This window comes from Oreochromis niloticus, linkage group LG6 (assembly GCF_001858045.2).
Source record: "Oreochromis niloticus isolate F11D_XX linkage group LG6, O_niloticus_UMD_NMBU, whole genome shotgun sequence".
NCBI classification, from domain to species: Eukaryota; Metazoa; Chordata; class Actinopteri; order Cichliformes; family Cichlidae; genus Oreochromis; species Oreochromis niloticus.
In genome coordinates, this window is record NC_031971.2 from 15,097,079 (window position 1) to 15,239,394 (window position 142,316).

The 142,316-nt window shown below is 41.1% G+C and overlaps 7 protein-coding genes and 5 long non-coding RNA genes across 23 annotated transcripts; 5 read left to right on the plus strand and 7 right to left on the minus strand.

Moving 5' to 3' along the window:
- Positions 1-225: 225 nt before the first annotated feature.
- On the minus strand, positions 226-1,073 carry LOC109202647 (uncharacterized). Its single transcript, XR_002062600.2, has 3 exons — positions 815-1,073; positions 485-733; positions 226-368 (listed from the first exon to the last, which is right to left on the minus strand). It is a non-coding gene; the product is annotated as an uncharacterized LOC109202647 (long non-coding RNA).
- Positions 1,074-3,851: 2,778 nt separating this feature from the next.
- On the minus strand, positions 3,852-13,237 carry anxa5b (annexin A5b). Of its 2 annotated transcripts, NM_001279598.1 has the most exon segments (13): positions 3,866-4,253; positions 4,340-4,462; positions 4,677-4,735; positions 5,061-5,156; positions 5,464-5,557; positions 6,158-6,208; positions 6,288-6,367; positions 6,569-6,659; positions 6,795-6,908; positions 8,236-8,330; positions 8,659-8,743; positions 12,344-12,397; positions 13,125-13,237. In NM_001279598.1, coding segments are annotated over 12 exon segments (954 nt in total). In that variant the 5' UTR covers positions 12,347-12,397; positions 13,125-13,237; the 3' UTR covers positions 3,866-4,190.
- A 5,572-nt stretch (positions 13,238-18,809) lies between these two features.
- On the plus strand, positions 18,810-24,424 carry uchl1 (ubiquitin carboxyl-terminal esterase L1 (ubiquitin thiolesterase)). The gene is given in 9 exon segments (NM_001279698.1): positions 18,810-18,871; positions 18,969-18,980; positions 19,413-19,541; positions 19,945-20,086; positions 20,348-20,433; positions 21,925-21,972; positions 22,270-22,339; positions 22,430-22,488; positions 23,464-24,424. Coding segments are annotated over 9 exon segments (663 nt in total). The 5' UTR covers positions 18,810-18,838; the 3' UTR covers positions 23,548-24,424.
- Positions 24,267-26,461, minus strand: LOC109202485 (uncharacterized). Its single transcript, XR_002062442.2, has 2 exons — positions 26,323-26,461; positions 24,267-24,476 (listed from the first exon to the last, which is right to left on the minus strand). It is a non-coding gene; the product is annotated as an uncharacterized LOC109202485 (long non-coding RNA).
- LOC100701197 (LIM and calponin homology domains-containing protein 1) lies at positions 25,738-58,448 on the plus strand. Of its 8 annotated transcripts, XM_013274118.3 has the most exons (32): positions 25,738-26,193; positions 35,817-35,887; positions 35,999-36,068; positions 36,162-36,268; positions 36,356-36,386; positions 36,482-36,592; positions 37,087-37,214; positions 37,797-37,867; positions 39,335-39,536; positions 39,693-39,893; positions 40,352-40,660; positions 40,828-41,097; positions 43,337-43,594; positions 44,781-45,143; positions 45,279-45,584; positions 47,580-47,939; positions 48,194-48,232; positions 49,499-49,628; positions 49,707-49,864; positions 49,978-50,335; positions 50,384-50,818; positions 52,267-52,590; positions 53,063-53,162; positions 53,254-53,279; positions 53,487-53,600; positions 53,753-53,845; positions 53,967-54,168; positions 54,344-54,443; positions 55,035-55,109; positions 55,247-55,355; positions 56,680-56,782; positions 57,128-58,448. In XM_013274118.3, the coding sequence occupies exons 1-32, from the start codon at positions 26,083-26,085 to the stop codon at positions 57,151-57,153; spliced, it is 5,361 nt and encodes a 1,786-aa protein (XP_013129572.1). In that variant the 5' UTR covers positions 25,738-26,082; the 3' UTR covers positions 57,154-58,448. The 8 variants fall into 8 exon arrangements, with proteins under 8 accessions (XP_013129572.1, XP_005469886.1, XP_005469887.1 ...); XM_005469829.4 differs by having other exon boundaries at positions 49,978-50,818; XM_005469830.4 differs by having other exon boundaries at positions 49,978-50,818; positions 52,339-52,590.
- A 768-nt stretch (positions 58,449-59,216) lies between these two features.
- On the plus strand, positions 59,217-69,841 carry tmem192 (transmembrane protein 192). 2 transcript variants are annotated; one of them, XM_003449682.5, is made up of 6 exons: positions 59,217-59,368; positions 60,499-60,651; positions 60,742-61,003; positions 61,114-61,236; positions 67,610-67,715; positions 69,141-69,841. In XM_003449682.5, exons 1-6 carry the CDS (start codon positions 59,339-59,341, stop codon positions 69,253-69,255), a joined length of 789 nt encoding a protein of 262 aa, XP_003449730.1. In that variant the 5' UTR covers positions 59,217-59,338; the 3' UTR covers positions 69,256-69,841. The 2 variants fall into 2 exon arrangements, with proteins under 2 accessions (XP_003449730.1, XP_019215616.1); XM_019360071.2 differs by lacking the exon at positions 61,114-61,236.
- A 240-nt stretch (positions 69,842-70,081) lies between these two features.
- Positions 70,082-73,015, minus strand: LOC102080393 (uncharacterized). Its single transcript, XR_269282.3, has 3 exons — positions 72,675-73,015; positions 71,005-71,094; positions 70,082-70,776 (listed from the first exon to the last, which is right to left on the minus strand). It is a non-coding gene; the product is annotated as an uncharacterized LOC102080393 (long non-coding RNA).
- Positions 73,016-76,523: 3,508 nt separating this feature from the next.
- On the minus strand, positions 76,524-78,728 carry LOC112847024 (uncharacterized). Its single transcript, XR_003220301.1, has 2 exons — positions 78,609-78,728; positions 76,524-78,530 (listed from the first exon to the last, which is right to left on the minus strand). It is a non-coding gene; the product is annotated as an uncharacterized LOC112847024 (long non-coding RNA).
- A 1,596-nt stretch (positions 78,729-80,324) lies between these two features.
- On the minus strand, positions 80,325-82,507 carry LOC102080459 (uncharacterized). The gene is made up of 3 exons (XR_003220302.1): positions 82,445-82,507; positions 82,232-82,365; positions 80,325-81,403 (listed from the first exon to the last, which is right to left on the minus strand). It is a non-coding gene; the product is annotated as an uncharacterized LOC102080459 (long non-coding RNA).
- Positions 82,508-84,736: 2,229 nt separating this feature from the next.
- On the plus strand, positions 84,737-101,733 carry marchf1 (membrane-associated ring finger (C3HC4) 1). Its single transcript, XM_005469834.3, has 8 exons — positions 84,737-84,812; positions 87,326-87,726; positions 94,396-94,446; positions 95,684-95,757; positions 97,330-98,148; positions 98,302-98,482; positions 98,592-98,736; positions 101,411-101,733. The coding sequence occupies exons 2-8, from the start codon at positions 87,640-87,642 to the stop codon at positions 101,731-101,733; spliced, it is 1,680 nt and encodes a 559-aa protein (XP_005469891.1). The 5' UTR covers positions 84,737-84,812; positions 87,326-87,639.
- Positions 101,734-102,349: 616 nt separating this feature from the next.
- Positions 102,350-106,061, minus strand: tma16 (translation machinery associated 16 homolog). Its single transcript, XM_003449681.5, has 7 exons — positions 105,935-106,061; positions 105,746-105,849; positions 105,422-105,459; positions 105,238-105,322; positions 103,968-104,116; positions 103,838-103,880; positions 102,350-103,634 (listed from the first exon to the last, which is right to left on the minus strand). The coding sequence occupies exons 1-7, from the start codon at positions 105,935-105,937 to the stop codon at positions 103,442-103,444; spliced, it is 615 nt and encodes a 204-aa protein (XP_003449729.1). The 5' UTR covers positions 105,938-106,061; the 3' UTR covers positions 102,350-103,441.
- A 12,228-nt stretch (positions 106,062-118,289) lies between these two features.
- Positions 118,290-126,229, plus strand: tmem154 (transmembrane protein 154). Of its 3 annotated transcripts, none has more exons than XM_005469836.4 (9): positions 118,290-118,454; positions 119,180-119,266; positions 121,287-121,340; positions 121,517-121,534; positions 121,766-121,927; positions 122,360-122,414; positions 122,803-122,879; positions 123,543-123,585; positions 125,375-126,229. In XM_005469836.4, exons 1-8 carry the CDS (start codon positions 118,361-118,363, stop codon positions 123,572-123,574), a joined length of 579 nt encoding a protein of 192 aa, XP_005469893.1. In that variant the 5' UTR covers positions 118,290-118,360; the 3' UTR covers positions 123,575-123,585; positions 125,375-126,229. The 3 variants fall into 3 exon arrangements, with proteins under 3 accessions (XP_005469893.1, XP_005469894.1, XP_003449728.1); XM_003449680.5 differs by having other exon boundaries at positions 118,293-118,454; positions 121,514-121,534; XM_005469837.4 differs by lacking the exon at positions 123,543-123,585 and having other exon boundaries at positions 118,291-118,454; positions 121,514-121,534.
- Positions 126,230-142,316: the final 16,087 nt, after the last annotated feature.

Consider the following 142,316-nt stretch of genomic DNA (forward strand, 5'->3'; position numbering starts at 1 on the left):
ATGCTCCATATAGATTTAGAAAACGTTGTTTGAGGGCAAGTCAAGGCAGTTTTCACTTCACCTCTACTCAGTTATGGTACATTACAAGTCATATATCTTTTATAACTCATATATTAATTATAAATGGTCAACATTTGAATATTTCCCCATCTCTTCTGAACAAAACGGTCTAAGAATGACTGTTCTAGCCGGTTAGGAAATTATAGCCATTTGTTCAAGGGGAATCATCAATATGAGAAATACACTGCAAAAAGCCGGTCTCTCTCTCTGTCTGTAGCTGTGTCCCAAAAAGTAGGCTGCATCCTTAGAACCGTAGCATCACCAGCACCAAGGCAGATGTTGTGCAGGACAGCACATGCTGTTATGACCTGAAACAGATGTTTTGTTTTTTAAACAAAGTGTTTATACATGTACATACACTAAAGTTCCCATTATGTCATTATAATTATTCAAAAAAGAACAGCATTATATTGCAATTACTTACATGTGGTACAAAGGTGTGGTGCACCTCCAGCGCTTGAAGGAAGATGGCCCCGAACCTCGTCTTCGGCCCTTTCTCAATTCTCAAGTACGCGAGTCCGTACTCACGTTCTTGGTGAGTCTGGATTTGCCGAGAATGCACGGGAGTACGGACTTCCCAAGAACACGAGCACGGACTCACGATTTGTACAACTGGAACACCAGCGATTATGTCACAGGTCCGTAGTTTTACTGCCATCCCGTCTTAAATCAACTGTGATTAATAAGTTATGAAGCTTAACTTTAATCTCAGCCAAATTGATTTACTTAGGAACAAATAAAACACTGTTCTCACCGGCTCTAGTGATCCTCAACCTCTCGGTCTGCCACGGAGCTGGTGGGTAACAGACGTCTCCGAAAACGTTGGAAATACATGATATCTCGATAAATCAAGCAGATATTTAAAGCTTACACAGCTACATTCTCGCTTGAAAATAACTTAAAAGTTTATTTTGTGACCCAGAAAGAGTAATATTTAAAAGCTTTTCGCCGCGCTTCTCCGCCATTACCGTGTTTCGGTTTTGGACAAAATGCATCCTGGGATATTTAGCTGTACCAAGTCCACACAAGTCATCACCGATGCATGCTCGATAAAACAGGCGGAGCGAGAACACATCTGGGAATTTTTCGCGTTCTCGGCTTGATGCGTACTTTGAATTGGAACAGTACTTGGGCTCAGACTGATGACGTATCACGAGAACGCAAGTACGCATATTAAGACAGGCCCTTCATCATTCCAAAAGCACGCTCTATGAGCATGCCTTGGAATGATAAGAGTTGAAGCGCTGGGCTCCCACACCTCTCCATCTGCAAGGATGAAATGCCTTGGAGGAGGGTAAATGGCCTGCCGGTACAATGGGCTGTTGCGTGGCACCCTGGATTCATGCACTTACCAAGGCCAGCCCACATATGTGTTGATGAAGCGGCCCTGATGGTCACAATCTGCCTGCAGGAGTATGGATGGGAACAATTTCCTGTTCCTGTAGCACTGACCATCAGGGCCGCTGGCAGGCTTGATGCGGACTTGGCAGCCATCAATTGCACCAGCAGCCTTTAAAAAGGCTCTGTGTCTTGCCAGCCCTGCAAACCCATGAGACATGACATCTAAATGGTAAATGGCCTGTATTTGTATAGCGCTTTTACTAGTCCCTAAGGACCCCAAAGCGCTTTACACAACCAGTCATCCACCCATTCACACACAGGTGATGGCAAGCTACATTGTAGCCACAGCCAGCCTGGGGCGAGGCTGCCGGACACTGGCGCCACCAGGCCCTCTGACCACCACCAGTAGGCAACGGGTGAAGTGTCTTGCCCAAGGACACAACGACCGAGACTGTCCAAGCCAGGGCTCGAACCGGCAACCTTCCGATTACAAGGCAAACACCCAACTCTTGAGCCACGATCTAGGTCTTCAGGAGTCCGAGGGAGATGGATGACCTGATGGCGAATAGCGACCACCTCCTCTGTGACCCTGTGGACGATGCGGTGAACAGTGGAACAAGGAATAGCAAACCCTGGAAACAACTCTGTAGGATGCTCCACTTGCCAGCCAGAAAAGAAACACAAGGACCTCAGTTGTGGCACCCCAATAATGTGGCCGATCCTGGTTAAGGAGATTCAGCAGCACTTTCAGATACTCTCTGCTCAGACAAAAATCAGGCCTAGTGTCCTCATTATTACAAAACCTGTCCAGGACTGGGACACTCAGGTTAATCCTGCAGTACTGTGGTCTCGCCTAGTGAAGGAAAATATGGAAAATAACAGAAATTGTTTTATTCTTGTCATTATTATGAATGTTACTGTTGTTCTTTTCTTTTCTTTTTTTTAATTACGTGTCAAAACTTTATTTAGATTATTGTACTTAAGAAAAATGCACATGGTCCATTCGGACTCAATGTCCCCAGTCTCCCTCGGAATGCTGTTGAAGCTCTGCCGGAGGTGTGCGTTGAAGATCTCGCGGACTGGGGCCTCTGCTAGACGTTCCCAGCACACCCTCACTACACGTTTAGGTGCACCGGGTCTGTCCAGCGTCCTCCCCCGCCACCTGATCCAACTCACCACCAGGTGGTGATCAGTTGACAGCTCAGCCCCTCTCTTTACCCGAGTGTCCAGAACATATGGTCGCAGGTCTGGTGATACGATTACAAAATCGATCATCGACCTGCGGCCTAGAGCATCCTGGTGCCACGTGCACTTATGGACACTCTTATGTTCGAACAAGGTGTTCGTTATGGCCAAACTGTGATTTGCACAGAAGTCCAATAACAAAACACCACTCGGGTTCAGATCAGGGAGGCCGTGATCGGGAGGTCATGAACAATATCTTAAAAAATTTTCATTGTAAGTGGGCTAAAGCACTTAATTAAAAGTAGTCTAACATAAATGTAAATGCTGTAATTTGATTATTTTAATAAACCATGTGACTTGGATGGATTTGATGCTGCCATGACCACAGTGCACACGTCTGCTGTTGCTCACAGTGGTCCAAGGGACCGCTCAGGGAGTTTATGTGTTCACTCAGACACATTATAAATTAGAGGGAACATTGCCACTCAGTCTCCCACACCCAAAGACACACAAGGCAACCAGGTAGGAGGAGTCAAAGGTATTGTTCTTCCAGTGACTCAGGTGGTCTGACCCCACACCCAGCTGTTTGGACCTCATTACTGGCTGCCGGTTTCTGTGGCAACAATAAATGCCAACCTCTTCCATGAAAACAATGAGAGTATCATAACAAGACCTGAGATAATCCCTCCTTTATCACACACATACACTGAGGCGTGAAAAGCACATTCCTCTCACTTTTATCGTTAGTATGCAGGTATTGACTTAGCTGAAGGTCAATGATAGTTGTAAATGATATGTAGATAGATATCTACATATCTATATCTATAGTCGTACAATGGAAAAGGAGTTTGACACCCTTGGCTTAAAGGGAAGACAGCCTTAAAGGAAGAGGAGTCAAACCAGCTTGTCCCAGACAGAGGATGAACAGAAGGGCTGCACCAAGGCCCAATTTAAAATAAATAAGTATTTTAAATTTTGAATTACTTAGAATTGTAAATCATGCAAAGCTGTTTCAGTACAGCCCGGGAATAAAAACATGCAGCTCTTCTGTGACGTTGAAGATGAACACTGAGTAGTGAGTGACTTCCCCATCTATCAGCTGAAGAAGACGCCTACAGAGGGTCAGAGCTCAGCAGCTAACCTCATCTCTAACAAAACTCCTCTGACTCCCTCTTGTGGTCATGAGAGGTCAATACATATGTAAAAAATAAAAACAAAAAAAACAGCATACTGGCTGCAATATTATTAATGAGACACCACTGAACTTCATCAAATTAAGCATTTATTATTGGATATACATGTTCTCCCATACAAAGTGCAAACTAGACAATTGAAGTCTGACACTTCAGCATAATATTTCATTGTATAGTGAAGATATTAGCAGATAAAAGCTGCATTAATGTTGACAAAATGTTAGCTACCTTTCAAAGACACGAATTAGAATCATAGTATAAAAAGACCTCATTTGTTTTCTCTCCAACACAACACAGCTTTGCTGAGAGGAACCAAGACTTTGAGTTTCTTGTGGTTAGCTTGTTGTTTCACTGAGCCGACGGCCAAGAAGGCACTTCAGGTGTGGTTGCCGTTAGTGATTGTTGCCATGATTACGCATCATCACCGCCACAGAGCGCAAGTAATGCCTTACGGTAGTCACCGCTGGTGTCTCCCTGCAACAAACAAAGACAGGCACAATTTAGGAGAAAAGGCAAACAGTATCAAGGTGTCTATGGCAGTAAAAATATTGTGTGTGTACCTTGATCATCGAATGCAGAGAGCAAGCGAACAGCCTCCTGAACTGAGCTCTGATGTCCAACAGGTCCGCCTCACTGCGAGTCACCATCACTCTGATCAGGGTGTTATCGTCAGTGCCTGAACCCTGAGTAGAAAACACAAAATGCAGTGACCAAACACCTCACAAACATCAACGCACAACTGTAAAAGATACATGAATAACTCCATAGTGATAAGCATTAAGCCCTTTTGCCTCCAATATGTCATTAACCCATTTTGACAGGTTAAACCATTACTGGCAAACATGCACCGACTCGGATAGCCTCACTTCAAGCTGCCAAACCTGTCTGTGCTCTTACCTTCATGGCGTAGTACAGGGTTTCAGCAAAGTAGGCAGGAACACTTCTGGCACACTTCACTGTACAAAAAACACACAACAGAAAGGAAATTCATCACTGTGTACTTATGAGTAGTAAGACTGAGTGATGAACTGAACCGATGTCCAAGTATGACGCCATGACCCAGTTTAAAATGTGATACAAAAATGTGGTTTTTGCAAGATCCAAATAGGAAAAAAGCTTTGATGATCTCTCTCTCTCTATCTATATATTATTTTTTCATTTGCTGATGCTTTCTTTTTTAGCTTATTGTTGTGTTGTTTTACCAGGATTGAAATAAAGCCTTCCTTTTTGGGGGGGCAAGCGACAAAAGAATAACTTCAGGGAGTCATCTAGAGCACATACCAACGGCAAGGAGGAGGTCCTTCAGGTTTCCAGATGTTTCTCTCTTGATACTCTCCTCAATCTCATATCCAGACAGCTTCATGTAAGCGTCGAATACTGGAATGCAAATAAAGTTTAGAGTGAGTCTGACGTTAGTGCAGCTATACGGCTTATCTCCTGTTTCAGTAAAGCTCAAACCCACAGTGTGTAGGACCAAATAAGAACCTGTGGCAGTAAGTAGAGGAAACTTCAAATCAAAGCTGGCTTCAGTTGAATCTTGTCATATATTCATTTAGCCAACACATAACTGACATCACTGGCTGCAGATGTAATTTGTTTCAGAGTGCAAACACTGTCCACACCCTGGACCACTCTGTCTTCACCCACTCATACAAACTCTTGTTTTTACCCCACATTCACAAACCTTTCCTGAGGTGTTCTGCACTCCGGTTACCCAGGATGGTAACAAAAGATTGTTCATCAGTGCCAAACTTCTGCTCTCCAGCCTTGAACAGGGCCTAAAAACAGAAAATGACACACAAGCATGTTATTATTTAAGGCGTGTTTTTTTAAATCACAGGGAGAACTGGTAGAGTACAGGAGAAAACTGTAAACTCTACAGGAGATGATCCTGCTTTTGTAGTCTTACAGGTCCAGAATGCACATTTTTGTGGACTACCAAACCTGAATACCTTAGATCCTGCTGCACTGATACTGAGTCTTTGTACTAGACCCAGCATGTTGTTGTCCGATCCAAATCATTCTGTGCTTCACTTTGAAGAGATTTCCACGTGACAAAATTGATTTGCAACAGAAATCACACCTACATTTCACTAAGCTATCTATGATCAGATTTGGCAGTAAAAACTCCAGAGAGGAAAAGAGCTGAGCCTAGTAAAACTTCACAGGGCCTTTCTCTAAGCAAAAACATGACAACATGAAGCCCTGTTCTGAACAACATTTTAAGGGAAGTTTTGCTCATGTTGTCCAGCAGAGGTCGTCAAACCATCTTTACAGACTAACTGAACACCTGACCAAATGCATGTGATGGTCATGCCCTGAGACTAAAAACAAAGAAGCCGCTGATGATGAGGAATCAAATATTTTAAAAAGCCTACCTGAGCGTCACTCTCGATGCTTTCCGCCTGGATCCCCGTCTGCCTGTTTGCCTGAGAAGGGACAGAACATTTTAATTAAAGAGAGGAGAGGAGGAGAGGAGAGGAGAGGAGAGGAGAGGATTACATTTACCTGAAGAAGAATAACCAGAAGTCTCTGGAAGTGACCTGAAGTGTCACCCGTTATATCTTTCTCCAGGTCGTGATCATACTCTGAAGGAAACAAACTGCAATACTCAATGCCCTCACATGACCCCAAAAGGATTTGTGTCTCCTCCAAGAATCAAAACAGGTGTCTTTTACTTCTTAGCACGTTGAATGTGCTTCATTTTAAGTACACTAAAATTATATTGAAACCATTATCAGTGTGAAAAAACACTGTCTAACTTGTGTGTGTGTCTGTGCAAGTGTTACCCTGTTTGTAGGCAGCGACGATTTGCTTCACCTGCTGAGATGTTCTGGAGGCAAGGATCTCCACCAGCACTTTCTCATCTGTCCCTGCCCCCTACAGGCCAAAGTGGGAAATGTCACAGATGCCGCCTGAGTTTCCAGCAGCTATCGGCGCTAAAATTTCTGTCTGTACATGAAGATCAGGGCGTGAGACTTCTGATCGGTTTATATCTGTCACTGGCCCACGTACCTTGATTGCATTGTGAAGTGATGTCACATCATAAGTAATGGGTGAAGTCATCAGAGCCACAATCAGCGTCTCAAATTTCCCGCCCAGCTCTCCTTTCAGGTCACCTATCAGGTCCTGACGTGGAGACACAATATGCACTTTAACAAGGCGTGGATCACCATAAACCCAGAGTGTGAATGTGAAGCAGTTGTGTGCCCTAAAAACTTTACTAGGATAACTTTCTAGTATTGTCAAATACCTTGAAGCCTCATTGTACTTAACCTCAAAAAAATAAAAAAAATTGCACAATGTACTTAGATTCAGATTAGGGCTCGAACAGCTAGCCTGGCTCTGCTCAAAGGTTCAGTAAACCTTTGTGTTAACGTCAAGCTAATGTTAAACCAAATGACGCTTGTTGTTTCAGCTTTTACGTCAAGCTGTGCCAACATGACAGCAGCTAGCAGCAGCTTCGTTTATTGCACATTACAGTATTGTTTTGCAATTTTAATGCACTGTCAGCTAACTGTATAACCTTAATGGTGATAGAGGTGTAGATGTGAACCTTTTCTGCAAAACCCCCTCAGTATTAAAATTCGCTGTAACTCTAATCTTCACTAATTCATTGACTGTTTGTTCGATGTTTTTGGCAGCGTGGGTCCAGGTGTAAACACGTCAGATATATCATCATCACCTTTACGGTTAATATGGCAGATTTGTTAAACTAGTTCACGCCCCTAGTTTAGTATTTCTGGTCTATTGCTAGGCAAAACGATGACATCACACATGCATTTTGAAAATTTTGTCTTGGTCGTGAAGCTAAAATTACATTTTTATAACACGTTGCAGGTGTAAACAATACAAATGGGTCATTTTTAGCCTGTTGGTAGATGGTTGCTAAGCAACGCAATGACATCATAACATCTGCTATAGATAAGAGCCTTAGGCGCAGATGCACCAGGTTTTGTTGCTTCTGATCGTGTAGGAGGAAATCACAGGCAGGCAGAGATGTTGTGTATTGTAGTAAGACCGCTGACTAAAGACCCAGAGCAACATTAGAGGGATAAATAAATATTTACATACACAAAGCTGATCTATTAACATGAAGGTATTAGGGATTTAAGACAATCATATTTAAACAATAAAAATATAGGAAAATTGGGTTTTTTTGTAGTTTGTAACTTTTTTTACTACTGGTGCACTGTGGATGACCAATTTCAGTTCTGTTTAGTATCATCCGCATTTTAGAGCATTCCAAACCTCTGTAATAAAGAATTACAGAGATTTGGAATTATAGATAAGTGCCAAGACTGCAGAATGAGTCTGAGTGAGATTGGAGTGGCTTAATGCGGGGCAGTGTGCCTTTGGCCCACAGCTTTGCTCGGCTGTAACAGTGGGACAGTTAAACTGAAGGTGTGAAAGATGTGCTTGAGCGAGGTAACAGCTGTCCAAGAGGTGTTCGGACCTTGCCATACAGAGTTTTGTAGCTGGCCTTGATCTCCTGCCTCTGGGCGTTGCTGCGAGCCGTGACCAGCTGCAAGATGGCATCCTCGTTGGTCCCTACAGTGACAACAAACACGGTTCATGAGCAAAGCTCTTCATGTCACAGGATATGCTGCATGCAGCACAAATTACATAACAATGGTCCTTCGCTGTCTAGGTGGTTTCATGTTTACATCTGTTCAACCCACATAATTACAGCCTGCAGTCTAGGTCAGCAGATGTGTTTGCTCACAGTGACTCATCTCAAGTTACTCTGCTCACGTGGTTGTGAGTCACTGCTATCTGTGCGATGCTCCACCCAGACAGCAGGGATTTCTACACTGGAAAGAAATTCCCCGAAACAAGCTCTCCCAACTGCATGTATGAATAAACATGATCAACTTACCCAGGCCTTTCATGGCCTTATGCAGGACCTCTGCGTCCGCACTGGCGTTGAAATTTGTGCTGGGTTTTACGGTTCCTCTGTTGGCCTGCAACATGGAAGATGTGCACAGAGAAAGTTGGTCTTTGCACTTTTGTCCAAAGCCAAAGCATTTTTGACTAAAATTCTTCTTTCTGTTGCACCAGATTACCTCTCCACAGAGACACTCAACTTCTGCACCTTTATATGTGTAAATGCACACAACTTTGGTACACATTGCTAGTACTGCCTTCATTGAGTTTAGTTTAGTTTCAACAAGGTGGTGGAAACACTCTTTAGAGATTTGGATCTATATTCACAGACAGCATCACACGGCTGCTGCACATTTGTCGGTTTCCCATCTATCTTGCTCTACTGGTTTGACATCTCGTGACTGCAGAGCCCATTTAAATACAGTGAACTCATGTAAAGGGAACTGGTTTCAGAAGATTTGAGCTCTGTGACATGGTGTGCTATCCTGCTGAATACGTTCCCCATATCCTCACACCACCATCTCCAATCTGAACTATTGAGACAAGCCAGGATGGACCATGCTTTCATGTTGTTTAAGCCAAATTCTGACCCTAGCAGTTTCTGAAATACTCAGACCAGCCCATCTAAAACAAACAGCCATGTCACATTCAAATTCAATTTAAATCACCTTTTTTCCACATTCTGATGCTCAATTTGAACTTCAGCAGGTCATCTTGACCTAAGGGATCCTACATGCACTGATATGATTGGCTGATATTTGCTTTAACAAGCAGCTGTAGCTAATGAACTGGTTAGTGAGTGTATAGATGATAAAGCACGAAATCTTCCATGAAAACTACAATAACACATGCAGAGTATTTCTCTGTAGAGTGGTAGCTATGGTAATTACATTACACATATTGTTATCGTCAGTTGTATATATTCTGTTTATATTCAAGGTTATCATTCTCAATGTAGTGCGGTGTATTTAACACCAAGTACTGCTGATATTATATGGGCACATTCTTAACATGTACAGTATCATCAAGGACTTTGGGTCTTTGCAAAAATTCAAATCACTGGATTTAAGCCCACAAATATTCATTTCTCCGTGAGATACAACAGAATAATGTCAGATGTGTATACTTTGTTAGGCACATAGTTTTGTACACCTACTCCTGATTTGTACTCACATTAATACAAAACTATGTAGATCTGATTCTTCTCAGCCAACAGACTGTATCAATCGTTAGTCTCATGTTTGCAGATATGTAAAACACTGTCCCTCAGAGCTTTTTATTTAATTTTTCTCATAAAAGACATCCCCTCCCCCTGTAATGATGTACTAAATTAACCTAATGACTTACAGCTTGACTTTAACATTGATTTTTAGTAAAACAGACCCTTTCTGTAACAACAATGCACTGATTCCAGACACTCCCTCGCACATAAAAATCAGAGGAAAGTTTAGAGAGGAAAACTACTGGAATGCTTCTGGAATTCTGACCCTCAAAATCAGGAATTTTAAAAAGTCAGAGGTCTAGAACACAAAAGTCGCTGTTAACAACCAGGATTTTGTCTGTTTCTGCAGGAAGGAATGTCAAAATGACACGCATCCAATCATCCAATCAAGCAAATACTGATCCAACGTGGCTCCTCGGACAAACAGCTGCACAAGGAGGTATTTAGACCACAACAACATAACACAATGCACGTCCCTCAGACTGGAATGTTAGGGGTTGGAGTCTGTAGCAAGTGATGCACTGATTCCCCTGAGCGGGTCCAGGCATGACCTGAGGGCGTTGGGATGTATGTAAACACCACAGGGCATCACAGCTGGCGTCTCTCCTTAAAAGCATATCTTATTACTTACCATCCTTCTTCATTGGCTGCTGTTGCCATGGAGACTGTACACAATCCACCTAGCAATGCTTTTGCAAAAGGATGTCCTCCATTACGTACCATTTTATTGTTCTTTTATTGTTACCTGTGCAAATGCTGTCAACAGAGTTAAGCTCCGGTGATCACGACTACAGCTCTAACCTCATACCCAATCCAAGTTGCAACGTATCATTATTATTCCATCTTTAATTCAAAAGCTCACTAAATGAAACATCATTTCATTTTTTCATCTTGATGCATGCTCAATCATGCAGGTAAGTAAATCTCCAAAAGTTGATTCTGTTCATCTGGACGTAGCGACACAAACAGAGTAACATAGTGTACGCTGTTAAGTGCCAGGAGGATTGCCAGGATTTATACATCGGGGAAACCAAACAACCTCTGGCGAAGCGGATGGCACAACACAGAAGAGCTACTTCGTCAGGCCAGGACTCTGCAGTCTATTTACACCTACAGGCCAGTGGACACTCTTTCAAGGATGAGGATGTACACATCTTGGACAGGGAGGAACGCTGGTTTGAGCGGAGAGTCAAGGAGGCCATTTACGTGAAAAGGGAAAAACCATCTCTGAATCGAGGAGGGGGCCTAAGGGTACATCTTTCGCCATCTTACAATGTTGTGATTGCAGCCATTCCCCAACTCTCTGTAAATGGTACTCATGGCCATTGATCAGTGGTCTTTGATCAATGGGTTTTGGTCAGTGGTTGTTGATCAATGGTCATGAGAATTTGCATAATTAAGCTTAAGGAACTGACCTCCCAGCCCATTGTTCCTTCAGTGGGCTGGTTTCAGTCATTATGCAAATGTACTGTTTATAAGATTGGGGAAACCTGCAGTCAGCTGAGACTGAAGAAGTCACTTGGATGAGTGACGAAACGTTTCTCCCACAAAACGCTACGTCCAGATGAACAGAATCAACTTTTGGAGATCATTTTCTTTTCTTTGTGCAAACAGGATTATACAGTGGATCTGTTGTGGGATCCACATTATGTGCTGTAGTTAAGTATTTACAGAAGCAGCACTGTGTGCAAGTGTGTGAGTCAATATAAAGTCCACGCTCGTCAGGAAAGCAAACAGGTGTGTTGGGAGAATAGTAGAGGTCTGTTGTTGACAGGGATAATATTACATATATCAGATCTGAATGCACACATAGTAGAAATGCTTCTCTAAGAAAGACCTATTCAAACGTTTTGTTAGCACTTCATAGTAAACACGCTCTCAGACTAAACTGTCAGGAAAGGAACATCAGCACAGCTGATGACATTTAAAAAAAAAAAAACTTTTTTAGTAACTCAACCCTGCTGAAAAGTAAGAAATTCCCCTTTAAGAGGGGGAGGCTGGCTTTAAACTCCGGACCAGATGTGGAAAAACGCAGAGGAGACCCACCCGAATGGAGCAGAGCCCACATGAGTCATACACCAAACTTCCTCAAATGAGATTTCTCTCCAGCCTCACGATCATGCGCGCACACCCAAAACACGCATATAAAAACCGATCTAACTTTTACTGTTTCACGATGTTTAAGGTTCAATACAAACTGTAAAAGTGTCAAAGGTTAACCTGCTGTCTCCCGACAACAACAACGCTCACCGAGAACCTTATATAAAGTTTCATACAGTGGGCGTTGTCCAGGCGTTTGCCGGCTAAAAGCCAGTGAGTCAAACATTTGCATAAATAACGGTTTTATTCCTCGAGACTTCTGCAAAATCTGATTAATCAGCAAGCATTTTATATTCAGTTCTGCGCGTTTATTTGCGCTGACACCTGAGAAATGAGTGGAGTGGAAAGGACTCACCATTTTGACAGTCTTTTAAGTTTGTTTTTCCAACGAAAGGAAAAAAGTGCAGATCTGTTGGAGAGAAACAAATGTTATCAGGCAAGGAGACGAAACAAACTCTTTATTTCCGGTAAACTTTCTACTGTAATTAACTCATCCCTAATCATCTCCGCTAGGGTTTCCTGCTCTACTGTACGGTATATACAGCAGCAGCTATCTAGACTACAAGTCTTTTATCATCAGTTGGAGACGGGGTCCGGCTGTGCCCCTGATGTGCCAAGTTATATAGTATCCCCGACAGAATTTGTTTCCCCGGCGTCGGGAGCACAAGCTGGGGTCTCCAAATCACGGACAAACAGTTTCCCATAGTCTCTTTAGTTCACAAACAGTTCTTATAATGAATAACTACTCCTGTAATTTTGGAGATGTTAGCTCTTTATTCAGTAAAGTTACAGGAGGATACAAATAGTTATCAGGCAAAAAGTCCTCAGTTTGTTGAAATAATCCCGTCCACGCGAGAACAATAAATATATCATTTTCTGTTGTAACCCTCAAACTGAACGGTAATGTAACGACACTCATTTTTCACTTTTTCACAAAACTAAAACACTACTTCCATGTCTAGTTGGCTGTAATGGAGGCGGAGTAAATTGGATCTGCTCTCCGTTCGCAGCGAATGCTCCGGACGCAGGGGAAACAGATTTTATCCGGGATACCTACCTTGGCACAACCTGGTGGATGCAACGGAACTTTCTATAGGTTTCCTATAAGTGAGAGTGAACACCCGAGAGGAACTTACCGATGAGCCGCAGCTGTGAAATGGAGCTCGGAGGACGGACAGACAGACGAGCAGAGAGCGAAGTGAGGAGGAGAAGAAGACAGTTGAAGCTCACTTGGAAAAACTATGCGCGTGAGTGAGTGAGCCACACCCCAGTGCTCACGGGCACCGGGGCTGCCTTGCCCCTGAGCACTCTGGGAAATGTCGTTTTCTTACGTGGTTGAGCTGCTAACAGGGAAAGGAGGACAAGGGTCTTTCTCTTTATTTCATGCTGCGTGTTATGATTTATAAGAGGAGGTGCGATATTTTGCATCTAACATGCTCCTTCTGGAGTACTTGGAGAAGCAGAGAAAGTTGAAAATACAATACTGACATTACATATTATAAAGTTTCTGTGTAAGCAAACAGATGCTTAGTTGTTGGTTTAGCCAGAAGGCGTGGTTCCCTCCACCTTCTTCTGATTTCATGTCCATTACATCCTGGTGGAAATTATAAGTGTGAACGTGGCAAGGGGATGTTTCACAAAAATGATCTGCAGCACTACACAGTGTTTACAAGTTACAGCTTCTAGTCCATTTCCGTTATAATGCTTCCGTCACGTGTTTATTTTCATGACTTGATGTCAGAAGATACGTTGGGCGAAATGATTATTTCATCTTCTGCTGAATTTGTAAGTTTGCACATTTGCAAAAAAAAACTTTCATTTTTATGGTAGTTTAATTTTAACAGAGAGACAGAACAAAAGGTGCCAGAGGTAATTGATCGCTACTGTTTGATGCTTCAACCTATATAAACACGGGTGAACTTTAACAGAAGGGCAGGTATTCATGCCCCATCTCCCCCTATCAGGGGAGACTGACAGAAACATAGCTGTCACCGTGAAAAAAATGTGACCAATAAAGAACGTCACCACTGAAACACATATATGGATTTGATTTGTATCATTAGGATCATGAATGCTGTTCATTTAGTAGCCTTCTGCTTTGGAATGTTGGGAATCTTCATGCCATGTCAATAATTTACCAAGTAAACTGAGAGCGAGTGATCGATTCAAACAAAGAAGCTATACACACAGACAGAGGTGTGTGTTTGCCTGTTAAAAAAACACGAGTTATGTGGGTTAGATTTATGCAGATTTTGACACCACCGCACACGACTGAAAGCTTTTATTATAAACACAATTTACGAGAAATAAAGAGTTGATTTTTCACATTTAAATGGGTAAATAGAAATACAGAATTTCCAACATCACACTTGTATATGAACTGCATGTGGGACCATGGCTTTTTCTGAGATGTCATGATAGATGCTGCCGGTATGTCCAGGTATTACAGGAATAAAAACTTTCCCCTTCAGCATGACTCTAACAGATTGCCAGTAGTAAATCTCACACACACCGTTCTGCATCGTGAAGGTCAAACATCCCAATTTTCTTAGCATTAACATAGTCGGTACAAAGAATTTTTTAACTGGAGGACGACTTTAAGCATCAGTTTATCAGAAAAGTTCTGAGAGCTTCACCCATTCACATTTGCTTGTGACTCTGGCTATTGGGAGCTCTGAAATGCTCCATCCATCCATCAGTTTATCCAATTTAGGGTCATGGGGGCAGCTGGAGCCTATACCAGCTGTGACAGGGAGAAAGGTGGGCTAACACAGACAGACATTCACAGCTAAATTGGCCAATTTAGAATCACAAACTGTGGGAAAACCCACAGAGCACCCAGAGAATGTCCACACGGATACTGGGAAAACATGCAAAGTCCACACAGAAAGGCCCCAGTTAGCTGGAGGAGTCTTCTTTCAGTGAGGCGACAGTTCTAACCAGTGCACCAGCGTGGTTGTCTTCACAACGCAACTCTCAACTTCATCTAAAAATCTTGGGGTTTTTTTGTATTTTTCTGGATTCTTTGCACTTCTGCACTCATCCAGCTGAGGTCTAGAAGTAATCATACATTTATGAACACTATGAGCAGAATCGCTCCTGGAATGCCAGACATGACATTTAATAAAACTGTAATCAGACTGACAGCATCCACGTGTGGATGCAAACATACTACGAATACAACATGCATCAGTAAACATACTATTTTGAATTACTATTTAAAGACACCTAATATATTTTAAATATTATACCACAATTCATAAATTGATCACATTAATTAAAAAACAATGAAAACAATCCACTTTTGGAAGCAGGTGTACATCACACCGTGTTTGTCACTTTCTGCCTCTGAGGCGTTGTAACTCTCTGAGTAAGAACCAGAGTAACAGAGCCAACAGCATGCTGAGCGAGGCAAAGATACAACAGTACACCACCGTGCTCCATCCCCAACCTGCTCGTAAAGGAGGTACACCATTCATCTCAGCAAGTATGCACCAGGATGGACAGACCGCTGTCTGAAACTGTTGCCTCTTAGAGTTATGGTGATGTACAGTAACAGTGTTAGGGTCTTATTCTGTTGTCTACAGGTAATTATTTGGTTTTTCCTTGTATTCTGGAAGATGTGACCATCCTGTGAGGCCCAGACACTAGTTACTAAAAAAATAATAGCTTCAGTCAAATTTCTTCAAGATCAAATGGAAGAAGATGGAAGTTCCAAGAATGAAGGTCTTAACTCAAGCCTCCAGAGTGTGATCAGAGGAATATTCCACAAATATGAGGAGCATCCAAATGTATCCGATTTCTCTTTTCACTTCTTCTTCCTTCTGTCCTCTTCTACTGGATTTTCTATATACTCTTGCTTTCCCCTTTTAAACCCACAGGTAAATATGCCATCGACACAGGCAGGCGGACAAATGGATGCAAACATATAGAATATATCACCAGCTACCCATTTCAGTCTGACCTGTGAGCCCACCCACATGAAATCTCCACCCTTCCCTCAGGTGACTTCCATCGTCACATCTGATTAAAACATACTTTTAAAATCCATTCTGCCTGAATAAAACATATATTTTGTAGGTTCAGTACAATGTACACTCATTTACTGCAACACTTTATTAGGTACACATTCCAAAGATCAGACCCCCTTTTGACTCCACAACTGCCTTGTTTTTTTACTGCATAGATTCAAACATGGTACTGAAAACATTCCTCAGAGATTTTGCTCCATGTTGACATGATAGCACTACACAGTTACTGCAGATTTTCAGCTGTGTATTCATGATTTGAATCACCACATCCAGCAACAATCAGTCCAATTGAGATCTGATGATTGCGGCCATTTAATACATAAACTCACTGTTCATGTTATAGAAACTAATTTTAGATGAATTGAGCTTTTTGAATGGCACATTATCCTGTTATAGGCAGTCATCAGAGGATGGGTACACTGTGGACACAAAGGGATGGACATAGTCAGCAACAATACTCAGGCTGTGGTATTTAAACAATGCTCAGCTGGCACTAAGGGCACAAATCGTGCCAATAACATTTTCCCCTCCACACACTCTTGCACCACCACCACCTGTATGAATCATTGATACAAGACAGGATGGAGCCATTCCTTCATGTTGTTTAGGCCAAATTCTGACCCTACCATACAATGTGGTACCCGGTATGGTCTTCTGCTGCTGTAGTGGTTTACGTTTTTAAATATGCTCTTCTATATACTTTGGTTGAGATGAGTGGTTATTTAAGTTACCTTTTTCTTACTCTCAGCCCAAAGGAGTCTGAACATTCTATGTATATTATTTTAATGGCTGATTAGATATTTGCATTAGCAAACAGCTGAACAGGTGCACCTCATGGCGTGGCCAGTGGGTGTATTTTAAAGTCCATTCTCCATTAATAAAACATGCATGCTGTAACCACAGTGCATTCGTACATGCAAGTACCTTAAAGAACCCAGTTTCAGGACACACTAGGCAGCACACTGATGAACACAAGCTGAGCTTTCATGCTCAGGAAAACGTAACTAAAATCAGCAAAACCGAAACAGACGGAACCAGAAGGACAACACAGGCAGTAAAACTGGTTAGCCAACAACTTGCAGAGGAGAAAATAGGACTACAAATAAGGACCATAACTACAGGTTAATCCAGTGAATGTGGAGTTGATAGCGAAGGAAAACAAACACAGAGGAAGTAAAATATGGGAAGACCCACAAGGAACAGCAGTTACCAAAATACAACAGGAAGTTACTACAAATGAAACACAAAAGGCACACAGACGGAGGCAGTCTTTCTATCTTTCTACCAGTGTGAAGAAGTTTAGCTGATGATTCATGAACTATGCAGTATGAAGGAAACAACATATTTTCATCAAGTAAAATTTTCATATGCACAAGTGTACTTGTAATGTATGTAATGTAATGTTGACATTACATTCATCTCTTATGTTATTGTGCCATCAGGTGGAAGGCAGGAGAAAACGACACTATACACCTATGCACATACAATTTACTCAGCAGGTTAGTCTCACCTAAACAGACAAGTACCTGCATAAACAATCAGGTGCTAACACAGGCATATAGGCCAGAATCACACCAAAGGAAGCAAACAGATGCAGAAAAGCAGACTCAAGGAAACAATCCCACTGGAACCCTGGGCTAAGGTCATATTTAGCAACTAAAGTCTGTAGAGCTTTTCTTCTTTATTATTATAGTAACAATTATAATAATTTAATATTATTTAAAGAACAAAAACACAAGCAGATGAATAGTTAAATACATTATCCTGAAGCAGAAAACCCCATGTTTGGGGAAAAAAAAGGAAATAAAAAATCAGATTTTCAAGGACATTGCACACAAAGATTTCATACAAGTAAAAACACTGAGATTGTTGTTGTAAGAAAAACACTTTTCAGACTAACCATCCAGTTCTAGGTGTGGCACAACATGTGATTACAAGTTTTATCAATTCAGGTTTTACTTACTACAAGCCATAAAGTCCTAGCCTCATTTCATATGTAAATATGCTGTTTAGTTACTAATAAGTGGCTGTTTTTAAAGGAGAAAGGCTAAATAATAATAACTCTCTCTGGTAAAGAGACCAGAATAATAGTATTTAGGTATGGGAATACATTTGAACATTTTAGCTTTGGTTATTTATTTATTTTAAAGACGGTTATTTGAAAAAGTATTATTTCTTCATACTGACTTTTTCCACGTTGATTATTATTGTCATGTAACATTGCGAATTATAGGAAAAAAATCTGTTTCCAGTTTTCTCTTAAGTGGTCTGTGGAAACAAGGACTACAAAAGGGGAATAAACGTAGTCTGTGCACTACAAATAAATATAATTAATATTGCTGTGACTGTTAGCTTGTCGCATGTGCAGTACACAGGAGTGCAAATGGCAAAAACGTTGAACAGGTATAAGAAGGCTGCAGTTTAAATCTTATTTAAGTGTTAGAGGCTGCACAAGTATTGTTGATAGGGTGATCAATACGTCACACGTACTTTCTAGAAAGAACGCGATTTACTCGGAATGATCTCGTATTTAGAGGTGTCATTTCATGAATATCTACTTTTATAAACGTAAAGTTCTTTCTGAGATTTACTTTGGTATTCGGGCGTGTAAAACGTTAAATCTGGCGTTTAAGTCTGTCTGATATTTGTCAGGTAGTTTGCTAAATCTGTGCACCGAGGGTTATTTGCTCTGGGCCCACCCCCGCGTCTGTCGGTAAGTGGTATGACCAGCAGCGATAAATAGGGGTACACGCGCGGCTGTTTGCTGTAGTCGAGATAGCAGATTGAAATAGGAAAGTGTTAGCTGAACTTTAGCAACGATGGAGTGGACCCCGATGGAAATCAATCCGGAGGTAGGTAAATGTGTGCTTAATTACAACGGTAATGCTTTCAAAGATAGCAGACTTTTGTCTTACCGCTGTCTTTTTTCGTTTGTTTTTGTCGTTTCAGATGCTGAACAAGGTGCGTATGAAATTAAACATTAGCCGCCGAGTAATGGCGACGTGTTAGTAACCATTGACCCAACCGCCAGGTAAGTTTCACAGGGGCTAATTAGTTTAGAAGGCTGTTAGCGTGTTTCCAGCATCGAAACGCCACCAGGCCACTACGAAGCACCAGTATACCAGTAGAGGTGTAGTTGCATCGCCAACTATCTAGGTAAAAGTGTTAATTGATACTAAAAAAGAAATATCGGGGTTAACAAGAGTTTGACCGTGATCCCATATTAACGGACAGCAGCATCCTTCCCGCGGCTGTCCCAGTGTCTGGGCTAAAGGGTGTGGCCTGAGTGAACCAGCATAACGCAGCATCTCTGAGCAGCTTCTGAGAGCATCGTCTGCTAGTGTGCAACTGTTGGGGACTTGTTCTTTATTCCGTCATCGTTGTGCCTTTCAGATGATGGGAAAGCTGGGCGTTGGTGAAAGCTGGCGCTTCGTCGACGTGCTGGGGCTGGAGGGTGAGCAGCTCTCCTCCGTGCCGAAGCCGTGCTGTGCCTTGATGTTGCTCTTCCCCTTAACGCAACAGGTAACGCTAGGCTAGGGTGGTGGCGCTGACTACTTCCTGGAAGGGTGGGTCGAGCTGTATCGAGTGGGGTGACGCGGAGATGCAGGGAGGGCATGGATAGAAAAAACTCCTGTTGTATAGATGGGTAGAGGAGTGAGAGAGAGATGGCACCGAGGAAATGAATCAGCAGATGCTGTCACTACTATAATTTTGAATGCAAATGTTTAATATTTAATATTTTTACACATTCTAAACAGTTTAAACATACTGCAGTTAATAAAACAATAATGGGATTTTTTTTTTTTTTTTTGATGGTTGAGATTTCCTGACTCGGCTCATTTTAAGTGGTAGACCCACTGCACCGTATTATCAGACTGATGATGACATGCTTTTTTTTCTTTCTTTCCCCCCCCCTGTATGGCAGCATGAGTCTTTCAGAGCTCAGCAAGCTGATAAGGTTTCAGGAGGTTCTGAGGCTTATTTCTTGAAGCAGACAGCAGTCAATTCCTGTGGCACCATCGCCCTGCTGCATGCTGTGGCCAACAACAAAGACAAAATGACTTTTGGTGAGTACAAAAGTGATCTGGCACACCAACTGAACATGTTGTGTGAATAAATATTTAAATTGGTGACTAAAATAATTCTGCCTGTGGAAATTTTTCCTACTGGACTTTGCAAATCTGTTTCTTTAAAATGCATAGAGGAAGTATACTAAATGAAAGGTTAAAAAAAAAAAGAGGGAGAGAAAAAAGTGCTGTTACCCCATGATTCAGCTTGATGTGCATAATCAATCTTCCTGGTATCTAAGCTAATGTTGACATTTTCAGATGGTGCCTCTGCCTTGAAGAAATTTCTGGATGAGACAGCAAATATGTCTCCTGATGACCGTGCCAAACATCTGGAGAAAAACCAGGTAAAGTGCAGTTAAATTAGTCTATAATAAATCTGATTTGGTAGATGAGAATCAGTACTTTAACCCCTAAGGAAATTAGGATTATGGTTGCTCAAAGACAGTAACATACTGAACTAATTAAATAATAATGATACATACATTACAAAGTTTACAAAGAAGAAATGGCTCTAATATATACAAATCGCTCAATAATAAATATCAAGAATATTACAGAGGTGAAATATATGATTGACATTAAACTCTAAACTGTGGAACTTTGTCATTTGTTATTTTACTGTAAAGCATGTGCCATGGGTGTAACTATTGCAGTGTGCACATTGTATTATATGGAGGAGTTGTAGAGGGAGATGGGCAGGAATGATTTCCTGTGTCATTCAGTGGTGCTTTTTGGTAATCTCAGTGTCTCACTGAATGTGCTCCTGTGACTAGCCAGCACATCATGGAGTGGGTGAGAGGCATTATCCAGCATTGTCCTTATCTTGGACAACATCCGCCTCTCAGACACCACCCTAAGGGAGTCCAGCTCCGTTCCCACAACATTACTGGTTTTGCGGATCAGTTTGAGTCTGTTGGCATCTGCGACCCTTGACCTGCTGCCCCTGCATGCAACAAAATCCTGAGCATTGTCGAAAAGATATTGAAAGAAAATGGAGACGACTTTAGCCCTTCCTGTAGAGTGCAGTGGTGTTTTTAACCCATTCCAGTTTATTGTCTGTGTACTCCAAGGTATTTATGGTCCTCCACAATGTCCACATTGACCATGGATTGAAACAGGGGTCAAGGGTTTCCTGGTCCTCCCAAAGTCCACAATCAATCTAGATAACTGGAGTCCATCAAATAATGGAGATTATTGGGACTGCTGAGAGACATTGACATCAAAGTCTAATTGCTGGACAAACTAAAATAAAAAAAAACTTGAATCTTTTTATCCTAAAGTCTTCACATCTAGGAATATTAGATAACTTGTACAATAGTCTGTCTGTAGTATACTTGTGTCGGCCAACCAAATAAATGTAATGGCAAAGTATTATTGTATAAGGGGCTCATCTGACCTGAAATCAGATCAATTGTACAGGGAAACTTGCAACTGTCCATTTTAAAGTTTTAAAGTTTGAAATGACTTGTCCTCTGTGTATATAAAAAATGCTATATTAACATTTTTAATGTCACATAAGTGTATGTGTCTTTATATTTCAGTGTCATATCTGAGACTAGCCTCTGCTAGCAAAGTTGTAGTAAAGTGAAAATGAGTGAATATAATGGCCTAGAATTTCTAGAATGTTGCATAATGGAATTGGTTTTTTAAGGCCACTTGGGGGCGCCACATACTACCAAATTTTCTTTAGATCTAGTAGGTTCACTTGTATACAAAACACTATAAAAACCTTTCAAACTTGTTTGACTGCCCTGCTACTTTTTTTTTTTTTTTTTTTTTAAATGGAAGTATTATGTTTCATTAGTTACATCTTGCACGTTCTTTCCCCCTTTTAGGCAATCTTTGATGCTCACAATGAGATTGCTGCACAAGGCCAGTGTCGGGTAAGGCATTTTACCACAACATCAACACACTGTACCACATTCAGACCAAACACATGTGATGCATGTCAATGTTAGACCTGTGTTGGACAACTTGGACAACTGAAATTGCTGTTATGAGCTGATCAGTTTGAGTCTCAAGTTTTATTTCATTAGCTTCAAGGCAAGTACATTGTTATAGACCACATGTGAGATCGGGTGCGGGTTATTAAAGAGATCAGACTATATATTTAAACAGAAGTAGTTGTTATGGTATCTTTGCTTTTTTCGAAGTTATTCATTCTGTCTCAACCTTCACAGCCAGAAGCCGATAAAGTCAACTTCCACTTTATTGCCTTTGTCAATGTAAATGGACAGCTGTATGAATTTGGTAAGAATTTGGCCCCATGCACAATCCTGTAGTTACTGTCCCTGTATTTGTTTTACATTGTGGATTCTAATATCTTATTTCTATTTCAAGATGGGAAAATAAATGGACCAGTGAACCACGGTCCTACCAAAGAGGAGTCCTTTGTAATGGTATGTATATCCAGTTATTGAACTTTTCAGTTTGTTATTTTCAGTTTTTGAACGTTTACAAACTGAAAATAACAGTCATTGTTCTTTGCATATCAACTGAGTCATGTATTAAAATGGAGAGGGAGTGTGAATGAGCGAGTCTGTCAAACTGGGCTGAGTCAATTTGTATATCTGATATACAAATTGCAGTCATTTAAAATGAGGTTAAATATCACATAACCTGGCAAGGAAATGCAAAAATGTGAGTTTTGCAATTATTCATTTGCTTCTTAAATTTTAATTGGACTATTTATGATTGCAGCAAATGATCACAAGGCAAACCCACGTGTATGTGAGATAAAAACCGCATCATTAAATGTGGTAATTTATTGAGAACTAGTTGTGGTAAAAGATTTGCCTCTAAAGTAAGAATTTGCACTTCAATTTAATTGAAGTGCAACAAGCTGGTTTGTTTTTATGAACATCTGCTTGTAATGCATTACTACTACCAGAGGATGGCAGTATTGCACCTGGCAATGGTGTCGAATGCTCAACAAGTTCCCAGTTAATACCACAGTATTGTTTTAAAATCACCCAGCTACTAGGAAGTTGAATACCTTCATTCCACTATGAAGTAGAACTTGCTAGACTGCTGCTTTCAGAGCTACCTACGTGCACAGCATGTAATGCTGTTGAAACATTCAGAGGATGAATTTCCCTAAACTGGTTCAATTTAACTTAACATGGATCTGTGTTAACTAGCAGCACTAGACCTCATTATCAGGCCATTTACATCAGTGATATTGCCCAGACCTACTAAAATATGAAAATATCAGCAGTAAAATAAACATTAACACAAATGCACAACTTTAGGACAGTCTCTCCTCATATTCTGAATGGTGCACTCCCATTTTAAAATTACTTGATGTATTGATTAAATATAGTGGATAAAGTTTTGAATAATTAGTTGACATGTCATCTTTTGATCATATCTAGGATGCAGCCAAAGTGTGCCGTGGATTTATGGAGAGGGAGAAAGGTGAAGTGCGCTTCTCTGCGGTGGCTCTCTGTCAGAATTAAGATGTTCAGTAGGACACCAAATTGAGCAAATTGTAAACCAAAATGTCCTGGAGCGTTCACATGGCAAACAATCAACAAGCAACCTGTGTGCACATACATCTGCAGACACTATGCACTAAAGCACATTGTTTCCACATTTCTCTTATTTCATGAACAAAGCCTTGTTTAGCATTAACACATGTACACAAACACAATCAGAGCCCTTTGTTCTGCAGACACTAACAGTACAAGCCTGTCCATACAGTTTAATGTGGTTTAGCTGTGAATCTGTACAGCATGTGGTCATTACCACTGCTTGTGTGCACATGTCTGCAAGTTTTTTTCCACTGCATCTGTGTCAAACTCAGAAGACTGATGTTAAAATACCTTTTGTGCCAACAAGTGTGACAGATGAGACAAAAGATGTTGAGGGAAGTTTTGTTTCTGAAGCCCTTTAGTTTTTGTGTGGTTGAGTTCTTAATCTGATGTTCCGCTGAATAGCCCAAATGTATCTGTAGGAATAATCAACCATTGTTTAGAGCAAAGAAGAAACCTTCTCACTGTTTTGAAACATCTTTGGAAAACTGTTCTTTCTGATAAGCTTGAGTTTAGTGTGATCGCAAATCAGTTCAGTTAATTGCTGTTCAAAAAATTAACAGGCACCTTATTTAAAAACCTAAGGATCCACAAATGATCAAACGCATATACCCTTACTGTGCCAGTTTAACAGATAATGCAACTTCCAAAGTAAAGTAGGGACCATCTGAAGTGCTACTGTATGTTGGTTGTTGTGCAGTGCTGGGTGTCTGGCTGTGTTTGAATTGTTTACCTTTCTGCACTTTCAAATCCTATGTTGCTGTCGTTATACTGTTAATACTGCTGTGGGAATATAATAAAGCAACTGTTGTCTCCTTGTCCTGTTGTCCTGTCTCCTAATATCCATTGGGTATCTTTAAGAAAACCGTACAGGGAAATCAACTACTGCTGAGAACTTTTCTGTCCCTGCCATTACTCTAACATTACATGCTTTTAGCTGACACACAAAGTGAAACTTTTGTCTTGTGATGTGGTTAAACAACCTCAGGCTCATCCTGAACTGCACTTGGCTGCTGTCCAACTTCAAAAGGTTGAAACTGGAGGAGGAAAGAGCTGTCTATAGCACCTCATCATTGTGCTTACATAAGACAGTCTGTGCTGCAGGTGAGCAGGCAGCATACTGGCACGAGCAACATTTCATGCTTTGATAATAAACAAAGGAGTATGACAGTACACTCAGGCAGTTAGAGCGGAAATACTGCATTTATTTCTTACTTAGAATGTCTTTCTGAACAGGTCACTGCATCAAACATAACTGGTTTGACCTGCCAGCCGAAAAAGACATTTAAGCTCAGTGATCTGAAACCGCTGTTATCACCAGTGCTGATAGTTACACATGACCAATCCATTCTTTTTAGTCTGTGTGTGTTAAACTCCAACACAGGCAACTTAATTTAAGTTATAGCTCAACTTAACTCTGACCAGACACCTGGTGGAGTTGGGACTGGAGCTCACAGGTTCTTGACTTTTTAAAAAAAAAAGGAGTCTGAAGCAGGACAACCTGGTGTGGGGGGGGCGCAAGAACCTGTTATCCTGCAATCCCCCCCCCCGCGGAGATCTTTTTAGTGCTTTTTTTTTTTTTTTTTTTTAACATATACATGATGTCATGTCATTAATTATGGGACAGACTTCAATATTGTTACAATATTCAACTAAAGAGTGTTATCAACTGTGTTAAAGGTATTGTATCTTGATTATATCATGTTTTGGAGAGTCATACCAAACAAATCTGATTTTGTGAATAATTGGAGATGATAAAAGGGCATTCAGACTGAATAAAAATAAAATCCCGCACTCATTTTTAAAATCTCAAAGCTTAGCTTGAATTTTAGACGACAATTTGGTATGAAATTTCGCACAGAAATTTGCGAACATGTGAACCATAAGTACCCGTGTGTGGCTCCAGGCCTATTGGATACAAGAAAACGCGCTGACTTTAGCTGCCTGTGATTTAAATACTGCAGTTTTACATTGCTATGGTGCTCTTTGCTTCACATTTTAAAGCCTACAGTCTACCTGTGCTCAGGTATGACCAGTCCCCTTCAAACACATTATGGGTCACCTTCGTACAGCCCCCCGCCCTCTCATCACTCTCTCTCTCTGCCTCTCTCCTATCTATCTCGACCTCCCCCGCAGAGATTCCTGCCTGCGCGTTCACGTTTCTCGAAACGCGCGGCGGGGGCCGAGGACAGAAGCCTCGCGCAGTTCGGCGGAAAAGAGTCGTTATTATTTTTAGCGCCTGGTTCGTGTTTCGCGAGGGGTCGCTTCTCTGTCTCTGCGCCACAGTCTGCGCAGAGCTCGCGCGGAGCACGAGAGGACCCGCCGTGACTGAGCGCGGAGTTGTGGGGGAAGCGCGCGAGGACGAACATAACGGGCTCCGGACACAGACCATCTGAAGGGAGGCTTATCACATATCACGTATCACCGTATCGTTCGGCTTTGGTCTCGGCCTGTCCGGAGATGGCTAGCCCCGCTGCCTCTGGAGATTCACCGAATGCCCCGCGGGAGCAGGAGCCGCTGGAGCAGCACCATCCCGAACCAGCCTGTCGGGAGGCTCAGAAATGGATAGAGGTAAGTGAGGAGAGGGGGGCTCAGAGACGCTCCGGGGCCTGCTGCCATTGCACACCGGGGACATAAACGGGTCATATAGTCACACGCTGTGAGCGGGGATATAAATAATCACCCTCGGCGCATCGTCACCTGTTTGGGAGGAGGGGGACGATGCGGTGTCCGTGTGGGACAACAGCCACTGTACGTGTGAAAAGTTTTCACCTGTGCCGTCGTCCTAATGACACTGAACGCCAAAACCTGCTCTGTAGGGACTTTAAACGCCGCTCGGGCTCGAAAATAAACCGTCATCATGAAGTAAAAGCTCGCAGAGTGTCGGTTTGTGTAGGGACGATGGAGAGCCTGTTTTCTACTTGCTAGGAGGAGAAACGCCCCCCTTTTTGAGGCGCGAGGGGATTCCGGTTGCCATGGTTATGAAACCGGGCCAGTGTTCACGCACGAGATGCTTCACTGTACCCACTGTTGATCGCATCGGATGAGATTATCATTTGCTGCATCGCTTCCACCATCATCTGCTCGGATACAGTGCCTCCTTCCATCAGCCTGAGCGGTGATTCACGGTTTGCCCGCGGAGCTGCTGCCTTATGACCTATTTTATACCTCCAGAGCGGCTCAGCTACCTGCTAGCCAGTATTTCAGATAGAGAAGATAAAGGACTGGAGGTGCTTCAAAATGACTATTTTTGTTTTTTAATGTTAAGTTTTGGCTTTAGCCTCACACCATGCTGTGTTTTCACAGCACTCCCACAGACTGTGCTGGCTGTCCTGTACATTAGCCAGTTTGCCACAGGCTCTGGTAGAGAGAGAACAGGATGCTGTTATGGATAAAGCCCCTTGAAATGTTTAACTTTGTTTCCTTCGTGGTCCTACTTAGAAGAGATGTAAATACAAAATTCATCTTTAAATTTATGATTTAATTTTTTAGGGGAAAAGGAAAATCTATGAGATACCTCTATATGAAATCATAACTGTCCCTCTTGTTAAATCAAGAATGAACTGTAATTAATCAAATTTTTTTGAAAGCTGAGTACAATTTCACTAGTCACTGCCAGGCCTGATTACTGTCACACCTGTTGAATCACTTAGATAGAACCTGTCTAATAAAGAGAGGTAGCAAACTAAAGGAACTGAAGGATCTCAACAAACTCACAATTTAAAGAAACTCAAGAACAGCTGTGAAACAAAGTTATTGACATATATCAGTCTGGAAAGGGTTACAAAGCTATTTCTAAGGATTTGGGACACCAGTGAAGCACAGTGAGATCCATTATTCACAAATGGAGAAAACTTGGAACAGTGGTGAACCCCTCCCAGGAGTGACCAGCCTCACAACATTACTCCAAAAGCGTATTGATGATTCATTCAGGAGGTCACAAAGAACCCTGAACAACATCTAAAGAATTGTTGGCCTCACTTGCCTCAGTTAAGATCAGAGTTCATGATTCAACAATAAGAAAGAGTCTGGACAAAAATGGAGAAAAAAAAGAAAACCACTACTGACCATAAAGAACATAAAGGCTCACATTTATTAAAAAAAAACAACAACAAAAAAACATGTTGATGAACCCAGAGACAAAAAATATTCTGTAGTCTAACACAAAAGTTTTGGGAAGCTTTAAGTCCTGTTACATCTGCATTAAACTAACAGTATTTCATGAAAAGAACATGATAGGTAATAGCCAAATGCACCAGCAAGTCCTTCTCTGAGTGGCTCCAAAAATAAATAAATAAATAAAATGAAGGATTTGGAGGAAGCTTCATTAAAGTCAGGACTTAGATATGCTTGAAAACCATCCAATGTAGGTGAATTAAAACAATTCTGCAAAGAACAGTGGGCCAAAATTGCGCCACAGTGGCGTGAAAGACTCGCAGCCAGTCATCACAAGTGCTTGATTGCAGTTCTTGCATCCAAGGGTGACAGAACCAGTTATTAGGCTGAGGGGGCAATTAGGATAGCTGTTTTCCCTCAGTCATCATTTAAAAACTGCATTTTGTATTTACTCTAGTCACCCTTTGCAGTTGGACAGCAGCAATTACTTTTTCACAGCACTGGAGCTCACACTTGGTTGAATTTTAATATAGAGTAAGTCTCCGTGCCCTGTCATCAATGAGATGTGAAAAACTGCAGCAAAAATGGAAATCAGAGAGTAAATAAGAGCCTAAAAATGAGTCAGTAACAGTGACGTTACTGAACCTGTTTTAAAACGCTGAAGCTCGACCATATTTGAAGAGCAAGCTCTACATCCATTTTGTCCTCAGTAGTACTTGTCCTCTTTTAATGACAGTCCTGACGTCAAGGCTACAAAGGGTTAGATCTATACAAGAAAGCACACCTAATACTGAATAATACTCATGTTTTTGTCGAGGAGAAGCTGGATTCAGGAAAGCTTCATAGCCAAACAGTTCGTTTAAGTGAACAGGCCTTTAATGAGTGCGTACAGATAAGACTGAAATCCAATCAGAGATTAAACAACCAGCCAGTGCACTCAGTGTAACAGTGGCTCCTAATCTGGAGGTCAGGACCCATGGGGTTGCATAATGATTAACAGGATAGAAGAGTAAAAGGACTGATGGTCCTTTAGCTGCGTCAGTGATAATAGGGTACTTCTGGTTGTTGTCAACATGAGAATAATGGATTTGTTTTAAAGATAATTCATAGATGAGCTCAGATTTGTTTAGTTGCAGATTTTTTTACTTGTTCAGCTTTATGAAGTTTGAAAGCTTTATCCATAACTTGGAGTATTGTATTTCAGGCTGTGTGTGCTTTATTTACATGCACTCCATTTATTGTGACTTGTACCATCATTTAACAAGCATTAGATAAATAACTTTACATACACATTGTTGTGCTGCCTCCAAACTTGTAAAGATGGGACAGTATATTCAAGGTACTGAGATGAGACTTTAAAACACAGTACTGTCTTCATTGAGAAGAAAATAGGTCTTCAACTTTCAGGTTTATCTTAACACTCCAATCTTGGAGATAACAGTCATTTTTAAGCCCTTCTGCAGTTGGCTGAGTCCTCTTTGGTTTTTTGGGACCATCTGTCACTTTCATAAGTACAAATACAGCTTCAGCACCTGATAGTTTTTGACCCAGCGCTATGGACGGTGTTAGCTTTTCCCTCAGCAGCAGACACAGTCTAGTCTAGGTTAATGCCCGCCTCTTAATCTTAATCTCTCCTGCGTCTTTGCTCCGTGTTCCTCTCGCTTTGTCGTCTTCCTGCCTCCTAATACTCCAGTTATTTTCAGGCTGCTCAGGCTCAGCCTATTTCTGGTGGGGTATTTTTACACTCTCACAGGTGGGGATGGTGATTCAGGGATGACCATGCCACCAAACACTCCCTGCAACTTGTTCAGTGCCTGTCTGCCATGTCTGTAAACTATGCAAAGTGTATGCACACTCACGCATGCCAATCAGCTATGCATGATACTCCTGACAGCCTTGCACACTCCTCGGACACGCCCCGGTCGGGTGACACCGGTCACTATGGGAACATAACACGGGCAGGCTCTCAGGTGTCACTCTTTCCAGTGGGGGCAGTAGGCTATATATCATCAAATGACCCGAGCAGGAAATTCAACTGGCACCGACAGGGCCTTTCTATCTGTTTATAGACAAGACAAGGCAGGAGTGTCACAGGGCTCATACACACAGTCTCAGCTGCTGAGCAGGTTAAACTCAACTTGAACCTCAGACAAACGTGAGCCTCTGCTTTCATCAGCATACACCACATAGCAAGAGATAGAGTCAGATGCATGGGGAATAAACTGAAGAATGTGTATGCCTGAATAAGTGTGTGTGCGTGCGTGTGTGTGCCAGATGTCACAGCTGTCCGAGTCAGATTAACGCTGATAGTCTCAGACAGCCAGCCGGGCCTGCACGGGAGAGTGTGAGAGCATGGATTCATGGATTTTCCATGCATCAGATGGTGAATGAAAGAATTTCAAAACACTCGCACAGGCTTGTTGTTAGCAGAGGTTTCTGTGGTTTGTGGAAAGTCACTCTCATGTTTTACACAACACGCACAAAAAAAACAAATTGTGACAATAGATCGACTGGATGTGGTAATGTGGTATTAGTCTCTAGTGCATGAAACAGTACTACAGTTTAAGGTTCAAAGCACATGGAAATCTACACACAACCATATTTATAGTGAAGTATTTAAACAAGTATTATTCTTGTTGACCGTGTGATTAAATTTTAAGATCTGGGTCTATGTAGTGAACATGGCTACCGTTTATCCAAAAAGTACAGTAAAATGTAAATGAAGTTATTAGAAATGTCTAAATATGTTTTTTGGAAGCTTCAATACTGGATGGTACCAGCCTGGTTGATAGATTTCAGCCGGCAAATAAGATGACATTTGCTAATGTCAATGGCCGATTTATCTCTTGGTTTGCATACTTTAAAAAAGTTATCCATCCGTTTTTGTATTGTTGTTACCCTGTTGGGTGGGTGGGTAACCAGTATGGACACCTAAGTTTATGAATATGGTAACTTCAGAATGAGTTGTGTTGGAGTTTCAAATTGATAACATATGGATATCTACTAGAAATGATGTATTCCAATCCTGCTGACCTCAAGGTCAGAGGTCAAATTTTCCGAAAATCTTGTGAACTCATGAATGAGGTGACGTAGGATTTTGAAATTGATGCCACGGGTATATCTGCCAGGAGGCTGAGGGGCAAAGGAATCTGCATAGATTTCTTTTTTTCATTGGTACAGTACTTAGTATAATTAACAACAAAATAAACAAAAAGAACAAAGAGGGGCAGCATGGTTGTGCTATAGTTAACTCTGTTGCCTCACAGCAACAAGGTCCTGGGTTTAAATCCACCATCTGGCCTTTCTGAGTGGAGTTTAGTAGGTTAATTGGTGATTCTAAATTGGCTGTCTCTCTGTTCCTGTGACAGACTGGGGATCTGTCCAGGGGTCCTATGGCAGCTAGGATAGACTCCAGCTCCTCTATGACCTTGATTTCTCATTACTGGCTAGACATGGTTTGGATCTTGTGGGAAAATTAAAAAATTATTTCATTATAAGTTGATGTGTTCAATTTGTATTGAGTCTATTTTCACAAAGAAAAGCATCACCTCATTAAAATATGGGTGGTTGGATGGATGGATGTTAAACCCAGAATATTACACCCAGGTTGGGTGTAATATTGGTCTGACAATTCCTAATCATTTATTAAGTAATACTATGTACTGAAAAAGTTTATCTTTTTCCAAATATTTTGCATAACAAGTGAGCTGGAATTACATAATGAAGTGAATTACATAATGAAGTGCCTCTGAATTTGTATTTAACATAAATTGGGGGGGTTTCACAAGATTACAGAACATTTATATTTGGAAAAAAAATAATATGTAGATTTAACTCAGGAGGTTTCCTGACAATTGCATCTTTAGCAAAGTGGCCCCAAATTATCATCATGTTTAGTCTGGACCTGTGAAACCCTGTCTTTTACCACCTAAATGGATTACAGCACATGATATTTTTCTCCTCCTCTGCTTCCTATGTGTCTGCTCTCTCATTCTTTCCATCTTTTCACAGTTGTTAAAATAAAGGGTACTTTGGCCTACTTCTGCATCTCCCTTACCCATCTACACACACACACACACACACACACACACACACACACACCTCAGGGTTTAAGTGGTAGCTGCTGCTGCCATTCACGCAGGGTGAGCAGAGCGATCCACTATGAGCGAGGGTCGAGTTACTGTTACTGGCACTGAAATACCTTTGAGGCCTTTGGCTTGGGTTTTTGTAGCTGACATGAATACACACAATGCATAAAGCCCCAGTTCTTCTTTTGGCATCTTCTCTTTTCTCTTCTGCTTCAATATTTTTGAGCTCTCTATCAAAAACATGCACACTTACATTAGTCACTGTGTTTAATCGCTGCATTTATTTCAGTTTCAGCTCACATAACCAATCGTTAACCACCTCCACCTCCCACCCACTGTCTGTTTGCTGTCTCCTCCACACACATACACAGACACACACACACACACACACACACACACACACACACACACACGAACTATACAAAACACAAACAGTAGTCCTGCTCTCCCCTAAATACAGTACTCTACTCTGAGAGTAAATTATACATGGCCGTGCTCTAAATGTTTTACAGTCTTTAAAACACCTAACGAATACCAGCCTGCATTTTAAACGCTGTACTGAGGAGAGACTGCTCCTCTCTTCCTGATGTATCTTCAAAGAGCTGCTTTCATGTTAACACTTTTTTCTTCAAGGATCAGTTTAGAATTAGAGTTTAGGACTTAGCTAGGAGATGTGTGTGAATGAGGGGCCTCACAAAGATAGACATATAAGCTTTATGTGTGTGTTTCTCTGTGGGCGGGTAAGAGGGTGACACACAGAGTGATGAAAGACAAGAAAAAGAAGTGGATGCCAGTGGGAAACATCTGTTCATCACTTATATAACAATAAAGAAAAGTGATATTGTTTTCATAGCTACAGATGCACTGTGCTTCCGTGTGCTCTTCTTCAAGTACAATATGTGCAGTGGAACTGAAAAAGAGAAATTGAAATAAAATATGTTGTATTTTATTTCAGTTTCTCTCTTTTTTAATATAATACATTGTAAATGGAGTTTGCATGTTCTCTCCATGTCTGCGTGGGTACTCTAGCATCCTCCCACAACCCAGTGTACTTGTACATGTACTTTGTGGGGTTAGGTTAATTAGTGATGGCGGCCAATAAATTCAAATGTATTCTCAGTGATAAACTTTAATCTGGTATGAGTGATCTCTTCTGGGGTGATGTCCACAAGGGTTCATTGAATGGTCTGATGAGTATGAAAGACATGTGAAGCATGTGCTATGGCCTGTACAGACGCCCAAAAGAGACCCAGAGATTTGGATTGTTAATGCCAAGGAGGATTAAAGCTGTTCTCATGAGCCACACACCTTGTGGTTTTTTCCTGTAATTTGTCACCAGTCTGTATATGTGAAAAGCAGAATCAGAGAGTGTGGGCCTGCATTTAACGGTTTGGGTGCTAACTGTAATCTCTGTTAATCTGGATTAAATGTCTAAACAGCATTGGTCTCTTCTCATTCATTCATCTTTGGCCTCTGGTTACACAACTGCTCCTGAAAGCATGGCGTGCGGGTGCGTTGGTGTGAGGATGGTAAATCACCTCTGGTTTTCCTGATTCTCTCCTCTCCTACAGGATAGAGTCCAAATCAGAGCCTAGGTTAGAGGATTGAGGTTATCGCTGCGGCATATGGGAACATTTTGGATAAAATAGAAAGAGGACGCTGAGCAGTGTGTCAGTGACATGGCGTCATTCTAATTTGGTTTCAGCTGATGAAAAAATGCTGGGGGAAGGGTGAGCAGGGAAGGAACAGGTTCCTCTGTCAGGAAAACAGAGAGGCACAAATCCAGGGCCTGTGTATGCATGTGTCCTGTGAGTAAATGCTTCATTATGGGCTGGAAATAATGATGGAAGAACAGAGAACTATGTTATTTACGCCAAGGGGAAATTCAAATACCTAGGAGCTCATTTTAAAGAAACGATCATCCTTCCAGTCATAACAATAAAAGGATTAGATGTGTAAAATAATTTAAGAAATTGTGATAAAAACAGGAGGTGCGGTCCATCCAGCTTGTAGCAGAAGGCAGAATGTGTACGAGTGTGAGATGATGTTTTAGGTGGCTCCACTTCCCAGAGAGTGTCCACTGTTGCCCGTTATAGGTTTCAGTTTCTTCACAGTTTCATTGAGGCCTAATGTACATATTTTGTCAATTTTGCTGCAAATTTACAAAAAAATTCTCATCTTTCGGGAGCCATTTAAATTTTCTCTCTAACCCAAAACAGTTGAAGAACATGGTATTGTGACTCGTGCATGATAAAATCTACGTGGAGCTGATTTTTTCCGTCTGTGTGTTCAGATAGCATTATCTTGTGAATGCCTTGTGCTATCATGATAAACCAAATATTCATGTAAAGCTTGTGTTCTCTTCTTTATGAAATGAAGAGTTATGATCATTTAAAGAGCACTTGTAAAAAAGTGAGTCCAGCCTTCTGCCAAGCAGAGAGTTGGCTTTTTCCACCAGCTTGTCCAGCCGTCTCAGTGGGAAGAAGAGGCGGCTCTGTCTCTTCCTGTAGAGAGCATTGGTGTTCAGCGACCAGTCCAACTTGCCATCCAATAGGACCTGTCCTTGCCTTGTATGGAGACTGGCAGATGGGATGCTCTAGCTCTACTGAAATCAACCACCATCTCCTTGGTTTTAGTTGAGTTGGGAGGCAGCTCCTACTGCACCAGTCCCTGAAGGCCTCACCAAGGTTTCTGTATTAGTGCTCTTGTCCACTACTGATTCATGTCACAATAACTGTGTCATCACAGTATTTTTGCATGTATTTAAAGTCCGCTGTGTATAGTGTTAACATGAATGGTGCTAAAACAGGCCACTGTGCGCCCGCTGTATCACACCTCACCGTCCCAGAGACACAGTTCACCAGCCTGACGAACTGAGGTCATACTTACAGTGTTGTCTGTTACCCAGGACATCAGGAAGGGATCCACACCCAACCCCTCCAACTTCTTTCTCAATATGAGAGGCTGGAGTTTGTCCAAAACACTTGAGAAATCAATACACTAGATTCTCACATGCATCCTGGCTCTCTAGGTGCGTGTAGGTCCTGTGCAGCAGGTAAAGGACAATGTGGTCCTGGTGACAAAAACTGGAGGGGTCCTGGACATGAAGCCTAGCTTCATGAGGGGGAGGGCCAGACACTCCAGGGTCTTCATAATTTGGTAGGTTAAGGTCATATATTTTTCTCAACCGGTCAATATACTCTGAGCACCGGTTTGAGACAGGATGTTTTCCACTATTCCAGAACCACTTTCCTTTGGCTGCTTCAGGCTCCTCTTCAGTTCCCACTCCAGACACCTGAGCTTCTCCTTGTCCTCCTCTTCGAATGCCTGCTTTTTTTTCTAGTTAAGGAGCTTTTTCATGATCCAGGATTTATTTATTTATTGGGAAAGAAACCACATGTTTCTAACTGGAGCCACAGCATTCCTGCAAAAGCTAATGTAGTCCCTGATGGTGTCCATCCTGCTGTCATTGTCCACATCTATGTTGTTATCCTGTGACTCCAGCAGCACACTCCAGTCTGTGCACTTGAAACACTCCCTAAGACACCCGCTAGCCTCCAGAGACAATTTCTTGAATGAGCGGGTGGTAACAGGTTGCCCCATTACACAGGGTTTATATGTGGGCTGAAGGAAGACCAGATTGTGATCTGATCTGACAAGTGGTGGTAAAGCAGTGATATCATTCACATTAGCATCTTAATGCTAATCAGTGCTTGTTTATTCTAACTAAAGAGCTGAAAAGTATTTGCTGATTAATTCTACCAACAGTAATAGAATACCAGTCTTTTTTTCTGTGTTATATAATGTTGTAAATAGAACATTTTGATGAGTTTTGGCCTGTTTTAACCGATCATACAGAACAATCCACAGGTGTTTTATTTATTCTGTGATATTTTAAAGAAATAATCACCCATTTTATGCAAAGAGCTGCTCTCTCTGTGTCCCCATCCACCAGCTTTACATCTGTGTTTTCCTGTCCTTCTTCCACAGGCTGTAACCGGGAAGAGCTTTGGAGACAAGGACTTCCGCAGTGCGTTGGAGAACGGCATCCTGTTATGCGAGTAAGCCTGTGACCTCACTTCATATCACTTTTTGATGTCTCAAGCATCACCAACATGCACGAACTCCCATAAGACTCAATAAATCTCGGCCTCTCCCCCTCCTCTACGCAGGCTCCTAAGTGCGATCAAACCAGGACTCGTCAAGAAGATCAACAGGCTGCCCACCCCCATTGCCGGGCTGGTAAGGAGACACTCTCCAGTGTGACACTGATCTCTGTAAATCACCCCTGTTCATCAAAGTGATGAAATGACCGGCTGTTGCTGTCTCCTCCAGGATAACCTGTCAGTCTTTCTGCGTGGCTGCGAGGAGTTGGGCCTGAAGGGCGCCCAGCTGTTTGACCCAGGGGACCTGCAGGATACTTCCATACGAGCTAACCTCAAGTAAATGAGTGAATGTGCAAATGTGTGGTTTGTGTTTTTTACAGTAGCAGAGTAACATGCAATAGTAACATACTTCTCTCTTGTTAGGGACTCAGACTGCAACCGCAAACTAAAGAATGTGAGTTGTTATCATTTTTTTCTTTCAATAGCTTCAGTATTAGTCTGTTTGGCATTTATAAATGTACCCTAAACCCCCGTGGCTGTGTCTCTCAGGTGCTGAACACAGTGTACTGGTTGGGGAAAGCCGCCAGTGGCTGTGCTTCCTATAGTGGGCCTACTCTAAACCTCAAGGAGTTCGAGGGGCTTCTTGCTCAGATGAAGTTGGTGAGTGAAATCACTGCGAGGTACAGAAAGGGCAGATGGTGTGGGGGATGGACCTGTTAGTTTCCTGTCTTTGTTGGGGTGTCCGAGATGGGAAACAGGAGATGGGTTTGTTTTTGTTACACAACAACACCTGCAGACAGGATATGAAAAATTGTTCAGACTGGATCTGTGGACTCCATTGAATCAAGTCTGTTTAAATAAAATACCCTTTTCTACTTTTTGCTTCTTAGACTTGACCACACATAACTGAGCTTCTTCATGCATTGCTCCTGCTTCACACAGTCGACTGCATATTAACCTGAGATACCATTAACTTGAGATCTGTGGACTCAGTGGTCTCTTTTAAAAAACAGCTAAAAACTCATCTTTTTAAACTTGCTTTTGGTTGGGTTTTTTTATGTTTTAGCTTTTCTGTGAAGCACTTTGTGATTTTTATCTTGAAAGGTGCCATACAAATAAAATTTTACTTACTTGTGTGCCTGATGTGCATGTAGGAGAGCGAAGAAGGAGGGGACAGTTCACAGAAGCGCAGTGTTAGAGACAGCGGTTATGACTGCTGGGACTCTGAGAGGAGTGAGTCCCTTTCTCCACCACGGCACACTCGAGACAACTCCCTAGACAGGTGAGACACATCTGTCAACGCTCCTGAACATGCCATATAATTTGCTGTTGCAGGCACAAGGGTATTTAAAATTGACCTATTATGCGATTCCTAAATGCCTAATATAAGCATCTGCCATCAGCAGATGCTTATATTAGGCATGGCCAAAGTTTATAATAAAAAGGTCAGTGTATGTATAAGTAATCCCTGTGAGGCTGTTGCTCAGGTTTCAGACTGCTGTCGACATTCATACAGAGTTTTTCGCTTTGTTCTGTATGATGTCACAGAGAAAGAACGGGTTCCCTACCCACCAGGTGTTCACACCTTATTTTTAAATGGGGGTCGGGGGGGGGGAAACCCACGCTATGAAGCATCCGGCGCACAGTTTTTGTTCTGATGTTAGAGTGTATCAGAAGAGAGCATTGCACTGCTTTTATCTTTGCCAGGCCAACTCTGGGCCCCAAGCCTTATGTTTAACACCCCTGGTCTACCCTGAATTGCACAGCTTTTGACCTCCATTTGTGTTCAAACAAGTGTCCCATCAGTGACTTCAGTTGCATCATGTCTAATGTATTCTGGTATGTGTCCTTTTGTTCTTGACAGTCTGGATTCCTTTGGCTCACGCTCGCAGCACAGCCCTTCTCCCGATGTCGTGAATCGAGGAAACAGCGACGGTCAGTTCTGATGAAATGCCTCTGAAGTGGATCCTGTTTTTATATTTTCAGAGAGCTGTGTTTGCTTCTCACCACTTCTACTGTGTCAAGCCTTTGTTGCGAAGCTGATGGCCTGCATAGCTCCCAAATGAATCTCAAAGGAAAACTGCAAAAGTGTGGATACCCAAATACTGAACTACAGCATTCCTTTAAATACAAATCCACTCGTCCAGAATTAGACTCACTGCTGTTCGACAGCATGCTGGTTGTTTAACCTTCATATAGTGCGACCGGTCAGACTGGCTGAGGGCAACAGCTGAATATCACAGCCTGTGTGTTTGTGCGTGCATGTATGTGTGTGTTTTGGGTCCCAGATGCAGCAGCTGTTGGTCTCAGTAGCAGTCTCTAGAGGTTTGGACCTGTGAAAAGACACAGGCTGAGGTTAACATCCTGCCTGTCACACGCCGTGTGTGTGTGTGTGTGTGTAATGGAGGGAGGGGGTATCGCAGACATCCTGTTTGTGTCTTTTATGTCGACACTATAATGTATCGTATGCTCAGCAGGGTTACAAGAAAAACACTACCCCAAAACCATAAATAGCCTTATTCCCTACATTTCCTGTAGGTCACGGAGGTAGGAGTAGAAAGGACTTTGTGATGTTGCTATAAATCGATAAAATGCTTAAAAGTATCTATAATCATCATGTTACAAGTAATAAAAAAATACAGTGTTACCGTTTCTTTGGCAACATTTAGAAAGAACATTTACACAAAGGATTACCATGTGATCTGTGTCTGAGTGCATCAGCTGGGTAATGACATCTCATCCGTGGGTGTTTGCACCTGGTATAAATAATTGGTACTAATCTCATTATCTTGATCCTGCACTTATTGTGGTTGTTAATGTGCAAATTAGTTATCTAGAGCCTGTCGAACTTGTTGACAAACAGGATTCATGCCAAAGGGGATTGTCACAGCCTTCAGTCACTTTTTGTGAATGAAGGCTGTTGGGCTAGTGGGAGATATTTGCTGTCAGGGCTTTGAGGCAGAAGGCGTTCCTTTCTTTGATATTATTTTCAGTTTTCAGTTGCAGTTTGATTTGAGAAATAGCTCTGCTCGGTAAGTTTAGGAAAAGATGGTTTGCGTTGAAATACACCCTTTTAACAACATTAACCACATCTTAGACTGCAGTCTGGGAGGCAAACTCCTGCTATGTATCTTTATCTGTACATCTGTACCTATGTATGTATCTGATGAGTCTTTTTTTTAAGCTACTAGGAGGAACTGAAGTGGCCTTTAAAATGTATTGGTTGCATTTAAATGGAGTTTCTCTTCTCCTGATTAGAGTCAACTACAGAGTGCATCTCAGTGTCAGTGAAAACTGTGTCCTGTATGTCTCTATGTGTTATATCGAAGGTCTAATTTGAAGTAACTGCACGACCTTCAGGATTATTTTCTCTGTAATGCTCTGTTGCTCTTTGTTGCCCAGGGCGAGGCAGCGACTCAGAGGCCGATGCCCCCAACAGGAAGCCAGATGTGCGGAAGGACGACATGTTGGCCAGAAGGACTTCCAGCAAAGAAGCAAGAAGTTCTGTCCCCTTTAACCAATTTCTTCCTAACCGAACCAACGCCACCTCCTACATCCCAACTCCACGGCGAAAACCACATACGGAAGAGAGAGAGCAGCGGAGGTAGTGAGCAACATATTAAAAATAAATTATGTGGCTTTAAATGATTTCTAAAGCAATACAAGTGTCACAGTGGAAAAACAAAAACCGAGGTGAAAAAAGAGGTAAAAACACAAAAAACACAAATGTGCTTTTTTTAATCTTCCTCCCATTCCTCAGTCAGCCACAAGCTACTGCAGATCAATGCAAAAAAATTACACTCCTCCACAAAACCTCCAAGACTGTCACTTGGGCACCTGAGAACAATGGGGGAAAACAGGAAGAGGAAGTGGTCACCCAGGAAGTGTTGGAGCAGAGGAGGATGCAGAAGCTGGAGAAGGCGGGAATTAAAGTTCTTCCTGCTGTCGTTCGCTACAGCAGGTCAGGGAGGATGGGCATGAGAACTCCTGCCTCTGCTGTGGTGGAGAAACAGTTTTGTTTACATGCACTAACATGAACTTATGATGGTATAAACAGGTGCTCTGGATAAAACTTTGGCTTAGTGATGCTGTCTGCCTGCAACTGTCTTGCTACTTTAAGGAGGATGTTTGTGTGATAGCCCACTGATGTCTGGTGTGACTGTGAACTAACTGATTTGTCATTGCTGGTTTTATGGAGAAGAGACATATAGGAGCAGTTAAGCCATGTCACTTTTTGTTGTGATAGAGGTTTCAGTTGACGGGAATTCTGTGTGGTTGTGTCATTGTGTTTCTAAAACACATAAAGACACATCTGACTACTGACCTGGACTAACAACCGTTTGGGTGCATGTCAATCAAAACCTGCACATTACTATCCTCTGAAACTGCCTCGCTGCACTACCCCGTCTCTAACCCCAGCCCTCCCGAAACGGAGGAAAAGGAACCGAGGTCACCGTCCCCGAACATCATCCTCCGCCGTGATAACGACTTTTTGAGCTCCCAGAAGTCAGCGTGGGATTCCCCCTCTGACGGGGAAGAGGAAGCAGCGGTGCGGAAAGTTCCAGATGTCCGGAGGGATGACTTGGCGTCCAGGCGAGCTCATCGTGGCACAATCGCACCCAAAGTGCACCAGTTCATCCCTCCTCCTTTATGTACCGATAAAGACAGAGAGCGCTGGGAGGGCATCAGACGAGCCTCGCAGCAAATGCTTCAGGAGAAGGAGATCAGGTTAGCAAAGCGTGGTGTTGTTTTGACTCCATTTCCTCTCGCTCACCTCTAAACGTTCTTCTCACTCTTGTTTCTTTGCCTGTTGCGGTCACTTGTGGTTTGATGTGTTGCGCTCCACTTTGATGTGTGCTGTGTGATGCTGCTGTACTGGCTCTGTGGTTGGACAGTGAGAAGGAGGCGGTTGCTGACATCATTACACGCAGAGACAACCCCTTCCTAAACGCTCCCTCTTGCCACGAGGAAGAGGAGGATGAGGAGGACGAGGGACACGAGGGGAAGGTTAAAGCGATGCCTAATAAGCAGAAGGATGACCTGGCTCGTAGACGGGCTCAGAGTAGGCCCCTCCCTCACAGGGACGGCCCGGTCAGCTTTGTGTCTTCCTCCATGAGCCAGGCAGATATGCAGAAGTGGGAGAGACTCAGGATGAGTGAACCAAGGTGCCCAAAACACACACAGTCTGTTTCAGCAAACACGCAAGACAATGCATGTAAATGCTGCTGTATGCAAAGTGTGTGATCTTTAAAAGGTGACAAGAGAATGGGTGGTGTGGGTGGGTGTGTTTGTTTATTGCTTTATTGTAGTCTTGATCAGATCAGCAAACTATTTATTAGTAAGCAGTTCTCATATAAAGAAGTGTTTAGTTCCTTTTTTTAGCTGAAGCAATATAGATTCAGTTTGTGTCAGCCACTTTAAAACCCCCAGCAGCATTTTTCCAACAGTGTTTTGTAACAAGGGTGTGACACAGAAGAGTATCATGTCTGGTTTTTTAATTGAAAATGTTATCAAAAAGGTTTAGGATAATGAAACTGAAAATGAGATGCTTTCTATAGAATTTAAAAAGGCGGAAAAGTGAATATTCAGCTATCTAAAACCCAAATAACAAAAACATACCTGAAATTATAACTTTAAAATAAATAATTGTTGTAAAAAACAACACGTAGAGCCCGTTAAGCAGCCAGAGGAAAATTCAGAGATTTAGACTTGATTGTTTTGTGCATAATAAATGAGATATAATTGGTTACATTTTTAGGTATGAGTTTTAAAAATGACCTATTTCTTCCGATTCCCAATTTTATTCCTGACTCAGTGTAGCGTAATAGAAACACAAGAGCACAGTTAATATAATTTTGTTTTTTTGAATGAGTTCTGGTTTGTTTCAGAGTAGCTTTGTTTCACTTCAGCTTTTTATTGTATAAACTGTTTTGTTACAGTTTATCTTCTATTAGTTTCAGTGTCACTTTGATTATTTTAGTTGATAAGGGGATTTGTCAGGACAAGAAGTTCAGAACAGGTATTGTAGTACAAACCTTTGACTCGCGTGTTGTAGACATCATAGTCTCAATAAGCATATGTAACAAAGCCTCCTCTAAAGACATATTTCCTTAATATTATTTTTTTTGGCACAATAGCATTTCTGTTTATTTTCATTTTTTTTAAGCATGTTTTTGTTTATTATGATTTAGGTTTTAAAAAAATTCTCGCTAATTTTTAAGTTTTGGTCAACAATGATAACCTTACACCACAGTGGTATCAGTTTCTGGAGTTTGTTCCTGGCAAATTAGCATAGTTCTCAAAATGTCAAACACTAATTTTACTACACACCTGTGCCACAGCACTATTTGGATCATTCGTGCTGTTGGCAAAGTGACATATTTAATCACATTAATAAAAGTTTAAAAACAATAGGCGTAGTAGTGTTTCTCAGTGATTATGCAAGGGGAAAAAAAGGGTCCCTTTAGCCTTTTGCTAGGTGGTTGCTAGACAACACGATGACATCATAGTATCTGATATAGATAAAAACCTTCAGGGGCCTAAGATGTATCTGTGTATCAAGTTTGATGGCTCAACTCCTAATGGTCTAGGAGGAGTTTGTGGACAAACAAGCAAACAGACAGTAGTTTGCGTATTATAGTCACATTTCTTACATTTACGAACAATTAAATAATTATCAACAACGTGAGCTGTCACTAGTTAAGCCTTTAAATTAAATAAAGTTTATAGGGCTCTCAACAGTCTCTTACTGTTAGATATTTAGAGTAATTTTAAATTACATCTCCCTGGACTTTCCCTTCTTCCCTCGTCTCTGTTGTCCCCCTGTGTTCTCGCCTGCTGTTTGTTCTCCTCATCATTGTGCACTTCAGTCCTCTTCAGTCTTCTTTGACAGGCATTGAAATGGAGCAGGGAATTGGCCGGTGTGTATGAGACCGTGTGTGGGACCAAAAAAAGAGGCGACTGTTGGCTGCAAGCACTGCTTGGCTTTGTTTTTCTCCGCCTGTGCTGATGTCATTAGATAGGATAAAGACTTTTTTGTGTTCCCAGAGGAGCAGCAGTGAGCAGAAAATGTGACCACCTAGAATAGATCAAATGCTTAGTGTGTGTGTGTGTGTGTGTGTGTGTGTGTGTGTGTGTGTGTGTGTGTGTGTGTGTGTGTGTGCGGGAACATGAGTGTTTGAGTAATTTGAATATAAAATTCCATGCTTTGTCCTCTTTTGTGCATCCATCCTCACTATCTGACTCAACATTTCCATGTAATCCTTCTTTTGTTTTCACAGTCTCATCCTCTGTCTGTAGTTGCTCATTATTTCTTTTCCCCTTGCTTGTGGTGTTGCTGGTGTTGTGTGTGTGTGTGTGTGTGTTTGTGGCTGTGGGTCTTAATTTGTGAGACTGTATGTACAGTGATCTTAGCCCAGGCCCCGTGTGTCAGGCCTGCCTGGAGAAAAATTATGGAGGTCCCTTCAGCGGATCAGCAAAGGCTGGACGAGGTCACGGCAAAGTTGTGACCTTTGGGGGCGTGACTGAGATCGAGCAGCCAATAGACACAGTCATGTCGAGTGAAGGCGAGGAGACGGAGTTACTTAGACGACTCCTTTCCAAGGCAACCGTAGCCATGCCTACCATTGGCCTGGGCTCCCAGCTTTCAGAGCGGGAACGCAGGTATGGACGAGGCCAAACAGAAGGCAACTTAGTGGTTCAAATGCCAAGTCGCTTGCATTAGTATGGACCACACCAAGGAAGCTTTTGTGCTGCATCACTTGTTGCATTGCTCCTACTTGAATTTGTATAATAGGTAGTTTGAATGGTCTTTGCTGTAATGTCCTGATTTGCTTGTAGTTTTAATGGGCAAGGAAAGCCTACACACTGACACACACATGCATGTAGTAAATACTGCAGCAAACGGAGCTTGATAAATCTGCCGGGCAGCTCATACGTCAGCTGTAGGGGTTTTTCCTGGTTCAGAATGAGCCTTTAATAGAAGACCATGCACACAAGCACTATCACATACATGTAGTAAAGTTCCTGTTGCTTATGAGCATGTGATGAATAGAAATGTGCTTAATTAAATGGAGCCACAAAAACAAAAAATACAAACTGAGTGATTTTCCTTTGGCTCTGACTACATTCTCTCTGAGAGGTTGTCAGAATTTGTTATATGCAGGAAAAACCCTGTCGCAGATTTATCCTTAAATCTGATTTATGAAAGCCAAATGATTTAGTAATTAAGAAAAGTCATGGCCTCACTTCATCAATGAGCAAATTTTGACCAGTTTTGTCAGGGTGTTGACTCAGCGATGTCTCAGCGATGTCTCATCATGTCTCGAACACGTTGAGATGGTCACTTCAAACCCGGAACAAACATTCGCTCACATTCAGGGACTAGAATTTGATGCTCAGCCTATTTTTGTCCCAATTAATTATATTTTTATACAGATATATAATAAAATAGAAAATGAAAATATGAAACACTTCACTTTTAAAGTGTTTTATATTTCATCATCAAGTGAACATCTCTTGATGTTGTGCACTTTTCTGGCCATTAATATCCAAGGGGGAGATTGTCACAATACGTCAACCATGAACATACAAATGTACAAGATGATAATAATAATAATAACTAAAACTCCTCTTGAATATCTTAGTTTTGTACCTTTGTCACGTTTGTGTGCTTTTTTTCCCCCCTAAATCTTGAATGTTGATATTTTCTTTTGTGGTCTGTGCTCTTGCTGCTGTGCTGTTCTGCATGTCGATGCCTGGGCTTTGTGGCCATATCTGGGTCATCTGCAGGTGCACGTGACCTGTTTTTTGCTGCTGTAGTTTGAGCTTTCATGCAATACTCCAACAGCCAGGTAGTTGGAGCTGACCCCAATCAAGCTACCTCTCCCTCTGCTGACCTTCCACCCTGGACCATCAAGGCTGCTCCGACTCCCGCTGAGATTGATGCCCGCCTGGCTCAATATGAGGGGAGAACAGAGGAAGAAGAGGATGAGGAGGAAAAAGAGGGGAGAGTCCCAGATCTTCAGAAAGACGACATGATGGCAAGGAGGACGGGAGTTTTCCATAAACAAAGCACCGCTACAGTGACTTACAACCGCTTCCTGCCTCTGCCTGCCTCCAAACGCTGCACACAGGGGGAGGTAACCACAGACGCTGCTCCGCAGAACAAGAAGAAAGTGCAGGCAGACAGGAGCAAGAAACTGGACGTCAGGTGGGCTGAGCTGTGATCTGGAGTGTGTCTAACAGGGTGCAGATGCAACTAACAAGCTCAGGTGTTGTTTGCATCATAAAAGAGGTCATAAAACTTGGTTTTTAGTTCTTTCAGTTAAAAGACTTTTTGTCACAGAGTGGAGCACCAGCAGCCCATGGAAGCACCTCAACAGCAGGTCGAGACAACAGTGATCCGATCAGCGTCTCAGGGTGAGCGGGAAAACGGTGATAATGAGGATGAGTGTGGCGAAAATGTGCCTGTGCCTGACCCGGGGAAAGATGATATGATGGCTCGAAGGACGGGATCGTTCCAAAAAGCGAGCACAGCTAAAACAAATCAGTTCCTGCCTGTACCCGGATCAGTGAAGTATAACATCAGTCCAGTGTCTGCTATGAAGCAGCTCCACAGCAGACCTAAGCTGACAGAAAAGGAGGGTGAAAGGTATTTAATGAAAAGAAATCGTGGCACTTGTGAACTACTGCAACTAACAAAGAAGTTTTACTGGCAAGGATTAAGGTTTAATGATGTTTACTTTACATCTTCAAGTACTAACATTAGCATGTTTCCTGGGTGAATTACAGTCGATCCCGACTTGCCTGTGTTGTTACTGTGAGTGTTTCTGACTGCCTGCAGCGTGGAGTGTGATGTTCATTCATTCATATGAAAGGATTGGTTGACTTTGATTTGCTGCTGTGGTCGGATTCTCGCAGCTCTGTTTCTCACATGGTTTGGCTCATTTGTGCTTTGGTTGAACTAATGTGGTTGAATGTTTTGTCGTGACATCTAACGTAGGCTTTGTTTGGCGTGACTTTTGTCGTTGTTGTGTAAAGGACTGTTGGCTATGAATCACGGCTGAATCACATAAACGGCTGCTGTTTCAGTCTGAAGTGGTTGAAACTCTTAAAGGTTGGGTCACCCTAATTATGTAAAAAGGTAAACTTGAAAAAGTCTATAAATACTTAATCTGTCTTAGGAAGAGATCTGCCTTTAGGGATGAGAAACACATTTATGCCCAATTATAAAAATTCTATAAAACTGCCAGAAAGCTTTGCATATTTATGTAAACTAGTACTTACCCATGCTGCAGTGCTGTTTAGTATTTTCTTGCTGTTGGCAAACCATTATACGTCATCACTCTGAGAAAGTGTGATTACTTATAGTAATTAGTCCATTTCTGGGTCCCCAGTAATGCTCAGATCCTTCGAGTCCATTGTTAGGTGGTTGCCATGCAACATGATGGCATTATAATTTATCATATATCTTATAATATGTCACGTTCATGTTTTGTGAACATAAATAGAATCTTAATAAAGTGAAGTGATGCAAAAGTATTGTTTTACTTTTTTTCGTGAAAGTAAAACGATGCTTTTTCAACGTGTTACAGGTGCACAAAATGCTTTAAAAATAGCTCATCGTAGCATATTAATAGGTGGCAACATGATTACATCGTATTATATAATATATATAGAAAAACACAATTGTCAAATTTTGTGGATATAAATTAGATGTTGTTGTGTAATTAAAAATAATTTTTTATTTATAAGGAGTTACAGGGGCATAAATGCAACAAATGGGTCATTTTAGCCCGTTGGTAGGTGGTTGCTAGGCCACAAGATGATATAACATGTAGTAGCAAGATTTACCTGTGTGCCATGTTCAATATCCAGTTAAATTATCATCACTACAAATAATTCAAAATATATTGGTCTGGTAGTCTGGTTGTTTTTTTGATAATCACATTTGTATCATTGTACAATTTCCAATAAAGAAAGATGCTTTTAGGTGTTCCTTAGGGGGTCTCAACAGCAGGTGGCTCCGCATATTTGATCTGGCAGATTTTTACACCAATGACGTAATGCCTTTCTGAACACAACCCCAAAGGGATTTGTCTTCCAGAATGAAACCAGGGATCTTTTTCTTCTTAGGTTAATATGTAAACTAAGCCACATCATTATGGAGCCACTATAATCTGCTCAGTTCAGTTTTTCAACTGCAGAGAACTGCAACAATCCTCTATAAGCAAGCACTTGGCAACCGTATGAAGGAAGAACACCCCTTTAACAGCCAGAGACTTGGTAGCTACTACAGAGAGCATCCAGTGTAATACAGTGTGACTTTAGAATGAATCAGTGAGCTGTTTTAGTTAGTTCATCGCCCCCTGATGAAACAGTCTAAAAACTCACACTCCACCTTCTTGGTTCAACAGCAAAGTTGAACTTACAGTACATCAGATGAAAAGTTGACGAGAAAAGCATTTATTGTAGTTTGGGTGACCCGACTCTTTAAGCACCGTCTAACCATCCCCGCTCAGTGACTCATAGCAGGCTGTAACAGACCCAGAGTGGATCAGCTTTAGTCTTCAGTGATGCAGTTTTGATTTCCCCTATAAGCGTATTTTCTGTTAATCTTGGCCTTGTCACCGGGTTGCTGTTCCAGCAGCATTGTTGCTGTGGCAGCAGAGCCACAGGCCCTGCCCTCCAAAGCTCCAACCAGTCCCACCTTTGCAGTGCTGAGAGAGAGGCGTGAGGAAAAGGAGGAAAAGCAAGAAAGCGGAGGTGCGATGGTCCCTAATACCTCTGCCACAGTTATTGCCGAGCCCCTCTTTTCTCCTTCACTCACGCCTGCACCCAGTCCTGCTCCTGCACAGGTCTGTAGTGTGAAGTCAGGGCTGGAAAAGCAGAAAGTGGAGGAGAGAGTTGAGGAAACAGCTGAGGTGGAGGAGAGAAAGAAGGATGTGAATGTGAAGCCTCGAAAGAAACCCTTCTGGCTGGAGGATGACGAGCTTCCTCCAATGATGTGAGATAACTGTTAAGCTTTTTGTGCATGTGTTATCACTCCCCCTCCCAGATTTGATGAATGGGATCATTGCTCTGTTTTTCTAGCAGGTTTTATTTGTTATTATTTTGTTCAGATGTGCAAAGCAAAACATTTCCCTCTGTTAGCGATTCCACATGTTAAATGAAAAGTATTGTGTGCATTTAGGGCGCCTGCAAACCCCTCTCTTACCCATACCCTCACCTGCTCTTTCCTCTCATTTACTTGCGTTTTAGGATGAGCCGACGTGTTGCTTTTATGTCTGAGGACACCGAGTAAGTGTTTATCTGTGAATCTGGATGAGCACCTGCATGATAACAATATGGACACACTATACATGCCATAATTCATGAGTAGAATCCAAAAATATGCTCACAATAATGTGCTTTGATACATTATAATTCATCAATATCGTCAGGCTTTTTGTTTCCATTGATTGCTTTTACATATGAAACTACACATCAACATAGACTCCTTCATCAGATTGTACCACATTGCAAAGTTGAATGACTGTGTTTCTTATCTTATGTTCATAGACTGTATATAAAAGATGGACACAGCAACTGTGCCACACTCACTGGTTAGTATGGTTAGTTAGTAAGTCACATATGCTTGTAGATGAGCATTTTTGCCAACCACTATCTTGATGTTTCAAAACTGTACTCAACGAGGAAGAAGTGGATCTGACTTCGCAGTCTACCGAGGAGCATAATGCACTTGAAACCAGGAAGTGAGCCCATAAATTCATCAGGAAAGGTCATGAAGAAACGAAGCACAGCCGTTTTCTATTTTACCGTGTACCACTGGAAGTCTTTTTCCATCCACAGCAGTTGCCCCCTGCTGGTGTTAACAGGAGTGCAGGTTTTAAGCCTAGAAGCTATGTCCATCTTTTATATACAGTCTGTGGTTGTGTTTGCTCAGTTTATTAGCTGCTTTATGATTAGTTTGCAGACGCAGTAATATGTCTTTGTTAGTGTTACTGTGTTGAGATACGGGCAACACATACACAACTAATATACAGAAAGATTGATTTTACTATATTTTTCCTATCATGCTGTATCTGTTTTGTTTCATGTATAAATAATATATTCATCATTAAACCAAAAGAAACCAGATCCAGACTTTAAAAAGAAAGGTTGTTAACTTGTGAGCAATATTTTTAAGCAACCATTTATTTCTAACTTCTATCAAAGTAGCAAAGAAAATTAAGGAGTGCAGTTTGTATTCTTAGTGGACAGTTATTGGTTGTGCATGTCTTTCTCCGTGTTTGTGTATATTTATAGAAAAAAATTGCAGTTGCATTTATTTTCAAGACTTTTTTTCCTGGTTTTGCTGCTTTTTTTATCATGGACTATGTGGTGTTTTAGACTAGTGCTTGGGTGTTATTTTAGGCTCTATGTTATACACACGCTGATGTCACTAAATGCAAATAACAGGTTAAATTTCCTGGAGGGGTTTTCCAGAGCCAAATCAGGCAAAGTGATTAACTATGGTGTTTTAGGGATTTATCTAAAGTAACACTATAGCTTTCGTTTTTCTAGGAGTGTGAGTATGGGTGACATGCTTAACGACGAGGAGGTGGGACACTTACCGTCGCTGAGCCAATCGCGACATGAACACATGCACGAGCAGTACAACAACTTTCTGGAGGATGAGGACCACTGGCAAGATGTGAGTGATGTGAGGAAGCATTTAGGGTGCACTGGGAAAAAATAAGAACCACATATTAATGATGTGAACTTGTGACAGGACCTGGCTCGCTGGAAGAATCGCCGCCGCAGCGCGTCACAGGATCTAATCAGAAAGGAGGAGGAGAGGAAGAGAATAGAAAAGAGGATGAAGGGGGAGGGACGTGACGGCAATAAGAGGAAGAGCATTAAGACTTATAAAGAGATAGTGGAGGAGAAGTAAGGATTATACAGAGACCATTTTTCTTGCCTTCCTTACTAACATACTTTATTTAGTATCGTGACAGTATTTCTACCTTTGCACAAATGTTTTGTGTTGCTGCTCTTTTTAGGGAGCGCAGAGAGGCAGAGCTGTGTGAAGCCTACAGAAACGCAGCGACTCCAGAAGTGGCAGCCTTGGTTTTGCAGCGCTACGCTCTCCGCTTCACCATCAGTGATGCAGTACTGGACAGCCTAAAACTACCCAGATCCACCTCAACACCCAAAACCGAACTAAATGAGCTGGACAAAGAGCAGAAGCCAGAATCACCTGTTAATAATGCTGAGATGTCAGAGCCTCTGCGCCAACCAGAATCACCTGTTAATAACGCTGAGATGTCAGAGCCTCTGCATCAACCAGAATCACCTGTTAATAACTCTGAGATGTCAGAGCCTCTGCGTCAACCAGAATCACCTGTTAATAACGCTGAGATATCAGAGCCTCTGCGTCAACCAGAATCACCTGTTAATAACGCTGAGATGTCAGAGCCTCTGCGTCAACCAGAATCACATGTAGTTACAAATCAGGAGCACATGAAACCTGAAGAGATAGAGACAAACACAGCAGATCAGCAAGAGAAATCAGCCACCAGCCCTCTAACACCAAACAGTCCAACCAGTCCTCTGTCCACAGTCACAGACTCACAGAGTGTGTCACCTCAGTCTCTGGAGTTTAATGAACCCCAGACCCAACTGATGGAGTCTCCGACTGCGCAACAGGCTGCCATCACAGGAGATCCACAGCCTCAGACAAAACACACTTCACCTCAGAGTGTGCAAGGGCAGCCTCACCCCACACAGCCGGCAAACGCTCTCCCCTCCCCACCATCTGTGTCCTCCAGGCCCATCCCCCTGCTAGCAGCCAAACCCTACTGCCAGCCTGGGGCCGCTCTCCCTGGGCACAAACCTATCAAGGTAATGACTCACAACAATCAGGATTGTCTGATAGCTGGTGCCCGTGTTGTTTGTAGCTTTTAATGTTTTTAAAGTTTTATTGTTTTCCTCTTACTCATCAAAACCTTTTGTAATACTCATGAAAATAATATAACATCTCAGCTTCTCACTGGAGAAGAACTTTTAGAATAATCATTAATTAATTAATTTTAACCTTAATTTTCTGAAAATATGGACAACTTTTTTATTAGTATTATTTTTTTGAAGTATTCATTATGAAGATTTTAACACTAATGAAAATTTTAAATCGTGTGTAAAATGTATTATAGAAAATGTATTTTCCCATCCATATAGTCTAGGTAAAAACAACGCTAAAATATCTCTGTAGTCCTGACGTTTGTTTACATGTAAATAACACTAAATTGTTCCATTAATAATTAAAGCCTTCGCATGGCTAAATGGTTAATGCTTAGATTAGACATTGCAATGCAAGTGTAAGCAAATATCAGCATCGGTAAGAATGAAAACAAAAGTGGACCCAGCAGCAGACATGGGAAGCAAAATGTGAAAACTAAAGCTGAGCTTTATACATTTTTTATTAAGTAAGAGAAGGTGAACCGAAAAATGTACAAGCCCCCCAAAATAATTGAAAGGTAGGAAAAGGGAATGGAGGCAGCAACGAGTCAAGTAACAGACTACAGAGACAAACAGGTGAACAGAGGGAAATGACAAACAGGAGGGACACAGGTGTGGGCAGAAAGCAGGCAGAAACAACATGTGAAAACAGGAGGTAAACACAAGAGACACATAACAAAAAACAAGTAGATGAAAGCGTGCACGCATAGACATGGCTGAGGGAGGCAAAGGCAGGAGAACACTGAGGAGACGTCAATAAAAGAAGCAAGACAAGGACCAAAAGCATGATAGACGCAAGAATCAAAAACTTCACAAGCAGCAGAACAGAATTGATTAAAAAAAACCCAGAAACAAATCTCAATAATATTAAACAATAATCCAAAACTGAGAAACAACACAAAAGCCCCAACAGTTTCAACAACTGTATGACTTTTCCTGTCATACAATAATTGGAGTCTTGTGTATAAACAGATAATTATAAGCAGCAATTTTTTATTATTAACGAATAATGTGTCTTGATTAACACACTAGCCCTTACATATGCTTTTAACTACATTAGCAGTTTTATAAACCATTTATTAAACCCTGCAGCACCAAATGTGTCATATTCAATACATGGGTTTTTGAGCCTTGTAAATCAAAAGTTGCAAAAATGATACAAACTGAAACTTGTCAGAAGGTTCAATAAGCACTCCAGTTTAAAAAAATTGAACTTTCTGACAGTTGATTAACATGGTTTAGGCTTTACAGGGTTAAAGTTTGTACAGTTTTAGTAAATGCTAAATAGGTTGGCTATAGTTATTTATGGCCTCTGTCTGCTTTCCTCTCACAAGGATGGGTTGGTACGAGTGAATGGGGAGGCGACGGAGGAGCTAACTGTTTCCACTCCACCTACCTCCCCTCAGCACTCACCACAGGAGACCAAAGATGTTTCCTCCAAAGAGGCGGAGAAAGATGCTCCACCTGTGGAGGCTGTTAAAAGTGCAGAGACTGCAGAGCAGCAGCCCTCGGAGACAGAGAAGTCAACGCCGTCTTCAGGCTCTGCCATCAGCTCCCTGATCGAAGGTCGAAACTGTATCATCACAACAACTATTGTGACAGAGCTCACGCAGAAGGTTGTGGAGCCGCTTCTTACAGACACCCAAAACGATGGAGAGGTAATGCTACAAGTGACATGTTAAAAGATGCTTCCTATTTGTCCCATTTAGCAAAAATACCATACAATAGAGTGCGTTTAGTTTCATTCTGCTACAGAGTCATTTTTTTCCAGTGATGGATCTTGCATGTAAAGCAAAAGTATAGTTTAAAAAAGCTCATATTATTGAACAATTACATTAATGTAAAATAGCAGCTGCATAGGGTGTAAAGAGAAAATTCATCAGAGTAGTCTTGAGCAATATTTCTGTACGGTTTCTGAAGGTCTTTTAAAAGATTTTATTGGTCATTATTGAAAGTTGAGGAAGGGGTTGCAAAAGGCCCAGTATGAGAGAAATAAGTATTTAGAGCTATGAATCATGCAAAGCCACTCCAGCAGATTTAATTTAGTTTTCATTCATTGTTTTTCTTGACATTTTATTACCACTGGATATTTTATAAATATAGTTGAATATTCACCCCACATATTCACAGGTTGAGACCACTGGCTTGTTTGAGAAACCAGAGGACGAAAAAAATACTCAACCATCTTCCACACCCAGCAGCATGGAAGAATATTCTCCCACCGTCTCGGGTAAAACTGCATTTCAAACAAATCCTTCACAGCATAGCCATCCCGTTTCATTTCTCTAATATATTCTGCTTGCGTCTGTCTCGTTCCACAGAAGGACTTGAGGAGAGCAGTGTGACCGTGAGTATCTCTGAGCGGCTCCAGCTCCTCCTTTCTGTTTCTCCTTCATTCTTTAATATGATCCTGTCCTGACCCTTCGTCTCCAGTGGTCACTGTAGTCGCTGTAGTCACGCTGTAGTCAGACTTGTCCTCTCACCTTTCCTCTCTTTCTGTCCTTTTGGTGGGTATACATGTGTGTGTCTGTGGTTGTTGGTCGGGTCTGGGTAGATTGAGACCCCCATGTTGAACTTGGCTAAACGTGTTAATCACTGGGTCTGGGACCCCAATGAGGAGCGTAAGCGCTTGGAAAGGTGGCAACAGGAGCAGGAGCGCCTCCTAAAGGTACTGCAGTGTAATGATGTGTATGTGCACGAATGCCTTGCAGAAAACAGACTGCACGCGATGTAATGGACACGTCTGTAAATGTTGTGTGTGTGTGTCACGCGTGTGTTTTTTGAGCATTCAGAAACTAACATGAACGTGTTTCACTTCAGGAGCAATACCAGCGAGAACAAGAGAAGCTGATGAAGGAATGGGAGAAAGCACAGCTCGAGGTGGAAGAGGAGGAGAGGAAGCACAATGAAGAGGTGCAAACATTCAGACAGACTCACTTTAAGCTAAAAAAAAAAAAACTATGTGTGCTGGTTCTGCACGTCCTATTTTTCATCTTTGATTTTTCATTTTCTCTTGATTTTTTTCTTCTTCCAGGAAAGACGCATTCTAGAGGAGACCGTCACACCCCTCAATCCTACCGGCCTGTTAAACCAGGTGTCAGGACAGACAGCGGCAACCTCACCTGGTCCAGAAAACGACAACACAACGGGAAAAAATGTTCCTCTGCAGCACAATGGCCAAAAAATCTCTACAGGGAATGAAGATCAGCATGCATCAAAGCTGCATTTCTTCCAGGGTGAGTATGAAGTACTTACATTTCTGGACATAACCGACGAAGCGTGCAGAGGGAAAACACAAACATCTGAAGAAGTTGGATCAAAGAAGCTTTAGCCTCCAAAGGACAAAGTTTATAATGAGAACAGTTTAAGCATTCTTTAGAATTTATCATACTATGTTATTCATTTTTATAGATTCTGGGGCTGATGTTGAACCTTCCAAGAAACAGGAATTGTGGAAAACAGCTTCTCTCGACCGCAATACTCAGCTGAACCAGGGACAGGTTGTTAAAAGGTACACCAGGTGGCTGTATATGCATGTATCTACACCCTTGTGTTATTTTAGTTACAGTTGTTTTACTTATTGGATTGAATTCTGGGCAGCAGCAGTTAGCACTTTCGCTCTCTCCAGGTAGCAGCCCTGTGATAAAATAGCAACCTCTCCTGATCTCACCCCATGCCAGCTGAGATAGGCTGACCCTGAACTGGATAAGGGGGATTAGAAAATGGATGTTACAGTTTTAAGAACAAACAGCTAGAACTATTACATGACTGTGTTTTATTTTAGTTATAGTAAGCAAACACTTTGAACAGTGGATCCTGGGTTAGAGATTCAGAGATAACTTCATAAATCATAAAATATAATACAATGTAGGTTAAAATGCACTGAACATAAAAAACACCCAATTATAAACCTATACATACATGTCTGGTGTTAATATTCAATTGTCAGAAGCTTTAAGTTGTTTCTTTTGTTTGTTTGTTTGTTTGTTTGTTTGTTTGTTTGTTTTGGGGGGGGGGGGGGGGGTTGCAATGAAATGTGTTTGCTAGCATGGCACATATCTTTCAGCTGTGTATGTGAATATTTTTCTTTTTTTAACCTCAGATCTGGATCTCATGATGTTGTTACAAGTCAACAACAGTCCTCCTCTCCAAAGCCTCAGCCTCCTTCACCCAGCAGGTGATGATGCTAGCACACATATGCACCAATAAATACCTGAAATATTACCACAGATCAGCGGATTAAAGATCCATTAATGTGGGGAAAGCAGAGTTTGTATCTGACTAACTGTTCCCCTGCTCTCTTTCTCTGTGTAGGTGTGTTAGTGGAAAGAGACTGTGCACTGGTTGTTCTCAGCCTCTGGGAAAAGGCGCTGCTATGATCATAGATACGCTGGGACTGTTTTTCCACATACACTGTTTCAAGGTTAGCACGCTCATGCAGAATAATTAGATGATTTTATTTTTCCTCCATATCGAAGCAGATACGCAGAGATCACCTGAGCATATCTACACTCACCAGCCACTTTATTAGGTACACCTGTTCACCTGCTTCTAAAAACAAATGCCTATTCACCCAGTCACATGGCAGCAGCTCAGTGTAAACATGGTCAAGATGGCCTGCTTATGTTCAAAGTGAGCATCAGAATGTGGAAGAATGTGGTTTAAGTGACTTTGAAGGTGGCCTGGTAGCCAACACTAACTCAAATAACCACTTGTTACAACCAAAGTATGAAAAAGAGCATGTCTGAAAGCACAACATGTCTGATTGGAAGCAAAAGACCACCCAGAGCCACTCCTGTCAGCTAAGAAACCTTAGACACAATTTGCTCTTTTAGTCATAATTGGACATTAGAAAACTGGAAAAACGTTTCCTGGTTTTATGAGTCTCGATATCTGCTGCAACATTAAGATAGTAAGGTCAGAATCTAGTGTGAACAACATGAAAGCATGGATCTATCCTGCTGGGTTGTGTAGTGATGCGGGGGATATTTTCTTGGCACACTTTAAGCCCCTTAGTGCCAACAGCATCATTTCAACATCACAAACTATCTGAATATTGTTGCTCAGTATTGTTGCTGACTATGTTCATCTCTTTATGACCACAGTGTACCAGTCTTTAATGACTAGAGTAACACACCATATCCCAAAGCTGAAATAACCTCAAACTGAGCATCATCTCATCTGCACTGCCTACCTGACAATTATTGCTGACCATCTCCATTCTTTTATGGCCACAGTGTACCCATCTTCTTTTGGCTACTTCCAGCAGGATCACACACCGAATCACAAAGCTCAAATACTCTCAAACTGGTCATTTAACACAACACTGTACTCAAGTGGCCTCCACAGTCACCAGATCTCAATACAACAGAGCACCTTGCCAAAGTGGTGGGACATTTTCAAAGAGAGAAATATTTGCAAAATTTGTACAGCTGAAAAATCTGCAGCAACTGTGTGATACTCTGATGAATGTTTCCAGCACCTCGTTGAGTCTATGACAATTGATGGCTTAAGAAGCAGTTCTGAAAGGAAAAATAAGGGGTGGGCAAGGGGGTCCAATCCGTTAGGTATACATAATAAAGTGGTTGAGTTTCTATCACAATAATATCTAAGGAAGAGAACACATAAAAAATGATACACAACAGGAGTAAAAATCATTGTCATCTTTAGAGTTTTTAACATGAATCTATATTTTCTAAGACAGTCCTGTGTGTACATGATGTTAATGGCTGTATTTCCAAACGCAGTGTGGACTGTGTGGTGTACAGCTTGGTGACGCCTCTGCAGGGACTGACGTACGGATTCGTAAGGGAATGCTGAGCTGCCACGAGTGCTACATTGCATCTCGGGGTGAGAAGACATGCACACCCACACAAAGCAGCACAGACGGACTGCATCCTGTCCTCCACACAGATGGCATACAAAACACATACCTAGCCTGTGTGATGTCACCTGTTGGTTTGTGGGCTCCATTTTGACTTCAGCTTTTTGACTGCTAACATCTTTTTTTGTTTATCGGATTTTTGTAATGTCTGTAGGGGTTTGAGTAGCTTCTGTAGTATGAGTATATACAGATAGCAGTGAAAAAAAAGACATTGTTTCTGTCTTTATTTCACATACCAAACATTTTAGATAGTACAAACCTTTTCAGTGTAAACTTATTATATGACTATAAATGTCTATTTCTGTTTGCAGGCCGAGGTCAGCCCACCACACTATGATGACCACTGTTTTGGACCTGGACCCTCAGTGACTGGGTGGAGAACTCTTCTAAAACCCTGAATCACACTGAAACAGTCTTGACGCTACAAGTCAACATCTTTTTTCCTCCTTGAATGCACAACAGCTCACGTGGATGTTCACAACGAGGAGTCTGAATCCACGTGGGTCAAAAGTCTCAACTACATGGACTTGCAGGACTATCGCTATACTTCTTAACCGTACACGTGTATACACTTGTTTTTAGTATGTGTAGCATGGATGTAATCAAAAAACCAGTTTGCTTAGGCGTTTGCACATCCATACAAGACACTCAATAGGGATCTTACGCCAAGAGCTGAACACTACTGTCTGTAACACATCGGCCTCCCAAATCTTGACTCATTAACTCCTGCTTCTGCACTGATCATGTGACTCCACTCTCTTGAGTGTGATGCAAAAGGGGTTCAGGTTGGATAACCTGAAGTAGCTTGACCATTATAATGCCTTATTCATACCTTCTCCTTTATTTTTGGGTTTTGTGTTTACAGTTTTGCATGGATAAAAGTAACATATATATATAAGTTTTTGTGAGTATTGCTCAGACGGATAGTGAGTTGTTATTTTCTTACCTATCCTTGTGTTTGTCGTACATCATTCTGATGATTTTGTTTTTGCTTTTTCTCTATAAGTCATTTTACAGGAATGAGAATGCATGTTGTTAAGTAATAATACTTGTTCTTTGAATTTTAAATATTTTCCCTTTAGGATGTTTTAGCCATTGTTTCTTCTCACAGACTGCACCTGAATCAGTGCCTTATGTAATGAATGCGAAGGCGAGTGGAGTGTGCAGGAGTATTTCACACTCGCACAGACCTAAGGGTCTTGGCACATAGTGTGTGTGTGTGTGTGTGTGTGTGTGTGTGTGTGTGTGTGTGGATATGAATGCAGTGTGTGATTTGACTTAAAGCACAGTTCCATACCAGCAAAAAAGAAATGTTAAATGGATCAGCCTCTCCTAATCACCTGCTGTCCTCTTCCATCGTCTCCAGTGAACTAAACCAATGACATAATGTTACTTGCTGCTTCCCTGTTTTAATATCTTCTTAAGGTAATCCACAGTGTCCTAAAATCTCTCCTCGTTTGCCTCTGTATCACAAGCGTTGCCTCCCCAGAGAATAATCTGAACTGTTCTATCCTCTCTTGTCTCGCCTCAATCTGGAAACCTGACAGCTTCTTCATCTCTCAGAGGAATAGAGCACAGTTCATTGTCTTTTATAGTAACTGTATGTTTATCAATAAAATGTTTTAAATGGGATGCGATCTGTTTCTTTATTTGGGTTTACTTTCACGCTAAGATCAACATAAACGATTTTGATTATGAGCTGTAATGCTATAGCCATGCAAAGTACGCTTACTACGGGCTTCGACACTGTTGAACGACGGTATGTGCTCCCTTCGAAACCACAAGGCTCTGTGATCTCAGCGTTGTTTTAGCAAATAATAGTTTTGTTTCGCGATATCGCGGGAAAACTACTTTACCCAGAAGCCTACATTCCAGCGAGGCCTCTGATTGGGGGAGTTCGCTGTTACCATGGAAATGTTTACATCTTTCAGGAAGGTCGTATTATATTTTATTACACACAAACAAATAGAAAAAAAAAAACAAACAAACAAAAAAAAGAAAAGAAAAGAAACAAACAAAAATAACAAAATATATATAAAATGTTCTAAGACAGCACTACGGAAGCTCTTGGCATTGGAATCCGGGATTTGCAGTGCATTATGAGTAGTGTAGTGTGAAAAGGATGAGTCATTTCTTCACCCTTAAAATCTTTGCCTTTTTTCATTTCCCACTTTAGAAATTCAGATCACAAGTTTTTTGTTCATTTTTGCTCATAGTTCGTAGATGGCTGAGTTTGTTTCAGGCTTAAAACTCTTTTCAGAGAGCCTTAAAAAACTAACTAGTTTTTACACCTGTAAACTTTTTTCATATCTGGTCCGGTTTTGGCTTTACCGCAATCTGAAGTCGTTTTGATGTCATTAGTTTTCGGTTTTAAAATTAAAACATTAACGGAACTATTGAGCAAGTACCAGAAATAGGAGGGACCGGAAGTTTACTAATATTCACCTGACCTGTCTGGCAAATAAATTGTAAGCCAATGTAGTTTGTTGTTGTTATTTTAAAAACGCTGTACGTCCGGACAGATGGACCCAAAGGGACCCTCGCTTTATGCAGTACGTACCTTTCAATGCACATTAAATTGATTGCATCGTCAACAGCGCGCTTGTTTCCTTATACTGATGTTTAACTGCACGCGGAAGTTAGCTTGTGAGCAGGCTGGCTAGTTGAAACTGTCGGCTAAAAACAACACGATGAGACGTGAATTAGCTGCGACTCTGCTTCTCTTGTTCCGCAGCAGATATGTTTTGGAAATAATTAATTAGTAAATGTTTGCTCTGTATATCTCTACCGAGTTCTTTAACTTATGGATATGTGCTCATTTCCCTTATTTTCAGTGCCGATATTGAACCGAGATTAAGAACTGAAACCCTATATTAGCTTTTTTTCTTTTAGTAACCACCACAAGTGGTGTAGAGTAAGCACACCATAAGTTGTCTTTACGCTTCTAAGTGCCTAAACCTTGACTGACTAGCCTTAAATACTCGTTAGTTTTGCATACATTTTCGCAGTGCACACAAACCTTAAAGCCAGACCTGCTTGGTCTGCTCTCAAATTAATTTCAGACCTGCTTCTGGGTAATTTTGGGAAGTCATTGTTTTCAGTCACCACTTATTACTTCTATCAGACCCAAAAGCCCGTAGTGAATTTGAGATAAAAACCGTTTAAATTTGCTGCTTCTTCCTGTAAACAGCTGCTAAATCAACTCAAACTCAAGGATCTGATCGCACTTAATGAATTTAAGGTAGTTTTAAGCGACCTGAAGGCAGTTGCATAAAGCTGACAGTGTTATCCCAGAGTGTTTCTACTCCTGCTCATTTTGATATGACTGATAGTTACCTGTTGTGATGTTTTAAGGTTTCTTAGCTTTTGATCTTGATTTTCTGTAACTATGCACAATTAATTTAGTGTGTGCTTTTGTGCATTACTGTCTGTATCTGCTCTTCTAATTTACAAGACAGTCTTGCTAAATCTGAAGAGTTTTGCAGTTTGCAGTCATTTTGAAGATTTTTATTTTCCTAGATAAAAAAAAAAAAAGTTAATTAAAAATAATCTGTTTGAGGAAATTGTAGAAGATGAGACAATAGTTTATCAACAAAATCAAAATTATAAATCTGGTTGAAAAGTGGAAGACTTTAACTTGACAACAGTCTCTAAATCATACTGTATGTGTTTGTCTTATCAGGCAGGCTCCTCGGCAGATATGACACGAAGCATAGAGGAAGAGTCTTTGGTGGATGGGCCCCTGATCTCTGCTGATGCCCTCCACTCTGCCATCAGGAGAGAGTTTCAAACTGTGCCAACACACTGCCATGCCATCCTGCTGACTCTGCTGCATGTATGATATGCACACATTTGCACATACGCAGTGTTCACCAAGTCATTAAATACCAGTAAGTCTCAAATCCTCTACTCTTGTTCTTTTCAGGTTGTTTATGTTGTGTTGTCAGTCTGCGTAGCAGTGCTGTGTGTATTAAAATTCGGCCAAGAGGAGGTGTGCAAGAGTGTTTTGGGGACAGTCCAAGGCGACAGCGTCATCGTGTTCGCAAAGGCGTGTTTATGGATCCTGGTGCTGGTGTTCACGGGCTGCGTGCATCACCACCACAGTCGTGCTCGGAGCAGAGGATACCTGCGGTTTTACAGACAAACGCAGAGGCTGAAACAGGTGCCGTTCATCATAAATTCTGCAGGTACAACTTTTCATGAGGATACAGTGAATGAATCTGTAATGGGCAGTGTTATCCACAAGGTGGCAGTAATGCTAAAACATAAGTGTTTATATTTCTGTGTGTGTGAACAGGAAACGCTCTGCTTATGACTCTTCTGGCTGCGAGATTACCACAGACTGTACACGTCTACGTGCTGCTCAGTATTCTGGGATTTGAGGTCTTGTTGATATTGCCATACCTGCTGTATTACATAGGTAAAGTGATCTTATTTTAATGTTGAGTAAAAGAATCTCACTCGGGGACTTAAGATTGACTCTTTTGTAGGACTGCAGACAAATTTAAGGTTTCTAAAAAAATATGTAGAGACCTTTAACATCAAATACTTAGGCTTACATTCTGAAACACCAAGACAATTATTTTTTGAAAGATGAAACTCAAGCTCCTTGTTGTCAACCAATCAGTTCGCACATGTACTTGTTTATTTGGTGCACGGTGTTCTTGCCTACCTTCCCCGTCACATCTAAATAGTTTAACCTTGAAGTTGTAGAGTAATAAACCATTTTAAAAATCAAATATAGATTTGAAAAAGGGTAGGTATAGACAAAATATACTGTTTTAAAATTCTTTAGGAAGAAGAAACTGAAATATAATTTCCTTTACGTACAGATCAGATAGACTCGTTGTGGTCAAAGATGTTTTAATATTAAAAAATTTCAGCTCATTTTGAATTTCTTTGGCGGAAACACATCTCAAAAAAGTTGGGACGGGGAGAGCAAAAGGTTGGAAAAGTAAGTGGTGCTATAATGAAACAGCTGCAAAAACATTTTCAACTAATCAGGTTAACTGGCAACAGGTCAGTGACTTTAGTATAAAAATGAGCATATTGGAAAAGCAGAGTTTCACTAATCTGCAAAAAAAAAAAAGCATCTATAAATTGTGGAAATTTAAAAAAAATAATGTTCCTTTAATGGCTATATCGCATCTGGAGTACATTAAGAATCTGGAGAAATTTCTCTGTAGAAAGGAGCAAGACTTAAAGTCACTACTGGATGCCTGTGAGCTTCAGGCCCTCAGCACTGCATTAAATGGATATACAATATCAGTGAATTCTGTTGTAGCTGCAAAAAGGCAGGACATGGAAAAATAAAGAGGAAGTCCATGCTCAGCTTAATCATTCATTTTTTTATTTTATTTTTTTAATAACTGTTAATGACATTTTTCTCTTTCCTAAAAAGCAGCCTTGCAGTTATCAAAAGCTGTTTCCACTCGTTCACTGCAGCCCCTAAACCTTTTTTTTTCTTTCTTTTTTTAAGACATGATTTGCCCTAATCAGTCGGGGCAGACATTAAACAGTCTTTAACCTGCCTGCTTTCTAGTAAAGTCTGTGTAATGTTTGACTGAATCCTTGTGGGAATAAAGCAAGTAATAGTCCAGAGAGTTCACAGCGAGCGAGCAAGTGGGTGTCCTGTGTCTGCCACATGTGAGATAATGCACAGACCAGGTTTTTCCAGATATTTTCCAGAGTTTCATTGTGAAAACAACTCTTGACTAAATACCAAATATCAGTTTTATTTTGTTTTGGTTTTTTTCATGCTTTTTCTCAGATAAAAAAAAAAAACAGCTGACATAAGACCTCCAGAGACACATTTGGGACTTTATCTCTACCACATTCACAGGCTTCCAGGCAGCTTGTAGAGTTTAATGTAATAACACTTTTTTGCTGTTGGTTCTCAATCACTAGTTCATAATAAGAGTGTGTTTTTTTTGTGCTGCTGCATCACTTATTAAATGGCAGCTCTAACATCAGCTGTTTTTTATATTAAGAGGCACACTGTAGATTACATTACACACAGACACACACACTACCCCCCACTCTGTGTCTTAGTGCGTTTGCATTACAATACCTGCCCTGCCCTTTTCAGACTCGACAGCATGACAATCAACCATTCAACTCCCTGTCCACCCTCCTTCTCTCTGCTGATCTGCTGATTCTTTGCTTCAGATTCAGCATGGTGTTTGCAGACTTTGGACACTATCTGTGTGTCCACTGTGTGCGTTTCCTTTGCCTTAGCCCTCAAGAACAAACTGGTTAAATTTAGCTATTGTTATTTAGCTCTGTGATACACATTTCAGATTAAGTAGCTTTGGTGGCTTGTTGGCTCGAAGCAGCGGCTATTAACGGAACGGTCCCTCACTGTGACGCTGCTTTTCTCTTTTTGTAGTATAAAACCCATTGTTGATTAGGATGGTGAAACTAAACTAATCTACAAAATGTTTTATAATCTGTTTTGTTGTTGTTGTTGTTTTTTTTTTTAAAAGAGGGCAGGGCAGAGACTCAGATTTACTTCATTTAATTGTACTTAAATATTTTATAGCATGAAGCTATACACCGCGTACATGAACAGCTGTAAGATAAGTCACCGCCTTATTTTAATATAAATCTCTAGAAATTCTTGAAAATCCCAGTTTTCCATTTGAGGCACATCAAACTAAACTGTGTGGTAGCAGGAAGTCAAACTTTAGTTCTGGGGAAAGGAATCAAAAGCAATTCTTAATTCTCTGATTTTATGAAGTAGTTCACTGATTTAAAATCTTCTCATGTGGTTCACTCATTCATGACGTGTCTGAGAAGAATAGAAGTTTTAAAGAAGGGGGAATTTCTATTTTTTATTTTTGTAAATAAGGCACTAAAAGGTATCTGGTATCATTTGGCAAGTTATCAGGGTTATACATGTGATATTGTCGTAATTGGCAGTTAAAAGTAGGTATTTTGCCCACTGTGTGTGTGTGTGGTTGAAGTCCTGCCTCCCTCTGAGTGTGTAAAGGAAAACTCCTGTTAAAGATGCTAAATCAGAGGATGCTGATATTGAAGAATCATGTGATGAAAGGAAATCCATATTAAAGTTGTGTTTGGCAGCTGAGGGGCACAGATGTGAGATGAAGATACCGAAGAGCCACAGAGAAAAGATTAGAGGCATTAGGATTTAACCTAGCCAAAGGGTAGCCCTCACCCCCTTCACCCCCTTCACCCATGGGAGACCCATGCACATTGTCCCTGTGTTTACAGTGCTGTTTTTCCAGTGTGTTTGTGTGTGGTGGGGGGTGTCCCTGGTCACCGGTTGCATTCCTGCTCAGATCAGTGCAGTCAGGCATAGCACAATCAGAACGATGCCTCACAGCACGAACCGCGCACAAACACGAACCCTGACAGATCGAGAGTCAAGGTGGCACCGGTGAGGTCGTGAAAAAGAAAATGAAAAAGAAAACTCTTTTTCTTCTTTTTCTCAGAGAGAGATGTAATGCCTGCAGCCATAAAGTCCATGCAGGAAGGCCTCGTTCAACTTGTCTTTGAAGTGCGTGCCTGATTGTGATTGCGTGTGTGGGTATGTGTCTGTGCTCGTGTGTGTGTGTGTGTGTCTTTGAAGGTTTTCTGTATGTTTCGACCTCTCTCATTTTAACATGAATACCCTCTCCTCTATAGACCTCCTTGCACATCAAAGCCATGCCCCGGCCTTCAAAGGCCTACCTTACATCTCTCTCTTCTGGCTGGCCAAGAACTTAGTGTAAGCACTGCAGGGCACAACAGAGACACACACACATTGATGCTGATAGCTGCAGTATAACCTGATCACACACCAACCCCATATACTGCATGATGGGGAAAAGTAAAACAAGACTGAATCACTTTTAAAAGATTCAAACCACATTTTTGATCAGGAGGTCCTCTGTTATTTTATTATTAGAATTATTAATATCATTATTATTATTATGTTAGAATAAATTTGTTTGATGCCTGTCAGTGCAGGCTAAAAGTGAATATTTAATCTCTCACACCTTTTTATGAATGATAAATAATCATCGATATTGGAATATTTTTCCCTGCAGGTAAATGATGAATGTCTTTTTAAAGCGCCTCATTCAACAATCCTCGCTATATATAGTAAATGTGGGGTGGTTTGCATGAAAAATGACCCTGTGCTCTTTGCTTGCAATATTGTGGCTTACTTTATCTATTTACTGATAGAAAACATTACTTGTAAGGGAAAACATGCTCTCGGGTGACCTACTTGCGAAAGATCTATAGTTATTGGAAACTGAGCAGTGGCGTTTTTCTTTCTACCCACTGATTGCTCTACCGGAAGCCTGGGGGTTTTAGGATTCAGCGCAGTATCTTAGCTGTTCCCAGGACTGCACTGCTCATCATCTCAGATGTTGAACCTGCTGTGTGTTCTCCTAGCCTAATATACCAAATTCCACTCCTCTGTCCACCATCTGTTCCAGTGGTTCCTTCAGGCCCTGCTACTTCTCCATCTTCTTGTGCTCCTTCTTTCTGATGTTATTGTCAGCTGGGATTACCACATCTGTCACAGCTGGCCTCCTCTGCTTCTCGTCAGCCACCGCTGTGTCTGGCCGGTTAGTCAGCAGCTGCTCGTGTGTCTGGAACTTGAAGTTCCACAGGGTCTCGGCTCTGCTGTTCTCAACCACTTTTCACTACTCTGTGCCCGACTTTGATGTACTTTCATAGCATATACTACACCTAGAAGGCATCACCGCTGCTTCTCTCTGTTATCTTTATGCTTTCTGTTCAAAAGTGAGTTCTTGCTGGTTCCTCTCAGTTATGTGGCTAGGTCATGGTGCTGCATTGATGCTCTTTGGGTAAGAGGAGGAGGATTGTGGGAACTTTACCAAAGCCGTTATGCAGATGTACTTACATGTGGTCCTTCAAAAACATTAAGAACCTCAAAGCTGTGTTGAGAAGCATCAAGTATGCCTTCCTTCGGTAGTTTTCATTGGTTTTTAATGCTCTGCTTTGCTGCACTAGAAAGACTCTTGTGGTATATTGTAACGCTTGTCTTTTCGTGGTAGGAGTTGAGATGTAACACCACAAACTTTAACAAGAGTAACCCACATCACTGGTTGTGGCACATATTTTTGACACTGCCCCCTGCTGATGGTGCATAGCTACAACAATGTAGACGTGGGTCTACAAAGCCGTGCCGCACCGACACTACCGGAGCACTACCATGCTGGGCGCATTCGCTCTTAGCACTTCTGCAGCTTCGCTGTTGTCACCTGGAAATGGGCCTTCCTGGATGGGTCATTGAGTCTTCTCAGATGCGAGCAGACCAGGCCTGAGCTCATCTGTCCAGCCGTGAGAGTCTGTAACAGGAACATGTGAAATGTATCACTTCCTTTACGCTGCCCAATCCATCCATCCATCCTGGTGTGTCTGTCTGTTGAAGTCGGAATTTTACTGAAGCAGATGCCTGCAGCGCTGACAGTGTCTGCTAAAACTAAATCTAAATGCATCATTTTACGATGTTAATAAGATTTTTCCTGCTGCATGCAGTGCATGCTTTCCTTAGATTTATTTGCTTTGTTAAATATTCTAATTAATGGAAGTTAAAACGGCTAAATGTTCAAATATATTTAAAGTAAAATGAAATCTGCAAAGTTTTCAGTGATATTTGTCCATACATCTGCTTTTTTTTTTTTTTTTTTTTTTTTTTAAATATATATTTTTGAAAGGCATTTTTCTTGTATGAAACTGGGGAATTTTAATTATTGAGAAAAATCAAGAGTGAATACACACAAAATCTGATCAAATTAGAATTTCCTTTTTCATTTGTATTTATTTTATTATTGCTTGAACAAAAAAAGCACACAAAACAGAAAATGTCTGCACTACAAAATAAAATTTTAGGAGCCCCCCCCCTTCTTTTTTTTTTTCTTTGTTAAATATATGAAAGCATTTTTGTGAGCTGGGAAAATAGTTGATGTTTTTTTTTTTTTTTTTTTTTTTTTTTCTCTCCTGGTATTGTAAATATTTCAGAGCAGTTTGTGATTTTTCTGCATCAAACAAAGGCTCATCATTACATTTTGCCTTTATACCTTTTGCTTTTCTCTCCTCCACCTCATTTCTGAGGAATGTAGGAATGTCTCTCTCTCACAAATACTTACTTATTATTGCTTTATTTACTTGTGAGCACACACACACAGATTTAGGGCCTCATTATGCAGGAATGTGTAGCATTTCTTTGGATTGTGTGTGAGTGTTGATGTTGAGATGCTGCACTGTAGCAAAGTAAAGATAGTGCTCTTTAGAACCTCCCTGACAATTTCCTCTGGCTAATGATGCTCAAGTCTTATCAATACTCGGCCAGCTCCTCCCTCTGGCCTCATTGTAGCCTCACCCATACAGGCTTACAGACGTACTCAAACCGTAGCCTTATGACCCTAAAGACTGCTCCAGCACATATTTTGTTTGCAGCTTCTCTTACTGTAAACTATTGGACCCACCATACACACACCTTGCTGCTAGCACCACCCCTTCTGTAAAGGTGCATGTTTAGGGTGTGAGAATTAGAGGTTTAAGTGCAGGATATGGCAGCCCATAAGAACTAACTGCAGGATATAACAGCCTCTATGTGTTTAGGAGAGTCAGAGGGATGAAAAACAATTTAAAAAATAAAAAAAGTGTCATGTTTCTCACCTAGGCGATTATCGTGGATAGAAACCTGTCACTGCTCAATAATGTCTGTGTGTCTTTACGAGCAGTCGGCAGCATTAAAACTCGGGTTTGATGATTTTATTGCAAGGCTAAGAGCTTTTTGTTTGCTTTTCCAGTTAAAGTGATGCGGTTCAACAGAGAGCGCGCTGCACCAGATGTGAGCCAGGAAGAGCTTTCACACACCTACAGCCTCACCAACGCACCGACTGAGACGGGCTTCAGGTACAGCAGTTTCACTCAGGCACCCACAGAAGTGTTGCCGTGCTCAGATTTCAGTTTCCTCTGTGCAGACACATGAATTAAATGAATGTGATTTTAAGCCATAGCAGCATGAGTTTCCATTTTAAAAGGGATCAGTTTTAGAGCATCTCCTGTGATTGGTTTACCATTTACTTAACATTCAGATTGTAAAGATTACAAAATAACTTTGGTAAACAGACAATTTTATGATGTTAGTGCTTGGAGATGCAGTCATGTGGGCCTGATGAGCCACAACATGAGACTTGAGTGCATGTCTCACAGGATGTGGCAGTAGTACAGCTTTCTTTCTTGATATGTTTGAGGCTTCCTTTGTGATTTTTTTTTTGTTTTTGTTTTGTTTTTGTTTGTTTGTTTGTTTGTTTTTTGTTTCATGTTGAATTAAATGTTTTCATGTGCAGACTGTAATTTCTTACTGAAACAAGCAAGCCCTGGCTGGCAGCATATGTTGCTTCCAAACCTGTGTATATACAATCAGATACCAAAACATGTGAGACAGGATCATGTTTACCACTGTGTGGCATCCAGTCTTCTTTTAATAAGTCTGTAAACATCTGAGCACTGACGAGAGAGAGGAGCTGCTGGAGAGGAATGTTGTCTCATTCTTGTCTAATACAGGATCCTAGCTGCTCAGTCCTGTGTCTTCTTATTTTCCATTTAATGATTGGCCAATTTTTATTTTATGTTTTGTTTTTTGTTTTTAAATTCGGGTAAGATCTGAGCTGCAAGCAGGCCAGTTAAGCACCTGGACTCTTCTGCTACAACAACATGCTGTGGCATAAGTAAGACGTCACCTGGATGGGAGCACATGTCACCCCAAGAGCTGCATGTATACCTTTCAGCATTGATAGTAACTTTCCAAATGTACATTGACACTAATGGACCCCCAAACCATCAGATCCTTACTTTTGAACTGAGCGCTGAAAGCAAGCCGAATGCTCCCTCTGCTCTGTGATGTTGTTTGCAAAAAGAATTTCAAATTTCAATTCAACTGACTACAGAACAGCTTTCCACTTTGCCTCAGTCTATTTTAAATGAGCTTTGGCTCAGAGATGATGGCCGCATTTTTGGACCCTCACACTCTTTTTGAAGATTTTGTAGGCCTTTTTTTTTTTTTTTTTTTTTTTCTTATACTAACAGTGTGAAGGAGGAAATGTGTGATTGACTCAAAGTGTATTCGTAGTCATGTTGGAGTAATTTAGTGCAAACATGTATCATGTTGTTGTGTTTATGTGTTTTTGGACAGCAGTAGGGCTTCACAGCACAGAGAAATTAACTGTATCACATAGTAGACAGTTTACAGAGTAATACTTGAGATAACCCTCGCTGAACAGCAGAGGCTGGTATTGTTGTGTGAGGATCTTTTACGAGCTCTTATTTTTGTTACAGAGGAAGCTCTAATCTGGAGGAGGTGGTGGAGAAACAGGCCGATCTGATCGAGTACCTGAAACAGCACAACACCATACTGAGCAAGAGGCTGCTCAACCTCACCGCACAGCACTAACCACAGTTTGGCCTCCTCATCGATGCCAGACGAGTACACCCACCAACGCTCTGCGGAAAAAGAGCCTGATCATTTAACTCTACGAGGAATTAAAAAAAAGCAATTTGAGGCTTTAAAAGAAGGAGGACACTGTGGGCAAATGCACCTGTACACACAGACTGAGTGAGAGGGCTCCTCTGTGGGGCATCTTCACCTGAAATGGACAGATAATGGAGGAGGAGGTGAACTGAAAGCAGGAGGGCAGTTAAAGAGACAGAGGGGAGAAGTCGTGGGTCACAGATCAGAGGTGAGGCGGGGGGGTATCACTGTGCCACGACCCCCGGTGACCCACGTGTGCCGCCGCTTTTTGTTGCTGTGAAAGAAACAGAACGGTGAAATTGTTCTAAAGATCATCTTCACCAAGCAGGGAGAGGTTATCACTTATCAGGATCAAACTAAACCAGAGCGGTTAAACCATGCTGTAAAACGTGTAAGTGCTTTTTATGTATCTAAAAATGTGTGTGCCGGTGGTTTATTCGAGTTGTGTGTTTCTTTGTTCAGTCACTGGATTTGTTTGTGGTCAGATTTCAATAAATCTTTAATATTCTTGTGATTTTTTTTTTTAAAGCCTTTTCACTGCGAGGGTTGAGACAGCATCCAAGTATGTGGCAACTGCTTTGTTTTTGTCGAGTGTTTATCTTGTGTGATGTGGTGCAAGAGCACGAAACAATAGAAACACAGCAGTGTCAACATCAGCTGGAGCGAATGCCTTCTCCCTCTTCGCATAAAACTCCCAACAGTCACGGGACTCTACACTAACGAAATGTGGAGATTGTCATTTGAAGCCTTGGTGTTTGTTCCCCATTGTGTCTCCTTTATGCTCCGGCATCCGTAACTCCACAGGGAGCGCAGTATTTACAAGGGCTTTCCCGTGTGGCTTCAAATGAGAGTGCAGATTTAATAGGAGGCCTTCAGGTAGCAGGATCCCCCTTTTGACCCGGGGCCTTTAAGTTTTATTTATTTCTTTTTTTAAAAAAATATGTTTTGTTAAGTGTAATCTGGATGTAGTGCATTGCATTTTTACCACACTCACAATCAAAACACAGTTTTCTTTTTTTGTTTTTATTAAAAAGTAATTCAATAAACATCTGAAGTGCATACAATATAAACAATTTGTAGCTATACTAAAGGTATTTATAGCTCTTTGGTCCGCAGCTTTTTAAGTCGATTGTTGAACATACTTGATGATATTGACTAAACGCTCGCATCCTGTTTTCCCCGTTCTATCATTTGGAAGGAGCTCGAAACTGGCCAAGCCCAGCTCTGTGGTTGCCCGGCTGTTGTAGCTTTTCATGGTTTGATGAAGATTCAGATTCTTGCTGCAGAAGCAGATACATGTACATTAAAGTCTGTGGGTGGCATCTTTGTGGAGTCCCATATCTCCCCTTCTTTCCTGGGCTCCAGCCATGATGTTTGTGCCACAAACTGCAGTCCATATTCACATTTCTCTCCTCGAGTCTTCCCCATTGCAGTTCTTCTGACCTGTAATGGATAAAAACAGCATTTAGACATAAAGTCACCTTGAGTCCCCTCTTTCATCTCCTCCCAGTTCAGTTTGTGCGATTTATGTCCTCTGTTCTTCGTAAACACTAATCACACACATGCGCTTTTCCTGACTGCCAACCTGCTGGCCACGTAGCCTGTTTTTGTTAGGCTCAGCTCATCACCTCCTGCTATACATGAACACATGCATGAGTGAACGTCTCTTACCTCAAGGGAAGGGTACTCTGGAGTGCAGAGGCAGGCAGCGTCTGTGTGGGCAGTGGTGTCTGTGGTATTTTTTCCTCAGGTTCAAGAAATCTGAAGTAAAAGAGATGGTTTGATTATAGATGTAAACAGCTATTTAATTAAATTAGACTGCTATCAGGCAAAAAACTGCTCATTCATGAGGTCTGCAGGTGGATCCCTGGCATATATAATTTTGAACCTAACTGCAACTCTGTATAACCTCTTCTGACCACTTTGAGTTTCTTTTCTTTATTGCAACCCATTTACAAACAGCTGGGACACACTCACCTAACACATGATTATTTTTAAACGTCCCTAATAAATCCAGACTGCCAGCCAAGCCCAGGAAGAGATAAACCGCCAGATGACTTTATGACTCCCCTCCCACCCCCTCTGCCTGTACCTCTGAAAGAAGCTGCCCCCCACCCCACCCTGAAGGTACCCTGCTTTATACTTGCCACTGCTACTCCATGTCATGTAAATAAAGCGCGGGTATTTGCATGAAGTTTTAACACAGCCATTAACAAAGGCGCTCTGGAGCGCCTTCCAGCCGGGGACAAAGGGCCCACCGGGGCCGCTTTGCGGATCCCCCGGCGGCGCTCCGCTGTCGTCCACTCCTCCTTTTATCCTCTCATCATCGTGTCCTCGCCATCAGCACATGAACCTATATCACAACCCGAGGCACAAAACCTCCCCCTTTAACAGCAGCTTTTTTTCCTTTTCTTTTTTTCTTTTTGGATCTGCGCAAAGATGACCGCAAACAAGTCGAGAATTTACGGGGAAAAGCGCACCTGCTACGAGGCAGGAACACTAAAACGTTTTTTTCCCTTATTACAGATGGGGGTACTTATTTGTGGTCAGGCTAAAAGGAGGTTTTAAAAAGTGCTTTCCCTGCACTATTCAGCGGAATTTCTGCGAAATCAATTAATCGACACTTATTTATCAGTGTCGCTCAGCTGTAATTTGTTTATGAGACTGGAGCCTTTGAGCTGAGGAAGCTTGATTCCACCACTAAAAGTTTCATTTATTTATTTCAAAATAATAAAAAAAAAAAGTTTGACCTAATAACTCAAAACTCAGAAAATAATTTCGAGTTACCGGGTGAAAATCTTTGAGATAATAACCTCAAATATTGACTATTTAACTTACAAAAAAAAAAAAAGAAACACAAACAATTTTCACAACAAGCAGTGAATGCACCACCACTGTTATAAAGAAGTAACGTCCACCATGCCGTCAATAATTGGCCATCAAATGATCTCGTTTGTTGTGTCGCACTTTTAATATTGCTTAGGTTAAAACAAACTTTACAAAAAATAAACTCAACTTTTCTATTAAAAGTTTTTAGTCCGTTTTACTCATTTGGTTAAGCTAATCTGTTTTATTAGTGATAGTTAACTATAGCTAACATAGTCCAAGCTTGTTGCTATGGATGTGAGTTTAAGGGTCAGTGCGCAGTGATTCAGAACGCTACTGACCGGGACTATGTTTTGGTCCATGTAACTGGTAGTAAAGCTTCATTTATGTATTTATTTTTCTAACAAAATAAAGCTTTATTGTACCCAGCAGACATTACTAACGTTAACGTTCAGATTTATAGGCGTCCCCCTTTAAATGGACACCTCTGGACGGTGAAGTCTGAGGACGCTTACCTGGCTTGGCAGAGGAGACCGATGCTGCCATGACTGCGAGCAGCATGAGAAGGTAGAGCAGGTTGAATATCCTCATAGTTAGGTGGCAGCTGGTTTCAGGAGCTGAAACTAATGATAATTTTCACAAATAAGTCCGGAGAGTCCCTGTAGCTCAAATCCGGACTGGACTGGAGATGCTGAGTGTCTTCTCTTCTCTTCTCTCTTCTCTTTTCAGTCGAGAAATCCTCCTCTGGGAGAATCCAGTACGAACAAGTAGATCTCTTCTGAGGATAATCGCTATGTCCCTGAAGGAATGTGTGTGTCCAGAGTGATTGTCTCTGTGTCTGAGAGCGAAGTGACAAAGGTGCTTCTCCCCCTTCCTCCTTTATACAGCCTTTTTTAGAGGGAGGGGGGCTGGGTGGGTAGTTCCCACAACAGCCCCCCCCCATACACACACAAACTCTCTTTCCCTCAAACACACACACAAACACACATTTCGGCACATATTGACCCCACATGTAGAGGGGTAATTCAAATGACAGGAAGCCCCCTCCGTGCACCCTGAACTGCCCCTTGAACACATACCCTTATGCTGCATGCTGTATTTTGTGTGCGCAAGTGGCTGATATTTTCAAAGAGAGCGGAGCGAGCAGGCAGGGAAGATTTATCACCTGTAACATTAGAGCAAAGATTTAAGAAGCTGTGACTGGAAATAGCAGGTCCTCCAAGAACCAGATCCCGCCTGGCTCTCCCCTGCCCCCCAACAGATGACGACACACACACACACTTGGATGCACACACACACATATACATCTGGAACTTTTGGGTGTTGAGGTGGTGGGGGCAGTTTGCATCCAGCATTTTGGGGGGCAGCGGTCCTCCGAATGAAATCTAGGGGACGGCAGACTAATGATGGCCAAAGACGTCTTGACTGTCTGTGTAGATGCCGTGTACTGTCTCTGAGTGGCAGCATGAAGGCCTGCCTCTGTAATGTCGGCATTTAGTTGGTTGTTTCTCTCATCACATGGATAAACCGTTACAGTTAAAAAAAACCCCCACAATATCTAGGTGAACTTGATAAATATCTTATAGCACAATGATAACCAGAGAAGTAAACAAAGCGTTCTGTGGCTAACTTATATGAAGATTGTTTAGTTATTTTTGGCGTCATCCGATGAGAGGGAGCAGCAGAACCTCAGCAAGGATTTTTAGAGCTTTTGTTGCTGTTTTTCTGTGGGTGTAACTGTACATTAAAGTGTTAAATGTTGTGCAAAGTCTTCTCAGAGATCTAATCTTGTTCACATCCTTGGATTGGGGCATGATTTAAATCAAATTTTGCTGACTTTAGAGTAGGGTTGTCAAACATAAAGCCCTGGTGTAAGAATCGGCCAGCAAGGACTCCAATCTGGATGGCTTTAGAAAATATGAAGAAGGGGATAAAGTCTGGATTTTTAACTGCATCACAGCTTTTCCCACTGATAAAAGACATTATTATTATGCCAAAAGTGATTAAGTAATCGTTAAATAATAATTTTTTTTACAATGGATCCACAGTGAAATTAAAAATAAATACATAAATCAAATAAACCAGAACTTTGCACATTTAAAAGCCCAAAGAGTGGTGCTGACAGGTTTTTCATTTACAACAGCAGCATTTCTCTCAGCTTTGCTTCTTTTGTTTGGTTTTGGTAAAAAGAGTCTGTATTGTATAAGCGCTGTTTTTATTATGCCACATTCCAAGCAATGCCCAGCCCTGCGTGGCATCCGGGCAGCCCATCGTTGGGGTTTCCTGCAGCAGGTAACCCACTTCACTTGGCATTAGCTCTGCAGTCACCGGCTGCGCGCGGGGGGGACTCATTAGTGTGTCTGCTGACGGCCGTCTCTGTGGACTGAGTCTCTCCATTCAGCACCCAGCTAATGAATTAACACATTAAGATGAAATGTCAGCCGTTACATGTGAATGAGGATTAGAGGAGCAGCAGGACACTAATGGACCGCAGGGTTTGAAACAGTCAGAGAGTCTGAACGAGCACCTGGGCCGTCAGCTCCCTCAGCCCTCAAGAATAAAGCCAAGGCCAGGGTCTTTGTGTTTTTTAGTGTTGTTTGTCGGTGTCGCATTTTGAAATGTTGCCTTTTATTGCTTTATGATGTTTGCAAAAATGCTCCTTGAAATGACAGAGATTCTTCCCCAACACCACACATACACACACACTCATTCATCCCACTGCAAACACTCAGCTGAGGTATGTAGTTTGTTTCTGTGGTGAGCTGCACTTTGCATATCAGCTGTCTTTGTCATTTAAAAAACTTTTATTTTCTCAATTTGAATATGCTTATTTGGTCTCAATTGTCATTCACAGCCACCTGGTATCCACTGCCCGCTAACTCCTGCCAGACCTCTGCCTCTCCGTGTTCCTCACTTTCTGTCTCCCTGCCCTTTGGAGTAAGAGAGTAAGATTCGTACCAGATTCTCCCACCAGGTCTTCGCCGCAGAGCGTGTTGTAATAATTTGCATTTAATAAAGGGATTATTCGTGTTTACGAGGATTACCCAGCCTGCTTGAACACACCCCTGTGAGAGAGGCACACACAGACTGGGTGAGCTCTCAAACTGCTGCAGTACCCTGGCACGGCTGCAGGTGAAGCTTGTTCTTTCATTGCGTGAGAGCCATCTTTGGTTACTTAAACAGTGCAGTGCATTTTTACATTGTATGAAGTGTTTAACAAACAACAAAATCCCCAAGCGAGCCCAAGATAACATGTGAAGATAATGAGTTGACATAGATAGAAAACAGAACGGCTGCAAATCCACTTTTGCTGTGGAAATGACTGAGAAGGATGAGCATTTATCTAAACTGTTTCTTTCTGCTTTGATAAAACAGCATCAGGATAGTGTGCTTTATGTGTTCATGTGTGTGATGGAAACCATTCGGAAAGTGGATTTACCTTTCTGAATGTAAAGTAACCAAAATGCAGTCTTGCTAATTTGTATCTGCGCTAAAACATCAGCCTCTTTCTGGATTAGAGCAAGAATTTTATTAGCTGATTAAATACTTTTTTGTCAGTATTTTCAAGCAAAAAGTCTCAAAAATTTTAATTGGACTGCTGAAGTTGTAAAACTCAAAAGTCTGAGTTTGGGCAGTTTGTCCAACATGGCAGTAAACGTTAAAATATTTTTTTTGACATTTCAGAACCATGATGTGACTAAATGAGAAAAAGTAGCTGGTAGCAAATTATTTGCAGCCTTATGTGTGACCATTTTTTGAAACATTCCCAAGTACCAGCCCCGTTATTAATCCCGTCGCTCAGCGTGCTCACATTTTAGTCTAATGTGTGCCTGAACTCAGCAGGCAGTGTGCTCTGAATTAGTGTGCAGCTCAGAAAACAGTTGGACTGCAGGGCTGCTGTTATTATGAGTGTACTGACTTTACAGCATCTCCTCCCCTCCTCTTAAAGTTTCACTTTCTTCTTTCCCTCTGTCATCATCTCCTGACTGGGATCAGCAGATAAGGAGCTTTCTTTATCTCTGACAAAACTTGCTCGGAAGAACAGTGCCCCATAAAATGCCCCTGTAACTTTTAGACTCAGGTGATCATTAGTACATATCATTAAAACACTGAGATGGTAATATAAGGTACATGCTGTAGATGGGTGACCAGTAGAACTTTTTAGTGAGGTGTTTTCCCCATTGAGGCTCCAGATCACCATTCTTGAAAGTCTTTTCAACTTCACTGGAGGCATAAACAAAAAACAGGTCGATACTGATGTTTAGCTGATATGGCAGTACAGCTGTAGATTTGATGATGGTTGAGGATCTGGTGATTCTCTGTGCTACAGTTTTTAATTTGCATTAGAAATAGAACAAAATACACCCAATAAACTTTCCATCTTTATTACCAGATTTCACAGTACCATTCATACACAGCTGCCTTTTACATTAGACACAGTTATATTAAAACGTCATGAGCAGCAGGACTGCTCAATGGTAATATTGAAATATTTCATGACCAATATAACACAGCATTATGATTTATCAAGGATTTATTTTGCTAAAAACAAAGATACCAGAACCAGTCGGTTTAACGGAAATATTTAGTTATAAATATTTTTCATCGTAGGTTCTCAAATGTAAATATTTAGCAGTTGGGCTACATGTTATGATAGAAAGCTGAACAGATTTCCATTTTACACATTGCTGGTTGTTCAAGAAAGACAATGTGAATGAGTTCTGAATTTCTGGGAAATTTCTGGGTAATATGATACAGAATGGATTAGATGAGAAAATAATGAAGGCTAATATAGGCATATAGGTTGTTATAAGCCTTGTTGCAAATACTGCTGGCCTGAAAATATGATTCGGTCAATTTAGTGATGGGTGAATGTTCAAAGACAATGTGGTTCAACAGCTAAGCTGATATTTACAGTTAATATTTCTTTGTTTCTCTGGCACAGAAGAGGGAATGAATACCAAGAAAACCAAAATAAACAGAATAAAAACAAATATTGGCATTATAAGACATTATAAGATTCACAAATAGTCCAAAGATTGCGTATAATTATGACCTCCTTGTGCTTTAAATGGAAGAGTTTACGTTTGTTTCTTTTTAAAAATGATCACCCCTCTCGTTTGCATGTGAGATGTTTCTATAGTCTAAGGTCTTCTGAATCAAAGAGCTGACGTGATGGCCAGAGCTTGTGTGGGTTGCTCTGTTTCTCATTCAGGAGCAGAGTGTAGGTGATGAAACGAGTGGTCATAGTTGAAATGTGCCGTGATGTCTGAATTTGTAGGGGTGTGTCTTTGCCCTTGTGTCTGTGTGCACGGGTGTGGATTGTGGCCTGTTGAGTTAGTTCATTGACCATCATTAGAGTGATAGTGGGTCTGTTGTCATGCCACAATATCGTCAGTGTTAATGAGGGCTGTAGCCATCCAGCCAGAGCTTAATTACTCTGAAGACCCTTTATCTCTTCAACAGCCCAATACTAACCTCAATGGCTGCATATACACATGAACAGGAGTACACACCCAGTACACACACACACACACACACACACACAGGATCATCATTACACACCAAAGACGCTGGCTTTAAAAAAAAAAAAACTTCCTCAGTTGCTTTATTCTGGAGCTCCTCCTCCGCTTCATGTCAACAGCTAGACAGCTGACTCCAGAGGAGTGACGGAGGGCTCAAGGGTCGAGGGGCATTCTCCACAGGGAGCAGCCTCTAACCCCCTGGGATGTCACCCCACGAGGGCTACAGGGGCCTAAAGTCACTTGGTTTGTTAAATCCTAACTCAGACATCACGGCTTGTCAGAGATCTGTGCATCAGTGTTCGGCTCTGTCTGGTTCTTCAGCTCCCGGCATTTAACTCAACCTCCTTTTCCGTGGCCTCAGTTTAGAATTCAGCTGATGCTTTTTGAAAACTGTAGATGGAGCTAAAGAGCAAATTATCATAGAGGAAAGAAAAGATGTGGTGTTACAGTGGTAAACTGTACAAACACGATCTTTGCTCTACAAGTTTAGCTAATCGTCCTCTCCAGATACCTAAACAAATACGCTGAGATCACGTTATGCTACTAGCAATTTGTGTTATACTTCTTAATGATTACCTTATAGCGATACTCATAACTCATGAAGCTGTATAATTAATAGGGTACAAGTTTATTGCCACCTTATCTTTATTGTGGGAACCTACTGTAATGGGCATTGCGTCAACACTAATCCAAAACAAACAGAACAGTAAGCGGTGTTTTCAGTTTTGCCTTCACTCAGCTGAGGTTTATAATGTTTGCTTTATGCGCTCTGTCCAGCTTCTTTGATGATCACTCTCTGCTTCCTGTTACATGGCTGCAGTTTCTTCACTTGATAGACATCTTTTTCTGAGATAGAGCATAGATAATCAGCGTTAGAGAGGCTGACGTTGGTCTCTGTGGTGATATCAGAGGTTAAATGTGTACCTGGCTGGGCTGCCTGTGGCTGAAAGCAGACTGAAGCCAAACTGAAGAGAGAGAAGATGATGAAGGCAACGATGATGAAGGTCAGCTCAAAGCCAGTGAATGGCAGTTCCATCTACACAACTATACAACACAAAACAGGACTTATTTATACAGAGAAATGAAGAAATTACTCTTTGCCACAATATAGCTTCACTGTATAATTTTATGCTCAGGCACAGACAGAGCTACCAGCCTACAGCCTCGAGGAGCATATCAGGTCACATTTCACTGCGTGTTATACCTGTATAACCATGCACGTGACAAATAAAGAATCTTGAATCTAGCTCACTAAACTTCTTGCTTCTAATTATACAGTCACCAACCACTATGTTGGGTATACCTGTTCAACTGCTTGTTATAGAAAATATCTATTCAGCCAGTTAGATGGCAGCAACTCATTTAGAAATGTAGAAATGGTAAAGATGACCTGTTGAAGCTCAAAGTGAGCATCAGAATGAGAAAGAAAGGCGGTTTCAATCTTTTGGAATGTGTTATGTTGTCAAATGGGGGTCTGAGTATTTCAGAAACTGCTTAAATGCTGGGATTTTCCCACACAACCATCTCTACGGTTCACAGAGAATGGTGAGAACTTTGAAAGAGATGAGCTACAGCAGCAGACTTCTGCCACTTCTGTCCTCTAAGAACAGGAGTCTATATTTCACACGGGCTCACCAAAATGTGACAGTAGAACATTGTAAAAATGTTGCCTGATCTGATGGATATCAATTTTAGCTGCAACATTTGGGTCACAATTTGGTGTGGTGTGAAAGCATGGATCCATTTTGCCTTGTATCAACTGTTCAGACTCCTGGTGGTGGGAAATGTTTTCTTGGCACACTTTAGCCCCATTAGTACCAACTGAGCATCTTTTAAATGCCACAGTCTCCCTGAGTATTTTTGCTGACCATGTCCACTCTTTTATGATGACAGTAGACCTATCATCTGGTGGCTCCTTTCAGCATGATAACACACCATGTCACAAAGGTCAAATCATCTCAAACTGGTTTCTTGAAAATGACAATGAGCTCATTATACTCAGGTGGCCTCCACAGTCACCAGACCTGAATCCGATAGAGCACCTTTGGAATGTGGTTGAACGGAAGATCGGTATGTGCAAAATATCAGCTGTGTGATGCTATTGTGTCAGTATGAACCAATCATTTGTAAAATCAATGTCAGGTTGAGTTAAAGCGGTACTGAAACCAAATAAATACTAAAATGTACCTAATGAAGTGGCAGTGTATACTTCTAAGATTAAGTTATGGACTGTGTGTATTCATGAAAATGGAGCACATTTTTAGATATTAAACAGTTTAATTCTCTGTAAACTGTCCAGCAAATCAGGCGTTTGTTTATTTTTTTTACTGAACATTTAGACTTGTAATTTACCCGGTTCATTCACAACCACTACTAAACTCACATGTGTGGGGCAGAAGACCAGTCCTGCTGTAAATGAGTTCAGAAGACGATTTTTTTTTTTTTTTTAAAAGGCTTTTGCAATCCTTCGAGTGCAGTTCTGCATGCACTGCCACCAGAGGGCCTTATACACTTGGAACTGGCATTACATTTGAGACTTCTCTGCTTTATATTCAGCTTGAAATGTGAGAATTCACACAACCTCAGCAGTATCACCTGCTGGGTTTCTTAAAGTTAAGAAATGTACAGTGGTATCGCAGTATGAGTGGCAGGCTGAAACTCCAGGCTGGGCTCCCATGAATAAAACAGTCCGTGTGAAAAATCAAAGAAAAAAGTACAGTCACTGAAGTTTCAGGGACTTTCTGTGAACTTAACATCAGTGAATACATTTTGAATCTTCAGCAGAGTTTCAGAATCAAACATCCTTTATTTTATTCTTTTTGTTTTAACTCTTTAGCCATCACGTGTCAGGTAAACAAAATAGTTATAGATATACATGTGTATGAAAACACGGCTGTCAAACAAGAGCTGGTGCTGAATAACAGAGAGAGCATTTTTATGTTGTCACAGACAGGCTGAATGAATCAGTGTAGCCGACCACAGATGGCCTGTGATTCCCACATTTTTCTCTCTGTAAATGTAGACATTCATATCGCTACCCTTTGAGCCTTGGCACAAGTGATTCATACTTCTCATTTCAATAGAGTGATCAGATGGCTCACTCAAAACCTGCCAAACACACCTTTTGTTTCTGACCTAGATTTTTCAATTGCCTCCCAGTGTCAAAGGTAACCGTCAGTGGGTAGAAGAAAACGTCCTTGAACAACTCAAACAGGAGGTACAAGAAAAGAGTGAAGAAGAAGAAGAAGAAGAAGAAGAAGAAGAGCAGGCACGGTTAAGCTTTTAAAACTTACTGGTAGAAGAATTACAACAGCTGTTTTCAGATCTGAAGTTAGATAAAACACTTCTGTCTTCACACTCTCACAGAGAAAGCAGGCTCGAGATACTGTCTTGTCACTGTTTGTTAAAGCAGGCGTTTCTTTGTTCAGTCCTTCTTTTTTGCTTTCACAATGTGCAGTGTAGGCCACTCCTCTGTGGCTCATCCTGGAGGCTATTAACGCAAGATCCTTTAACAAAGTACACATGCAATTGTAAATGTGTTCAGAGGTTACCAGTTCAACTTTATTCTGGTAACAGACAGGTTCGCACAGGCGGGGGGGGGGCTTTGACTGTCACATGCTCAGAGGGCTGTGTTTCCCTTTTGAATCTTCTGTATCACAATCATGACCCTCATCAAAGTCAGACAGTCAGCACATCATTTTGTGGTTTTGTGTTAGTCTCTGCAGAAAATGGAAACAGAAAGTTATTTCCTTTGGCTTTTCACCTCAAAATGCAATACTTTATCACAGATCTGGTCCCATAAAATAATAATGATTTAAAATTAATGTGATGCCAAACAAAATAGTTTGACCGTCTTTCATGTTGTAGGCTATTAAATAAATGTTTAAAAAAGGGACCTATCATAGTGGAATCTTAGAATTAAATTTAACAATGTATGTAAAAGTATATACATAAATCTAAAAAATATGATTTATACATTTGATAGAAATTGTGTGAAGCATCTGAAGCATTCTCTAAGTGGAAGTATAAATGAAGCAATGGAGAAAAAAAATATAATACATTTAATGTAATAATAATTTAATATCACTAAAACATAAAATATATAAAACAAAGCAGCAATTCCAGTCAAAGGAAGTAGAAATGAAATACAAAGAGAACAACATTTGTGTGAAAATAAGGTTAAAGATAACGCTTCAAAGCTGAGGTTGATAATTAGACGGGTTTGTCTTGACAGGGGCAAGATATAGAAAGGTGAAAATACATCACATCTGTCTCAGTTATGTAGAAATCCAAATCTCGTTAAACATGTGCCACATGTGCTTAATGTTAGCAGAGTAGACAAACTTGTCTAAGTTGATGACAAAAACTGAAGAAATCTCCTATATGTATGAATGTATATATGTATGTATATATTATTATTATTTGAAATGTGTAATCATTTTTGAAGTATTTTGGTGCTCTAATATTTTGCTATTTTACCTAAGTGTGAGTGCAGACGTTAAGTCACAGTCAAGACATTTGTGTGTGTGTGTGTGTCTTAGTCGTACCATTTGACTGTCCGCATTCCTCACTGAGCATCCCTCCAAGTGTGAAGAGGGCAAAAACCAGGAGAGAAAACACGATGGTTAGCATCTCCAGCTCAGTTAATGAAGAGGCCATCTATTGACGCCTGCTCCCACAGCTGAACATTGATAGTTTCATCAGTGAGATCACCCAACATCATATGACACAGCAGTTTAAAATGAGAGAGAAACACTTACTTAGCGAGGTGAAGGAGCTTGTGGATGTTGATCATCACGCAGCAGCTGCATTACACAACACACACACGCACACACACATATACACTTTATGTTCTCTCTCTCTCACTCTCTCTCTCTCTTTCTCTCTGTGTCATGCACTTGCAAGAGCTGTGAAGAGCTGACTTACACGTCCCCTCTCAAGTTTAAGTGAGATCATATTAACCGTAATTATTAATGGTGCCCTGAGCCTCCCCTGAATGTGTGTGTCCGTGTCTGTGTGTGTTTTACACAGAAAGTCCTAACTCCAAAAGCATGCATTTTGATTTCAAGCGTGTTGCTTTTCCTGGGTTTGGGTCTTAACAGTGAGATGAAGAGCTTCGTGTTTCTTTCCCACCATGAAGACATGCCTCAGTAACTGAAACTTTCTGTGGAAGAAAATGTTTTTTCTCAAGGCTTGTGATGTGGTAAAATTGTACGCTGAAACCATGGCCGTCTTCAGTGCGAGCATCCAGTAAACACATGCTTGGATTCTTTTAAATGTACACTGACAAACTGAAGCTTTGCAGACTGTACCTGATAAAGAAATAGTGTTTGGAAAATTTGGAACCACAAAGAGTATTCATTCTGATTACCATTGCCATTATATGTTTTTGTGGTAATGTTTATTTTAGTATGTATATGTCAGTAAAAAGGATGTGGGTGGGCATATCTAGGACATTTCTTTGACCACTTCTTCTTTAAAACCAAGGCTGTCACTGCTCTTAGCATGCAGTCGATGTTCTTGTGGTACAGCTCATTTGCTTTCAGCAAAAGAATCAGGAAATAAAAGCATAAGAACAGATAGTTCGAGCAGAGATATTATAGGAGCAATAATCCTGAATTTAAACCTTGTGGGGGGTACTTTTGGAACAGCAAAGATGGTGGTAGAAGCAGAACAGGAGAATGAAAATGAAGGTTTTAAGATTGTATCCCAGGGCCATAGTCATCAAAATCAAAGCAAATGTAACTGCTGATTTTGTGCATTCAGCTTTAATCTCCTAAAATTAAAGTTAATTTAGATGGTGCTTTAAAATAAATGCACAAATAAGAGTCAGGAGGGGTTTCGGGAAGGCTGACACTTGCTTCTTGACGAACTTTGATTAATGGGTCACTGCTCATGAAAATCATTCCACACATGAGAAAACAAAGAGTTTTTAGGAAATCCTGCAGTCTGGAGAAGTGAGAAACTAACAAACTGGAGACAGAAAGTTTAAGTTCAGTTCAACCAAAGCACAAGAGCATGTTCATTAAAGAAAGAAGGATTTTAAAAGACTCAAACCACTTAACTTATAACCTATAATTATAAATAAGGTGCTGTAATCCCAATGTAGTTTGGATGTAGAATATAGTTTTGAATGCTTTAATTAAAAAACACAACAAAACACAAAAAACACCTTCTTTTGAGAATAAATGCTTGCTGATTATCCATAAAAAGCCAAACATAGAACTATTTCTATGTCCCCTGAGATGTGCAGCTTGAATGCTGCTATTTGTAATCTTCTGAATTTTATTGTCCATGTAGGCAGTTTGTGAACTCCACACTAACTCTGTTGAAAAAATGGTGGCATGCAGTGAAATACTGAATGCAATGATTCTGCAAGTCTTAAAAACCCTGTATTTGGTTAGAAGGAATGCAAAAACAACGTCTTTAAAAATAAATCTTATTTCTTCTTCTTATACTTGATTGCAGCTATAGTGTGTTAAACTACTAAAATCCTTATAAAAGTGAGTGTCTCGTAATTTTACAGCTATTTCAAAATACCTTCACGCACATGCATCCATGTGTAAAAATACGTTTTTATACAGCTCTGGGCAATCCTTTGAAAAAATAAATATACCCCATGTGAGGCAGCATAACATAAGCAGCATGGAAAGTGATAGGATGACAGCATCTGCAGACTGTTCAAGTTTCTTTTAAGTGTTCTTTATTTTCTGGCGTTGCCTTTCAACAATTGTTCACCAAAACATAAGAGCCTGGCAGTCAAAATCTCACCTGCTTTATACAGAATTCAATTTACATCTGAACCTCATTAACCTCTACCATTGAGAAAACAGGGTAGACTAAATAACACAGTCTAGACAAAGAAACAGGAATAAAATCATTCTTCCACTTAACAAACTCATTTACCCAACTAAACAGTTTGAAAAGTCAATCTCTTCACACAGTCCGACTCATGAGTTTATTTTAAAGGAAATAAACAATTTTACTCAAAAGAAACACCCCTTCATTTTCGTTACACCCAATTGACATGATCAATAACATCATATCCTGTAAAAACAGGAAGTACTGGGGCGGCCCTTCCCATATACCTGTTTCACATATAGGACCTGCACAAAGGAACACACAGTGGTAAATATAACCAAGCTACATAAACAAATGAAAGATTCAAATCAACTAATGATTAAGTGACATTTAGCTTTAGGAACATTTGCACAGATGTAATGAATGTAACCAATGCTACCACAAACAGAGCCGGGATAGTATGCAGAGCCGAGGTTACATGTGCTTTGTTTACATTAAAGCATTATGATTGACTATAAGATAACAGAACACAAAATAACAATATGTGCAAGTGAGCAATGGTAAATGAATTCAGTCCTAGCCACTTTGTCACACCCCATGATTCAGTAGCTTGTAAAACCAGCTTGAGCAGATATAACTTGAATTTTGTGGAGAGATTTTGACCTACTCTTCTCTTAAATTCAGTTCATTGAGGTTTGTGGACATTTGTTTATGTGTTGCCAGTTTGCGGTCTGGACTTAGGCCGAGCCACTGCAACACCTCTGGTTTCCGTTTTTAGACATTTTGTCGTAGATTCGCTGCTGTGTTTGGCATCATTGTACTCTTTGGTCCGGTCACAGAGATGACCTCATATTTGACTCTAGAATACTTTGGTATTGAGAAGAGTTCATGGTCAACTCAACGACTGCACGGTACCCAGCTTTTGTGGCTGAAAAACAAACCCAAATGATCATCTCTCCACCACCATACTTGACAGCTGGTGTGAGCTGTTGGTGCTGAAATGCTGAGTTTGGTTTTTAGGCCGGTTTGGTTTGGTTTGGTCTTGCAGTTTTCTTCAGATGCAACTTTGCTAGGATAAGCTAAGCTAAGCCATGCTGCCATGTTCTTTTTACTGAGAGTGAACATTTCCAAACAAGCCATACTTAGAGTCTGTAGAGTCTGAGATGTAGCTCTTAGATTTCTTTCAGTATTGCATGGTTTGACTGTGCAATGCTGGGATTTGCTTGGACGTCCGCTCCTGGGGAGATTGTGGCACAAACTGTAAAAACCTCTGCTTTGATATAGGTGCTCACACAGATCATCATGTAAACAAGTTACCTTTGATTAGTTTTTCTGCATAAAGTCGTAAAGTAAACTTAAAGCTTGCAAGAAAATTCATAAAATGTAGTTTTCTTTGCCCCAAAATAAGTCTTTCAAAAGGCTCCTCTTTACCCTCATTTCTTCTCCTATTACAATTCAGGATTCTTTGCATGCCTTGTCTTTCATAATATCTCTGAAACTGGCCTGCCTGCATTCCAGAGCTGTCACCCACTGAAAAAACATTTGGAGCATTACAAAATGAATAATACAACAAAGCAGGCTCTTACCTCCTGAGCAGCTGAAATCCTGCTGCAACAGTGCAAACCCATTTGGACTCCTTAGCTCCCAAACACTCAGAGAAGGAGAAGAGGTGATGCAACACAGTGGTGCCCTGCACACTAATGGTACTCCATATAGTCACATATGATTGCTTATGAGCTGTGCACCAATAACAAGCTGGATGGTGTCTCTTTCTAGCCCAGAAATGGCTGTTCCATGATTTCCTGACTTTGATTTATCAGAATAAAGGATAGCTTTCCACTTCGCCTCAGTCCACTGTAACGCTGACAACGGATGAACATTTTTCTAATTCACTCATTCATTCATTCTTAATAATATTGCAGCTTCACCTTACAATATAATCTAAGAAAACTGGTTCAGTCTTTAACCAAGAAGATCATATGAAAGCGTATTTGTTGAGTTGTGATGTGTCCTCATCAAAAGCCCAGATTAATTTGTTTGTTTGTTTAGGCCTACTTTTGAGGGTTTATGTGTAACCTGTGAATACTGAGGTGCTTTATTTATTTTTTAAATGTGTCACATGTATGTTGTAACTTTTTGTCTCACAAAGTAGTTTGAGCTACTTTTAAAAAGTAGCAAGTTGCTCCTAGTTTATCTCCTGGCTGTAGTTTCTCCAGTACTACCTGAGCATGTCTGTGAAGATGCCCCTGCTTTTCAGTAATCACTTTCAGTCACACATTTTCCAGTTATATCAATCATAATCCTCGTGACCCGAGACCATGTGAAATAGGATTACATCCTTGCCACCCACACACACACACACACACACACACGCACACACACACACACACACACACACACACACACACACACACACACACACACAGACACACAACCACACACACAAACGCACTCTTTGAAGTGAAGACTGATATGGCTGGAGATTTCGCCTCTCATAGCGAGTCAGATATTAATATTTGTTTTGATTGGCTAACATGACTGAAGGAATGAGGTGTGTGTATGAGTGAGTGCTGTCCATGTGCACAAGTTGTGTAAGCTTATTAGCAGCACCACTGGTCTGAGGAGGAGATTGAGGTTAGTCTAAGCCCTAATCCTCGTGGACCTTATGCTTGTTATACAGCAACAAAATCCTGGCCCCTCCCCCTTTTGCAAAGACACACAAGAACACACACACACACACACACACACACACGCGCGCGTGTCACAACAACACAGTTTCCCTGTCTCCTTGTTTACTGCTCAGCTCCATCTCAACTCTTCCTCTCTTGTCTCGCTCTCAGCAGGAAAGCGAAAAAGGTGGAGGAAGAGGAGGAGGTGGTGGGCACTGTGGAGTAGTTTCCCAGTCGTCATGACGACCTCACACCCCACCATCCTGCTATCTTCTTGTTACCACGGTGACCTGATCCCGTTTCATCTCCGCTCTTCTTGATGATCCGGATTGGCTCGATAAATAAGTGCGATCCGGGAGTGCCTCTTCCTATTTCAGGAACGAGCTTGTGGACGCGAGAGCAGATCCCACGCAGGGACGCAGATTGGAGGACAGGACTGGGAATGCTGTGGGAGTAACTCCGGAGCGTTGCCTGGAAACAGCAGCATGCCAGTACAACAGATAACTGTGGTTCCGTCCAGGGACATAGCCAACAATGGCAAGAGCGCTCTTCGCTCCAAAGACAAGACCGAGGTGAGTCTCTGACCTCATAACTCAAAATTTCACTAAGGGTAAGTAAAGGCTTTGTGTGACCGTTGTGTTGTTGTTTTTTTGGTTAAGGCTTAAAAGTTGCATAAAGTTGGTGATTTAAGATTGCAAAAAAGTTGTTTCTGTTGTCAGAAGGCTGATGTAAATCGATTCAGTATTAATCTTGTGGACATTGTCTGTGTGTGTGTGTGTGTGTGTGTGTGTGTGTGTGTGTGTGCTTGTGTGCGTGTTTTTATCAACCTCCAGTTTCAGTTCCCAGGCTTTTCAGCTCACTCGCTAAACAACACACATGTACAGTATAGATGTATCACTGATCCCTCACTTGGGGTTTGGTGCTTTCAGCTTTGAGGTAGAGTCTGACATCATAGCTATCATATCACAGACTGAAGGATTAAATTACATCACATCAGTTCACATCAAGTAAAATATCCCACAGTGACACATCATGGCACACACACAGCTGTAGGAGCTGCTGGAGCACAGTTCATATACGTAAGCATTTTTCATGCAGGAGAGCTCGCTAAACAAATTGAGTGGTCAAATTCGTCATCTTGATATTTAAGCTGTATACAATTTTAATATGGCATCAACTTATCCAAAATAGCATTCCATCTTAAAAAAATCCTTGATAGCTGCAGTTCTTCAGTTGTTGATTAAAGTTTTCCACCATGAGAGGAATGGTTACATAATGTCAGGAATGGGCCTAAACTTGACCTCACTTCACTTCATGGTATGCTGTGGTACAAAAACTGCATCTGGTCACGGGTGATAAAGTCAGATGCATAGCATAGTGCTGTATTTCTCTGACAGTACTGATAAAGAACAGGATGAGTATAATGCCCATACATTATCTAACAAATAATACTCATGCATAATTTGTTGAATGAGTCTTCCCAGGCTAGTTTCTTTGTTTTTGATATCTCACTAATCATTACAAATCTGCTTATGAAACGAGAAATTGCTGGCCAACTCTGAGTTTGAAATAGCTGCGCCAGCTTCCTCAGGTTGGTGCAGTATTGTGTTTTCTTCTTAATGTTGTAGAGCAGTCCCAAAAGTATACAGACTTTTGGAAATGTTCATCATTTCATTACATTGTGGGGGTTTTTTTGTTTTGTTTTGTTTTTTGCAATTTTCCTCTTTTTTCAGTTGCAGCTGAAAACAATCCAGTGAAGAAAATACCGTTAATGGACTGAAAGTTAATCTGAATAAATCAACCATGATACATCATGTGTACCATTACTGTTTGGTTACACCAGTGGTTTAAAGCTGGATTGGTGGGGCACACCCACCAGAGGTACCTTATTCTGCTTCTATTGCAGAAAAGCCTGAAATAACTGTAATATCTAAACACTGGTGTTTGTACAGTAAGCTGTTCTGATCTTGTTTAAAAATGTATTCTACTTTTACCACAGGGATAGAATATTATTTTTGCACCAACAGTGTGATTCCTTGTTAGTGAGCTCTTAGCCAAAAACTTCTTGGGATGCAGAGTGTCCTTAAAAGTTTGAGGAAAATGGATAACAAAAGAGCAGAAGAAGAAGTGGCAGGCCTAAAAAGCTATCTGCAACAGATGAACACTATCTGAGAGTCATGTACTGAAGAAATAGGTATTTGCTGGATTTTTTTTCTGACACAAAACCTGAGAGATGCATCCGGACCTTCAGCAGATCCATCTACTGTTGGAAGGGTGGCTGTCAAGAAGTCATTCTTTAGGAAGGGAAATGGGAAGAAAAGGTTGAGGTACATCAAATTGCAAAACAACTTCACTGAAAATCAGGAGCAACAGGTCTCATGGAGTGAATCCAAATGTTACATTTTTGGTTCAAATTATCATTACATAAGGAGGAGGTCAGGAGAGCCTAGGGCCATTTGTAATGGTGGAGTTGGAGGCTCTATATGGTTTTGGGCTGCATTTCAGCCAGTGGTGTTGGAGATCTTGTCAGAACTGATGAATTTGCAGTACTGCATGAAATAAATGGAAATACAGTATATGAAGTAAAAACAGAGTTTGTACAATTTTGGCAAGCTTGTACGTCAGAATTTGGTATAACCACTTTTGATCATCAGCACAGCCTGAACTCTCTATTTCTTCTAAGTTTTAAAGTCGTCTTCGGGTATAGTTCTCCAGGCTTCTTGGAGGACATTCAGAGCTCTTCTTTGTATGTTGGCTGCCTTTTGTTCTGTTCTCTGTTGAGAAGATATCACGCTGCTTCAATAATGTTGAGGTCAGGGCTCTGATTCATGACTGATGGTGTTTTATCGTCTGTTTTTCTATCCAGGTATGTTTTTACTGCATGGGCAGTGTTTTTGGGATCATGGTCATGCTGAAAAACGATGCTGTTGCTAATCCGACACTTTCCAGATGGTGAAATGCATAATTGTTACAGTTGGATTTCCATGTTTTTAAATGCTATGGCTTGTGCTCGTAAAGCACTGAAACACTGTTCCTTTCTACCATATTGATCTGCATCTTAAGACGATCTGTTTATGGTTGATATTTGGCTAAGGCTTCAACAAAAAACAAACAAAAAAATATGTTGTTGGAACAATCAGAACTTGATAATAAAGTCAGGATTTGCTGACAGTTGTTGGTCAGTTTGGTCTGTGACTCTGGGTTTCTTATGGAATTGTATCTGTTGTTTTCACCTGAACTTTCATTGTGGCTCAGTGAACACTTTGTGTTATAAAGACATGCTCTGAGGTTGTTTAAAGCTGAGATTTTGTCAAATGCACCGCTTTCAAATCTAAAGTGTGCAGCTGCAGGGTCATGGCTGGTTGTCTAAATGTGGCTGTAGGTGTGTTTGATCGTATGCCAAAGTACAGAACCAAAATACATCCCTCAGTCCACGCTATATCACTTAATCCCCTCTGAAGAAACATGCACATGTCCACACACAGACTCGCCAGAGTCTCTACTGTGCATCAGAGCCAGAGTGCCAACAGAGGATTCGAGGTTCAGGTGAGCGACAGCAGTACGCTACCTCTGAAACTTCACTTCATTACTGAAGAGCTATCAGTTATAGCTTATAGAAGCTAAACCTAGAGGAATTATGTGTTTTGCTGGAGTCTTATGATGATCAGTTTCTTATTGCCCTGTTTTGCTGTGGCATTTAAAAGTTGATGCACTTAAAAAATTAGGTGGACTTAGGAGTCCGTGTATTTTCTCTAAGAATTCATGACCAAAGTATTTTTGTGTGTGTGTAGCCCTGATATTAGGAATTGTAGAATAGCATTTAATCCTCTGTCTTTGAATAGTATATTTTGAATCTTTGTTATGTACCAGTGCTATGAACACAGTCATTATTATGTTATTATGGTGCTTTATGCTCGTCTGCTAAGGGTAAAGCTTCTTTTTGCTCTTCTCTTGATTAACATTTGTTGTCACATAGATGTATTTCGAATTGATGTAATGTCCTCTCGTTTAGAAAGGCAACAAACTATTTTACATATTCACACAATGAGCAACCTAGAAAACGTCTATAAATACACAAAGTGTGACTTTGTCTGCTAGACTGCTGTTGTGCAGTTAGACACATCTCACCCCTCCATCATTTTGTGTAAAGCATATTGTGCACATGAGCTTTATAAAAGACAGGTTAACTTATCTGATTGGGTCTGTGCAGTATTTATTTGTAGGTGTAGGACAAACTTGGGCTGCCTCCCTTGTTTTTGGCCTCTTTTCTTACCTGAGAGGTGCTTCTTCTTTGTTTGTATTTACACTCCATCAAAGGAAGCGTGCTTGAACTGTTTGGGCTTTGTTGGCCTTAGAAGGGTGAAAGACTCAGTAGCAGGGTATCGATAAGTTGTAGCAACTCACACATGATGTGTTTTGGAAGACTGAGCTTTATCTATGAGTTAAGGTTGGTCCCAGATGTGTTTAGCCTAGCACAGCACAAAGACTAGAAGCAGGAGGAAACAGTTAGCCTGGCAGGCTCAAGTCTGTTTCCTGTTGATTTCTTTTTTGTTGGTTGTGTTTTGGGGGTAAGCATTAATTTTAATGGAAAAAACTCCAAACAAAATCAAGATCTCATTATTTCCTTTCATAGCTCTAGTCTTTGATCACCCACTTCAGGGTTTTTTGGGGTTTTTTGACGCATTGAGGTTTACCACAACACAAAAACACAACCTGACTGGAAGGAATTACACGACTAACAGGCATCAGTAGTTGTATCTTCTTAGAAATACCCTTTTTGTTATGAAACTTTGGAAAGATGACGTGAGTAATTATAACTGGTCACATACATGTGAACACGTGTCCATCTCCTCTAAAAGGCAGAGGAGTGTTTGCTTCGACTCCAAGCAGGACTGCACTGATTTAAAAGTGGCCATCAGAAAATCCCTTGATCAGCTTACATGATGCAGTTCTCTGCTTGTCAGTGTCTCTTATTTATTTCAGTGATTTTCACAGAGTGTACCTACAACTGTGGCTGTGTGTGGGCTGATGCATGCAAGCTCAGGTTTTCCTATTTTATGTCAAGTATTTAAAAAAATAGATCTATGGAAAAACCACCCACATTTAACATTTCAACTTTGAACTCCACAAACATCCTGTAAGATACATAAAACTTAACAAATTTAAGCCCTGTAATACTTTCATACTGACAGGTGTTATAGATATCCTACTTGCAGACATCGATGGTGGAGTTTGTGGTGTTACTACCTTCACATATATGTGCTGTCAGCTGCTGTATTTTTGTTTTTGTTTTTTTGAAACCTTTCTTTGTTTATTAGTGTCAAAGCCATCAGGGTTGTGAAATATTTTAATAGTTATTACTCTTGGAAATCCCAGCAACACAACCGACTTCATGTACTTTTATAATTTTTTCCCCAAACTAATATCTGTCATGTCCAAAGCGGGGTCATACATTCAGACAAAGGTGGGTTTTAATTCCCTCTGAATGCAGTCCTAATCTGAAAATCATGTATATTGCCACAATTTAAATTCAGGGAGACTTTAATATTTAGCTGCATTAACTCATGTAAGCCCTGGATAGAGACGTTTGAGGAATGAAAGTATCTTCTCGGATTTGAATTAACACCTCAGTGTAGACAATATGACATTAGGATCAGATGGGTACTGGTTTTGGGAAAAGTTGCAGTTACATCTTTGGTTTCAGGATTTATTGACAGAATGAAAAATACAGCCAGCTTTATCCATGATTTCCATTGTTTTATTAACTCCTGCCAGTTCATTCTCCACTGCCCACCCACTGCAGTACCAGACAGTTGGTAGGTTATACAGCTTGAGCTCATTGCATGCATGATACTTGAAATAGTATCCAGCAAATATCCGCAACAAAGCCAGATTTAATCCCATAATGCAGGTGCAAAGGTCCATGTGGTTGAGGATGAAAGTGAACCAGAAAAATAACTGCTTGCTGTGACTGCTTCGGTTCATCTCCGTTACTTATTCAGCAATCTGTAGCTTTCCCAACTCACAACCAGCTGATTTTATTTAAATTGAGCGATGTTGTTGATGTGGTTCATATGTAAACTAGAAGCTAGGTTTCAATGATATGATGGTAAGAATTTTGGGATCAGGCCAAATTATTTTCAAAGTGTCTGGAAAATAATTTGGCACCAAATTATTATGGAGAAGATATTTTCCTTCTTGGTGGTTCACCAGCTGGTCGACACTTGGTAACTCCCACTTGCCACCATCTCATTGGTAAGTAAAGCTGCTGCAGGCTGCAGATGTCTGCTGGCGAAGCCCAAGGTCTAATAGGTGAGTTCAGACAATCAGCGCTCAGGGCAGATTCTAGAAAAAGTGCCTTAAGTTGCCTTTAAATAGAGACACATTGCAGAGCAGCATCTTGTGCTCTTAGCGGGACAACCAGGTAATAGGATTGGCTGGCTTTAGCTCAGGTCACAATGAAGCAGCAAGGACATGAGGCTGTGCACGACTCTTGATGCTGGATTTTCATCGGTAAACACAGGAGGACCGATCAGCGCTGAATACCTGCTGGTGTTAAAAGCAGCTTAGTTTGATTAAAGGAGTTTTGTTTTTATTGCAGATTTAAACTTTAGTGTCTTTTCTACAAAAAGTGCAGCCACATTTCTCACCTCGCCTATTTTTGGAGGTCTTGGTGTTGGGTGGGTGGGGGCAGGGGGAAGATTTAAACTTTAGTTTGAAAGTTAACAGCGTGCCTGATGTGTGTAATCATTTGATTTAAATTATAATGATAGCAGTTTGAAGGTGAAGCAGCCAGGTGATTTAGAAGTTATTGCTAAAGCTATTATGTAGCATTCATTTCTCAAAAAAAGGAAATAAACAAATATAAATAAAAAAAACCCTTTTGCTGCTTTTCTGTGCATTAATATTCACCTTTTTGAACTTGATATGGGCATATTTGAGTAGTTTAAAAGACTTTATCTATCATTTTCATACACACAAAGAAAAAAAAAGCAGCAGCAGCTCTGCAGCAGATTGCACTAAAACATATTGGGGTGAATCAGCCATTAGCTGAAGTCGACACAAGGGCTGTAAAATATTGTTCCAATATGATTTTATGGTTCTGTCTGGTGTTGTGTGCCAAAGAAATCATTGGTTTAAAAGCCTCAGGCTCCACAGCTGCTGCGCACTATTAAAGCATCACATCCTTCAGCGTGTTTATTGGGCTCTAATGATTTTCTGTCTCTCCATCTCCCCTGCAGGGGAGGAAGGCACCTGGGCGCTCAGGGAGTCGATCCAGCAACATCTCCAAGGTAACTGTTAAATATCGGTGCTTAAAGCATTAAAATCAAGGTCACAGTTCATAGTGTACGGTAGCATTGCATAGGAAAGCGCAGTTTGATGTGCGAGAATGTGGTTAGGGTGTGCGTCACACTTAGAGTAGAGATGGATGTTCACAGAACATCAAGTGCACACTGATGCATGACTCACACAGAGTACTAAATTATCATCTAAGCTCCATTAGTTCAGATTTCTCATATAAACATCAATCATCATTTGAAAAGCTACAGATCACTTCATTTTTTTAATCACATCTATAAGTCTTTTCTATTTTCTTTTTCGCACGGCCTTCAAATAAACCCTCACGCTGGTTTTTAGCAGCACTAGGCAGCTGTTTTTAACAAAAACAATCTCAACGGCTGAAGACTCTCTTCAGTACATTCTGATGAATCATCTGAGACTAACCCCGATTTGAAAGTAGAAATCATAACACGGAAGTTAAGTTTTTTACGTGACGAGAAATGCAGCTCAAAAAACTCTAGTTACTCTACTTTTGCCAGAGGCGGAAATAAGCCGTTGTTTGTTCACATATTAGCTAAAAGAGTTTTAAAAAGAGGCAGCGATTTACAGTTTAATATGGGTGCATAAATGAGGTGCAACCTACTCAGTGTCACTGATTACTGAATGCAAGCACAGTGGAAGAAAACTGAAAAGATATTAATGACTTTTCAAACATAATATATGAAATTATCTAGTATTATGTTAGATGCCCTATGGTCTACAGTACTAGGACATCACTCCCATTCCTGGTGATATCATAAAAGTCTGAAGTTCACTCATTAACAAACATTTTTGCAGTGTGTAGGAGAGAATCTAAAAGAGCTGTGCTCACATTTTGCAGCTGTTGTCCCTCAGAAATTAATAATTCACCTTCAATTTTATTGTAGTATTTTATATATATATACTGTCTATATTTTATGCATTAGGTAAGTTTAATGCTCAGTACCTACAGTAAGAGTTACAGTAAGGGGTCAACCACATGACAAATGACAGTACATTAAGGAGTATGTTTGATACTCAAGTCTTAGGTTTTGGGGTATTTCAGGAGTACCTTCTACAAAAAAAAAATAAAAAAATAAAAATGCACCCACATTTGAGCACCAGTAAACATTTACTGGCACCTGATTCATAAAACAATGTGTGATTGGTTGTTTAATAACTCATGAGTAATTGTAGAATGCACTAAATAGAGGATGTTGGTTGTTGCAGGCTAGCAACTCGACTGCAGGGCTTACTACAGCCTCAAGGACATCCATAACACCATCCGCTCAGGACATATGCAGGTAAGATTGGCTTCTCTTGCAGTTACAGTTACCTGGGAAGAAAGACTCCATTCCTTGACTATCTGCAAATATCTGTTCAAACATCTCTTTTAAAGCCAGGAGCAGCCAGGCTTCTCTCTGTGATATTAACATGCACACTTCTCCTCTGAGTGGGAGACTGAATTAGCATGGTCGGCTGCACCCCGAGGGCATAACAAACTTAAAATGTGTGCTGTGGCGCTCCCATAGCGCAATCAATGGGGGGAAGATGACTGATTGCAGAAATGGAAACCTTCAGCTTGTCATACCCACTGGTGCCGTGTTGGCCACACTGACAGGCTCAGTCCTTTGGCTTCATGGCCAAAATGAGGCTGTGTGTGTGTGAGTGTGTGTGTGTGTGTGTGTGTGTTCAGTCCACGTTCACTGCCTGCTTGTTTGATTATTTAGCCTGATCATAAGCTTTAGTTTCCATTCTGTTTCCTGTTATCCATTTCCTGTTTTGCAGGGGCAGTTTCTGTCCAACTACTCTCAGCTTCAAATGAAACAGAAGCTGTGTTAGCAACCTCTAACAGCAAATAACTCTTTGCTATCCACATTAATTAAAGAAGAATGAGATATTCAGTGACCATAATGTGTTTCCAAGTATAAGAAAGAAATCATGGGCAGCCCTGATTCTGTCACTTAGAAATTAACCTGAATGAGAGCAGAAAATATATAAAGAGAAGTGTCATTTTACCGTAAATACACCTGGTTAACTGATCATCAGCAAGTGTGCACCTCTATAAAAGCAGAGGTTTTGGGAGTTTTCTGCTCTGAAGTATTCAGGTGTGCGTTAACACAATATCGCAATCTTCTACACCAGAAAGCCTGAAAAAGAAAAGAATCAGTGTTGCAATGGTCCAAAGTCCAGACTTTAACCTTACTGAAATCCTTTGGTGGGCCTGTAAGAGAGCTGTGCATGAACAAATGCTGACTAACCTCAAGGAACTGAAGCAACACTGTAAGGAAAGGTGGGCGAAAATTCCTCCACATTGATGTGAGAGACAGAAAACCATTGCTTCGAGTTATTGCTGCTGAAGGTGGTTCTACAACTTACTGAATCATGGGACTTAGTTTCTTCATTTTCGTTAAATAAATAATGATACGTGTCATATGTTGTTCTTCATTTCAGTACAAAATATTATTTTTATTATATCCTGATATATAAACTCTTAGAATTGATGTGGGTGTCAATTCTGCAGGATTGTTCAGAGGAACAGATGTGGTGCTTTGGAGTCTTACAGGTCACTTTCTTTCATTTCTATGGCTAATGTATCGATGGACCTGTTCATCTTTATTCTCAATCTGTATGATTGCATAGCACGAGTTAAATCCTTTACTTGTTAAGTAATCGAAATCAAAAATGGTAGCATAAATTGTTGCTAGTAAATTGACTTAATCTTTAAAATCATGCAGCTATGTTTCAGCCCATTGCTTTAGTTATGACACAGTTATGTTTTTCCATCTTGTTTCACCTTATTTCATCTCCATCTGTGTGTGAATGTGTGTGTGTGTGTGTGTGTATGTTTATGTGGCATGTGTGTGTGTGTTTAGTTCTGGACAGCTGTCCCGCTTAGAGGAGGATGCGTCTGAGTCACGCAAACACAAAAAGCACACACACAACTCCTCTGCAATGACAGTCACTGGCACCACTCTGGGCTCATCGGCTCAGGCACAAAAAAAGCAGGTGAAGCGACGTCACCGCCGCAAGAGAAGCAGCTGCACGGCCATCGACTGCGTGGAAACCAATGGCAAGCAGGACCACAACGACCGGAGCCTCAGCTCTGACCGTAGTGAGTTGGGCGAGAAGAGGGAGCGCTCCTTCAGGAACCGGAGGGATCTCCCACCTCGCTTCCGGTGCACAGGTGCGCCGCCTTCAGACTCCTCTGAGGATGAGGCGTGCCGCGAGAGCCGCAGCTGGAGCAAAGAGAAAGCCAGAAGAGCGCGCCGCCGCAGCGGGAGCAGCCGGGACAGGGAGGTGATAAACACACACAAAGGAGGAGAAGACAAAGCCGAGATCATGGAGCTGCAATCTGTGGGCTCAGATGAAGGGAAAGAGAGTCAACCTCTGATGGAGGACAGCAGCGGCCTTAAGAAGCGCCACAACCACGGGAGCTCGGTGAAGAGAGACAGCCATGCATCGCAGAGGGATCGATCGCAGGGCAGAGATAAGGATACGAAGAGCTACAAATCACAGAGCCCAAGAGGCAGCTCCTCATTGGCCGACGATGGCGAGGAGCTCATCACCAAGAGATACCAGGAGAAGGGGTCAGGGGGCGGGGACATGTCAGTGCCCACACTCCAGAAACACTGTGATGCGAATGGGAACACACCGCATCCCTGCTCTGATGACTCTGAGCTGGAGGTCTGCAGGTTAGTTACACGAGTGTGAAAACTGATCATGTACTGACACCAAGTTTATCTTCATTGCCCAGATGAGGCCAAACAAGCAAAGCCAGAGAGAGGCACTAAAATAACACGGTGCAGAGACTGCAGGTCATTTCTCCTCCTTATGTTTGTATGCAGGATCTGCCACTGTGAGGGGGACGACGAGTGTCCGTTGATAATGCCCTGTCGCTGCACGGGAAGCCTCAGTTTTGTTCATCAGGCCTGTCTCAACCAGTGGATCAAATCCTCCGACACTCGCTGCTGTGAACTCTGCAAATTTGACTTCATCATGGAGACGAAGCTCAAACCTTTAAGCAAGGTACGCACACACTTAGGTCTTCCTGAAAAGCGTTAAGCGCTGAGATATGCAGGGCAGTTCTGAGCGTGTTTCTTTGTCTCCCTCCTGTGTTCGCCCCTCTTTCTTCCAGTGGGAGAAGCTACACATGTCAAAGAGCGAGAGGAGGAAGATCTTCTGCTCAGTGCTGTTTCACCTGATAGCGATAGTGTGTATGTTGTGGTCCGTCTACATTCTGGTGAGGAGAACTGCTGAAGAGATCCGACTCGGAAAGAACGGTCAGTGCCTTCCCTTCGCCTCCCCGCCGCTCACACGCCAGAGTCAGGCAGCACGCAGTATATACGGTCCCTGTGGTGTCTCCTTCACATTCACTGTTTGCATGTGAACACGTGTGTCCACAGTTACATGTTGGATACTATTTCTCACCACATGTAACATAAACAAAAAGCCTTCTTTTTTATTATCGTCTACTATGATCTATGTGTAGATCTATATTTATAATTCTCTTTCTGAGTTAAAACGTTTCTTTGTCTGCGGATATTTTGTCTTTTTTTTAAATTAGAATTATAATTGATTGTCACGTTTCACCCACTTATTTTGTTCACTTTCTTTTTCTGGGTGTGCGTGGCGTTTGTTAATACACCGTATGAGCCGTAAAATCCCTCAGATTTCACCTCTTCTCTTATAGAATAACTGACAAATACACAGAATTAGTAAGAACTCCTAAAATACGTGCATTAATGTGTGGGTGTTGATTTCCTTTTCATTGATTCATTCATACAGATGGCATGAATGAGTGGAAAGGAGTTTCCACTCATTCACACCGAGTAGGTTTAACTTCTTTAATGTTTCTTTTCTGGTGTAGTCGGTTACTTATGGTTGGTATTGATGTGGGTGGAATGGATTTATACAGGATTATACCATGCAAAGTGTATTAGCTTCAACTCTACTGGAAGAAGACATTGTGCATAATCCACTCTCCACATGCCCCCACAGCACCCCACAGGGTGCCTTTAACCTGTAGGTATGTGCACCTGCCTGACTCTGGTTAAGTGATTTTAAAAAGTTTCGCCTGTTTGGGTATACTAGGTACATTATATATTAGGTGGTTTACTGTGATAGTCGTCCCTAAAGGTCTCTCTGCACATTAGATGTCCTGCTCTAGTGTGGAAGACGGACTTTTAACGTTTAGTTTCTCAGACACTCAGTTTATACCATGTTCATGTTTGAAAGTCTCAGAGTAAATGTGTGAAATTGATCTGTAGATAAATTGTGTGTGGGTGTCATAATTATGCTGCTGAACTGAGCATGTATAGCAATTCTTGTGGTATGGCATCATGTGGCCAAGCAACTACATCGCGCTTGCTATAGTCACTGGCCACTTTATTAGGTACATGTGTTCAACTGCCAATTAAAAGAAATATCTAATCAGCCAATCACATGCCAGCAACAGTGCACTGAGGTAAGTAGACATGGTCAAGATCACCTGCTGATGTTCAAACTGAGCATCAGAATGAAGAAGTAGGGCCATTTAAGTGACGGGACGCGTCATGGTTGTTGGTGCCAAATGGGCTCATCTGAGTAGTTGTGCAGCGGCTCTCTGGAACGAAATTCCTTGTTAATGCCAGAGATCAGAGGAGATGGGCCAGACTGCTTTTGTCCCCTTATGACAACAGTGTGCACATCTCCTGATAACACACCATGTCACAAAATAGTCAAATCAGTGTATTAACTGTACTCAAATGGCCTCCACAGTCACCAGACCTCAGCCCAAAAGAGCAGCTTTGTGATGTGGTGGAACGAGAGATTCACATCACGAGTGTGCAGCTCACAAATCTGCAGCTACTGTGCGATGTTGTCGTGTCAATATGGACCAAAATGTGTTTCCAGCACCTTGTTGAATCTGTGCAATGAAGAATCAAGGCAGGTGTACCTAATGAAGTTGAAAGTCAGTGTTAACGAATATAAAAGAGCTTTTAGTTTAATATGTCATTTTTGTGTTTCTGGGGAAATTAACATTAACTGAAAATGTTTCAATTTCATTATAATCAGATTTTTATTGCATTAACATGCAGTAAAAGTCAGTGTTACCTTACTGAACAGAAGTCTTTGCATTTTTTTAAGTAAACTGTCGACACTGGCCAAATTGTCTTTCTAGGACTGTTTGTTTGCAGGAAAATCTTTGTCAAGTCTGCAATGTGTTTACAGGAAGTTATTTGGACAAAGGTGACACGTTTTTTGGTAATTCTGAGAGAAACAGCTACCAGATTTATTGGAAAGTGAAACCCAAAGACCAACTGTCTGAACAGACAAGGTTTCAGATGTTATACTTCAAAGACGGGAAGGTTCCCAACACAGCCTCAGAGTACAATCTCTACAACATTATAATAATATATTTTTTTTTAAAACAGCCGGATGGAGAAAATCACTTGGAAACTAATGCAAAAGTAATTTGCATGGTACACTACTTATAACTGAAATCTGTGACTAGAGGAGAGGTGAAATGGAGATCTCTCAGGAATGTGAAGATGATGCGATTGTTGATCAGTATCCTCTGATCCACGAGTTATCCTTCAAGTCACAGTTAACACCCCTCAGTGCTCTTCTACATTCATGGTTGTGTTCAGTGGTGGTGTGTGTCGTGTTGTGTTTACAATGTAGGACGTAAGAGTAGATGCAGAAAAATATAGATATTCTCTTCATACATATGAGTTATAAAATCATAAGCATTAATATTTAGAGTATTTCTACAGTGTTTGCACAATAGAATAGTTTTCTCCAGAGATTAAAAAGAGAAATCGCTCTTGATTGCAGCCGAATTATGGAGAGTTTCTCTTCTGAAGTACTATACACCGCAGGGTAAGCACAGCTCTGCACATGCCACCATCATGATCCCTCACACGTCTGCGAGGGGCACTAACAGCTGCTGTGTGTGTGTCGGTGTCCTTTCAGGTGTGCTGGAATGGCCCTTCTGGACTAAGCTGATTGTGGTGGCCATCGGCTTCACGGGTGGCCTCATCTTCATGTACATCCAATGTAAAGTCTACCTGCAGCTGTGGCGCCGCCTCAAGGCCTTCAACCGCATCATCACTGTGCAGAACTGTCCCGAGAAGGACCTGCACAACCCCCAGGCCTGGCACAGCACCATCGCCAATGGCAGGCATGAAACCGTGGAGGTGCCGGTCAGCCAGGCCCTCGCCCAAGCTCCGGCAGCGCCGATGGACTCTGACACGTCGGTGGAAGCCGCTGTGGCACCGGCGCAAAACCCCGTTTGACTTATTTCCTCCCGCTCCGAGAACAGTCCCTAATCCCACTCTGCTCATGGTAATGTCGTGAGCACAGTGAGATTTGGACTTGTGCGGTGTTGTAATGCTGTTCTCAACTTCCGTGGGTGCTGCTGGACAAACGAACTGATCCGGTCCTTCAGTGATCCAGAAAAGTTGGGGTCAGAAGGGCTTCACGAAGAAAGGAGGAGGGGCAGAGTGTGGAGAGAGGACAGAAAACAAAGCCATCGGCACAGAACGCTTGTAAAGACCGTGTTTTGTGGTTTACTGACACCATTTTATCCCTGTATGCACTTTCTCAACCTGCACTGAGTTAAAGATGTGAACACCCTGCAGATGCTCATCAAAGGTCTCAGTATGTTTCAAATGAATCACACATATGACTCGTAATCAGTCCCCACATCAGCTGATCGCTCAGCTGACACTCTGTCACACATCCACAGGGCGGGACATTTAAGCTGCTTCAGCCTTTACTACCCAGCTTCTCTGATCTGCTTTCACTGATGCTGCCACTGCTCTGTAAGGGGGACTTGCTGCTGCTCTTGGTGAGAGCTGCGAAGTCCCAGAACAGAGCCTACATAATCCTGATTGGCCTAGCTGAAGCCTCGCATGAACTGTAGAATCAGAGATACAACATTATAGCAGATGAGGGCTACTCTGAAACGCTCCAGATTCAGTCACTGTAGCCAGACTCTGATATCTGTAACACATCTGTGCCCCTGGTGTTCACTGCCATTAAGAGACTTCTCCATTTAGAAGTTGAGCTGCTGTCGTATTTTTGAACAAAACATATGAACCAATCACTTTACACCAAGTGCAGATCTATGACCCGCAGACACACTACTCAAAAGTTTTTAATGAATTTGGAAAAGTTGTCAAAAGTGAGAGTGAGGCAGGATAAAAAAAACAAAAAAAACAATAGCTTGAGCTTGTTTTAAACCTGACTGATCGGGCCTGTGTGACAAGCTCTGAAGCATACTGAGGCCTTTACTCTCCTTTTAGACAATCAGGTCTTCAGGCACCAAAGAGTCAGATGTTATAAGTAGAGAAACAGATTGTAAACTGAACCTTTATCTCAGTCTGAGATCTAAAAACATAATAGTCTGAAAGTTATCGTCAGATTATTTGTTAAAATAGAAAGTCTACAGTAGCCCAGTCGTTTGCAGCTTCGGAGGTCCTGAGCTGGACAACATTTATTTATATGTCGATGTAACTAGAGCTTTCATGGTTTCCACCTATTCATGTTTTTACATTAGATTATGAGCATTTCTCTTGATTCGAACCGACACAAAGTCGGCCTACTCAAAGCGACTGTTACTCACACGTCCACTTTTATAGTCTCGATTTGGTTTCTCACCTCACAGATAATACAGTTTCCTCTGTGTCTTAAACCCACCGCAACAGCTTTTTTCTAAATAAAAAGGAGCATCCTGGTTACATGAAACGCATATTTGTTTGTGCAATAAACGATGAATGTAGAAACCTCTGAAAGGCTGGTGTGAAGTCACTGAGAAACTTTTAGCAGGAGTTCAGACTAAAAAAAAAATAAAAATAAAAAATAAAAAATCTGACTTTGCTATTTGAGGCTGTAGCACCATCTCGTGGACGGTCCAAGAATAGCAGCAGCATCTTCTCACACATCACATTAAGTGTGCTGAAAGGAAGTCTTAATACTCCAGCAGCTCCAACATAAAGAGTCTCAGTGGGAGTCTGAAATCTCATCCATTTGCTCACAGTCCAAATCGCTTCCATCTTCCTCATTATCATCATCATCCTCTTGATCCTGCTCGCCCTCATGTTTCTCCTCCCCTTCCTTCTTTGACTCTAAACTTTTGTTCGAGACCTTGCGCAGTTTAATATTCGGAAGTTTCTTCAGGTCCCCAGTCCACTCTCTGCAAAATTTTAAAATGCAACAACACTAATGACCAGTCTTCAAAATCGAATCATTTCAAGTTCAGACTTAAGAGTCCATATATACACTTTTATCAGCTGATCAGTCAATCTGTGAAATGATGGAAGCTGAATAACTATAACATCTTCTCAAACAAAGAGAAACAAGAGGTTGAGTTTAGCTCATTAAAGCTTGTCCACTCACCTAAAGGTCTTCAGATGTTTTCCATTGATGATGTCCGGGATTTCTGAAACACCGCAGCAGAGGATCAGACAGCTTTACAGCCAGAGGTGTCTATAAATTACTCGTTGGTTTTTTAAAAACCAAGACTCACCGAAACCGACGCCCTCAAACTGTGCCCGCTCTCGCTCGATGGTCTGTTTGATTACGGCCTCTCTGGCGCCATGGAGACGACCCTGCCGACCTTTGATCCCATTCATGAGTTCAATCTGCTCAAGTTCAGAGTCAAATCTATGGAGGTATCTGAAGACAGAAAACATACTACTGTTCATACACTTTGTTGCTTCATTTTATTTTAGATTCATGTACAAGTATTTCATGAGTTTAAAATACTTTCATTGGGGGGGAAAAAAAATGTAATTTATGCATAAAGTCAATGTTTACAGTGTTTAACCTTCTTCTTCATGAGTTCTGCAGTTCTTTGTGTCGTGCAGGATATCAGTGTCCAGGCAAAATCCTGATTGATTGTGATCCATTCCTGGTTCATCAGTGCTCCAAGCTCATCACAGTTTCTGGGGTTCTGCTTGTTCACCTGTTTTTTTGTTTTTTTGTTTTTTAAGGAGTGTAACTAGATTCTTGGTGGCATTAGGATCTAGGTAGTTAATTTGATGATCTTCAAGCCGCTTAGTTACCACTTTTTCCTCCTTTTGCTGGAAAATGCAAAGATTCTCACCAAACTGTTCTGGGAGCGATAAAAGAAGCTGGTCTTTTAAGATGTTTTTATTGGCGACAAACTGATCGACTTGGGAACACAATGAGGATTTTCCCCTGACATGGATATCCAGCACACCATAGAGAACTGCAGAAGTTATGAAGAAGAGTCAGTGCTGTAAATTACTTGCTTAAACTGTTATTTGTGTGACCACAAAAGAATCTGAAACTCATAAAACACACATATGATTGAGCTGTATCTTAGTTTCACATAAAAAGGAATAAATTCAAATAAAAACCGGAGGAGCAAAATGCACAAAGCACAAAATTAATACCACGGCTCAAACTTTTGGTTGTGATTGTTCAAGGTAATGGTTTCTGTTTATAGTCGGAGTGGAACCGACCAATCATGGTAGAGGGGGGTTGGGTTCATGCAGGCTGGAGAATAAAACGAGGGCTCTATTTGCCCAAATGAAATCATCACCTGCTGTCTGATGACGACGTAGTGTTTTGTAAACAATGGCCAGCTGATGGATGATGAAGTCTTAGCCCTGAAAACATGAACTGCTCTCACCAGAGACTCGGGCAGCTCACAGACTGGCTGATGGGCTCAGAGTTTAATGCATGTATGGTCTCTCTCTCTTTTTGTTTGTGCACTTCCAAATGAAAAATAATATACTGCAAAATCAAAATGAGCATAAGCCCAGCCAAACCTCTCAATGATGTCGCAGGCATCTTTTTTTGTGTAAGTTGCCTTAGCTGGATCCAGCTCACTCTGAAACCACAAGAGCTTCTCACCTGTGATTGGACATACAAGAAAAAAAGGAAAGAAAACATCAATAAACACCTTTTTCTTTTTTGCTCTTGCAATAACATGAACAAAAAGCTTGCTCTCACCAATGTTGCTCAGACGACTAGCTTTCTCAGTCTTCTGCCTGCAGCATTAGAAAGAAACCAGTTAAACCTCCTTTAAATCACCACGCAGACGCTGTTTACGTCACACAAGAGGTTAAAGAAAACTGCCAAGGCAGGATGAAGTGTCTCAATCAGCCTAAGTTACATTTAATAACATGTCCCTGGAGCCACGCTCGTGTTTGCATCTGCAGACTCGCAGCGCTGAGGCGGAGACATGGCAAGAGTTTAACATAATGCTCAAATGTGAGGCTAACAACATGCTATTGATTCGTTAAGGTGAGCTGACCTTTGCGGCCATACACAAACCTCTCTTTCCTCCTAAGTCTGCACTCCTCTCGGGCCATATAAGCTGCCTTCCGGCTGTACGGATGAACCACTTTCTCCGCAGGTTTTCCTCTCTGAGTCTTCGGCTAAAAAACACGACGAGCTCCGATCATTTAGAGGCCTTTTATTAACGCTATACAAACAGAAAAACCCACAGTTCAACATACTCACCATTTTAACTGTGGAAACACGTGTGCTGCAGGGTCTGTTGACAGCTGGACCGGAAGTGGAAGTGGTCCGTCTTCAAATTAAATCCGGACGTCGTGCGGGGAAACTAGAGAGGTTCCTCCAACTTAATAAGATACTACTACTACTACTAATAATAATAATACAATTTTAAAAAGCGATCAAAAATAAATTAAGAAAAAAAAGATTTTTTTACTTTTCATGTTTTCTAAAATTAAAGAAATGTAAACACTGAAACAGACTCCACAACAAATATGGATACATTACAAATTGTGTAGCTAAATTATTTAAGACTGAAAGGCCTGTCAATGACACCAAATTAAAAAAAAAAAAAAAGACAAAGTAATCACTCCATGAATGAAAATAAAATGATAAAGGGAAGGTGCTTTATTCTCCTTATTTTTTTTTTAAGTAAAATGCAGACGTTTGGATCTGCTTTACCCCGATACTGATGTTGCGTTTATTGTTGAGAAAACAAGTGTACCATGATTTGATCTGTATCTGTGTTTGGCAAGCCTTAGGTTTTATTCATTGACTCAGGAGTAAGTATCTAACGTGTAACTGGAGAGAAGAGGAAATGATAATATCAACATTCATGTCCACACGGGTGCTGAATGACTGCTGCGGCATTAGTGGGACCAGTTGAGACCAGTCGGACTCCCCCTGCACTGCAGGCTTCATTGAAGAGATTGGATATGAGGAGAGGAGCGAGCCTCCGTCTGCCTGAAATGAGCTCATTTTGAAGCTACAGGCAGGCCCATACGTTTTTGGACAGTTATACCTTTTGTCTGTGTTTGTTTTTGTAATTTTGCATCTGCATTCGTGGATTTTAATAGAATTGAAAAATATGGTCGATGTAAGTTTTATCACACCGTTTATTTATCACAGCATTTATGAAATGTGAGTAAGCAGACTAACCATGTATGAATACCTCTGTCTCCCAAGCCTAGTCACAGTTAATAAGGTGGGATGCCTTTCTGCCACAGTCTTTTCTCCAGTAAGTGCTGGAAAACCTGACGAATGACAGACTGACTCTCAGAGAGGTTCCTGGAAAAGATCCAGATCTGTTCAAGAAAGATAAGCACAAACATTTCAGAAAGTCTCAGATGATGTCATTGTTGGTGCGTCAGAGTGGCATTACTAAGTATTCAAAATGAACAAGTTGGGTTTTGAATGTTGTTTTCTATTCATCTCCTTGACTGATATGAACAAGATTACAAGTATTGCAAAAAAACAGTCTCCCTGCAAAATTTCAATTGCAGAGAAAAATAGATGTAATGGGTATTTATTTTTGACAGTAATGTTCAAACCTTGAAATGTCAATGCAACAACAAAGGGACTTGTCTGTTGTTGTTGTTGTGTTTTGGGTTTTTTTTCGCCTGTCCCGTTTGGTTTTTTTAGCCGTTAGAATTGATGTCTGAAAGCCAACAAAGATACCCAACAGATTTACTTTGCCAAGTGGATAATCACGGCCTTGCGGTTTTGGTCCATTTGATCGAACTTTGTTGTTATTATTTATTTTATTTTATTTTCAGTTGTTACAGACGGGATCGACATGGCTGGGGGATAGGACAGGGAGAAAGAAAGATGAAGGGGTTCCGTGAGAAAGGACACTTAAAAAGAAAAAAAATCTCCCGGATCACCTGTTGAGAGAAAAAAAAAAGAGAAAACAAGCAAAAAAGAGAGCAACATAATAAACACAGCACCATCACATTAATCTAGCTAACAGTAAATGCTAAATATAGAGTGCTGTTGTGCAGCACGCAGGACCGACAGCGCACAATGTGCTTTGAGGTTTTCAGCCAAGAAAGGTGTAGTTTGTGTCTGTGAACACCTGTGTGGATCAGCGCACTTGTAGTGTGGGGAGCCATAGCCCCGTCCCCCAGGGCATGAAGCAGGAATGGAGGAGATCCAGGCCCCAGACATCAAGAGACCCCAGAGTGCAAGAGCCCAAGGAGGTGCATCCATGCCTTCCTCCTGGGAAGAGCTGAGGAGAGCCCCAGATGAGGGGCCACCCAGCAGCCACGGAGCAGAAGTCAGAGGGGGCTGCAGTGGTGTACGGCTCTGCTGGCAGCCAGCTGTGCCAGAGTAAACCGAGCCACAGGCCCAGAGGCTGGAGGCCTGAGGGCCCCCCCTACCCTGGAAGAGGCCCTACCGAGCCACAGGCGGCAGGCCCCACCATGCAGCCACTGGGGGTGAGCTGGTACAAACCTGAGCGCCCAGCCCCGGACACCAAGAACCACCAACGAGTTTCTTCTCTGTGAAGAAAAACCTGACCCCGAGTGGAGGAGAGGATGGATGGGTTATCCCAGCTGCAAGGGGTTTCATGTATTCCTCCATGGCGTCAAATTCAGGTTTTGTTAAACAATAGAGACTGCTAGTTGGGAGAGGAATGCCAGGGAGAAGAGTAATGGCACAATCGTATGGTCCATGTGGCGGGAGCAAGGGAGCTAGATCTTTGTGGAATACCTTTGCTAAATCATAATAAACCTGGGAAACAGAGGTCAGATCAGGCGGTTTAGAAGATGCAGAGGAGAGAACAGATTCACTGGCAGGTGTGACTGACTTTAAATAGTCACAGCAATGGTTGCTTGAACCAGAAGAAGAGCTTTTGTTCCACGTGAGGATTGTGTTTGCTAAATCAAGAGTGTCCTAATACCAGGGGCTTCAAAGAGATGCATCTTAATATGTTTGGAGTGGTTGGCTGATAATGAGAGCTACCGCTTCTGTACGATGGGTGATATCTGGAATGTAGACACTAATGTGGATAAGTGAAGTGTTTCTGGGAGCTCCTCCAAAGGAATATTGAGCTTGATGGCTTTGGTTTGAGCCCCAAAATGTGTTTGTCTTTGGAATCTGAGTGCTCGAAGTGAATGGGAAACTGTCTGAGAGGTGAATTTAGCGCTGAGCAGAAGTCTATGTAGGGATGCTTGATTAATTTTGCCTGCCGTTATCCCTACTATGACTGCTGGATGTTGGTTAACCGCAAAGAACAGGTATCAATAAAATGTCCTTTTGTGCGACAATAGAAACTCTCACCAGCTGTGATCCCTTCCTCTCTCTCATGGAGAGATACAGATTCTTCTCCCTGCCTGCTTCCTTAGCCAGTCAGCAACTGTTACCTTGACAAAAGGTGATGAGTTTATGTGATGCTGTGTCACAAGTTCAAGCCTTTGTTAAACACACTAATCACTTTTTTCAGGAAGGCTATCTTTAACTATGCCCCAATTCAGGGGCTACTACCTTCGGAGGCTGCAATTGAAGGCCGATTATGTCACAGCCAGGCGCTGAAGGCTGTCCCAATTTGAAGGCTGCTCCAAATGCGTCCTTCATTTCCCCGAATTTGAAGGATAGGTCTGATGTATCCTTTGCGACCCAACCTATCCCAGAATTCATAGCGCAGGTTTTTTAGTTTTCTTCTGCATCTTCTTTTGTGTCTTGTTTCCATGTTTGTCTCTCTCGCTCCCTCTCTATCCCTCCGTGTCTTGTGCCACTAATTCTTGGTGATATGTAACAATATGTAATTTACAGTGAGGCAGACCAAGACAAGTATAGTCGAACAAGAGGCATTAAATCACCATATAGCTCTCAGGACATGACAATCACTCATATGTTAAGCCTTCTCTCCTCACAAACAATCATTCCCAACAGCCTGGCAGTCTTATATCCTCTCAGCTGTCACAGGCTAAACCATTATTCCACTAACAGGAGAGTTCTCAAATCCTAACCTTCTACCACATTATACAATACTTCAATAAATAAATATATATGGACATGCATACATTTTCATATTATTAAATATTTCACTATTTCCTTACACCATACCATTATTATCAAAACACAAAAAATCCCAAGCACAGAGATTCCCCACACTCCCTTAACCCATGGCCTCTCCTGGAACCTTTAAATGGTGCCTGAACCCACGGGAGACGTTTGCCTAAACCCTGGAGAAGATACAGGAAAGACAGGTGAATAATCACATCTCATAGTCCCTTCTTTGCACCACCTTTATTTTTAGATTTTTCACACATTTACCCTCAGCTCTCCTCAATGGTTAACCTTATTTGCTCTCAGTAACAACCTTTGCTCTTCACAGACAACCACCATACTTCTTAATGAGGAGCAGCTGTGCAGGACCTGGAACCAAAAGACTACCTAAAATAGACAAATATTCAATAAATAATTAAACTCTTCTGTGCAAATGTTCTTCATGTGCAAATTGCCATATTGCTACCCGTGGTTTCTACAGCGAAAAATTAAACTTCAAATCTGAGCAAGCACCTAGCACGCTGCCACGGTAATGTGAAATTCACATAGAAACCCCCGGCGGATCCCCTCCCACTGACATGACCGCTGTGGCACCGGGCAAACCTCCGACAGCCACACTTCGGCTAAACACATTAAAATAGATTTAAGAGCGAAAGGACTTGGTGCCGCTGAATCTTTGATTTTATTTATTTTTTGCTGTGTTTTACTTGCATCAATGTGAAAGCGTGAAACGCAAAACAGTTTATTTTATATGCTGGAATATGCAGAAAATGGGCTTAAATGTTAAACATAATCTTCCAATCAGACAATGTTGCATGGAATTTAATTTTTGCTTGATGCAATGTGCATAAAGTTACAAGATTAATAAAACCAGTTTTAAAAAGAGACTTTTTCATTGTGGATTATGCAGGAGAAATAGAACTGGGCTGAAAGGTCTATTGCTTTATAATGTATTGAGGTTGTGTATCATGTTTTTAAAAAGTAATAAAGTAACCAATTACATTTGAAAATAAGTCATCAGTAAAGTAAGATGATTACTTTCTTGGAGAAGTAATTAGTAACTATTACTATTTTCAAGTAACTTGACAAACACTCCTTATGAATTTTGTTGTTTTATTGTTTTGATCTTTAGGCGATACATTTATTTAAAAAGTTCAATAAAAGTCAATCTGGCTGACGTCCACAGTAGTGAGGTCTGCATAGCTTTGGGACGTAGCTGTTGTCTGAGTGAGTTCAGCGCTTTCCTGGTTTAGCTGAGGACCAGTGGAGGCGTCTGACTGAGTTGAGATCAGATCACTCTGGAAGATGGGACGGTGATCAAGCACTGACCACATGTCAGTGTCGCTGTAAAGGATGGGCTCTGTTCGGGGTTGAAACAGTCTTGCTTGGGAGGCAAATGATGTCGATGGAGTGGAATCCACAGGAAAAGCAGGGCTGGTGATACTTAGTTTAGTACCAGCGCAGAGGTCTGTAGGAACATCCACATGTGAGGAGGAGAGGACCTGATTTGGCAGCTGCAGACACGCTGCCTGCTGGTGAGGCAGGCTAGCAACACCTGGCTGTGTCTGTGGCTGCTGAGCTGGCGTGATGTAAGCCTTCTTGACCTGCTGATCTTCCTGGTCAGATGCAGACACTGCAACACAAACAAAACACAATGAGTCTTCTTTTTTTTTTTTTTTAAACAAATGTTTGTCTTTCACATGAAGGAAACGCCGTGATTCCCGGAAATAGTCTCTCACCGGTGGTACAGCTCCGATTTCTGACTCTCTTCCTCTTTTTGCCCTAAAAACAAACACATTAGAATTTTCACGAGCTGATACAAACTCTCTGATGTGAATGTTTCATCATTGAGTGCAGTCACAGGCACATGTATGAATGTTGGCACTTTGGACATACGTAGTTTAGTGGACGACTGTGGATGCTCTTTTGTGTGACGCCATCTTTCTGTCTCCGCCTGATCAAAATATTTTGCCTGCTCATCTTTTGAGAGCAACTTCCACTGTGGACAGAAGACCACAGGAACACACTGTCAGCATATATAAATCCACAGCTACACTGTTACTACACATTACCACAGGACAGCTGGTACACATGCATAAACACGAGCACAAAACATGAACAGATCCATAAATGTATGTAGAGTTAGTTACACACTTACTCTCGCTCCCACAACTGCATTAACAGCTGCACTCCCACTCATGTTCAATTCAGCCACCACCTTTGGCCTCTGCTCTTTCAGATAGAGCATGAAGGCATTTGGTGGCTTCTTAATATAAGGGCGTCCGTCATCCTGATGGGACTGACGCGTTCGTTTTCTACAGGGATAAAACACAGAGTAAGAGCACATGTCAACACTGTGAGAAACCTGCAGGGCAGTGAGAAAAAGCAGCACAGCAAACTTACCTTGGAGTGGACCTGGTGGGTGGAGGAGCAAGAACAGTGCTTGGTGGTGCTTTGGGGATCAAATTTACAGGCCACTGATACAGTAGCTTCTGTGGAGGGAGGGAGAAGGTTAAAACCCCACGATACTGACACTTAGTCCAGCACTTCAGAGGCTAATAATGACGAGCGCCACAGAAACATGTACCTGTGGACAAATTCAAACTTTGGTAATTTAATCTTCACCATATTCAGAGAAGATTGCATGAACAACACAAAGTAAAGTGATCAGTGGGAGGAGAACATGTGCATAAAACTACATTTATATATAGCTTCACTTTGCTCTCCTCAGTTATTTTTGGAATTATGATTACAGGCAGTGATTAAGTTTACTGATCAGCAAAGCTTCACACCACAGTTATACAAAGGTAAAATACAAGGAAGGTGACAGCAGAAAAACAGTTTTTCTTTCATCTGACCTGAAGTCTCTGACAGTTTTAAGCACCTTTATCAGTAAACTGTCACCACCTCTGGCTGTCTCACCTGGCTATCAGTTCCTGGCTGAGTGAGGAGGTGAGCTCCCACCGGGGTAATGGGAGTGACCATCAATGGAGCTTGCTCCTGAAATACTGATGGAGCTGATCCCAGGAAAAATCTTCCAGTTTGATTCATTGCTGCTGGCTGAGGGGGGGCGGATGGTCCAGCAGGAACGGGAGGAGGAGGTGGAAGGTTGGGTGTTTGATGTTGTATTTCTTACCTGGTGTCCATTTTCTTGACAACGGGCTTATGTGGCGTTTTTATTTGAACTCGGGCAGAAGAAAGACACACTGATTCTGTCTGGGATCCTGTGGCACACATACATAGGAGGTTTTGATTCTCTTAGACAGAGACTGACACCTTATATAAAACACAACTAAACTCAGGACAACTATTGTGTGGGAACAAGGTGTGACTTACCAGTTAAAATCAGTATTAAATGTAAATATTATATTGATTTTATTAAAAATTCAAATACCTTTAAATGTGTTGTATTTGTAAACTAATTGAAACCAAACTGAAAAATGTAAAAACATTCAAGCTAATGAATACACAAAACTATCAACTATTTTAGCTATCATTAACTGTCTGCATGTATATATCACCAATAGTTCTTAATTTGTTATATTACACAATCAGATTTTAAAGTGTACTTTTTCTGATAGTACTACTGCACTTTTTGTTTAGACTTTTACATCAATCACAATGAACACCGGTGTACCACAAGGCTGTGTGATGAGCCCTTTCCTCTACTCCCTCTTCACCCACAACTGCAGACCTGCTGATGGTTCCAACACCATCATTAAGTTTGCAGATGACACCACGGTGATTGGCCTCATCAGCGACAACGATGAGACCGCCTACAGGGAGGAGGTGGATCGTCTGGCTGAGTGGTGCGACACAAACAACCTGCTGCTTAACACTGAGAAGACTAAGGAGCTCATCGTGGACTACAGGAGGAATGCTGACCCACATCCACCCATCCACATTAAGGGGACGGCTGTGGAGTGTGTGAGCAGCTTCAAGTTCCTGGGAGTCCACATCTCTGAGGATCTCACCTGGACGACCAACTGCTCCAAGCTGGTCAAGAAGGCTCACCAGCGCCTCTTCTTCTTGAGGACTCTGAGGAAGAACCACCTGTCCTCAGACATCCTGGTGAACTTCTATCGCTGCACCATCGAGAGCATCCTGACCAACTGTATAACAGTCTGGTACGGGAACTGCTCTGCCTCGGACCGGAAGGCGTTGCAGAGGGTCATGAAAACTGCCCAGCGCATTGCCGGAGCACCACTTCCTGCCATAAAAGACATCTACAGGAAGCGGTGTCTGAAAAGGGCTGGGAAAATCATCAAAGACCCCAGTCACCCATCACATGGACTCTTCACCCTCCTGCCCTCTGGGAGGCGCTACAGGAGCCTCCGGACTAAGACCACCAGGTACCGGAACAGCTTCTTCCCCACAGCTGTCAGACTCCTGAACTCTGCCTCCTGACATCTGACCCACGTTAAACTCATGGACTGAACATACACACACCCACAACCACTAGCACTTTATCACTATCACAATTATCCACATATCTCACTTATCCTAACTGCACTACTGTATAGTTCTGTGTAAATATCATTCTGTACATACGATAATTTTTAATCCTACAACTGTTTATAACTTGCATAGTTCACATTTCTGTATAACTGTATATCTCAGATTTCTGTATAGTTTTTATTTCATATTTATATCCTGTTCATAGCCTGTACATAGCTTGTACTCACTACAGCCTGTACATACTTATAGTTATAGAATATTCATAACATACTTCACACCGTGTACATTATAACATACCATAATAGACCCATTTCTGTAATATACTTACATATCTATATTATTGCTAATATATATTGTAATATAGCTATATCATGGCTAAAGCACTTTCTGGATGGATGCAAACTGCATTTCGTGGCCCTGTACCTGTGCATGTGCAATGACAATAAAGTTGAATTCTATTCTATTCTACATGTTGTGAATTACTTCGTTCACTGTTCACTCATCCACAGTCATCATGGCTGGATTACCCTCTTTAGGGTCCCCGGGGCAGTTTTTCTGAGCTTCCCACTTATGGGGCTATTATGGTAGCAAAAGCATTTGTGCATGATTTCACTGTTTTCTGCTAATCCACATGTTTGTATCAGAAAGCCTGGTTATACTTTGACAGTGATATGGTCTCCTCTTTGAGAGTGTTTTGTTAATTTAGATATTTTGAAGTTGTTTTTCTTAACCATGGAAATTATTCTGTCATCGCGGTGTTGTTGAGCTGAGACAAAACAACAAAAACTATGTTTATCAAAAAACCTATGGACTGAAATATATTTTGAAAATTAATGCATTGCAGGCACACAGAGTCATGTTCCCCATCATCATATCTGATCTTTTTAGGCAAACCTGACTGGTCTCAACTCGCCCCAGAAGGAAAACTACAAACGCGTTTGTCCAACAAATTATGGACACAGCTGTCTCTGTTGTAGATCCCTGAGGTGGAGTTGGTGTTTTGTTTTTCTGCTTATGTGGCCTATTGTGAAATATTTTGAAGTCAAATGGACTCTTGGGTGGAACCACAGATTGCTTATAGACATTCTAAAAGATCTCCACCAGAGATTTTTCTTTTAGAAAAAGTAACAACACGTGCAATCTTATTTCTCTAAATTAGTGAAATAGAATTATTAACAGAAACAGAAATACTGAAGTGAAAAACAGAGTGGCTCTGATGTTATGACTCATGGTATGCATAAACACTACTGGGGAAGAGACGCCAGTCACAGATGATTAGACCACATGCTAACAAGATGGCTCCTTTCTCACAGAAAAACATCACAAAACAACCATTCTTCAGCAGAAACATTTAGCTTCGGTTTGCTCAGTGCCAGAAGCTTGCGGGCTATTCTCAGTAAAGTCCTTGTATTAATTGTGTGAAACCAATAGAGATCATAAGTTTTCCTGTTTTTGTACAATTTGAGGTACTGTGCAAAGATCTTGTGCCAACCCTAATATCTGTATATATTTTATTTCCAAGTAGCCAAACTTCCTTGTCATTTTTAAAGTGTTCTTGAGCATTAGTCCTCCAGGTCTTTATTTCGACACTGGCTGCCTTTTCACTCATTTTCAGTCCAGCTGTACCTGACTATTTTCAAGTAGCATGCCTAAAAACCCCCCACAGCAGATAAACAGTATCTGAAAGTCCTCTTCATCTAAAAAAATCTATCAATGACCTGAAATAGTTGACCTGTTGTTCAATGGTGACTCATGAGAAATGATCTCAGTGAAGTGTATGGCAGTCAAAACAAGATTATTAAGAAGGGAATCAGGCAGAAAGGCTGAGGTATTCCAGATTACACAAGAACTGGATTGAAATCAGTGTCAATAGGTCTGACGGAGTTGTGAATTAACGTGGGATTTTTGGTTCAAATTGTCGTCAGTATGCATGGAGGAGGTCAGGAGAGAGGTACAACAGTGAGTATCTACAGCCAAGAGCAGTCAGATTTTTTTTGTATCTATCATATAATGCCATCTGAAAAGCATCTAGGTGGCCAAAGTGTTATCTTTCAGTATGACAATGATCCCAAACTCACTGCCAATGCAGTAAAAGCGTGCTTGGATTTTTTGGGGGATTTTTTTCACACAGTGCAAGACTGGATAACCCAACAACTGTAAGTAATAGAGCTGTCTATATCTGCAAGAATGAAAATTTTCCAAAATTTATTAGTACCTATTTATAGATAATAATAAAAATAATACTACTAATAATAAGCATTTAATGAAAAATAGGTTTGGCCTGAAGAGCAAAACAAAACAAGGAAAAAAGCTCACTCAGCCTGTTAGAAAATGAGAAGCTGTTAAACACATTAATGCATGCTTTTTAACCACTGCTCCTGGTAAAGTCTTAAATCAGGGGTGTGAAACATCAGCATTTTGCTTCTTGTTGATTCAAACCACCTGTATCTTTTGTGTTGTGTCAGGAAGGGTCAAACTCTGCCACATCAAACATGCAGAGCTACCTGCTGTGGCGGCGAGAAACCAGCTGAAGGTAGCTTTTTCAAACAACCTCCTGAGATATACAAAGAATTTTCCTGCACATTTCCATTCATTCTCTGCCACTCTACCATAGGGTCCAAAGCAGGTACAGATCACTGATCTAACGCAGGGCTAACACAGAGAGACAGACAACAATTCACACTGACAATTTAGAATCACCAGTTAACCCAACACCACTAACTGCCTGTCCTTGGACTTGGGAGGAAGCCAGAGTACCCAGAGGGAAACCACAAAAAAAACAGGGAAATTCACCCAGAATGGTCCCAGTTGAACTCTTTGTTGCTGTGAGGCAACAGTACTAACAACTGCACCACCGTATTACCCTTACAGTTCTGGTTTTGTATTTTATTAAGAAATAAGTAAGAAGAAGACTTCTGCAAAAGTTCTATGCAGGGGCCCAAGTGGGCCTTCTGGCTGGCTAAAATGATACATGATAAGATATTTTTAGCGACTATTGATGAAACTGACAGATGCTTTTTGTTTTGTAAGCAATTTTAAAAAGACTTATTGAAGACACCGATGGTTTTTAGCCACAGCTCAAACACGAGGCTCACACGGTTGAGCACGTCTATTTTAACCCCAAACCACAACCCATTTCCCCAATTCAATGCTGAAAACTCTACTAGGTGGTGATGTGGTGGGTGTATGCACTGTTGTGTGTATTCGGCAGCAAGTGGGTGCAATGCAGACTTTCTTGTCCCATAAGCATGAAGCCTTCTCAGCAGCACCATGAGGTTTGCAGAGGTTTGATTCTTGACTAGTGGCTGTAAAATCTGATAAGACATTTACTTTTCTTCAGTCAGGGTCAAATAGAAAACCTGTGCTAACTTCATATCATGTCAAGCCATAATTGTGAAAATTTTACTGAACATTTATACCAGAACACTCAAAACATGCAGCCCAACTTCTCTATGTCCATTTATATTCAATTAGATATTCACTTCCTATCATTCAATTTATTCTTGTTTGTTTCTGCAAACAGAGGCTCATTCTTCTTCTGTTCATGGGAACCGAACAGAAATTCTGTGGTATACATTTTATCCCCACATCACTCTTGAGGTGATCTGAACAGATAAAGCTGATGGAAATCGCAAAGCCCAGCCGTCATGTTGAAACACATCACCGTCGCATTTCTAACGGTCGATGAGAAGAGAAACTGTGGTCTTTTTAAAGTAGGCCAAGAACCCACAGCAGCTGACTGATAACCAAGACAGTATGACCCTGAGGTTCATGTTCAGTATTTCACCACAAACAGTGGCTCGAGCTCCAGCTATAGTAGACACAGCAGACACGCAGCAGTTTCACACTTTCAGTGTGGATCCTTTAATGCGGTAGCTCGGTGACAGCTTTCTTCTCTTGGCTGAGCTCACGCCACCTGTTATTTTTTTTTCCTTTTTTCTTTCCTTAAAGTTTGTTCAGCTTCCCCCTTCACTCTGTAGAGCTGCATACCTAACCACGAAGAATGCCATGAGGCGTGTGGCTACAAGCACACAGCTGATTGCATCACATCTCAGAGCGTCTGAGGGTGTGTGAGTGAGAGAGAGAGAATCGGGTTTTTTTTTCTTCTTCTATTTAACGTGTTAAGTCATATCAGGAAGTGCGATGCTGTGACAGTACAGAAGGAAGCAGGCGCACAATGGCACTATGTCTGCCTCTTGGATTGGTAACATGAGCACCCCGAGGGTGAAGGTCCCTCTGCTCCTGCTGCTGCTGCTGACCACTGTGCTGCCTGGGACAGGTAGGACCGGGGACATTAGTTTCTTTACTCAGTGAATTCAAACAAAGCAGTGCTCTCCGCTTTCCTGCCTCCTCCCTGCTTTTGCCGTTTTTGCGCTTCAGTTTTTCTTTTGGGGCACACAGAAAACGTCTTTTCGACTGAAAATCAAAGGCTCCTATTGTTCACGCTTTCAAAATCAAAAAAACTTCTCCTATAGTTAAAATTTAACAAGCAGAAATTGACAGTATAGGACTAGAAGACTCACAGGTTTGACTGTGAGATGAGCGCCATGTGTAGAAATCAGTTACCTGTCTTTATAGTTTTATAAGTCAATAACAAGGTCAGCCAAAGCTGCCTTTTACAGGCGTCACAGTGTACAGTTAGTACACTCTGAAAAAGACAGTTTCAACACAACATTATTGTTTTTACCGAGTGACAAACTTGCTCTAAACCAGTTGCTCAACATCAGCACCTCCTAGTCCTCAGTTTTGCAACAGTTTTGATTTTTTTGCAATCATTTGGACTAAACTAGACGGAAGTGCTGAGTTCCTGTGCGATCTGACTCAGGTTCGCTGTTTTTCACAACGTTGCCAATGAATTCAAGCAGAAGTAACAGTCTTCAGCCCCAGGTGTGTTTCACTTTTGCTATGAAATGCTGCAGATGCTTTACTTTCAAGTGTTCGCCGTCCAATTTCAATGACATAACAGCTCCCCAACACAAAGTAACGAGCTGTGTCCAAATACAGGGTTTGGCCAAGACGACGCTGAGGAACATACGGAACATACGGAACAAAGCGGGTCAGGCAACCTGGTGAAAGAGCCAGTAACCACAGGTGAGGTGTGAATAATATGCTGCAAAAGTATGTGGACATGTTTTTTTCTGTCAGTTGTCTCAATGCTCTGAGAAACAGATGTCTTAGTTTGTCTCAATCTTGATATCTCCAACTGAAGGCCTGAAATTAAAAAAGAGATATTTGCTCATAAGATCACCATAGAGAGTAACCTGCATGCATATATGTATAACCTTTGCCTTGAATTCCCTTTATTGAAACAATACATTATAATAATATAATTTACTTCAATTTATGTCTTTTAAGCATTTATTTGATGCAGTAGTTGACACCATGTTGATACAGAGGTCCTGAACTTAACACCAATGTATTTATATACATTGGTATGAATTTTAATCTTTTTTTCTGTCGCACTGGAGTTCCTGAGTGCACTTACATTGAAATTTTGGACAAAAATGAGAAGAGCCCTCTCCTCTCCTCCAGATCCTTAAAGAATCACTTCTCCTCAGGTCTGCACCGAGCCTGTGGGCTGGGCTGTAAATTAAGCATTTATAAGTCTGAACTTGCAAAGAGGGGGAAAAAAAATCCCACCATGTGACTGTGTTTCAGTATCAATCAGCCCACTCAGCTGTAGTTCTGCAGAAGCTGTCACCCTCAACCCACCTCAACACGTTCTCTTGGATAAACATCCAACAGTGAGCATGACTTTACCACCAAACGTCAGGTGCCCACCTCACTTATGGTCTTGTGGCTGAATGGGGGAAAATCCCAGAGTCTCCAACACTGCAGAGAACGTCTGCAAAATATGATTTTTTTTAAAATTGCGAGTATTTATGACTTTGTCCTCTAATGTGTTACACGTGTTTTGTTTGTTTTTTGGGGGGGATGTTCACTCAGAGACTCATGTGTGCCTCTACTTATCAATACAGCAATTTTTATTGCTTTTTTCTGCCACTAAGATGTATTAAAGTAGCTTTTACTTTGCTGTACTTATTTTACAGCTGTAGTGACTAATTCTTAGATCAGCGTTTCCCACGAAAGAGACAACACAACACGCTTTACTCTCATGACCCATGCAGCCAGTGATTCTTACAAAATTTCAGACGTATTAGCGTCCCTGCCCTCAAAAACTCTGAATCATTTCAGAATATACAACACTAATCGAAAGGATGACATGAATCATTGAATGACTGTAAAGGAGGAAGGAGAGGTGCCTTTAATGCTTTTCATATTAACACAGAATTGTATTCTTTTTCTTTTAATTTAGTTTCTTTTTTAAAATGTATTTCTGCTGTTTGTGGTTTTAGCTCTGATAAACGTGTTTTATCTCTGCGAGTTTGCCTAATTTAAATATATTTGTTTTTACGTTTAGAGAGTTTTTCAGTTATTTGTGCAGGCGTTGCCACACGTCTCTACACACTAACTAAAACACGGTAAAATTAATGAGAATTTAAGCATCTTTGGACTTGTCTTCATCAATGTTAATTTTGCAAGTGAGCTTGTGGAACTTTTTTTTTTTAATTTCCTGCCCAATATAAACTTAAAATCATCACAAACCTCCAAGTGAATGTGTCACATCATAAAAGACAGCTTCAGGAAATGCCATGGAACCTCATTCTTCTTCTTTCCTCTCCCCGCAGTCGCCTCGCAATCCCTCGCATTTATCTTGTGACCCTTTGAACGATGCCTGAACCCTAGATCAACTCTAGCGACGACAACAATAACGCTATTTTTTTAACACACCCTCGGGTTTCTGCAAAGAGAGAAATTTCACTTACATTTTGTTGCTAAAAATGAAAGCGGGCCTCGTATTGGGGTAATTGTGCTGCTTTTACTTAAGCAGTAATCTGGATATTGGATATTTTTAGTTTTACGATATTAGGTTTTTCTTTGTTGCTCTGTTTCTTTCATATTACAATTAAAAAAAAAACTATTATGATGTTATTACAGCATCTTTTTTGTATTTGGTTTTCAAATGAGATGCTTAGCAACCACACTTTTTGGATATCTACATACTTTTGTCCAGGAGTATGAACACATCTGCTCTTTCTGTTGTTCCCAGCTGCTACTGACACCAATGCCGACATCACTCAGACCAGTACAGGGACTCTGTACGGTGGGTCCACAGCAGCTTTTATTTTACATGAAATCATTTCTTCCCCCTTCATTACACTTCCAGTTGATGCTTTGCTTTGTTTTTTATCATAATTTGTTCTATTTTTGCTCCTTTTTCATTTTGGATGAAACCATCTCACAATTTCTGGTGGTTTCCACTCGGGGTTAATGCAGAAGGCAGTGGCTCCAGTAGTGGTATGTATAACTGACTGCTTCTTTTACCACATGAGTAATGATTTGTAATGAGGCGACTGCAATAATCATCACCTGTGCAACTGTAGTAGTCACTGGGCTGAATTGAATGTAATGTCAGTAATGCCCCATGAAAATCCCCTCTTTGCATATTTTTATGCCAGTGAACAAATTTTAAGACCGTTATGAGGCCTGGGTGAAACGAATGATTGATCCGCTGTTTTCCTTCCACAGTTACCACATCAATAGATGAAGACTCCATGAAGCCAACTGAACCACCAGGCCTGGACCCCATCATTATCATTATCCCTGCAGTGCTGGCGGCCGTAATCATCTGCATGATAGTTTGTGGCATTTTCATCAACCGTAGGTGGAACAAACAAAAGAGAAATCCAGGTATGTCAATCAGAGGAGGGAATATTTTAAAGTTTCACTTCTCTCACTTAATCCTGGGTTTTTAAAAAGATTCCAGGTTGGTTGTCATGTAACTACAATTCAAATTTATTTATATAGCACCAAATTACATCAACAGTTGGCTAAAGGCACTTCATGTTATACAGTAAAGACCCTACAATAATACAGAGAAAACCCCAATAATCAGATGATCCTCTATGAGCAAGCACTTTGTAACAGTGGGAAGGAAAAACACGCTTTTAACAGGAAGAAACCAGGATCAGAGAGGGGAGCAATCTGCTGTGAAGGACTGGGGGTGATAGAATGAAGTATCTGAAATAATTTAGTGTTTGGTAGTTTTTAATGTACAGATTATCTGGTTTGTTTGTTTTTTTATGACTGTGGCCTTGACTGTTTCATATCCTCTGCTTGTAGACCCGAATAAAGAAGATCCATATTTGGATGGATCCAGTACCGAGAAAGTGCCGATGTAAGTGTCACCCATGTCATTTTTCTACAACTGCTTATTGAACCTGTAGAAGATATCATCTCAATGTTCAACGCTTTGTGAGACTAACTTCCTGCTTGATGATAATACAGGATGTTATTTTTGTATTTTTTCTTTCACACTGTCGTTCTGCTCTTTGTGGCTGCAGCTGAATGATACTGAGAGCTGTAAAGCAAACATATACAACCCCCTGGCTTCTGTGCAATCTTTTACTATAATACTATAAGCACGTCTTTCTTTTTCATTTAAGTCCGACTTATTAAAGATTAAAAAATGTGGCTCTGAAGTCCTCTGAAATTATATTTGATTTGATGATACAAAAGAAAGAAAAAAAAATGTGACTTTGTCCTTTCCTCTTTGTGTCTTTCAGGCCGATGTTTGAAGAGGACGTGCCCTCTGTACTCGAGCTCGAAATGGAAGAGTTGGACGAGTGGATGAAAAAGGATGGTAGGTTTCACTGGATAAAGAAGAGAATATGGAAACAAAAGTACTGTGGCTAGAAATCTGATAGAAATACAGATCACAACAGAAATACGTGTAAGTTCACAGACATCCAGGTTATGGTGGTCTTGAGTGACTAAAAAGAAGGCACCAGGTCTTCTTTTTGTCTCTCAACCAAGAGACTCACTCAGCTCTGAAACAACTGGCCAACTGGTCACGGGTATTTTAGCCCCAGCGAGGGAGGCTGTGCCCTTGGCGGTTGTCCTGAAGGTCACTGACACGCCATTAATCGTATATGAGTCATCACATGAGTTACGGTGTGGAAAAAATTTGTCTTGCCACTGTCACTGGAGCCAAAGTGCCAGTAACGCTCTCAGACAAAAACTGATTCAGCCGAAAGATAAAACACGCAAACGCAAGCTGAGCATCATAGTGTAGTGCAGTGATGGGTGCTCAGACTTTTGCAACCACTCCACCAACGCATGGAGGGCCACCCGAACAGGAAAAGACCCAGCTGGTTTGAGAGAGGCGTGAAGGAGGTTCCACAGTTTATCCAGCAGATGTCGCTGTTGTTTACGTAAAGTAATCGTCCAGCAGAGCTTCTTATGCTGAAGTTGCTTTATTCCACACTGAGTGATCGCATGACTTTTCTTTGAATTCTTTGCATAGGTGAAACTGCAGAGGACTCTAAATGTCTGTAACTGAATTTAAGGTGAGCATACCTGTGCATATTATCAAGTTATTAACATTTACAGACTATTTTGACAATAATTTCTCCCAATTGCAACCTCACAGACATTTTATATTGATAGTATGCCTGGACACTTGTTATTTGTTTATCTATTAGATCATTGGATCTCCAAAATGTGTTTTTAAACCAAATGATGATCAAGCATGAAGAAGTTTAGAGTTTTGAGTGACATTTTCCTGCTGCCTACTAACAAAACGTCACTTAACACAAAACCTTCATATTGATTTTCTCATGGTACAAACAAAGAGCATTGCACAAACAAATTACTTATAGCATGTTGCACAACAATGCTAACACAACACAGATCAACAGCTGACTCGGGTAATAAAAAGTGTTTCCAAGCCGTTTCCTCTCTGCTGCCAGCCTCTGTTTGTTGTGATGCACCAGCTGGTTTTCAGCAGAGCTGTGACTGATGAACTGTGACCCTTTCGTCACTGCACATGTTTGAAAGCGCAAACACCACTAACATCTGTTAGTGATTACAACAGGCATGCATGGAAGTGTGGTGCAACTCAACCCTGGAATAGTCTCCTTTACTGGAAGAGCCGGGAAGGCGAGGTCAAGGTCCGCTCCACGAACTGTTGACCAACGTCATTTACACATTGCTTTTTCCCAGGGTTTTATTTCCAAAGCTGTACAAGGGCTAGAGGTTACTTGCATTCAACTAGGAGGCACTTTGTACACATGAGGTTACACAAGAGATCTCAAAACAGAAGTAAATGTGATGTTGGTGTTGCTGCGGTTGCTCAATGTGATGCCATCTAGCATGGCAGCTGTGCCCTGTTTGTCAGACCTGTGAATTTCCACGGTGACTTGGCCACAGTGGTGGCTGGGAGTAAGAAAAGAAAGCATATGCAGTATTGCTGAAAGCAAGTTTGATAAAATAACCTAGAATAAGTTTAACCTTTGTGACATTCAGACGAAAACCAGTCATATGACCAGTTGTAACATAGTGATTAATTCAAGGATCCAGCAGGCTTCATTTATCTTACTCATGAATGTAGATGCTTTTAGTTGCTTCAGTCAACTACGGCTTCATACCAAACCTCTTCATCAGCTTATTTACCACTCAAATATGAAGTTCTGGTTAGTGTGTAGCAAGAATGGAGGCTGTGAAAGGCATTGAGAGCAGAGCTAAACAGGAAGTTTCTGATGTTTTTGAAGCAAAACAACGAGCTGAAAAACACCAAAATGCAGACGCTTGGCTCTAAAGCGTGTGAAACCTTTATTCTACACAAGATCAGATTCATTGCCAAATATGCTCAGGAAAACAGGATGAATATCGGCCACTGCAAACGTTGCTTTCAAGTTAAGCACCTCCGCTCTGAGTTTTCACACTTATGTGTTTTTTTAGTCGTGTGTGGGATCATCACCTTTCCAGCTCAGCTCACGGGTAGCAGAGGAGCTGTGAAGTGAAGGCTTTATTGTTTTGTTGCTGCCAGAGTCTGAGGTTTGTGATTAGTGATTCTTCTTTGACGCTGCGTGAGCCAGTGCTTACCACGTGTGCAGCGAGGCTGTGACTGTACGGCACTGTGAGTCAGTGAGAGTGGCACACTAGAGATGGAGTTGGGCTGAATTATGCTGTAATTTAAACCCTTTTGATCCCAAATAGCAGCTGAAAAACTACCAAAATATGCCAGTTTTACCACATTACCTGCAAACACAGGTCACTGGAGTTACATTTTAGAAGGTTGATCTTTAAGTTTGACATGTCTACCTCTCTCTCTTTCCCATGATTCCCTGTCTGCAGGTTAAAGGAGACACGCTCAACACAGCGCAATAATGCCAGCACTGATGTTTGAACCTCCTTCACCAGCAATAATCCAGCCATGTGACTGTCTGGAAACAACAACACGTAACACTCATTTTTACAATTTTGCTGGAAAACAGCAACAAAAGTTCAACCTCAAATTTTTTCTAATGCAACACCTCCGATAGCCGTTAGTGAACAGCAGCATATAACAACCGAACCAAAACCGTCTCCCTGTGATCCGTTTTACACCACATGGTGTTCTGCTTTAATATGCTGCCAGGTACATGTACAGTATTTTATGGCTCAGATTCATAATGTAGTAACTGATGATGTTACAATTAGATCACGATCTCTCCTCTCCATCATAGATTGTTCTTTGTTTCTGCTTATGGCTCTTTCCTAAGCTCAAAGCCATTTTGTTGCTTTACACTTAAAGGGGAGATATCCAGCTGAATGCATGACAGAGAAGCAATGTTTTTAAGTGTTTTGTTTGAAATCTCAAAGCCTGTTTCTGAGGCTTTGGATAAATTATTTCCCGTCATCGAAGCAGCTTTCAGAAAGCTGCACCCGATAAGATTTTTATCTCTCCACAGATAACAAATAACTCTTTGACTGAACACTTTATATCCTTTTCTTTGTCTTTGAAAGTGTTAAATCAAAGCAGTTGTGACATTGATCCAAATGTGAGCTATACTTAAAGTGTCAGTCAGTATTGTGCGGGATCCTGCACTGTAAATATGAGAATACAGTATACCAAAAGATGTTTGTAAATATTTCATAAAGGCACTTGTGTCGTTGATTTGCTGATGGTGCTTTAAGTAAAATTTCAATAAATAAGACCTTGCCATAAAATTCGTCTCTCCTTGTGTGTGTCAGTGCAGACTGAAATATCCTAACTAACATGCTAACATGGATCCCCTTGAAATTTAGACATCACAGTCAACTGATGATGAATCCTGTACTGGTTATGGTAGTGCTTACCTTTCCTTTAGGGCCACTGTGAGGTTCAGTTTGGATGTTTGATTGCCATGAACTTTGACTCTGACTTAAGGAACATCAGCAGCTCGAACCTTTTACTTCACCCAGTAAAATTTTGTATCCTAGTGATTTTGTTTTTTTCCTCGTGTACCCATGAGTGTGTGTGTGTGTGTGTGTGTGTGTGTGTGTGTATGTGTGTTTCTTTTAAACTAGTGCATGCCCATGTAACAGTAGTCCTTGAACCTTCCTGGAGTGTTAGCAAGCTGATATCACTGATAAACACATTTATAGATGTGAAAAAAAGAAAAGAAGTAGGACTTATGTGTTAAATTTGGGTCAATTTAAGCTGTTGCTAGGTGGTTGCTAGGCATGTATAAATCAGGTTTTATGGCTGTAGATGAAGTGTTGTGAAGGTGTGAAACTAAAACAACAGGATGTTTTCATATGGTGCTAAAAATAGATAACTTTAGCCCGTTGCTAGGTGGTTGCCAAGCAATGTGGTGGTGTCATAATATATCATGCACAGTTCAACACTTTGGATATAAAGTAGATTTTACTGTGATTAAATTAAGACTATAGGATGTTTTCATAAGATGTTGTCAGTGCATGAATCCATAAAACAGGCCGTCTTAACCCGTTGTGAGGCCGTTGCTAGGCAGCATGATGCCATCATCTGATATAGATAAGAACCTTCAGGAGCCTCAAGGGAGATGAACCTGTGTGCCAAGTTTGGTTGCTCAACTTCTGATGTTCTAGGAGGAGTTGGCGGACAAAGAAACAAACAAACGCAATCTCTCTCTTCTCACACACACACACACACACACACACACACACACACACACACAAACACAGTAAGATGCAATCATTTCATTTTTATGACTAAATACCTGTAAAAACAAACCCAGCTGAAGCCTGTGGTTTTGGCTAATTAGCGCCTCTTTTTCTAACACACCAAACATGTAGCGCTGCACAGAAAGCTGCTTTTCCTTTTATACTGTGTGTGATTCTAATTTTTTATCCACTGTGCTGAAAAACAGGCAGCCCGTGAAGTCATAAATGAAATTTTAGCTCTATGCAACAATGGCTAAAGCTCTTTTAAAGCAACCATTGGAGAGCTGGCTCGGTCGGGGGTTGTGTTTTTTTAAGCAAGTACCTCTTTTCACAGTTCTGCTTCTTTGCACAACACTAACAGCGTCCCCTCCCCTGACCACTGGTATTAGTCAGTACAGTAAGGTCTGTAACAAGCTGCGATTGTGTGGTACCACCAGGAGCTTGGTTGCTGCTGTATCAGTGTTTGCTGCTCGTAAACACCAACACCTGTTACGCCCATATCCACACGCTGTATATACTGAAGAAAGTCAGGTTAAAGAACACCAAAGTGGCATCACTTACCTAAAAATTGCACATTTAAGACCACATTACATGATTTCCTATTTTCATCTTCATGTTAGTGAAACTCAAAGTGGTTGAAGTTACACTTTCATTCATTGCACCACTTTAAAGTGGTGAAATTTATGTTCATTCAGGCCCATAAGTATTTGACACAGCTTCTCTGATTCAGCCTTTTTGTCTCTTTCATAGGTTTATTTTGGTTTTTCAGCCATGGATGGCCTCCTTCACTTCACATGCAATAATATCTTTTTGGACAGTGGAAAACTACCAAATAGGCATTCAACACTTGGAATCACCTGGCTGTGAAACTGATGGCTGGTTTTCCAATTACTTTTGATCCTCTTCGGTTAAACAGCTTGAATTAAATGCTGAACGTCTGTGCTTTAATCACATGCTATTTGTTTGATTTAAAATCTTCTCTGGTGGTTTACAGAGGCAAATTAAGAAAAAAACCATGCCATGGTCCAAATACCTATGGATCTAACTGTATATAACAGCAGATTAAAGCACGTGTTTCTGTCACTGTGGGCCTACACTCCGCTTTAGCTCAGACTGCCTTTAATCCACTGATGAGCCTCTCCTGCTTTCATCTACAAGCTCTGTTTGTCTGATGGACACTTGTGAAAAGCTGATGGGATTCATACCACAGGAAGGTCTGAGAGAGCGAGGCCAGACAATCCATGCAAAGCAATGAATACAAATGAGAAAGAAGTCTCTCGCAGCACTTTTTTCCCTCCTGTTCGCCCTCTTTCCCATTAAATTTCCAGACAGCAGTTCTGTCTGTCACCGCACGCATAGTGTCAGCGCTGACTTAACACCGAGATTTTGACAATCAACAGCTAACAGAGTAGAAAATTACTCTTTACATGCATGTATCAAGCTTACTTGGTGTCAACATTATCAAGTAGCCGTTCTCTGGCTGTTATTTGATAGGGTTTCAGTTTGGGGCATCGCACCGAGGTTATGTTTTTAAAACCTGCAGAAAGAGAAGCTTTTAGTTTACTTTATATGTAGTTAAATAGCACTCTGCTTTCCACTGCTCCCTCTTTCAGAAGGGTTCACCACAGCAACTAGCTCTACATGTTTGTTAGATTTTTTTTATGCTGGATGCCAGATTAATGGCACCACCCCAAAGAGGTTTGTGTCTCCTCCTATGATCAGACTGGTGAGATGTTGCTCATTAGGTGAATGTGTAAGCGCTACCATGTAGAGTTTTGAAAAGACTTTTAAGAAGAAATTTAAATGTGGTTACAGGGTTAGACTGCCTGAGATCCTCAGTCATGGAGGCTGAACTGCAAAGGCTCAATCACCTTTAGTGATCAAACGTGTGTCTGGGACCTAACGAGGCCCTGCCACAAGGTCTCAGGCATAGGGCAAGCACGTATAGACGCAGCAGCTGGTACACGTAGGCAGGGGTTTTGAAAAACAGCAATAAAACCTTGAAATGTATCCTAAAACTAACAGGTGGCCTGTGAAGGGCTGTAAGAACTAATGGGCGTCGCTCCTTTAGCTAGGTGTTAAAAGCCCAGCAGCAGGATTTTGATTTTTGCTGCCTCACGCCTTTTTTTTTACAGCTTCTTCACTTATCCTAAACAATGTGCTACAGAGCACACAAGGTCCTTCAAAAGAAATCCAAATAAGCTTCTGTACACTGATTCCTAGACAGTCATTAAAGAGGTCTTTCTGTTTGACAAAAAATTCTCAGGATGAAGTTTGATAAATGTCAAAATGATATCACTCATAAGTGTTTCGAGAGCTTGAGAAGCCAAACGCCACATTTCAACTGAGTTTTTGTTACAGGACACTTGGGGTGCTTTTGGAACTTGGCTATTGGGTACTAAATGTTAATAATTCTGCTATTTTTGACCTTTGGTTTCTCTGACTTTGCTGAAAACAGAGCTAGAATAGGCTCTCCGTGGCCTGCCTCTTTGCTATATTTCTGACACTTTAGTTTTATGAAACCTTCACTGTTTCTGACCCTCACATTGTTTATTTGCTGCAGGGTTTAAATTACTTAAGAAAGGTAATTCATGACTTTCTTACAGACATTTCATTAGATTAAGCTAGTTTCACTACTACTCATGTTTGTTTACTCTTTCTCTCCAATTGGTCCTTCTCAGTTAACTTGCTAGTATATTTAAAAGTAGAATGAAAGACAGAGCCTTAAACTTCCAGCCCCTCTTGTGTGGAACAGTTTGGATTCAGGACACAGATGGCTTCTCTGTTTTTAAGATCAGGCTTAAAACTTTCCTTTTGATAAAGCTTTTCATTAGTACTGGATCAGGTGACCCTGAGCCATCCCTTTGTTATGCTACAATAGGCCTAGGCTGCTGTTCTTCTTCACTCACCTTTTTTCATGTGTTTATATACACCAGTCTGCATTTAATCATTAGTTATTATTAATCTCTGGCTCTCTTTCTTCAATTGAAAAATTGAAGTAGTGTTTTTGTTTTTTAATTGGAAAATGTATCATTTAAGAAAACTCCCAATTATTCCCAGAGTTAACCTTCTCAGAAGTAAGGATTTCTTGTTCGTCCTTGTCTTCAGAGGGGGTTAAAGTACACAAATTATTTAGGTAAATAAAAGTACAAATGTGTGTTCCAAAAAAATGCTTTAGTTAAAATTTAAATACTGTTTCAACAATTCAAGTAAAAGTGAAAAAGCATAGGCTCCGAAATGTACTCAAAGTAAGAAAGTAAAAAGTCTGAAGGGCGTTTTTGCCAGTTAGCTTTTTGTGCAAAGCTAAGAACCTCATGCTATATTCATGTGCTAATAAAAGGATATTACTGCATAGAAATACAGACATTTTTGTTTTTTCTTTTACTTTGCTTCCACAACTAAAAATACAGTGAGAAATATTGCATTTGAAATGATCAGACACTTAAAAATCATCCCTACCTTTATGCTGGCACTAGCTTGATTCTGCCCACCTAATCTTGTTGATATCGGCACCAAAAATTCTGTTCTAGATCGTTCTGGCTCACTTTAACCAGTGAGTATCGATCTATAGGCTCATGATTTAGGCTCAAATCAGTTTGATATTTGAAATAAAAACTTCCATTATATGAAATAATGAGCCTCTTTTGAAATGAGTAGAAAGTACAAATATTTGTCAGAAAAATAAACACTCAAGTAAAGTACCGATACCTGAAAACTCTACTAAAGTACAGTAATGAAGTATTTGTACTTTCTTACACGATCGGCTGAATATCTTAGTACCAGACTGTTCTCGATTTGTCTCCAGCAGGCACGTCTTCAAAAGCCAAAAAAGGTTCACACACACAGTTGTTACCAAACATTAACAATAAAACTCATCCAGGTTGGATTTATAGTGAAATAAAAGGTCAGCCCAACAATGTCACCACTTGTTAATGTACTACATAAACTATACGAGTCAATTTTTCACTATTCTCGAATGTCTCTTTGCCTATTAGCTGAAATAAATTCCCAGTTCCAGCATTACTTTTCACATTTGTTTCTTTGCACTTTTAATCATCATTGCTGAAAGCTGCAGCACAAATAAGTTGATCATTACGCTATAATTACACTGCGATCCAGTGAAAGCTTGATGACAAAGTGAAGATGCACTTCAGACTCTGGCTTTCAGGTCGAAGTGCTCCAGCAGCAGGTGTGGAATTTAATTTACTGGTGGGATCAGAGGATCAGATTATGGTTAAACTGGTTTGAATAAAACAGCAAAGTGATTCAAATCAAACATGACCCGAGCGAACAGCAGAAAGAGAAGCGCTTTCATCTTCAACTTGAGGCAAAGGAATCTCTCACACAGGTGTGCATATTCGCAGATATGTGGGTGGACAGGTGCGTTTATAACTTTGCTTAAAGGCATGTCTGTCACGGTGAGCAGAAATGTGATGTAATCCCCTCCAGGATTCACTCATAACATCATATTTCCAATGCCCCCGTCTTCTCCAAATTTACAGGCTTTGTTGACTGAATCAGTGTCTACCCAGCAGGCACTGTTGCTGCCTGTCACACTCTATCAGTTCGATTTTCACAGACGCACCAGCATCCGTGTTTGTTTGCCTTCGAGAGCTGACAAACTGTGTGCGATGTCACAGAGCGTCGTCCGTCTGTCGCAGTCGTCGCGTTCAGCCATTCTTGGGCAACGTTTGAGTGGAAAACAGGGACGAGGAAGCCTGCGAGTGTCATTAAAAGAAGACTTTCAGGTCTGATTTCGATACATTGGAGTCGTGATGCACAATTTAATGCACATTATTTCCTCTGCGTCCCATTAAAGGTTGCTTCGGAGACATCTGCCAGGGCTGTAAATGCCTCTCTATTTTTCTAGTTTGTGAGTGTTTGCACTGCATAAACTACTTGCCATGCTTTATTTTTTGTGTAGATCTACTTCTTTAGACCTCTAAAAATGTTTTTATTAAGACAATTCAAGAGGAAAAATGCTTCCCTGCTTCTAATAATATATGTTACCTCTAAAGGCCTTAACCTGTGACGAGGAGTCAAAAACAAGTCAAAAAGGCCTGGAAAGCACTGATTTAAACAATCATTAGGGAAGCTCTAGGGAAAGTTCCATGTTTAGATGTGGTGATGACCACAACAGCAGGCAGAGAAATCCCCCTGACACAAAAATTTCAAGCTGTGGTTCAGATTTCTTTGAGAACTCACTTACAGGACCTCTTTCCATAAAGCACAGCTACAGCAGCTTTCAAACCCTATTTGAGAGAAAATTTAGCTAGAAAGTGTGGATATTTACAGTCATTCTTTGTTTCCAGGGTGTGCTTTCATTGACCGGATGCCAGCCTCGATTCCACACTTCTCATGATCACATGTTTGGTGCTTAGTGATATCTCAGGGTTTCAGACTCTCCCTGCAGGATCCAGATACAGGCCATGAAAATGACCATGAGCCAAAGCTAACCACAGCTGGCACCACATGGCTAACTTGAGCAGGAGCAGGCTCACGCTAATCCACAATAGCTCTTTTTTTTTTTTGCCTTCGAATAAATGCGGCTCAATATTCTGGGAAGAATTAGGTCTAGGTTTTCAGCCTACACGATTTCTGACGGGCTGTGTAAATTTGCATTTATAGCCTCTCACTTCCTGTTTTATTACTCAAACTTTAATGATTAGAAAATATATATTTTCAGTTTCCAGTCGTGAATACAAAAACTGTCTTATTAGTATTTATAAAAGATGAAAGGCTGATCCATGACTGATGGTGTTTAGTTGTTTGTTTTTCTATCCAGGTCTGATTTTACAGATTTTACATTCTTACTAGATGGTAGTACATAGTGGATCAAAATCGGACTGGACTGTTCTACGTTGACACTTCCATTAATTTTACCAAGATCATCAACAACAGTAGCTGAAATGCAGCCCCAAACCATGACAGTGTCTCCATTGTGTTTTACAGATGGTTGTAGACAACCATTCACCGACAATGATCTGAACCAAAAAATTTGGACTGATTACGCCATCAGACCTGTTGCCACTGAATTTCAGTCCAGTTCTTGTGTAATTTGGCATACCGCAGCCTTTTCTCCCTGTTTCCTTTTCTTAAGAATCACTTATTGAAAGCCACCCTTCCACTGAGACCATTTGTGATGAAGCTTCAGTGAACACTAGATCAGCTGTGTCAGGTCTTTGCTAGATTTTTTCCTATTTCATGAGGAGAGGACTTCCAAATACTGTTCATCTGCTGTGGATTGTTTTTTAGGCTTGCCACTGGTCCTTTTGTCCTCCTCTTGTCCAGTTTGCTCAAGTTATATTTATTTGTGACCGGCTGCATGTTAATTGTAAAGATACAATGTACAATGTAATACATGTAAATTGCCTAAAGATACACTTTAAAATGAGATCTTTGCTAAGTTGTCTATTATGTGTAGACACAACACTCACTCATCTCTTGGTTTAGGTGCCCTTTTTATCCTTGAGTGAGTTTTAGGTCATTGTTAGAGCTTAACAAAAAACAAAAAAACATCTACAAGGAAGTCTGGCTCTTTGGAAGAAACGAGGGGTCAATCAAGACTGTTGTACTGTAAAATATTTTCATATAATGATAAACAAAGGCTTTAATCACAGGTAAGTGCTGTATGAGGGTAAGATGCTTTGTACATGACTTTTATACATCATAAAACTGAAAAAACTTATACAAAACCAAACCTAGAGTTACAGTTTATTTTACTGATCAGCAGTGATGTTCTTCTGTGGTTAGTAAGCAGAACTTTTCCTCTGTTTTATTGGTTACTATGATTTGGATTATTCTCATGTTAAGATCAGTGTACAGCTCTGAGTCACCCCTAGATTTGATTAGAGGCATCCAACTGGGGGTGTGAGCTAGAGGAGGGACCCTGTTTATAAGCAGTTAAGTAACTTTGATGTCTTGTGTAACTCAGAGGTTCAAAGGATGGGAGCAGTGATCTGGAGCCCCCACTCCTGCAGCCCCTCCCCAAAGGTCACCGAGATTGAACCAGGTCACAGCACTCCAGCAGCAGAGGGAGACCTAATTAAATCATTCATTTATTCATATAAAAAAAGAATGATGATTTAATTTATTAAGTGAAAAAATTACCTAAACCTTCCTTGACCTATGTGGAAAAAAAATAAGAGCTGCAATCAAATGTTTGTGATAACTGCCAATGAGTCATTCACATCAAGTATTTTCACCACATTGAGGGGGTTTTCCAACATAGACTTTTTAAGGTACCAGCTTTAACTAGGTTAAACCCCATTGTTGTTTTAAGTTTTTTTGAGCCATTCAGAGGTGGACTTATTGTTGTGTTTCTGATCATTGTCCTCTTGAGGGGGCATGAACTGATGGCCAGACACTCTCCTTCAGGAGTTTCTGGTAGAGAGCAGAATGATTCAATCAATTATAGCAAGTCTTTCAGGTCCTAAAGCAGCAAAGCAGCCCTAGACCATTGCACTACCACCACCATGTTTTACTGTTGCTATGGTGGGGTTTTTTTTTTTTGTTTTTTTTTAATGAAATACTGTGCTGAGCTTTATGCAGATGTAATGGGACTTATCTTTCAAAAATAAACTTTTGTCTCATCAGTGCACAGAATATTTTCCCAGAAGTCTTGGGGATCATCAGGATGCATTTAGTCAGCACTGGTTTTCTCCTTGACCCATGGATGCTATTTTTGCCCAGTCTCTTTCTTTCAGTGGAATCATGACCTCTAACCTTAACTGAGATGAGTGAGGCATGCAGTCCTTTAAATGTTGTTCTGGGTTCTTCTGTGACCTCCTGGATGAGTCATCAACGCGTTTTGGAGTTATTTTGGTAGGCTGGTCACTCCTAGGAAGGTTTACCACTGTTCCAAGTTTTCTGCGTTTGTGGTGATGGCTCACTGTGCTTCACAGGAATCCCAAAGCCTTATAAACAACTTTGATAGATATCAATGATTTTGTTTCTTAGCTGTTCTTGAGTTTCTTTAGATTGTGGTATGATGTGTTGCCTTTTGAGGTTTTTTGGCCTGCTTCATTTTGTCTAACAGGCTTGATTTCAATTCAGTTCAATTCAATTTTATTGATATAGCGCCAAATCACAACAACAGTCGCCTCAAGGCGCTTTATGTTGTACAGTAGATCGTACAATAACATATTCAGAGAAAACCCAACAATCATATGACCCCCTATGAGCAAGCACCTTGGCGACAGTGGGAAGGAAAAACTCCCTTTTAACAGGAAGAAACCTCCAGCAGAACCAGGCTCAGGGAGGGGCGGGGCCATCTGCTGTGACCGGTTGGGGTGAGAGAAGGAAAACGGGATAAAGACATGCTGTGGAAGAGAGACAGAGATTAATAACAGGTATGATTCAATGCAGAGAGGTCTATTAACACATAGTGAGTGAGAAAGGTGACTACAAAGGAAAAACTCAATGCATCATGGGAATCCCCCGGCAGCCTACGTCTATTGCAGCATAACTAAGGGAGGATTCATTGTCACCTGGTCCAGCCCTAACTATATGCTTTAGCAAAAAGGAAAGTTTTAAGCCTAATCTTAAAAGTAGAGATAGTGTCTGTCTCCCGAATCCAAACTGGAAGCTGGTTCCACAGAAGAGGGGCCTGAAAACTGAAGGCTCTGCTTCCCATTCTACTTTTAAATACTCTAGGAACAACAAATAAGCCAGCAGAGTGAGAGCGAAGTGCTACTTAAGTGATTACCTAATTTAACAGGTCTGGCAGTAACCACACCTGAGTGTGGCTACTGAAACTGAAATCAACTTTTCAAATAAATGAATGGTGAATCACATTCATGATTTAACAAGAAGAGGACAATTACTTTTTCACACAGCTCCAGGTTGCTTTGGATAGCCTTTTCCCTTAATAAATGAAATCATCATTTAAAAACTGCATTTTGTATTTACTCTGTTTACTCTGTCTAATATTAAATTTTGTTTGATGATCTGAAACATGACAAATATAAAAAAAACAAGTAATCAGGAATGGGGCAAATACGTTTCTATATTCTAGCCATAGGCTTAGACCTGGGAATGGTCATCACGACCATTAACAACAAAAATGATAATTCTAATATTAATTGTCATATAAATAATAAGGAGAAGATGACAAGACAAAGAAAAGAAAAACGAGGTGAAGTTAATCTGATGGCTTATCTGGAGTGTCTTACATTCACCAGGGGCCCAGCTCCGTTAGGCACAGGAAAAGGTCATAAAAGGAAGAACTGCTGCTTGAGCCTTACAGGACACCCCCCACCCCAGGAAGGTCCGCACGTCACGCACGTCACATGTGTATCTACGTTTTCTCCGTATCTATGCATGTTGCATTGGCTCTAAAGTTGCTAAAGTCGGGTTTAGGGCCATAATATAAATGCTTTCACAAACCCCTCTTGGAAGCCTTGTCAAAATAAAAATAATAACGTAATACTAAAAGTACTGCAGAGAGGGAGAAATAAACTCCAGGGGCATATTTTGGGAATATTTCGAAATAAAATCCCAATCAACTACTTTTTTTACTTTCTACTTTAAAAAACAAAACACAAATCTCATTTGTCTCCATAAATAAATGTCTCTATAATTGTCTCCACAAATTTGTCAGTTACTTTTGCGATTTTCAAAATAAAATGTGGAATTTTAACATTTAGCGCAAAACGAATCAATTCGTAAGACTTGATCCGCCATTGGTTGCATTTATAAGAATTAACCTACTTTATTTATTTTTCACATGGACGTATATCTCACGTAAGCGCGCACAGGAGCAAACAAAAACGTGCCATCATCAAGTTGCGACAGCCCTTCTCTCCAGTCGGTGGAGAGCCAGGAGAGGAGCAGATCTGGCCCCTGTTGAGGAGCTTGCGGACGGCAAATCTTTTACTACTGACGCGCTGTATGGGCTCCGTGGATTTATTCTGCCTCTTGTAATGATCGTAAATCACCGTGTAAGAGCACATAGTCAGCGGGTCGAGCAGTGCACTGGTCAGTTTGGCAGAGCAGCTAGCGTTAGCAGTGTTTGACTAGCCAGTTAACAGTACACGAACTTGGCTTGTAGAGGCTAGTTAGCAGGTCGTGCTAGCGTGCTAGCCTCGGTTGGTCAGGTGCAGTGACTGCTGCTGCTGGGAGACCCAAGAAGGAGCGTTTACCTCTAAGCGTTAGCTTCTTCAAGCCTCAAAGGATACCCCGCTGTGGATACCCGACCGGGAGGAAGCGCTGGAAAGTCCTGCTACTTGTGTCCATCGCCACATTTCCCAGGTAAATAAAAACAATGCGAATTACAAAGTACAGCGCCGCAGCTGGGGGATATTGCAGCGGTGGACCGGTGGGGAAAAGGGCCTAGCATTAGCCTGCTAACGCAGTCGCTAGCTATTAGCAGTGCTAACGTTAGCCAGCTTGTGTTGATGTGGAGCTCGGTAGCGCTCAGAGTTGAAGTTTAAGTTAGCAGATTTAGCTTCGTGTAGCTGAATGCGCTGCACGGGTTGAAGTTTGTTACCTGCTTCGGCTGCCTCTCCGGCCAGCGCTGGGCTTCTTAAACAAACTGAGTCAACAGCTGCAGAGTGCGAGGACTTTAATGCCCGTGCACGCATTAACCCGATAACTGGGGGTCTTTAACTTTACTTTGCCGTAACTGGGTCAGTCTACATCTTTAACAAGTAACTGATTTTCCTCGAGGTTTTTGATGTACAGCATACAACTTTCTGTTCTTAAACCCTCGATGAGAAAAAGGAAACGTCCTAAAGAAAGCCATATACCGGGAAGGAGCCACAGGAAGAGCAAGATGATGTCTGTGTGCAGAGCAAACGATGAATCTAAAGTATGGACGTCAGGATGGTCAAATTATAGATTGCAAACCTGTATGAACAGTTTGAGACATGCCATGAAACACATAGCTGCACAGACTCCACTCCTCCTGGGCAACTGCCAGGCAGCTTAAACACACCAGAGGCAACTTTGCCACACTATTCACATATAAAAGAGAAAGGAAAGGGAACACAAAAGCACCAAGTGTAGTAGAAAAATGCTGTTTAGTATGGCAGCTCCTATTTCTTCATCTGTTCAAGGGTTTCTATTTAAAAAAACGTTTATAGAGGCACTGCAAAGGTCACTTAGTTCTGTTAATTTTATAAAGTTATCCAAATCCAGACTTTATCTTGGGGAACAGAGGACTGAATTCATGGGATGTTGACAGCTGAGAGATTTAAGACTTTTAAGGTTGCTGCGGCTGTGCTCTGATTTTTTTGCAAATCACAGGACTTGAAATTGTTTTGTCACAGGAGGCAGATTTAGTTAAACCAACACTGAGCTGACAGCTTGATGCACAGTCCACATCCCTTATTCAGTTAGTCGCCTAACATGCTGTAAATGCAGCCTAATGCAACAGTCTTGCAAGCCTTTATGAATATTATGTTCCTCTTTTGTTCAGACGTTTTTAGAAAGTTGTTGATCTAAAACTGTATGGCCATTTCTTTTTACTGGTGCCTTAATGTTTACTCTCCTGTGGTGGACAGGCTTGTCTTTGTGTCTCTGACATCCAATTGTTTCAGTTCTAACAGAGTACCAACAGCAAAGCACAAACCAGCCCAACAATACAGATTATTTTCAGTTCTTCATTATGCTTTTGAGACCTTTACTTGTGTTTCATCATGTAAGCCTTAATTACATTGTTTTTACCATAGTTGTTTTGTTTTGTATAGTTGATTAAATGCAATGTAACTCGAGTCAAACATGAACTTGGAACTACCCAGATTTCTACTCCGCTGTGTAAAACTGGAGTGCATCAAGTTTAAACTCAGACTTGACCACAACCCCTCATGTGCAACGATAGCCAAACCCAAATGGGTGTACATTCATTACATATTTCTCTTAAACAACAGAAGTGCAGTACTGAAGCGTACCATGAAATGGTTTCAGATTCAATTCTCTCTTATTTAACCATGCTGCGTCTTTCTCTTGTGCTGTTTTGTCAGTTTGGATAAAATTGTGCAGCTCATGTTAATTTCAGTTTGGGAGGGAGTCGTGAGGTCAGGTCAGATGACCAACTTTGGTTAAGATGCACAGATGTCAGCCAGTCCATTTGAATGAATCTTCTGTCACTTCTCTTCTATATTTGTTACGCTGCTATTCTAAGAGTGATGCTTTGCACACGCATACTTGTGTAATCTGTGCAGTATAAAGCACCACATTGATTACAAAAGTGCAGCAGCACTGTTGCATATCTTTTGCCATACTGAGTCTGACTGCAGAAGTGTGGACACACTGCTGATAGAATACTTTATGTAATTTGGCAACTAAATGATAATTTACAGCTTTCTCTTTATAAAAAAAAAAAAAAAAAAGTGGATACAACACTTCTCTGGAAGAGTGTCAACAAAAGCTGAGCACCAGAAGCTTCATAAAGGGAGCATTTATTTCAGTGCTGTTGTATTGATTGCTGGTTAAAAATGTGCTTTGGGTTGCACATAACAGATGAAACGGTCTGATCAGCCAGCAGCTGGAAATCTGCCTGTTTGATCAAAAATTGATGGTGTTCTTTTTCTCAGCACTGGTGTTGATTAATCATTAGAAATGGAAGGAAAAAATAGGTCTCATTTGTTAGTACTGGCTTAACTTGGTGTCATATGTACGCATGCCCAAGATTGACGATCAGAGATCTGTTAAGGACAATATTTTATTTAATTTTTTGTACCTGTTCAGTTTCCTTTAAGTGCCTGCAAACATTTATTGTATAGAAGATGAAGGCTTTCTGAACCCATAGTATTACTGATTATGATCAGATTACAAATAGCCTGTATTGTCATTATGAACAAATCTGGATGTTATTTTCTTGATTAGCCAATCTGTTTCTGAGAATTGCTCTTGCTGTGTCCTGTTGTCCGATCAACTGTCCAAAACACAAAGATAAGGTCATTTACTCTTGCATAAGCCTGAAGAGGGGGGAAAAAAACCCAACCCAAAACCCAGCAAATCCTCATATTTAGAAGTTGAAGCCAACAAATGTTTAACACTTAAGTTTGTAAAATGACTGACAGTTAATAGATCTCCCTAAATAGTGGGGGGGGGGCTCAATGCAGCATAGTATTGCAATATTTTTTTTTGTGCCGATATAGTATCAATACAAGAACACCAAATATCGATCTTTTATTAAATAAATTAAAATAATCCGGGAATCTCTTGCACCAACATCCTGAAATAAGGTTAGCAAAACAAATTTACATTTAATAAACCATCCAACACTGGATGCATTTATCTTGACAAAGTTATTTCCTAATTCAGAGCAAGCTCAGTCACACTAGTAGGAATAGGACAGGACGGCAACCTCCATACATTTGCCAGAAGAAGTGGTGGCTGTCTGGTGACTGTATTGAATTTTTCACATTCTGCAAGTGATGGCAATTTGTGGTAATTAAATGGTTGCCCACGGCTTCAGGGGTTGCACACTCAAAGCCACTTTTGATCGCAAGGGGATTGCACAGGTCAGCAAACAGTTGCAGTCTGACTTGGACTGACTGTGCTCACTCTGAGAGGTTGTTAAAGGTTTGCAAATAATTACTATCTAACTTATAAATGCAGACAGATTGCAAGCACGTTGCCTTTAATCTGAGTCTTTGTCAATGAGCACAACTTGAAGAGACTTGATTCGACTGGCTGCCAGCTGGTTGTGTTCTGGCTGTATTCCTGTAGAACAGTTGCAGAAAGTTGCAGAATGCAGATGTGATATTTGGATTTCTGTCTATGTAGACAGCAACAGATATGTGGTTTTAAAACAGCCACTATTCAGTCTCAGACTGATATCAGACTGATTCTGTCTTATGGCAACATTTATAGCAGGTTTTAGTGACAGGGTTGATTTTTGCAGCAAAAAACCCCCCAAAACTGAAGTGGGATAACTATACGTTTTGATAAAGCGGATATTGCCTAAGTTTAACATAATTAGCAGTTTGAAAAAGGTGATAAATTGCAGTTTTGCTGTTGTGCATTGCAAAAAGTTAATTGCAATAAAACGATATCATGATCATTTTTGTCAGGTGAGTAGTCATTGGAGTTTTAAAATTATTTTCAGCACCCATGACATATACAACCACTTTACTCGATGCTGTCTGTCTGATCATACCAGTGTGTGATGGCTCTGCATTCTCATGTGATGAATGCTCAGATTTTTCCAAGATTATTTCAGATTTTTATGGCTTTTTCTGCAGCGCATCTCTCTGCTGTCTGTAAAAAGCCAGGCGGCGGAGCAGATGAATAGAAATGGCAGATGTAGTTGTTTTGAAAAGACAGTTTTAATTTGGTCTTTTACTGCGTTGAACAGGTTGTTGTTTGGCAGCGCTTCTGAAACTGTGTTGGAAGAGGCTGTTTTAATATGTACAAACTAAGCTGCTCTCTGGGGTTTGTTTTTTAGAGGCAGCCCATTATGTACCCCCTTTGAAAATGGTTGCAACGAGAACATTATTAACATTATTAAACCCTTCAGTTAAATGTATGCTGGTTTGGGGGGGATGTGCTCTATTTTCTCCTCTCTCCTCCAGCAGGGCAGTGTAAGCTGGTGAAGATCAGAGAATTCACGTTCAAGGATAGGCTGAAAGTGTTTAAGACAAGAACTGCATGTTTTCAATTTACATTTACTCAAAATTATGGATCAGCATTGATAGGATAGGAATTTAGTCATTCCATTATCGATTGTGTCCAAGGGTCAAATTCTTTATCTTCGTTTTGATTCTTGTTTTTCTTGTGTTTGGGGAGAGGGAGGGAAGCAAGCAATATTCCCACCTGCCTTCACTGCCAACTGTATGTTTTTCCCCCCTCTGTGCATCTCTCTTTTTCTTTTCTTTTCTTTTTTTTTTTCTCAGATTTGGTTGTTGGTGTGTGTTGGAGGGCTGCTACTGCCCTGGTCAGGACTAGCAACTTTTCTGCCACCACCAGCAGCAGAGCTTCTAGCTTTAAACCAGATTCAAGGTTGTTGAAGAGAAGGGGAGGGAGGGGGGGGGAAGCTTAGCTTCTTTAAAACTAGAAATCTGTAACCTGGTATGAGTACAGGGTAAATGACAGAAACAAGGTAAAGCCTCTCATACTGCAGTAAAATGAAACTGGTACACAAAATTAGGTTAAAAAAATACTTGGGAGTTCAGTTTGGGCA

Excerpts from the sequence above, each read along its gene's own strand:
- tmem192 (XM_003449682.5), top strand. The coding sequence starts at position 59,339 with ATGGACCCAAAGGGACCCTCGCTTTATGCA. Across the intron at positions 59,369-60,498 it reads AGGGACCCTCGCTTTATGCA|GCAGGCTCCTCGGCAGATAT; the intron begins GTACGTACCTTT and ends TTGTCTTATCAG. Across the intron at positions 60,652-60,741 it reads TCCTGCTGACTCTGCTGCAT|GTTGTTTATGTTGTGTTGTC; the intron begins GTATGATATGCA and ends TGTTCTTTTCAG.
- LOC100701197 (XM_005469829.4), top strand. The coding sequence starts at position 26,083 with ATGGCTAGCCCCGCTGCCTCTGGAGATTCACCGAATGCCCCGCGGGAG. Across the intron at positions 45,144-45,278 it reads AGCAAGAAACTGGACGTCAG|AGTGGAGCACCAGCAGCCCA; the intron begins GTGGGCTGAGCT and ends TTTTTGTCACAG. Across the intron at positions 49,865-49,977 it reads AAAGAGATAGTGGAGGAGAA|GGAGCGCAGAGAGGCAGAGC; the intron begins GTAAGGATTATA and ends TGCTCTTTTTAG.
- tma16 (XM_003449681.5), bottom strand. Across the intron at positions 105,460-105,745 it reads AGACTTAGGAGGAAAGAGAG|GCAGAAGACTGAGAAAGCTA; the intron begins GTTTGTGTATGG and ends CTAATGCTGCAG. Across the intron at positions 105,323-105,421 it reads TAGTCGTCTGAGCAACATTG|GTGAGAAGCTCTTGTGGTTT; the intron begins GTGAGAGCAAGC and ends GTCCAATCACAG.
- tmem154 (XM_003449680.5), top strand. The coding sequence starts at position 118,361 with ATGTCTGCCTCTTGGATTGGTAACATGAGCACCCCGAGGGTGAAGGTC. Across the intron at positions 118,455-119,179 it reads CACTGTGCTGCCTGGGACAG|GGTTTGGCCAAGACGACGCT; the intron begins GTAGGACCGGGG and ends GTCCAAATACAG. Across the intron at positions 122,415-122,802 it reads AGTACCGAGAAAGTGCCGAT|GCCGATGTTTGAAGAGGACG; the intron begins GTAAGTGTCACC and ends TGTGTCTTTCAG.
- anxa5b (XM_005469779.3), bottom strand. The coding sequence starts at position 8,752 with ATGTTGCAGGCCAACAGAGGAACCGTAAAACCCAGCACAAATTTCAAC. Across the intron at positions 8,331-8,658 it reads TAAGGCCATGAAAGGCCTGG|GGACCAACGAGGATGCCATC; the intron begins GTAAGTTGATCA and ends TTGTCACTGTAG. Across the intron at positions 6,909-8,235 it reads ACAAAACTCTGTATGGCAAG|GACCTGATAGGTGACCTGAA; the intron begins GTCCGAACACCT and ends TCTCCACGTCAG.
- marchf1 (XM_005469834.3), top strand. The coding sequence starts at position 87,640 with ATGCCAGTACAACAGATAACTGTGGTTCCGTCCAGGGACATAGCCAAC. Across the intron at positions 87,727-94,395 it reads GCTCCAAAGACAAGACCGAG|GGGAGGAAGGCACCTGGGCG; the intron begins GTGAGTCTCTGA and ends TCTCCCCTGCAG. Across the intron at positions 98,737-101,410 it reads GATCCGACTCGGAAAGAACG|GTGTGCTGGAATGGCCCTTC; the intron begins GTCAGTGCCTTC and ends GTGTCCTTTCAG.